This window comes from Diadema antillarum, unplaced genomic scaffold (assembly GCF_040938485.1).
Source record: "Diadema antillarum isolate AM-2024a unplaced genomic scaffold, OU_Dant_1.0 scf00000018, whole genome shotgun sequence".
Lineage (NCBI taxonomy): Eukaryota > Metazoa > Echinodermata > Echinoidea > Diadematoida > Diadematidae > Diadema > Diadema antillarum.
The window spans coordinates 879,947-1,024,125 of record NW_027270907.1 but is presented as its reverse complement, the minus strand read 5'-3'; the positions used below and the strand labels follow the sequence as shown (position 1 = coordinate 1,024,125).

The window sequence follows — 144,179 nt, the reverse complement described above, 5'->3', positions numbered from 1 at the left end:
CTGGTGCTCCCCGCAGTTGGCCCGCACCTGGCAGTACTTATCTGGTATCTCGCCCGTAGTTGCCCGGAGGTGCGGACGCTAATCCGATACATTTACCCGCAGCCAAGTTTTGAGCATGACCAAAACATTTTCCGAGTGAGTCGCGGAGATTGCTTGCAGAGGTCCACGCAGAACACCAGTAGGAGGCCCGTAACTGCCGCAAGTCGCAACCAGTTGATCCGCTTGAAGTACGTAAGTTGCCCGTGAATCCATGCAAATCGAATTCCTTTAGAAGAATTCCTTCACCAAGTTGTCAGCCCTCATTCGCCACCCATGCGCCTGACACGCAGGTCACACGGAATGCACTTAAGACGAACGTAAGTAGCACGGGTCCAGCATGTAGGACGCACGTGAAATTCGCCCAAAGCCTTGTCCGCCCGCAAGAGTTGTCCTGCGTGCAGGAAAATTCCCACACGTAATAAGCCCGCGTACCTTGCCCGGAAAGGTGACAGGGCCTACTCTCTAAAGAAAATCGAGTGAAAATATTCACTCTTAAAAGAGTGAATACAAAAAAAAGAGTGAATTTAGAGTGAAATTGGAGTGAATTTTGAGTGAAAATGTTCATATTCACTCATTTTGGAGTGACCTCAGGGATCACTTGAAAATTTGGGAATGATCCCTGAGGTCACTCTAAAATGAGTGAAAATGAAAATTTTCATTCAAAATTCACTCCAATTTCACTCTAAATTCACTCTTTTTTGTATTCACTCTTTTAAGAGTGAATATTTTGACTAGATTTTTTTTTTTTTAGAGAGTAAACTTGACTGCGGGTAAATGGGACTTGCGTGCGCAATTCCGGGTAACTACGGGCGAGTTTCATACCTAGGTACTGTCATGTGCGGGTTATCTGCGGGGACCTTTCCTCTGCTCTTTTCCAAGCTTGTTTCGAATAACCATTGCTCTGTGAATACTCAAAAGAGCTAACATTAGAATATCATTGGCTTAATTTTTCTCTGTATTCACATATATTTTTACAAGGGAAATTTGTGTCCATACATTTCTAAAACTACATTTGCGTGTACTTTGAAGTCAAATTTGTGTTGAAATCACGACGGATGCAACTTTTTCATGCATTTTACTATTCCAAAATGATATCTTCCTTTCAATGGCCGTTTATTCAAAATGTGTTTTTATATGCACTTGTTTACAAATTTTGCTGTAACTTGAGAATGCTTCAATATTTTCTTTTCATATGCGGTACTAGTCTTATGCAGAAGGACATGCTTGTCGAGCTTTCTGAAATTATGGGCTTTAGTTTCTAAGTTATTGACAGCTGAATCCTGATTGGATAATACTGGTCGCCATGGCAACAGCAGATTTTTTTTAAAACAATAATCAATAAAAATGTTTGCTTTTTTTCATTGCATCTATCTAAAAATATGAACAAAAATACAAAAGTTTGCAGCAGTAGGCATTTTGGGGTTACCAAACACCTGTAGGCATCTGGTTACCATGGTAACCATGCACAATATTACCTTACAATGTATCAAATTGTATTGCTGACATCTCTAGCAACATGTACATATATGGTTTAATGGATTTTTGATGAATTCTTCATGAAGTAAATGCAAAAACTGTGATTATTTTGTCGTTTTATAGCGACAAGCGTCACCAGCCCTAGTCTAGTTTCTAGTCGTTTTTATTTCGTCTTTATTTCTCTCTTGCAGCTTGTGTATGTGCAGAAGCCCGCTGGCCCATACCCAGTGATTGCGACGCCCGAAAAAAAAAAAACGGTTCGGGCGTCTCAATCACTGGGTATGCGCCCTTACTCAGCTTGCTGCGACTCGGAAAAATTAAGACGAAATAAAAACGTCTAGAAACTATACTACACCGACCCTAGCTTGGCATAAAAAGTTAGGTTTCAGGCAAAAACCCTTGTTTGTCGAAGAAAAAGTCTGCATGTGCTAAGACTTCTACACGCACCACTCACCACTGGCGCCTGTAGCAGTCCTAGTGGTGCGTGTAGTAGTCTTGGCGCGCGCAGACTCTTTTTTCGAACAATAAGATCTTGTCGCAACTAAAGTGGCCTGTAAAATTTTATTGATACCACAATTTGGAATCACATACTACCTAGGGGTGTTCCAGAGGGTCCAACCGACCACCCCATGCAGTCAAACCGTTTCTGCGGGGTGGGTTGAAGGAAGTCATTTTTTCTGGGTCCCTCCGCCTTGACTATTAGGTGACTAGTGCAATGTACAGTCTGCAATACAACTACATAATCCTATTTATACGTCAACAAAGGCGTTGAGGTGAAAGTAACTTTATCGTTTCTGATGACTGCGTGCTATTAAAATGATGATTGCTTAAGGCAGTTGTGAAGGTTGCTTACTTTTGTGAGTTTTGTCTGAGGGGACTGCAATACTGGTATACGATTACCAGTTATTCGATGTAACCTTCAATAATTACCCACGCCCATGAAAATCGGCAGGGGGTTATGTAAAGGGTTCCGTATGTTTGTTTGTTTGTTTGTTTGTTTGTTTGTTTGTTTGTTTGTTTGTTTGTGTACAAGATAACAAGAGAACGGGTAAACGGATTTGCGCGAAATGTTATGGGGATGTTTGGATAATGGCAGGAAAGAATCGATTAGATTTTGGTGATAATCGGTTGACCCTTGCAAATTCTGTGTGACCTTGAAGTTTTGACCCCATGGTATAGTGACCACTCCGAAAATTTCCCGTTTCTCACTTTGCGATTTTCCGCTACCATACGAAAACATAAACTCCCAAACGATCCGACTTCGCTGCTCAAATGTTCGTAAGAATTCCGAAATTTACGTTTAGGCCTATTTGAGGGACTATGTCCTTCTAGATTTATGAAAGTTTGTTCTCCGTCATCACAAACTGGCCCGTATTTTGATGATTTTTCTAATTAACATTGATTGTTTTTTTCGCTGGAGGAGCATTTGCTCGGTCGCAGTCACACTGCACGATATAGTCCATGGGCCAGGTCAGATATTGGTACCACCAAAAGGGACAAAACCTTTGTGGTGCCGTTTTGTTTGTTAGGGATATATAAGCGTACCAAACTATGATAGCAATTCCAAATGAGTAGCTTAGTCATGAAAAATGTAGTCTTTAATCAATGTATTCTGGGCCGTAATAATCAGCCCGCGCGTCTGAACCGAGACTATACACAGGACGATAAAGCACGGTCTCTACGGAGCGCGCTGTTTTGAACACGGTGTATCTCTCTGTGGAGTGATAGTTTACGTTCAAGGCAGCCGCGGCCATATCCAAATGCTGTTCTAATGGTACATGTACCTCTCTTTATGTAGGAAAAATTGTATGGAATGTGAGACGTTACCGCAAAACGGTATTTTCATATTATTCATTGCCATTCATTTTCTCGCTAAAATACCCATGGAAATTTATTTCTACGATAAATTGCTACATTCCACTGTGCATATTTTCATATCTTTTGCCGAGCAAGAACTTACAATTCAAGGTTGTTTTCATACAGTTTTATAGCCAATTCAAGGGCTACATCTGGATGAGTGACTATTGTATCAATGAATATCTAAGACATAGCTTAATCAAGGCTTACATATTATTCTGATAAGATAAGTGATAACAAATTTCCTGTTTGAAAGAACAATGAAAATTGGAATTATGGAGTAATCACAATAAAGATGGCAGTTCAAAATGACAAGATTATACAGAGTGGAAGAGAGTACTGATGTAAATTCCATTAGTTAGATTACAGCGTCAAACAAGGTATTTGCAGATCTTGATACCAGCAAATGACCGCGGTCGTACCCCAAGGGTTGTATACAGCAACGGGGAATTGGAGGGTTTTGCCCATTCCCATTCCTAGACTTTTACCCCAAAACCAGACTTTTTTTTTACTTGGACATCACATTTTCAAATGATTTATCAGATATTGAGTAAGCCATTCAACAATTAAAGAAATTATCCTTTTTAGGGGGATAGGGGTTGTTAATTGTGCTTCTCGCAACTTGGTTATTCTAGCATGACGCATGGCAAGGAGCAAAGTAATATCGATTTAGCAATTTTATTTGTTTCTCGGTATCTACTGGGATTTTTTTTTGTACCTTGTGTCAGAGAGGATCGTTATAAATATTCTTCCCTGTTCCAGACTTATAAAACTCCACCAAAATGCAATTGCTCTGAAAATTCTGACAAATACTCTGCAACAAACACTAATTTGCTCCGTCGACATAGCTCTATTTGCATTTGCGGACATTTGCTACTCTCTAAAAAAAAATCGAGTGAAAATTTTCACTCTTGAAGGAGTGAATACAAAGAAGAGTGAATTTAGAGTGAAATCGGAGTGAATTTTGAGTGAAAATGTTCATTTTCACTCGTTTAAGAGTGACGTCAGGGATCACTCCAAAATCTTCGAGTGATCCCTGAGGTCACTCCAAAATGAGTGAAAATGAACATTTTCACTCGAAATTCACTCCAATTTCACTCTAAATTCACTCTTTTTTGTATTCACTCCTTTAAGAGTGAATATTTTCACTCGATTTTTTTAGAGAGTATACTCTCCAGTTATATCGAGGCTTGCTGACCAATAAAAACAAAACAGAAGAACAAAGCCGCCCCGAAACTCTCTCTTTTCGATTAACACCCATAATAATAGTATACATCTGCGTGCCTATTTTGTGTTTGCTCATTAGTTTGTTTGAATTAGAATTAATGTTCGTTTTTCGTATATCTTTTGGTATGATTACCATGGCACGATCTATCCTATTTCCTGTCACTTTATCCTTTCCATTAAGTGTCGAAGTAAATTTGCTCTGAATTAGTGTTTCGTATATTTAGTAACATTAACTCACCCGTTTTGCAGAATTATTAGTATTAAGAAGGATGTTTTGCTATCTCTCGTTGTGCTCTTAATTTTGCTGAATATGTAGATATCTCGCTATTGGCATGTTGGTACTTGGGAGTTGTTTGTTGAGGTGTCTATGTCAAAATGATATCGAAATGTTGGTGATGATAGTGGCTCTGATTATTTGGAGTAGTACAGAATTATTTGATTACGAATATAGTAATCATGATTTTAACAAAAGGTGACAGATACAACTTCGCCATTGATAGTGTCCTTTGAAATGCCGGTGTGTTTTTTTTTTCACTATTTTCCCCTAAATATTCCCCAAAGTGTTGATCGCATAGTTGAATAACAACTCTAAGAACACGAAGAATGCAACAGGTCGCGTGTGTGGAATGGGGATGCCCTCGAATTTGTTTATGTGACAGTGGATGAATTATTACTAGTATCTCCAAAATAGCAAAAAATTTGGAGAGGGAGGTGCTCCGCTGATACTGAAAAATATAATTAGATTTTGCTCACTATAAGTTTGAAATCTTGTCTGATCACCTCCAAATTTGACGTCGTTTCCCGAAACTTATTACGCATATACGTTGTATAAGATATGTTTAATTAGTGTTAAAGTATTTTCGTTACCATGGCAACAAATAAACATAAGCAAGTTCCGTTTCACATTTTGATCCTTTTTAGTTTCTTGTTACTTATCATTGTATGTATTCACAACATAAAATAATAAAATTTTATACTTTTAAAGGAAGTATTCAATTATGTTTGAAAAAGCTACAGCGCCCTCTTGTGTTTCGTCCTGATTTTTTTTTTCTGTGGTAAACACTATTTTTTAAAGATTTGGACCTGTAAATGCTCCGAAAAGGTTAAAATGAAGTTCAAATGTGTCTAAATATGTCTAGATAGAAATCAACAGCAAAAACTAGCTGCAATTTTGCCTTAACTGCCCGACATATGTCTTAAAATTAGTTAATTTGATATCATTTAATGGAATTCTCTTTGTTTTCTTTGTATTTTGACAAATTGCTCCCCCTTTATGGTTTCCAAGAAAGGTTTTGATGGTGCCATTTTGTAGAGTATGTCTTGATTTACATTTGTGCCACATTTCAGAGCAATTGATAGAAAAATATTGAAATTATAGAGGGAGCGGATTGTGCCCACCATGGTTTACCGAGCTTAAAAAAGGTATTTGGAGTTATGAGGGTTAACGGCTGATACTGAGACTAAGCTACTTCTCTGGAATTGCTATCATAGCCAAATATTATCTACAGATACATACCATTTCAAAATGCATAAGCAGAGTTTGTCCCTTTAAGTGGTACCAAAATCGCAAAAATCTGGTCTTGGCCCATGGACTAATATGCGTGCTCAATGTCAATGCGTGTGCAAGGCCGCTGAAAAATGCATCGCGCTCTACACTGTTGGTGCAAAATTGCATCGGGGACGTTGCGGCGCTCGTTGGTGGCCGAATACTGGTGCAGTAGACATTTGCATTCAACCCTTGCATTGAACAATTCCCGTAGAAACTAATCATAGGGGTAATTGCCTAAGGGGTACGTAAATTTTGTTTTTCTTTTGCGCTTTTGTGGATACCATCAAAGATCGTACACTCATACGACCTTTGATATTAATCATCACACTCTCGGCTTGCTATAATCAAAATATCCCGCAAGAAAACGGCGTATTTCTCGATTTTTAGCGCTTTTTCCGCCACCCGTCGCGTAGACAATACTCTTAAAACTGGACTTAATTCGCGCGCGCTTGGAAAAGTTCCGATTCTGCACTTTTGACGGTGGAATTTGGGATTTTCGATGGATTTTTGGAGGATACTTAAGGACTTTCCTGTACGTGAATGAGTGTTAATACCGTATGTGTAATGATGTGATTTGCGTGTGATGTGACTGTAGAACCAAAGATCGTACACTTCAGTGTACGATCTTTGGTAGAACTCACTGGCTGGTGATAAAGCACACTGGCAATTAAGTGGCCGAATTCTGGTAGATGACCGAATGCACATTATGTTTACCCCGACTTTGTACTTAGGCGTGGGTCTGCCGCCTTTGACGGCCCCTCTCTAGTTGATGATGTTTTATGAAAGAGGGTATATACAAACCAATAAAACCACCCATTTGATATAAAAACCTTCTATAGTCGCAGTATAGAGCCCTAAGATGTCTTTTATATGCGACCTGTCAATCACAAGGTACCAACGATCACGATAACGATACCGCGGCGATATCGCGATTCCGATCATCCAAACGATATATCGGACAGAGCCGCGATATTCGCGGCAGGGGACTGAACTGCACGCACACGGATTCTGCAGCAGCTGGGTTGCCCAGCACACGGAAATGCGGGGCATAGCCGGTGATTGGCCCGACTTGGCCGGCTCGGCCCGGGCGCGCCCGCGGGAAGGTTGCTTGAGCACAGGATTCTTTAGCTCTTTTTGTTTTCTATGCAGCGCCGCAGCGGTTTCAACATGCTTGATTTTATGCTTTCAATTTCAAAATGTTAATCTTGCATATGGTGTAAATACACTTGTTTATGATGTAAATAATTTTCTTGTTGAATTTATATATTCTTTTTCTGTATTCAAGGGCCAACGTCCACTAGCGTTGCTATTTGTTGGACCCTTTTACCAAATTTGTAAATATGTTTATACTTTCATATTCATATTGTTGATAAGTTCGATTCTATACGTTCATGTCTTATATTCCTGTTAATTGTATTATTATTATTATTGTATTCTCAATGATTGTATAAATTATCTGTGATTGTAAACGTGAACTTAAAAATTTGGTAATAAATCATTCATTCATTCATTCATTCATTCATTCATTCATTCATGCCTCGTGTCTACTTAAAGGACAAGTCCACCTTCATATACATGTGGATTGAGTGAATGCAGCAATATTAGTAGAACACATCAGTGAAAGTTTGGGGAAAATCGGACAATCCGTTCAAAAGTTATGAATTCTTAAAGTATCTGCGTAGTCACTGCTGGATGAGAAGACTACTATAGTGTATGATGTCATATGTGTACAACCATATAAAGAAAATAAAAAGAGAATTTCACAAAACTTTACTTTTTGAATTAAGTGAACATTTCTTCGACTTGTTACTGACATATGTTAAGGGTAATATTATTCCCCCTGCCTTCTGAAAGAGAGAAGTCAAGTATTCTTTTGTTATGCGAGAAAAGTGAGAATATGTTGAATTTTCTTTATTCTTTCTTTATATCGTTGTACTCATGTGACATCACAAGCTATAGTAGTCTTCTCATCCAGCCTTGAGTGAGCAGAAACTTCAAAAATTCATAACTTTTGAACGGATTGTCCGATTTTCCTCAAACTCTCAACGATGTGCTCTACTAATATTGCTGCATTCACTCAACCCACATGTCTATGAAGGTGAACTTGTCCTTTAATAGAGATCATATCCCACCTTCTTTTTTTAAAATGCTTTTCTACTTGTATACCGTGTTGAAAACTGTGTCATCAATGTCACTGCATGTCTTTCTCTTATTTCAAAGTACACTCGTGGAGACTGCCAAGTTTCACTCTTACATACTATAGTTATTGCCATGGGCATACAAGTGCAAATTTGTCTGTGGAGGGAGTGGCGTTGGTGGCTTTTGTACGAATATGAACTTTCACACAAATTAAATGATACGCCAGCTGACAAAAGTTTATTAATATTCAAAGTAAACTGGAAAGACCCAGTGCCTGCATACAGTATGTTACTTTCCCACAACCCCCCCCCCCCCCTTTGCGTGTCAATGGCTAGGCGCCAAGAACTGCACTAATATCACACCCATATAGAGTACCGAAGTGTGACGTCGCAGCTATTCATCACCACAATAAACAACAATAAATAACAATAAACGTACCCAGTTCCAGTCCGTCGCCTGAAGCCTTGTGCAAGGAGCTCTTGTGTAGAACCATCACTAGGCTAACACAAAAGACTGTGACATCATCACTTTGGTACTCTATACACACATTTCACATATTTTTGTGATTATAAAGAACACTGATAAAACAAATATTGCTACAACACAATTATTTCGTTCCCAAAGTTCAAAGTTTATTTTTTATTTCAGGTTTTTCTTCTTCCTGATATGACAAAATTTGGATGTAACTGAGGAGTCTTTTATAACAAGAGTCCACTGTATTTTCATTTCTTGACTTATCTCATTACACTCCTATGACATATTTACGGAGGAATATAACCCACCATGCATAAAATAGGATTTCTCAAATTAGGGATATTTTGAAATGAAAAAAAAAGAGGGGCTTATCTGCCGATATCTATGGAGACAAAATATTGACTGATAACCAATTCCAGTTTTGATAAAAGAAAGAAAATTCATTGAAAGTTTTCCAAGCACCCTGAATTATGAAAACAAGTTTGGCATAAAAAATACTTTGTCAATACATTTTCCTGAAGTTGGCCTGTATTGAAATATATTGGCTGATGAGCAATAACATCAAAAGATCCCTCTCTCTCATACTGTTTTTGAAATCATCTTGAATTATCAACGCAATCAACAAAGCAAAATGCACAAGGTTGTTGTAACATCATGTCTGATTTCTTCAATATATTTATGGATCTGACCAGTAAAAATTTAGATTACATTTATAAATAAAGTCCGATGAGTATTGGTTCCCAGTGCTCCCATAGACTGTTTTATCGTCATGTATTTCAAAACTAAAACAAATCTATTACAGCGTCTCTGAAGCCTGTGAAGCTTTCACCATCATCTAAAGGAAACTCTTGACGAATCCGAGTGACAACACAAGCTGGTAACACAATGCGATTGTGTCTACCAAGTCGTTACCCCTGCTATCCGATAACTTGGTCACTCCCACAAAGGCCAACTCACACAGTTCATTTTTCTTAGCTGTTCATAATTATTCAACACATAGTTCGCAGTGACATACAATGTACCGTATCTTGAATATGCAGAGAGAAAATGGACAATGGGTTAGCATTTGTTGGAGTTAAATTTATCGACAACGTGGCCATGTTGAAGGTTATGGACCAAAAAAAAAAAAAACTAGAGATTGTAATTTGTCATCACTGACAAATTAAGGTGATCCGATTTTTTTTTATCAATGATTCGAGTCCTGATCGCAATAGGCATGACCATACAAGTTTCATCTGTGTTTAGAGACATTGGCCGTGTGATGTTTGCATTCTCATTTAGAAAAGGGAGTCATATCTGCCATCTTTGGTACCAAATTCTGTATACACTGAATAACGAAGATACAGCAATGAATACATATGACCTTTGACCCACCTTTGCACTCCCAAGATTGCATCTAATGAAATAGTGGTTATTTTGTGAAATGATTCTCGCGACATCGTCTATACGTGTGGAAAATATGGGAAAGATAGGACAGGTATTCACTAAGATACAAGATGAAACATTTATGACCTTTGACCCTAATTTACATACCCAAGATGTTGTCCGATCTAGTAGTTGTTATTTTATGAAATAATGTACGAGACATGAACTAAACATGTGCAAAATATGGGGGTGATAGGGCGTGTTTTTCTTGAGTTATTGCAAAGAAAGTTGCAGAAAGAAAGAAATATCTCAATACATAGAAGATAAGCTTTAATTTCAACCAATTTTTTATCGTAATTCCGACATCGTATGAAAAAACGAAGGAAATGAAACGATAGCGCAAAGTCTCAGCTACAATATATTAAAATCTGGGAGAAATTCACCGAAGGGTAAGTGAGCTAGTGCTCGATAAAGACAATCATGTCAATTTTCACATTAAAGAAAATTCCCTCCCATAGAGATAACACGTCATAACGAAGATACAAACAGAAGTACATATGACCTTTGACCTCAATTTGCACAGACAAGATGGCATCTGAGTAAAAAGTGATTATTTTGTGAAATGATCCTTGTAACATGGTCTTTGCGTGTGCAAAATATGGGAAAGATAAGACATGTATTCACTAAGATACAGGGTGAAACACCTATGACCTTTGACCCTAATTTACATACCCAAGATGGTGTCCGATCAAGTAGCTGTTATTTTATGAAATAATTCACGTGACATGAACTAAACATGTGCAAAATATAGAAGTGATAGAGGCCGTTTTTCTTGAGTTATTGCAAAGAAAGTTGCAGAAAGAAAGAAATATCTCAATACATCGAAGATAAGCCTGAATTTCAACCCAATTTTTTGACGTGATTTTGACATCGTATGAAAAAACGAAGGGCACACTTACGGTAGCGTAAAGTCTCAGCTACAACATATTAAAATCTGGGAGAAATTTACCGAAGCTTAAGTGAGCTAGTGCTCGATAAAGATAGTCATGTCAATTTTCATTTCCAGAAAAACTGCACTCCCATAGAGATAACACGTAAACTGGTCAAATTTGACAAGATTACTTTTAATCCACTTTTACGAGGTGATACCGTTATCCAATCAGAACACTGTAATTTTATGTTTGAAAGAACATTAAATAAGCTACATCATACTGAAATCTGGGTGAAAATTGACAAAGGACTAGTGAGATACGCTCGAATGAACTTGAAATTTGATGACGTCATTTTGAAAATTTACTTTTTTTACTTTATTAAGAAATTTGATATCTTTTAATCATTTTGTCAGCGTTGCCAACCCATGAAATGACATGTACAACTCATCAGTTTTCAAAATATGTATAGAAAATGGGGGGTCACCGTCCATCCTGACGAGTAAAATCGGATTTAAAATTGGCATTTTTTTGGCATAGTTGTACTGTATATCGCCATTGACGCGCGCGCGGAATTTCAACTTTGACGGGCCCGTATGACGTCATATTGAGTGGGATTGACTTGAAACTTGGTAGAAATATTCCCTGACATTTCAGGCAGCCGATACGTGTGAAAAAACGGGAAATTTCCATTGCATATAAGCTGTGCGTGCGTATATGCGCGCGCGCGTACGCGTCCGTCCGATTTTTTCAATTTTTCAAAAAATGCTCCAAATGGTCTGAAACGTGTGCAAAAAAAATTTGAGCTCGATTCGAGCATACAAATATTTCAACGCGCGCGTACGTGCACGTACCAAGAGAAAATGTGAATTTTGAGAATATGAGTAGAATGCGCATAACTTGAAATATATGTGACGTAAATTTCATTGAAAAACTTCATTCCATTAATGAGATATGACTGAAAATGTGTTTTCATATAATGACGTCATAGTGACGTCACGGTCAACTGATCACTTTGATTTTAGTTCGATTGCCGTCTTTGGGACACGATACATACATGGTATAAGTTTGAAATTGATAGGCAGAGTACTTTCTGAGCTAACCTCTGCACAACTTTTGGGGAGAAATAAAGAAAGAAGAAGAAAGAATCCGTACAGATACAATAGGTGATCCGAGAGGATACTCGGATCACCTAAAAAGGTAAGAAAAACACTAACCTGTAGTGGCCTATTAGTCCATGGGCCAGGCCAGATATTGGTACCATCTGAGGTGGCAAAACCTTTTTGGTGTCATTTTGTTTGTCGGGCATAGATATGCTTATCAAGCTATGATAGCATTTCCAAATGAGTAGCTTAGTCATAGTAAATGAATTTTTAACCAATTTGGTCTCGTTGTTATATCCCTATACTTCTGAATCGAAACTAACCGCCATACAAAGAAGAGCACTGTCTTCTGTATGTTCCATAGAGCTGTAAAATGCAGCTCTATGGTATGTTCACAGGTGTTCTGTTGTAAACGCGGTGCGCTTAGTCTTTATTCAAGGCAGCGAAGGGAATATTCAAAGGTTATGATGTCCACAGCGCTTAGTCTTTATTCTAGACGGCGAAGGGAATGTCCAAAGCGTATGATACAGTGTATATCCTTTTATCTAAAAACAACAACAACAACAAAAGCAATTTCTCGTGAATTTTACCGTATCTTTCTATTATTTATCATTTTCCGGCGAAAACGCTACGGTGAAAACGTTGATACCACGCCAATGTCGCTTTATTTCCCTCCAACAATGAAAGATAATGCAAAAACAATGTACCGGTACACTACAATACATTATAATAAATAACATTGTAAATGAACAGAGTGATTTTTGTTTAAAACTGATGTATTTGTTGATAGGGTGGTATAAAAACAGTATAGATAATCCCTTTTATGAGGAACTTTAGATATGATAACGGTAATTGGTCTAGTTAAAGAACTAAGCGCACCGCGTCACAGCTGTGGACACCATAACCCTTTGGATATTCCCTTCGCTGCCTTGAATAAAGACTAAGCGCACCGCGTTTACAACAGAACACCTGTGGACATACAGAAGGCAGTGTTCTTCTTTGTATAGCGGTTTAGTTTCGATTCAGAAGTATAGGGATATAAATACGAGACCAAATTGGTTAAAAATTCATTTATTATGACTAAGCTACTCATTTGGAAATGCTATCATAGCTTGATAAGCATATCTATGCCCGACAAACAAAATGACACCAAAAAGGTTGTGCCACCTCAGATGGTACCAACAACCCATTTTTCGGGTCTTGGCCCATGGACTATATAGGCTGGCCTGTTAATTTGACCGCTTTCACAGATCTCTCCCATTTAGTGAGACATCCATTGTTCTTTCACGTTAACGCTCAATCTTGGAAAAGTGTAATTTGTTATTGTTGTCTTTAAAGGGAATGTACAGTACTGGTTGAGGTGGGGATTCAGGCTTATGACATTCCTAAGTGAGATTATGAGAAACCTCTTATGAAATATGAAAGAGCATGTAATTTCAAGAAGGATTGAACATTAATTATTTGATGAAAATTGGTTTTCAAATGGCTGAGATATCCAAGTGATAATAATACAAGGCGACACGCCACGTATTTTATTAGGATTTCTTTGTTTCGCCTTGTTTTTTTTATATCTCAGCCATTTCAAAACCGATTTTCATCAAATAAACTTTTGATAATTCTTAGAATTGCATGCTCTTTGGCATCTCATTGAGTGGTTTCTGAATATCTCGCAAAACGTTAAAAGCTAAATCCTCACCTCAACCAGAACTGTACAGTCCCTTTAATGTTCATGTGCTCAGTCATGCATGATATTTGTCAACATGATTAAATATCAATGGAAAGAGGAATAGTTTCCCTTTCTTGACAACCAACATTGCCCTCTCCATAGCTGACAATTATGAAATAGTAGCCCTGCAAAATTGGATTTTCTTTTTTTAATACGCACTGCATATTCAAACCACTGCAACGTCCTGTATTGGATAACTTGTTTAGATACATCCGGTGATGATGCAGAATAGTTTCAGGTTTTCGCTCTTGCGTAATGTCAACTTTATACAACAATTATATCGCGTGACTGATTTACATTGATTGTCCATTTTAAAGGTAGCATAACTGACACAGCGCTGTCAAGATCGCATGTTTCATGTAAAACAGTCCTCGTGTAGCCTTGACCTATGTAGGAATTGCGATACATGGCAAGCATGGACGACTCAGCTTTTCACATTACACAAGGAAACTTTCACTTATTCAAAGATGAATACAACTTTTGTAACAGCGGTCGGATGAAAGTAAAATCAAATCTCAGTAAGGGATTTGGAATGTCTTATACTGTAGATCTTGAAATGAACATTCAAATAACCAACAGGTGTTATACAAAAATCTGTATAGTTTGCAGATTTTGGTGTAGGAATGATTTTATATCAATTAGTAGAATTTTTAAAGACATGGAGTACAATGCCATTCTAATTCTAATTAATAACATTAATCACAAGCCGAGGCTTATGCAGGCAAAATCCTTGAACTTGGAAAGAAAGACTGATTGTCATTGAATGCACTTAATTTTCCTGGCCACTTCTTCCGCCTCGCGATGCGCTCGCAACTACACCACGACCTTTTTGGCTCGCGCTACGCTGCAATATAGTAAAAGGATATTATGTTTATCACACAAGACTGCTGATCAGTCTAATATTTCTAATAACACCATTGTTTGCGCTCTTAAAACAACACGAGCATGTGTGAATATCTACCAAGTACTCATCACGAAGTTTGGTTCCGATGACAGGTCTACATAATATCTCGATTTTCTCCACTATGAGTTTAATAAGAAAGTATATTCATCTAAATAGGCACCAAATCATTTTAGCTCGTATACAGATAAATTATTTAGTGATTAAAGCGTAACTAATTTGATTTATTTCATTATTCCTCTAACAGTTATCCGCTATTTAGTTGCAATAAAAGATACTCACAATCATGAATGCATGTTTCTGTTAGATTACGACTTCAGAGCTGGATTGTAATGCTGCAAAATGCTTAAAGTATCTCAAGAATTATTTCCTCTGTGTCTTTTAATTTAACGGGGTGGACTATTAATGTTCTCTCTTCTCCATCTCTCACCCTTCCTGTCTCTCCTCCTCTCTTCCTCTATCTATCTATCTATCTATCTATCTATCTATCTATCTTTCTTTCTTTCTACCCACTTATCTTTCTATCTACCATTGTCCGTACCATCAGCCGAAACCTGTAGTCCGCTGCCAGACCCCAGAAACGGAAGAGTAAGCAGAAGCTGCGGCCGGGACCAAGGCGACACCGGTCTACCGGGTAAAGAACCGCAGAAAATTCTCCGCAATAAAACACTTACGAAGCTCTGGTACAATGCACTGCTCAAATACTGATATAATGGATTATCTATTCTATCACTAGGTTATTCTACTTAGTCTATAACTCGCCCTTTGTCCTTTCAGTACTTGTTAATGTAGCACTTGAAAAACACGATTGTTTTTTAGTTGTAATGTAACTGCAACACCCATTCATATACCGTGTTCTTTATCTCTCTTGAATTACACAAGTGGAATAGATTTTCCTTGAGTGAGAGGGTATACTTGTTAGAATGAAACCTTATCGAAAAACAAAAATAAAAGGAATAGTCAGTGCATGATAACCATTAGAACAAACGACCTGAAACCTGGGGCCGACGAATAGAAAACTGCAAAGTAAGGGTGAATGTTCATAATCTTGAAAAGAGTGGAAAAAAAAGTCGGCTGAAATATTCAAGGCTTCAAGCCGTCACGCATAATGACTATGCTGTCCTATGTTGGCAAAAGGAAGCAATTACCATGTCGTCGTAGTAATTAATGTGTTTAGACTGACTAAGCATATTTGTTTCGTTGCCGAACAGCAACACTCGTCCTACTGAGGTGTTATGTCCGAATCAAGACGTCCTATGGTTATATTGAACGGGTGTCAATGTAAATTACAGATAAATTTCGCTCATCTATATTAAAGAAACAGCATTCTGTCGTTTCCTTCTCTTTGTCAGGCTAGGACATAACATGCATTATAAACCTGTGCTCACCTGAGATTCAAGTTTCCTTCCTCAAGATGTAGAAACACGACTTAATTTGCATATAATTTATCTACGAACAATATCGAATGACTATGTCCTCTCAATGTTGTTTCCCTCACATTTCTTTGCCATCAAGACTAATCACAATTACACCTTAATCAGTGTAATGTGAGTGCGATCTCATAAAGGGGGCCAAAGAGGCGCAAAGGCACCAATATGTATATGCCATCCAATACTATCTGTTTTTTTTTTCTTCTCTTTTTCAGTCCAAACAACATGCACGTATAACTGCAACCGAGGTTACCACTTGGAGGGCGACGAGCAGCTCGTGTGTACAGCCAATGGCCAGTGGTCAGGGGGAGTTCCCCGTTGCGTTCATGAGTAACCGCATCGGCCACCCGTTTAATCTTAAGCGGAATTGTCGCCTTCCTTGTGATTTTTGCCACTTTTTTTCCCTCACAATCTTATGATGTTATTGTATTGTATATGGTTATCAACTACACCTGCAAATATTTCAATTGATATGCATGATATTTATGAATAATTGTTGAGCTTGCACATGTTATTCCTTCCTTCCTTCCTTCCACTGGGCCATTTTCTGCGTCATCAGATTAAAGATGCGCTCATTTCCCACCTTCCAACGAGAGTGAAAAAAATGAGGAAGATACGAAAACCTATTCGCATGACAGTGGTCATAATTTTGTTTTTCATATCATAGTACACATTCCATACCTTTCAGCCCAATACTTCTAGGAGTAGGGACCTATGTGAAATAAGTGGATGAGTACTAGTCTAGTTTGTCAAATGAAAAACCGCTTTGATTCTTGTTAAGAATAAAGTTTTGGGTAATGTGTGTGTGTTTTTTTAAACCTTTACCGTGTTCGTAGTGGTAATGTTATTTGTTTAGCTATGGAATATTCCAGTGTATTTCGTTATGATTCATGTTCATGAATAAACAATTTCCAAGTGAAAGTGACTTTTTGCCGAGCTAATTTTCCCTGAATTTTCAATCCGTTTTTCCATGTGCAGGAACCGACTGTGCCAGCTTTGAGCCTCTCGAGTTCGGCCAGATTCTGCCCGAGAGCTGTCGCCTTGGGCCCAGCGAGCCTCAGTCCGCCTGCACCTTCTCCTGCCAGAGCGGCTACCACCTTCTTGGTGCCTCGGTTGTGACGTGTTCGCGAAGGGGAGAATGGTCGCGGAGGGCGCCCATTTGTTCAAAAGTAAAGGAGACCTCCTGATGATTTTCAGATTTTTACATTTGAACAACTATAGATTAGACCCCGTTTACAGTGCGAGGCTCGGCCGCGGCCGAGCCGCGGCCCAGCCCCGCTTCAGTGTAAACGCACAAAAGGCCAAATGAGAGGCCAAAATTGGCCTCGCATTTGGCCTCGCTCTGGAGGTGGTCTCGGTCGCGGCCGAGCCGCGGCCGAGCCCGGCCTTTTCTTGGTGTAAACGCAAACTGGGCCAAATGCGCGGCCAATTGCGCGGCCAATTTTAGTCTGGCTTCCAAACCCTCTGCCTGTATCTTTCGCTATTCAGGATATTAACCCCCTCAACGTCGAAAACTAGTATAGTTTAAGGTGGTTTTGTCCTGCAAAGGATTCTTTCCTTCGGCAAAGGCCTTTGCCCGAACGGCGACTTCGTCGCCATGGAATTCATTTGGCAAAGGGTCTGAAAACCAGACAATACCAAATTGCATTTGTTTACAAGCAGAGCGCCACTACGACAAAATATTGAAAGGCTTGAATCAAAAGCGCGGCCGAGCCCAGCAGTGTAAACGGACAAAATTGCGAGGCTCGGCCGCGCAATTGAGGCCGGTCTCGGCCGCGGCTCGGCCGCGGCCGAGCCCGGCCTCGCACTGTAAACGGGGTCATTAACTGAGGGCAGAATTTCAAAATTTATGATAATTGGGATGAAGAATAAGAGTATTTTCAAAATTTATAACAAATTGTTATGAACAAGGATGATGACATGGCAGGGTCACCATAAGAATGCATGAGCTGGGGCTCAAGGAAGCAGAACAAAAGTAGAAAGCATGCATAGATAATACACAGGTGAACTCGCGAGCAAGTGGTATTGTAATAAAATTACACTGCTACATTTCTGAAATATGTAAGCCTCTATGTCATCATCCTTGTTCAGTGTAATATGTTTAAGGTTTTTCATATCATTGTCTCTCTGCTCAAGAACCATAATAAATGCTGCAAATCTATACATGGAGCTGTTGATTTGTGTACTACATGATGTGATATTATGAAAATCGTCTGGAATGCCCCTTTAATAAATTCTTATGGTGCAGAACTCATAATACCCTAATTGTGCAGAAAATGCTATTGCTGGGTTCGATTGACGAGGCTAAACGAGTTGAACTCACGTACTTGAACGATGAATATGAACTTGATGCCGTACTGTATTAAGATTTGAAATAGATTTTGTCAAATCATTTGAAATCCAGATTTCTTTGACCCTCGTTCTTATTGGTAAATCAAGTTATGTTACCGTGAAATCACAGCTACCTCTGTATCAAAAGATAAATTGAAGAATGCCTTTGATCTTTAATCACTATGTAATATTGACCAAAAAAAACAACCAAAAAAAAAAACAACCCCCAAACACCCCAACAGAATACTGATCATTTCATAGCCAGACAAACGCAGAAAATACGAATATTGAGAAAGCAGTTTTACCCCAAGCTCTGTAAAGCAGTAGAAAATGAAATCTAAGAACGGGATCTTGCTTTTCGGCACATACCGGGCAACGGGTCACGGGTTTGATTGACAAGTTGTATATTGTATGTTAAAGTTTGTCATGATTTTTCTCTCGTTTCCGCGTCTTCTCATGCAGATTCTCGGATTCGATGCCCCGAAAACATCACGGCTATTTTACCTGAGGGGTCATCGCAGATGATCGTCCCCCTTCCAGAAGCTTATCACCTCCTGGACTTCGTCAACGCGTCGCATCCGCTGTCGGGACACTCTTTCGGGATCGGCGAAACCCTGGTTTCGTACACGGCCTACACGATTGAATCCAGGACGGCCGAATGGTGTACGATGGCCGTCAACGTCGTGGGTAAGCCGCTGCCACTAAACCAATAAAAGGGATGGTGTAGTTTGTTTGAGATGGGGGCTTCAGGTTTCCAACTTTTTGCGAGATAATGAGAAAACGCTCATAAAATATGAAAGAGCACACAATGCTATGACCAGTATCTTTTGATTAAATGTTATTGCATGAAAATTGGTTTTGAAATGGCTGAGATATCCAAAAACAAAGTGGTCCTTATAAAAGATGGGACCCACCTCTTATTAGGATTAGGGCCACTTTGTTTCACTTTGTTTTTGGATATCTCAGCCATTTCAAAACCGATTTTCATCAAATAAACTTTAAATTCCTCTGAGAATTATTATTCTTTAATATTGATTTATATAAGTGGTTTCTAATTGTCTTGCAAAAAGTTAAAATCTGAATCCCCTCCTCAACCAAAACTATACCATTGCTTTGAGACTTGCTGAATAAAGTTTGGTTACTTTATCTTTCAGAGTAACGAATTCCAGCCAGCCGGCGATATATGTGTCTCTCTTCATTTTTTTTTTTTTTTTTTTTTTTTTTTTTTTTTTAGCACTGGCATTCTGAAAAAGACAGACGTAGTAAACAATAGAGTGGCATAATGGGCGTCGGGCAGTCGGGCGTCTTTGTGTACTGAGTGTACATGTATGTACATGTATATACCGTATGTAAAAAAAAGTACAACGGGACCCTCCGCAGTGAACTTTAAAAGTAGTGAATCAATCCAAATACAATTCCAGGGTACAAAACTATAACTCATTGCCCACATCATACAAAAAACCTCATTCAATTTGCTTCAGTGGTCAAAGAGAAATTAGGAATTTTGTCGAGCATGTCAGAAATCTCTTCCCTCCAAGTTCTGTCTATTGTGTTCACACACTAGAGCATCCAAGTGCTAAACTTTGAAGAATCAGACTCATGACATGCTTTACAACAATCCACATTTCTCTGTTACCGTTCAACCAAATTGAATGGGGTTTTCTGAAAAATAGAGCTAAGATTTATATTTTAAGACCCTGAAGTAGCATTTAGACAGTTTAATCATATTGCGTGTTATAAATGCGAAAATCTGATTGTAATTTTTTTGGGGGACATACTGTATGTATGTATGTATGTATGTGAGAAAGTTGCGTCTTAGCAAAATTTAGATACGCCCGAGCCAAGTAACTGAATGGCTCCGTATTATTATATATGTCTGCACCTTTGATATTCTTTGCCATTTGATGAATGTAGAGCAGAGAAAATCATCTATTGATCACTAATAACTCTGTAAAACGTCTCTTTACTCTGTAGTTGTTTATTTAAGCCACAATGTGAAAAAAAAAAACAGGTTATAGTTCACTTCACTTCAAGCTACCAATATTGCAACTTCCCTTTACATTGATTCTCTCGGATAACACACTTTGGTTCGGATTTCCGATATTTCGCAAGCACACGCGTCAGATAAGCAACATTTTTTTTTCCACTTAGCTCGGAAATGAAGTGTGCTCGTTCACCATTCCGTAGATCATATTTCTTCACTTGTCTTTGTACAGTCTAACCTCGATTACCCGGTCCTCTCTTATCCGAACATCTCTATTTTAATATCTGGACGCCTCCTAGCAGTGAGGACAAAAACAACATCAACAAAGAAAAAGTGATTTGAAATTAAATCTAAACCCCATCAACTCACGCAATTTTTCTATGTGATGATGCCACAGAAACATGTGAATTTTACAGTTATAAAACCTTTCAAATTACATGACTGTGATTTTAAGTAGCCTAGCATGAATCACACTACTGTTGCGGTGTACACTACCTTCGTATAGCTACCACTGGACTGGAACATTGAAACATTGTTTCTCCCATGTCCGGCCAAATCGCTTACCCGGACGGGTGGCAGTCCCGACATGGCCGGATAACAGAGGTCGGACTGTATATTGTCACTTTGATGTTCCCATAAAAATAATATCATAATATACCACAATTCATCCCAACATCAGACAGCGAGTCCCCGCAGCCCCTCCAGTGCCCCCAACAAGTGACTTCGAAGGTTCAAGAACGCTACCCATCCTCGATCAACCTGACGCAGCCAACCTTTACTGATAATGTGGCGATCACCAGTGTCATACGTGAAATAGTGAGTCCAAAGCAAGTGCGTTTGTTTTTTAAGTTATTGTAAGATCTTGCTATATTGCTCAATTTATTCTGCAACTGTGCTTAAATGTTTAACACATTTTTGTTTCGGTGTTTGACGGCTGATTTTTCTTAATGTTTCTCTCGAATATAAAACTCTTCTAAAATGTCAGTCCATGCAAGGCTGTAATGCATCTGATAAAGGTATGCGTTTTCGCCGAGTTCTAGTCTGTAGGTTTCAAACTGGTGAGCAAATCACAAACAAAAGCGTGTGATCTCAAAAGCGAAGCGACATTTGCTCCTGCGTCAGTTGCTCCGATCTTGTTTTCTCCAAGGACTTTGGGTTAGGGTTAGGGTTGTGATAGGGTTTTATTGGATTAGTTTGATGTGAGGACTAGGATTAGGGATAGGGTTATGTTTGTGGGTTGAATATCATTATGTTTGGTTAGTATGCAGATATTTCATGAGAGTAATTGTCGCAGGAGCAAATGTCATGGAACCGATCACAACCGACAAAAGATCTTTTGTCACACCATGGGCACTGATGAAGAGTGTGACCTTGCCTTTCAGTATTTGAGAGCTACGCTCCGTTTTTAAGATCTTCAGATCTTTGATTTATTTTTTTACGGCGTTCTTCTTTTACAAATTCTTTCACTATATATATATATATATATATATATATATATGTATATATATATATATATATACATGCGCAGTGAGCAACATACGTTCTAATGAAAGGCTTAGCTGAAAGCAGTGGGTTCAAGACAATTTTGATTCCCGGAAAAGCAAACGAGTCCTGGACGCTAACACACGAGAAATTTTATGAACCCACAGTTTTGTTTTGCTTTCATCAAGTTCATTATCTTTTTTATTCTATCATGAAAACTGCATTTGGATCGGCAATCCTTGGCTCCTAATTGTTATGGCCTCTCTGTTCTTACCTAATAATCATGACTGATCCTTTTGCGTATAACTATTTAAAATCTTAGAATTGGCATCTTCAAGGGGAAGATCACACACATGCAAGCAAAAATTTAATATAATATCAAAATGTGGGATAGAACGTGTTGAAGTTCCTATTGCTCACGTTGGCTGCGACACAATGACAACGACTGTACATTCACAGACAGTAAAAACAACGCAGCCCCTTAAAGATAGAAGGTTGATTCTTTGGCTTTCTTGGGTATCTACCACTGGAACTGCTCTTGTGTACGTGCAGTTTGCAAATGTTGACTTGAATGTTGTCCTTTTTTCATTTCTGTTGAGCGAAAAGAACAGACATGTAAAAAAAAAACGGATGTTGAACATGTTTAAGTTCAGGAGAGGTTACCGAGGGTATCACAGGATTACTTCCTGGAGCCAACTTTATGTGATTACGGAAGGAACTGTGAGGCGAGTTTCGGGAAACGATTTAGCCTTCAGCATCCGAATGGAGAAACTTTGATAAAATGTGTGAACTTGTCCTGATATGATTGTAATCTCATTGAGCTAACCTGTTTTTGTCCCTGTTTTTTTTTATGGATTTGCATAAAGAACTATGGTTAATTTCCCTTTTGGTAACAATTGCCTCAGCTCAAAAAAGAAAGGGGAAAATTCGGCGAACCTTTCTCTTGTTGTTCGAATGTGATTAATCACTATTTTGCAGCTTAAAGGGCTAATGTCGACTTAAGCTATAAGTAAGCGGATATTAGTCAGTCACCGAGTTGCAACCTTTTGCAATCCGGGTTCGTAGTTTGAATGCCCAGTCTCCATGTTTGTAGCTCATCTGTTTCAAAATGCGGTTATATTGATAACCAAGAGGTGCAAAGCATCATAATGCATATATATATGCGAAGTTTTCGGCCATTCTCGGCCTTAGTCGCGCCTGTTGTACAACAAACCAATAACCTAGTCTTAACAAATCAGAGTCTGGACATAACACAGTAATGATTAGGCCTATATCATAGATAGTCTAAAAAGTGCTTTGACATTCTGTGTGATTTCGTTATAATAGACAAAGTCATGTTGTTCCTCCGCTTACAGTGGACTGTCCCCGTGGTATGTTTTCCGTGGACCTGGGTCCAGCCACGCAGCCGGTGTGTAAGCTGTGTCCTCGAGGTCTGTACCAGGACAGTACCGGGCGGACCTCGTGCCTCATGTGTCCAGACGGCACCACGACAACTATGAGGGGCGCCACCAGTGCCAGGCAATGTGAAGGTGAATAAGCCATTTTGTAATTAGCTCATGTGCACATTTTGGAAAACGACCTTTCTTTCTTCTTTTTTCTCAATTTTTTAGGCACTTCACTCGTGATCAAAGTGTCATGATACATAATCTTGCCAGAAGTAACCATTTAAGGCATTTATATGATGTTCAAACAAAGAATGAACAATGAACCTGTGCAGACCGGATGACTAGAATGGCTCGTTGATTAATATTTGGAAAGAATCTATTTCATTGTTTCGCATTGATGACATAATGGCTTTGACAGACTTTTTCTGGTAGTATTGCCAAATACTAGGCTGTAATGAATACTTTATTGCTGTCAGGGTGATGTGCTGCCAAGCACCAATAGCCCGTCTCTGTAATTGATTACAATTCATGGATATTTCTTTTCCTATATACAGTCTAGAAACGAAAGAATGCCATTCACCCGTTTGCTGCATGTAACTAAGTTCCATAAGCAGGAATTCATTTAGTTTTTCCTAGGTAGGCCAAGCCTCCGGCAAGCTTTGTGGTTGTTAAGGTCAACTGTTGTGTACACAGCAGGCATAAAATGTGAATACATTTTTAGAACCGGTTTAATCTAAGTATTACACGAATAAGAATAATCATTAAATCACACTTGCTTGTCTCAGTGAATTTAAAAACAAACGTGCTTGCTTATTATCGCAAATTACTTCTTCTTCTTTTTTCTGCTCATGCGCACAGTGGAATTACGGACGGGTCTATTTATTAATCACGGGTCCCTGTTGGAGGTTATACCTTCTACCAGAGATCAGTGATTATGACGTTTCTCACCGTGCACTTTTCGCCTACCACCTGCTGATAATCACAAATGGCACACTCATACATTCACATAAATTTTCATTAGGGGTTCTTCGTAACCTCAAATGAATGGTTCTTATGCGTAATGTATCACTATAACACAATGTATTATTGTCATGATGCAACACTATGCCGACCTGTCAATTACTCTCGTGTGGCTGGCACTCGCGAAGAAAAACGCAGGGAATTCAAACTAGGGCCTATTTCTTTATACTTAACAATTATGTGCCTTGATTGAGCAAAGTTTATTTGAAATGCGTGTTTTGCTGCCACCTAGCAGTAAAAGATGGATTTGGGTGGAAATCAAAATGGCTTGCAAAGTCACCGTACATGCCATACGGTCTAGATGTACGGTAACTATTCGACGTAAACTCCTTGTGCCCCAAGTTTGGATAGAAAGGTCGGAAGTTTGTGGCGGAGAAAGAAAGGGGAACTTGAACTCTCACTGATTCAGGAAGTGCACTGTATGGAAAAAGTGTGCAGTAATTAATGTAATGCAAAAATAAATATTATCATAGAATACACGTTAAACTACAAAATAAACAGCCAACCAGCTTACTAAGGCTCAAAACGTTTTTCACTTTGTTTGAATTCGCGTGATTCTTACTGTTACATTCGTTGTTATTTTTTCAACAGTTTTCCTTCCTACAGCCTTGAATGTATCCGTTCTGTTTTGCCACAACATTATGTATGATATGTGATTATGCGACAAACGTACTTTAAAGGATGATATAATAGTTTTGGCTGAGATGGAGTTTTATGGGGCTTTCCCCCTACAGATTTTTCCTACTTGTGTGTGTGTTTGTGTGTGTGTGTGTGTGTGGGGGGTGCTGTGTTTGGGCTTTCGAACCCTGTTGACACTTACCGTTCAGACATTCTATGAACTTTGCATTTTTTCCGAAATTGTGACCTGATGATCATCCGAACTTTCGCATAAGCGTCAATACCAGACAGTTATCAAATCAAACCACTTTTTAATGTTCTTTATTTCAACTGTTCAGTGTGACAAATGCAATTCAGCTAATTCCTGTTTGTTCATTTGTTTGTTTATTTGTTGTTGTTGTGTTTTTTTTTTCTTTGCAGTCACAGTCGAAAGTACCAGGCGGCCGGCGCAGTGAGCAAAGATAGATCAATGCGGAGACATTGCGGGACGCCTTGAGGACATTACAATGACGAAATAATAATCTCTTGTGACGTCATTTTGTCAGAAAAATCGGTTCAGTCTATATTGTACGTCGGTCCATGGATGCGGCGTGAAATTATTAAACAAAACCACACCTTGTCATTATATCTAACACAATGCTGCATTTTTTTTTTATATTGATGGCTGTACTTGCATGTGGATTGTATGTGTGTTATGCGTGGTATGGTGCATCTTCGAGAAGTGATGAATGTTAAGGCGAATTGGAACGGATTGCTTTGGGGATTCAGGTATGGTCTGTATCAAGGCTACAAAGTTTACCTTATCACGGAGTCATCCAGTTGAGAATACCTATGTACTTCTATTCTGTTCATATATTTGCTTATATACTTCATTGTATATACTGTACATTTGTATTCTTGTAAGACTCAGAGAGAGAGAGAGGGGGGGGGGAGGGAGAGAGGAGAGAGAATATTATGTGCGTATGTGGCCATTGATTTCGTCCAGTGATATTCATAACTTTCATTACTTGTTACGACTGGACACTAACATCTTCGTCCAAAACTATTGCAAACAATGGATGCATTTGAGCCTCCAGTAACTTGAGTGTCACAAGAGATGTGAATAATCATGTTTTCTGTGTGGATTCGTTTGCAAACCACGTGATTATAATCACTACAGCATTGATATGTAAATAAAGAGTGCTTCACGCTCTGATATACTGGAAAAGTCACTTTTTACATAATACATAGTATATTGTTACTTTTGACTATAGATTGATAAAATGTGACTGTAAAAGGAGTGGGAAAGATAACTGATTTTATACCCTGATTTGTCTATGATAATTTTCTGTAACGATGTGTCCGAAAGAGTTATATGAATTGGTAGTAAGCTATGCGCTTATGTGCATCACACCAAAACAGAATGATGTGAGCCAAAAGTTACTTAGTACAACGTACTACCGACGAATGAAGTCGGGGAAAATATGATGATTTATAATGATAAAAGTTTTGTATCTTTCAGGGAATTCTCGATGGAATTTTGAGATGTCTGTCAGCTCTGTATTAAATGATTCTGACAAATTCTTCCTTAGTTTGAGTTGTGAAAAATAGGTATGTAATTGTAAAGTGACGCGAATCATTTACACATCTTTTTAATTGGGAAAGTGTTTAGAAATACGATGGTTTTCCCGTCTTTCGGGGTTAAAAAAGGCATGAATTAGCATATCGCTGTTGGGGCGATTAAACTTTGTATCTCAAAAATATCAAATGCTCAGGAGAGCGGAAAAACCCCACACAGCAGCCAAAGCACTATAACAAATGGGATTGCCTGTCCTTTGACATGCCGTGGTGGCTTCATTGGGGGAAGACCACGAAGACAGCTAGGATTTGGACATCACTCAACTGATCATCTAACAACAATACTCCCCCCCCCCAAACAAAAAAAAAAGTGATTTACACCAAAATTTGAAATACAAAGCCTTGTCACCTCAGCGACGATTTGCATTTCACAGGAAATTATTCACTAGATAATGATATGGTTGCATAGTGAGACAAGTTATGTGACAAGAATCATTTAACTCACGGATTTACTGTCAAAGTGGTTGAAAAATCCAACATTCGTGACTAGTAGGAAATACTCGTGAAGTATCCCTTAGCTAAAAGAGAAAAACAATTAGTAAAACGCAGGAATATGATACCCTCTAACTTTTTTTTGCCGCCATTTCCATTTTATTTTGCCGCCATTTCCATTTTATTTTGCACTAATTTTAGGTCAAATACACGTCTATGTGTATATGATATTAAATACAAAAGCTAACCTTGAAGACAACACCTACAAACTTAAATTAGCACCGTTTCGTGATTTATAGTGAAAGGTCACTTGTATCATTCTATGCCTCGTTGTGTTGTTTAGTATTCGGTGAAACGTAATCACGTTAATAGGTTACTTGACGCGATTACGTGTGTGTAATTCTTGAATGAAAATGCGTGCTTAAAACTGCACATTTTGTACTTTGCGATGTTGTCATAAAACATTATCATCCACAAAATAAGCAATGTGAAAAGTAATTTTATAGGCCTTTTACTAGTCACATTCTTCCATTTGTGTGTGTGCATACGAGTATGTTGATTAATTGCAAAACAAAAACTTTGCCAGTTGTTGCTAATGTGTTCCGTGAAATAAAGTTAACAGGAAAAATGATTCAAATCAGTCCTGTACGATTTTGTATTCCTTTCACTACAGGCCCCACGTTGACTCGGGGAGCATTGGCTTATTATTTCCTTTTGACACTGAAAGTTATTATTCCTTTCTAATAGTGAAAGTGACTATTCCCTTCTGACACTGAAAGTGATTATTCCCTTCAGACACTGTAAGTAATTATTCCCTTCTGACACTGAAAGTGATTATTCCCTTCTCACACTGAAAGTGATTATTCCCTTCTCACACTGAAAGTGATTATTCCCTTCAGACACTGTAAGTAATTATTCCCTTCTCACACTCAAAGTGATTATTCCCTTCTGACACTGAAAGTAATTATTCCCTTCTCACACTGAAAGTGATTATTCCCTTCTCACACTGAAAGTGATTATTCCCTTCTCACACTGAAAGTGATTATTCCCTTCTCACACTGAAAGTGATTATTCCCTTCTGACACTGAAAGTGATTATTCCCTTCTGACACTGAAAGTGATTATTCCCTTCAGACACTGTAATTATTCCCTTCTCACACTGAAAGTGATTATTCCCTTCAGACACTGAAAGTGATTATTCCCTTCTCACACTGAAAGTGATTATTCTCTTCTCACACTGAAAGTGATTATTCCCTTCTCACACTGAAAGTGATTATTCCCTTCTCACACTGAAAGTGATTATTCCCTTCTGACACTGAAAGTGATTATTCCCTTCTCACACTGAAAGTGATTATTCCCTTCTGACACTGAAAGTGACTATTCCCTTCTGACGCTGAAAGTGATTATTCCCTTCTCACACTGAAAGTGATTATTCCCTTCTCACACTGAAAGTGATTATTCTCTTCTCACACTGAAAGTGATTATTCCCTTCTCACACTGAAAGTGATTATTCCCTTCTGACACTGAAAGTGATTATTCCCTTCTGACGCTGAAAGTGATTATTCCCTTCTGACACTGAAAGTGATTATTCCCTTCTGACAATGAAAGTGATTATTCCCTTCTGACACTGAAAGTAATAATCTATAATTCCCTTCTGACACTGAAAGTAATTATTCCCTTCTGACACTGGAAATGCCTTTAACAATCGAAATGTGCTTCCTGTAAGAACACTTTAATGTAAAACCTTTGATAGTGATCCTAACAAGAGCGAATGTCACTTTGAAAATGCTCTTGAACCAAAAGTCGTACTTGACAATATCTTTTAGAAGGATTTCTACGATCGAAAATTTGTGTAAAATTTTAAGGGTAAATATATATCGCATGTGAATGGCACTTAAGGTATCAAAGAACAGCGGGACATTAGTCTTTTAGCTTAACCTGTTCACTGATTAATTTGAGACATGTCTTAAGGTTACCATCGTTTTCGAGATGATATCATAATTTTTTTGTAACCTTTATTCTATTCTTCGATTTCGCCTTATTAAGCCAGATGAATTTGTTTCTTTACCTCTAATTATTTCCTTTCTACTCTTTTATTATCTTTTGCCATCCTTTAAAGATTCCCTCGAGAGGAATGTTAGCAGGAAATACAGAATTCGAGTCAGGTGATATGTCACTCTCTTTGGGGTACAGCAGCAGTTTACAAAAGCAGGACACCACTTTCGACATGTGGCTGTACATTTGCCAACCCTTGACAATCTAGTTCAAAACGCACAACACACAGCAAAACAAACAGACAAGGAAAAAAAAATGTCAACAGGTGTGCGACGACCTGTGTCACTTACATCGTATACTGAGTGATAAATAATGATCAAAAATTATTTAAGGATGCTGTTCCAGCCCTCGTAACCCATCATCATGTTACCATGAGGCCTGGAAAGGTTGAAAATAAAGTGATCTGGGTGTAAAGTCCGAAAAAAACCCTCCCCAAACCTGGCGGTTAATTTCAATTCCTCGAGATATCAAAAAAAAAAAAATATATATATATATATATTTTTTTTTTTTTTTTGGGGGGGGGGGGTATGAAGAGAGTGTTTATGGTATTATGAATTAACCAACAAAATTGTAGTGCGGCATCCAAATGTTTGTCATTACACTTCTTCTATTAAACTTCATCTATATACTTATCAACTTATATCTAAGGTACAAATTAAACCGGATTCCTTTAAACTATCATATTTGGAAGATTTTCTTTAACTGCTTTTTTGTTTATGCCTTTGTTTGAATATTATTCGAAGAGTTATTATAAACCAATTTGGATAAAAATTCTCATGATTGGTCCGTTCTGGTAGTTGAGCAGGTGTTCGGTTTACGTTGAACGTGGGCCGATGCATGGTCTGCATAAATCCAGGATTTTAGTTGTTTATCGAGGATGCGTTCACAGATCTGTAGTGCTAAGGCTCTCGGTCACAAATGCCTTTACGAACTGCTACGAACGCCGTACGAACGATTTTTAGACAATTTCGTAAGATCTTCTTAAGAAGGCCGTACGAAACCAGCGTTCGTAGACCGTTCGTAAACCGTTCGTAAGTTCGTAGCCTGGTCGATGGTCTTGTCCAAGATTTTTTTTAAAACTTTGTACGAAACCCTCTCTTCGCAAGGCGGATGTACGAACGTCGTGCAAACATCGTAAGAACTACGCAAGATTTTGCAGGGTCGAGAGACAATTCTAGAAGCCTTAAATTCTTACGATGATTACAAGAACGCCTTAAGTCGTTCATAGAGGGCTCTTACGTCTTTCGTAAGAATGCCTTACGAACGGAGATTCGTACGGCGTTCTTACAAACAACTCTTCGAGTTTGTAAGGGACTCATAAGGCGTAGGTACACAATATTTGTGCAACTGTTGAGTTTTAGGGGTATAAAGCCAAACGTGCGAAGTTCAAATCCTCACTTTGTTCTCGGTGGTCGACCAGAAATCATTTCTGTTAAATATGGGACCAAAAGGGAAGGCAATCAAATGGAAAAGAGGGAGATGAGGAGGAAGGAGCGAGAGGGGGAGAGTTGGAGCAACAACCTCCTCCTTCTCTACTTGTAGATGCAGCTGCAGTTGTAGTCCCCTTGGCACTACTGCCATCTTGGAGTATAAAACTTTCAACTGTTACAGAATTTTCGACAGGACACGGCAGCGTCTTTTTAACAACCCGACAAAATATATATTTAAAAAATCGTAAATCTTCTTACGAATGACTTGAGAGTGCCGTGAGTTGCACGAACGACCATCTTACGACAAAAAGAAATCGCAAGATGGCCGTAAGTCTGACGAAAGAATAACTCAAGGCATTCTTACGAAAAACGTACGAATTCTAGGGCCATAGATCATTTCGTTTCTCTGAAAGGTCTTAAGTCGTTCTTGCGAATTAAACAGCGTTCGTACGGATTTCGTGTGAAGGCCGTACAAGAATCTGTGACCCATCTACGAATCTCTACGAACTCCAGAATTCGTACGAACAGTGACATTCGTACGAACCTTTGTGATTCCGTGACCTTGGTGTTAGTTTAAGCACCTCAAGTGCTGTTTTTTTTTTCAATGCTATTTGAATTAACTTCTTTCATTGCAAAGAAGTTAAAGTTTGAGGGATTTAGAATGGGATTTAAAATTAAAAATCAATGTGGAGCAATTTTATCCCCCACCCAACGTTTTCCCCAAAATGATGCCGAATCGTTGCAGGTTTTATTTGGTCTTTATGAAGAATGTGCAAGAATTTGATTGGCCATGTAGTTGTTCTTAATACAAAACTGTAGTTCAAGACGGATTACATACACTTTGAACATAGTAGTACTTGGACGGATAGACTTCCCAGTGCTGTGATATAAACGGCGTAGCGACCAACTGCCCTGAATGTTATTGTTCTCTTGCTTGTTTATATAGGTTCCTGTTATACGTATACACGAAATGCATGTATAAACTGCATATATACAGTTTTGTATATATATATATATATATATATATATATATATATATATATATATATGTGTGTGTGTGTGTGTGTGTGTGTGTGTGTGTGCGTGTTTGTGTGTGTTTGATATGCAACATACCATGCCCTGAAGTACAAAGTCGGAAAGAAAAACAAAGGCTTTTCTCTAGTTTGGTACATACTGAGGACAGAACCTCGTATCTGGGCGGAAGCGAATACATATAGCTAAAGTAAATAAAAACATCAAATAAAAACAACGGCAACTTTTATACATAACTGTTCTGTAGTAATTACCACTAGCTACTATTCCATTAAGACCAAAAGATACATGATATAGAGCATTGCCCATATAAATCATTTCTCAAAAACTCAAAGAGGTATGCTAATACAGTTTCGTTTTCTTCACCACGGTCATTGTTGAAATCGACAGGCCTATCAAGTTGTCCTTATTGAGTTGTCCAAATCACGAGAAAGCATTCTAGGAGTACAATTGGTAACTGGTGGTTTTTACGTTATAATCATGGTTGAAAGTTCCTACTAATTTACTATGGGTTTTCATAGCCATCTCGGGATAGAACAGAACAAGGAAGTGATTTACAGGGCTTTAATACGGAAGTGAGGAAACGCGGCCTCGACTCTTTCTCTAGGTCGAACATGTGGCTGATGCCGCTCGAGGTTATAAACAGGTAAACCCACGACGAAAGGAAGGAAATTCAAGAGATAATGGACAACTGGAATGTTGCCATTTTTATTCGTGTTTTAGTTTTATTTTTTATTTTTTGATGTATTGGTATTTTGTTCACCAGGACTTTGCTTGACTATTCCGCTTTTCAAACCCGAAGATACTTAATTGGCCCCCTTTGCCCTAACCTCGACTTGCCATTTAAATGCATGGATGCTGTCGATGGGGGCCATCGTCATGCTTCTCCACCACCACCACCACAACAACAACAACCACCACAACAACAACCACAACCACCGCCACCACAACAAAAACAACCACCACCACAACACCCACCACCACCACAACAACCACCACCTTCACCACCACCACCTCCACAACAAAAACAACAATAAAACCAAGAAGATAACATTCTCTGACTTCACAGAGACACTTCTTGCATATCTGGCATATGTCGATTTGAGTCTTCTTGTGATATCTTTTCTCGCCTGTCCTTTCTGACGCGATCGTGACTGAAAACGATGCTGCGAGCCAGCTGCAAGGGATTTGATTTTTAAATCTTGATTTGATTTATTGGTTTCTGTATTATCATTGTACATGTACATGCATGTATACGTACATGTACATACATTGTTCGTGCCATATCCGTAAACATAGGTTGTTCACAAAGTATTTTTTTTACATTGCCTTTACACTATGTGCAACAAAACGTATCAGCAATACAACAAAGAATAATACAGTGACTGTGAAGAAAACGCTGTACAAAAATGATGTCAATCAAAATATATGTACCACTGGCATCCTGAAGCACGATTCTTATTTTTTATTTGTTGTTTTTTGTTGTTTGTTTGTTTGTTTGTTTTTTTTTTTTGGGGGGGGGCACCTCTTTATTTTTGTTTGCAGCTGTAAAGCTGGCAATAATAGACAGGGCAGAGCCAGGTAAAAACTGCTTTTTTTCAGTCAAGGTTTTCTCACTTGATTCTGGTACTTTAGACCATACTTAACAAAATAAGCTTCTGCGCCATCTTGAAATCTGTCCCGAATCCAAGATGGCCGCCAAAAATCCAAAATGGCCGCCAGAGGACCTAAAAAGTGCCTTCTGTGGTTAATATTTGTCTGGGGATGGGTTTTTTAACTCTATTTGATGACAAATGGTAAGAGAAATAAGATTCAGTGGATTAAAATTGGAATCAGTTTCTTTCTTATTGCGAAAAACCAACATGGCCGCCAGATGCAGCTCACGAAATTAACAAATGTCATAATAACCGGAGGGCCAAACCATAAAAAAAAAACTCGCTTACTTAACGAGTGAGTTCCACTCTCTATACAAACTAAGTAGACCATGCTTATTTTCACATTTCTATTGTAACAAACAACATACCGTACCACTGGTCTACCTCAAAAAATGTGTTGCGAAAGCCTCCAAATCCAAAATGGCGTCCAAGATGGCCGCCATATATACTGAATTTGCTATTTGAAAGATAGAATTTGATAGAAACACCAGATTTCAACAAATGTGATGTCATATGAAAGAAAATAAAATTTCCTACAAGTTGATACCATTTTTGTGGGAGATTGTGATAACTGGATTGAGATTTTAAGGAAAAATAGTCATTTTTTGATATATTTCTGAAAAAAGGAAAATCATGAAAATGCTTGATTCAGCATAAATCAGAAAAAGACTGAAGAATTATCTTAAAACGTTTTTAAGAATTTTGTTTAACATATAATTAATGTTTGGAGAAAATTAGGGGTCAGTACCATATACGGTTCAGGAGTTATAATGTCTCAAACTTGAAAACTCACTATGTAAAAAATTTCCACTTTAGCTGTGACAAGACCTTGTTGGTCGTAAAGAGAGTCTGCACGCGCCAAGACTACTACACGCACCACTGGCACTGACGCTTGTAGCAGTGCCAGTGGTGCGTGTAGTAGTCTTGGTGCGCGCAGACTTTTTTGACAAACAAGAGTTTGTGCCTGCAAACTAACTTTTCATACCAAGTGGTAGCTCAGGTGACGCCGATCGCTATCATTTCAAAGTAGATTGTTCTGGAGCTGATGAGATGAAGCAAAAAATGTATGTCAAATAGAGGTAGAAGCTTGAAACAACCATGCTATAGAAAGTTTAAAACAAAATTTGGATCAATCACTCAAAAACTTCAAGATTGCAGGCCATCAAAGCTGATATAGTTTATTGCGCCAAATTAAATGTATTATTTCAATTTCGGTACAATTTTGTCTGTTGTGCTATCTATTTATAGTTTTATATATTTGAACATTGTAGTGCTATTCAAACAGTCATGGGTTTTTATGGAGATATTTTAAAACCAGTGATATTCTACTTCCGAAAAAGAAAAAAAAATCGAGTGGAAGTTTCATTTTTGAAGGAGTTAATAACGGAAATCAGTAAATTTAAAGTAAAATTGGAGTGAATTTTGAGTGAAAATTTTCATTTTCACTCATTTTAGAGTGACCTTAGGGATCACTCGTCACTCTTTGAGTGATCCATGAGATCACTCTAAAAGGAATGAAAATGAAAATTTCCACTCTCGAGTGATCCTGATATCTAAAATGTGAAAGCATCTACCAATGGCATTAGTTCAATTCAATTTTGACACTATAACCCACATGAAAATCAGCCTAAAACGATGTAAGAAAAATCTATTCACAGCGAATACACTTTCAGCATGCTGATTTGTAAATTCAATTCAATTCAATTCAATTCAATTCAATGTTTTATTTTCATTTTTCGACAAGAAACATATAAACATCACTTCTTCTTTTTTGGTAACAGAAAATCAGGTGCTCAAAAACTATGTAAGATGAAAAGAATACAATAATTGTAGCACCTTACAATCATTACAGATTATCATAAAACTCAGTAAGTAAACATTGTGGATAATTCGAAAAATGGAGGGACCCACTAAAAAGACAAGTCTTGTAGAATGTGGGCCCCTCAGAAATGTGAATATACAGCATAAATAATCATTTTGGACAGTGTTATTTGAACAATATACTGAAAAGTAATTTCGCACAACACATTTAAAAGCAACTTTGAGAAATTGCCGCCATGTCGGATTTTTCGGGGGGGGGGGGTGCTCGGATCAGAAGGGCTTTCAAGGACGGTTCCAGGAACACTACCCCCTGGAAAACCACCCTCCGGATAACTACCACCCGGATAATTACCCCCCAGGACAATTCCCCCCTAGGGCAACTACCCCCCGGACAACTACCCTCCAATGGCAATTACCCTCCAGGGTAATTACCCCCTAGGACAACTACCCCCCGGACAACTACCCTCCTAGGGCAATCACCCCCTAGGGCAATTCCCCCTTAGGAAAACTACCCCCTGGATAACTACCCCTCGGATAACTACCCCTGGATAACTACCCCCTCGGATAACTACCCCCCTGGATAACTACCCCCCGGAAAACTACCCCTGGGTAACTACCCCCAGGATAACTACCCCCCGGATAACTACCCCCCGGATAATTACCCCTCGGATAATTACCCCCCGGATAATTACCCCCCGGATAATCACCCCCCCCCCCCCGGATAACTACCCCCCCCCCCCAGATATAATTACCACCAGGATAATTATCCCCATGTTAATTACCCCCTCCTCCGAAAACTAGACCCCAGATAACTTCCACCCGATAACTACCCCTTCCGATAACTTCCCATGGATGATTACCCCGGATAAGTAGGCCTACAACTCCCCCTCCCCTATAACTATCAAGAGGAAAATTACCCCCAGGACACTGCACCACGCCAATTACCCCCTGGGTAACTACCTCCCGGGTCATTGCCCCCACCCCCACCCCCAATCTTACTTTTAATATAAAAAAAATCATTACTACAGGAAACGAAGTTCTTTGTATTTGCCAGGAATCACGGAGATGCCATACTGATACATCATCTTATGAAAACAAGATCTTAAGGATTTACGATTTGTATCGTTTGCATTTAGGACGATTTATGTACAAGCTTAATTTCTCCCTCTGTATTTTGACTCTATGTTCATAAAAAACGAAGCTGTCCCTTCATATCCTACCCGGTAATCCAGTAAATGTCAATGCCTTTAACCAAAACTATTTTCGCTAAATCTGTATTTTCTTTTGCTGTTCCGAAATTTTGGATTTCTCTTGATAGTATAGTATAAAAAAAAGGTTTTAAGTTTGAATGCCTTTACCATTGAACTAAAGACATTTTGAAGAAATGTTACACTTTAGAATGAGTTAAACTTTTTGCAATATTTTTTTAACCACAATTGTCTATCGTTTACCACAACTCCATGTAACACTTCTTTATTTTGAGGCGCTTATATCTCATGCCTCACGTGCCCTGGTTTTGACCCATCATCTTCCTCTTCCCTCTCGCTTTTCTCTGTCCACCGTGAAGGTAGTCTATTCCTGTCATTCATAACTCACCTTTCCTCTTTCTCTCATTACAAGGGATTTATCTCGTGTGTGTTCATGTGCAGTGCACTCCCGTTAAAACGAAATGCTCAGGACCGGCAGTTTTTTTTTTTTTTTTCGTTTTAACGAAATTTCGTTATAACCGAACAAATATAATATGCAATGTATAACGAAAAGAAGGAAACCACGCATAAAAAATTATGTTTGTTGAATCCTCATCATACGCTGGAAAGCTATGTGAAATGGGAGGATACCTTTTTAATTTCGTTTAAATATTACATTTTAAAAAGAGCATAAAGTTGTTTGTGTTGTCACACATGTGTAGAAAATGACGGTGTACGATTTGGTTACAGTTCGCTATTCCAAAGGTTTTTTCTTACTAAAGTACGTTACTCCGAAGGCTCCTTATTCCGAAGTTTCGCCATCCCCGGGATTCCGATGGTTTGTTTATGTGAAGGTTCGCATTTCCGCAGAATCATTATTCCGAGAGTTCATAATTTAGATCAAAATAATATATTGTTCATTTTCCGAAGGTTCGTTGATCTGAAAATGAAATGAGGTTCGTCATTCTGAAGGTTTATAAATCAAAAAAAGAGAAAGGTTCACTATTCAGAAAGTCCGTTGTTCCGAAGGCTTTTTCATCCGAAAACGAAATAAGGTTCGTTATTCCGAAGAAATTTTGTTAATGAAAAAAAAAATGAGAAAGGTTTGTTATTTCGAAGATTTATTTATCTTAAGACGATTATAAGAATTGCAATTCTTAAGCTTTGTTAGTGTACTCTCCTTTTTCCACCATGGATTAACGATACTTTTTGTAATGTTTCGATTAACGAACGTTTTGAATTCCTGTCATTTTCGGACTAACGAACCGTATAAGAATAAGAATAAGGACCATATTTTATTATCGGATTAACGAACCTTTGGAATAACGCCAAAATGTGCTTAATAACAAACCCTCTTTCATTTCCGAACTAACGGACATTTAGTTGTATCAGAATCTGCGTGTTTTGTATTAAAGGACTTCGGAACAATGAAACAAACCTTATCTGAATTCAGATTATTGTATTACAATAACGCAAGTTCCCCTCGGAAACTGTGCGTGATACACGGGAGTGAACATTCAATGATGCGTTCGCTCATGCAGAGACGCTTTAAAAATGCTTGTTCCGCTATGCATTTTCGAATGCGATCCGCATTTCGTTATAACGGAGCACATTTCTTTTGTTTTTCTTTGTCAGTGGCGGTCAGAAAAGACTTCGTGATAACGAAAATTTTGTTATAACCGTCTTCGTTATAAGCGAATTTTGTATACATAGACTTTAATGGCCATAATTTTGGGACCAGAAGTTTTCCTTCGTTTTAACGAAATTTCGTTATAACCGTGTTCGTTGTAACGGGAGTGCACTGTATCTTTATTTGTGTACTTCGTCTCTGTCTTAATGTGCTTTCTTTGTATTGTTTCATCAATTTTGTAACTATTTTACTGTTATACCGTTAACGCTCATTTCAGAATTGCCCTACTGCATTATTGGCCATTAACAACTAGTATATCAAGGATGTGGGAAGAGATTGTCACCTCCTTGGTATGATCACCGCAGAGCATTACCTCCCTTGACAATTACTCCTTATTAAAATTAGGCTCCAAACAATCACCCCTCTTACAATAACTCTCCCCCAGAAAAGTACGTCTCTCATTATTATTTTCGAACAACGTTTGCTATTTGAATTGAAAAAAAAAAATCATATCATCTGGTTTTGGTCGAGACCTAACTTCAGGTTTTAAACTTCTTTTGGGTGAGATAATTAGAAACCCCTTACGAAATATTAAAGAGCATGTTATTCCAAGAAGGATTCAAGTTTTTGTGAAAAAAAATACTCTTGAAATGGCCGGGATAAAACAGAGCAGCCCTATAATGTAAAAAGGATTCTGTCAACTACAACCCTTTATAGATCTATTCAAAAAGAGGTTGCAGGACAAAAGACTTCGTTAACAACTAGGGGTGTTTTGTAAAAAAAAAAAAAGAAATGCCGTTAAACTCGTAATATTTTACTCTTTCTAATGAGACTAACTTATATTTGAGCTGGATTTCCTCTTAAAGTGTCGAAAACATTTAATTTGAAAACTAGCACAATTCTACTTGTATGTAAAACAAGCTGTAATTTTACTCTTATGACAGATTAGGGCACCGTTTGATAAAAGTTGCCAGTTATGACATCTTGTTAATCTCTAATAATTTCAATAAAACCATGGGTTCTGCTTGATTGATAAGCTCGAGTCACTGACTTGTTACCATGGACCTGCTTTAATCGACCTCCAACGAATGGTAATTGTGTGGAACTGACAGCTTGTCAGGACTGATAACTTTCATAAAACCGTGCCCGGATCCTATCAGAAATTATGGCTTTATATCGAAGGGTCCCTCGCTAATGTTAACGGAATATGAATTGCAGTGAAATCAACTCTCCTTTTCTTATGTTTATCGTCTAATGTGTTGTAACGGTAGAAAATGACAAGCCAAAAGAGTAAATGTGACCGTGCACCTCAAAACGAACATAAAGTCGCACACACTGATTTTGCGTGAGGACTGAAAATAAGTGAAATGCCGGGGTCAACCTAGCCGAACTTGACTTTTCATATTTTCTGAAAGAGCGGATCTTATTTTACATTATGCTAAAATTTGGTATCATACAACGTGCAGGAAAGTGTGTTTTCTTAGCAGTTTATCTCGAACATTTTTGGTAGAATAGTGTGATTAGGCGTGTCTTTAGAATCCCTTTTTCATTTCTGAAAAACCTTGTCCGCACTCATCACTTCCAACTCAAATAACTTTTGAAAGGATAGTGCTATACTGCTTTGAAAATTGGCATTAATTATGGACAGAATGTGTTAATGAGGCATGCTTAATTTCAGTTTAATCTTATAATCCCTTCATTGTTGTAAATCTGGTGGCTTACTTCCTGTTTTTTGTCCCATTCATCGCACAGCCAGCACGGTTGGGTAAAGATTAAGCGCTTGAATAGACACTGTACTTCAGAGCCTCTTTTCTCAGTTCCCACTTTTCCTGAGTTTGTGCTCTCTTTCCAATATTTAGATAGGTTAGGAGAGTCTATTTGATTTGAGTTATACATCATTTTAAAGCTTAAAGTATGCTCTTTCAGAATATGGTCTTAACTATAAAAATTCATATCTGGCGACTTTTTGTTTGTTTTGAGGTGCAGGGTCACAAATGATGACAGTGTAAGAGAAAGGTGCATCTTCTGATATGGTGTTATGAACTTATGGAAAAATTACAACGGGTGGTAACTTTCGGGGGGCGGGGAGGGAGGGTTGTCCTGTAGGTAAGTATCAGGAGGGGCGGGGGGGGGGGTTCGGGGTATGGTTATGGGGGGGGGGGGTAGTAATCCGAGTGGTAGTTATCCTGGGGGTAGTTATCCGGGGAGTAATTATCCGGGTGGTAGTTATCCTGGGGGTAGTTATCCGGGGGGTAGTTATCCGGGGGGGGGGGGTAGTAGTTATCCGGGTGGTAGTTATCCTGGGGGTAGTTATCCGGGGGGTAGTTACCCAGGGGGTAGTTCTCCGGGGGGTAGTTATCCAGGGGGTAGTTATCCGGGGGTAGTTATCCAGGGGGTAGTTATCCGGGTGGTAGTTATCTGGGGGGTAGTTATCCGGGGGGTAGTCATCCAGGGGGTAGTTACCCAGGGGGTAGATATCCAGGGGGTGGATGTCCTAGGGGTAATTGCCCATGGGGGTAGTTGCCCTAGGAGGGTAGATGACCGGGTGGTAGTTGTCCTAGGGGGTTATGGCCCTGGAGGGTGATTACCCTAGGAGGGTAATTGTCCGGGGGGTAGTTGCCCTAAGGGGGAATAGACCTGGGGGGTAATTATCCGGGTGGTAGTTATCCGGAGGGTAGTTGCCCAGGGGGTAAGTGCCCGGATACGTCAAGGACATGTACGGATCAGATATTATTACACATATGCCATCATCATTCACGTTTCTACAACAGCAGAGTAACATACAAGTACAAAAGCATATCTTTGATACAGATAACCGGGGGGCCAAAAGCTAAAAACAGAGGTCGAGTTGCACTCTCTCTACAAACTAAGTAGACCATGCTTATTTTCAAGTTTTTATTGTAACAAACAACATTCCACTGGTCTACCTCAAAAAATTTGTTGCGAAAGCCTCCAAATCCAAGATGGCGTCCAAGATGGCCGCCATATTTACTGAATTTGTTATTTGAAAGATAGAATTTGATTGAAAGATCAGATTTCAACAAATGTGATGTCATATGAAAGAGAATAAAATTTTCTACAAGTTGATACCATTTTTTGTGGGTTATTGTGATAAGTGGATTGAGATTTTAAGGAAAAAACACTCATTTTTTGATATTTTTCTGAAAAAAGGAAAATCATGAAAATGCTTGATTCAGCATAAATCAGAGAAAGACTGAAGGATTATCTTGAAACGTTTCAAGAATTTTGTTTGACATATAATTAATATTTGGAGAAAATTAGGGGTCAGTACCGTTTTTGGTTCAGGAGTTATAATGTCTCAAACTTGAAAACTCACTATGTAAAAATGGCCACTTTAGTTGTGACAATACCTTGTTGGTCGTAAAAAGAGCCTGCGCGCGCCAAGACTACTACACGCACCACTGACACTGGCGCATGTAGCAGTGCCAGTGGTGCGTGTAGTAGTCTTGGCAAAACGCAGACATTTTCTTTGACAAACAAGGGTTTGTGCCTGCAAACTAACTTTTCATACCAAGTGGTAGCTCAGGTGACGCTGATTGCTATTATTTCAAAGTAGATTGTTCTGAAGCAGATGAGATGAAGCAAAAATATCTTTCAAATAGAGGTAGAAGCTTGAAACAACCTTGCTATAGAAAGTTTAAAACAAAATCTGGATCAATCACTCAAAAAATTCAAGATTGCAGGCCATCAAAGCTGACATAGTGTATAAAATTGCGCCAAAGTAAATGTATTATTTCGTTTTTGATACGATTTTGTCTGTTGTGCTATCTTAAACCGTCTTAGGTTTTTATGGACACATTTTTAGAACCAGTGATATTCTACTCTCCGAAAAAGAAAAAAAAAACTCAAATCGAGTGGAAGTTTTTGCTTTTGATGTGAGGAGTGAATAACAAGAAAACGGTGAATTTAGAGTGAAATTGGAGTGACCTTAATAGGCAGGGCTCCACACTAACTTTTATTTTTGGTGGCCCAAAGGCAAATATCCAATCTTTTTTGGTGGCCCGATCAGGCCACCTATGTTCTTCATTTCTGACATTTTGGTGGCCCGACGTGCGTTTTTGGTGGCCCCGGGCCACCGGACCACCGTTAGTGTCGAGCCCTGCCTTAGGGATCACTTGTCACTTTTCGAGTGATCCCCGAGGTCACTCTAAAATGAATGAAAATGAACATTTTCACTCTCGAGTGATCCTGATATCTAATATGGGAAAGCATCTACCAATGGCATAAGCTCAGGTCAATTGTGACACTATAACCCACATGAAATCAGCCTAAAAACAATGTAAGAAAAATCTGGTAACAGAAAATACAGTTTCAGCGTGCTTATTTGTAAATGTGAATATACAGCACGATTAATCAATTTGGACAATTTTATTCGAACAATATACTGAAAAGTAATTTCGCACAACACATTTCGCACAACAAAGTTGAGAAATTGCCGCCATATCATGTCGGATTTTTTTTTTTTTTGTGGGGGGGGGGGGGGTTCGGATCAGAAGGGCTTTCAAGGACATCTACGGATCAGACATTATTACACATATACCATCATCATTCAGGCGTTTCTACAACAGCAGAGTAACATACAAGTAAAAAAGCATATCTTTGATACAGAAGCATTTCTTTTTTATCAAAGATTGGGCCTTACCCTAACACTGGAATGAGCTCCACCCCCCCCCCCCAAAAAAAGACCCTCAATATGGTTGACACTAGCACAATATCGTTCGGATGTATAGGAACATGTAATAGACAGCAATATAAGAAGATTAAAAAATATATCAAATTATAAGTTATAAGTTGAGATTTAACTTTGACGCAACACACTAAAGGTATTCTACCATTGGGAGAGATATCACATTCGATTTATATGTGCAGGTTAGTTGTATTACAAAACACTATACCATGTAAAAAAATTATAATAAAGCCTAAAACATACGGAGATATCACCATTGCTTTTCAAGAAACCATAGCCATAACTGTTTACAATTTAGTATATAAAAAACATTCTTATCAGATCTATTTAGTATATCTAACAATATTTAGCATTAATTATACTGATTTCAGTTTGTTCTATCCCTAACTCACAGTTTAGAACTAGTTTGAGGAATTAAGTAAAGCTGGGTTTTTGTTTTACGTGCACTAATGGTAAATAATGCCTTGAACGACAACCTCGATTAATTACCGCCATCTTGAATTTTGTGTGGATACTATTTTTATCGCTAAATATTACACATTGGCAAAATTTGTGCCAAATTCCAAGCTCCTATCTCTTTTTGGAAAATACTTTCTGTTCAATTTTATCTGCCTCAGAACAATCTACTATGATGAAATGCTACAGTTATAGCGATCAGAGTCACCTATTGGCATGAAAAGTTAGTTTCCAGGTACTTGCAAGTCACTAGACCGTTACAGTATTACATGTGACCATGTAAACACATTGTTTGCAAAATTTGTAATGCATAAATGTAATTTTTTTCAAGTTTTAGACGTTAAGTTGTCAATAATGTATGATATTGCCTGTAATTCCAGAAATATGAATTATGTCTCAATCTCAATCGCAGGTTTCAAAATAATTCTTCAGTTCTTCTTTGATAAATACTAAATCATGCATTTTCACATTTCTTCCTTTTTTTCAAAACAATATAAAAATATGGATTCCCCCCCCCCCATTTATCACAATACACAGCTAAAGTGGTATCAACTTTTAGGAAGTTTTACTCTCCTTCATATGACATCAAATGTGTTGCAATCCAATGTCTCTATCAAATTTTATGTTTGAAATGTTAACTTCAATAAAAATGGCGGCCCTATTGGACCGCATCTGTACTTTCGAGGTTTTTGCAACAAATCTATTGAGGTGTACTTACGGAACATTGCTTAGTATGCTTAATATTATGTATGGTCTTGTTTATAGAGAGAGTGGAACTCGAAAAGTAAGCACGATCTTGGATTTGACCCTCTGTGACGTGTTTGGGAACAGATGCGTGTAAATGCATATTATGTAAAATGGGATTTCAAGTTTGAGACATTATAACTCCTGAACCAAATACAATACTGACCTCTTATTTTCTCCAAATATTGATTATATGGGAAAGATGTTAATTTCTGCATGGTTTTCATAAACATTTTTAATTTAATTTTTTTTTACTTTTTAGAGAAATTACATGGTGCATTCTGAAAAAAAAAAATGTCTCCGTAAAAACCTAAGATGGTTTGAAATAGCATTAAAATGTTCAGAATATATAAAAACCATATAAATAGACAGCAAAACAGACAAAATTGTATCAAAATCGAAATGATACATTTACTTACATATATATTTTTTAGTAACCCCCATAGTACATATCTGTAACTTATCATTATCTACTGGGATCTTCCCAAATTCTTTAAAGATTGCGAAAGTAATCCCTATTCACAAAAAAGATGATGCGTCCCAAATAAAGAATTATCGTCCAATTTCATTATTGCCCGTCATTTCCAAAATCCTTGAAAAGATTGCACATGAACGTTTGTATAAGTTTCTAGTTGATAACCACATTTTAAATCCTAACCAATTTGGTTTTCGAAAAGGTTTTTCTACAGATTTTGCAATCATTCAAACTTGTGACAAAATTATCGATTCTATTGCGAACAAACAGCACGTGATAGGAGTTTTTATGGACCTGAGCAAGGCCTTTGATACAATAGACCATGGAATTTTATTAAAAAAGCTACATAATTATGGCATAAGAGGAATAGTTCTTTCCTGGTTCCGAGATTATTTATCCCAACGTCAGCAATACGTAGCATTTCATTCAAGTACCTCGTTTAAGTCATATATTACTTGCGGTGTACCACAGGGATCCATTTTAGGACCTCTACTTTTTCTTATATATATTAACGATATTATAAATTCCTCAACCCTTCTCACCTATGTATTATTCGCGGACGATACCAGTGTCTTCTACTCTCACAACTGTTTAAACACACTAGTGGATATACTTAATTCTGAGCTTGCAAAAATTTCTACATGGTTTAAATGCAATAAATTATCACTAAATATAGATAAAACGTGTTTCATAAACTTCAATACTTCACATTTGCAACCGATAATGCCTAATAACATTATTATTGATGGTATGCCCATTATTGGAAAAAAATCAACCAAGTTCTTAGGGGTAACCCTTGACTCCAATTTAAATTGGAATAACCACATTGATAATATAACCTCATTAATATCTAAAGTCATTGGAATACTTCGGAGATTAAAATATTTTGTAACGGAAAAAGTACTCACTATGTTATACAATGCATTAATCTTACCGTATATTAATTATTGTAATGTTGTCTGGGGAAACTGTAATAAAACCAAAGTAAATGTTATTTTTCTTTTACAGAAAAAGGCAATAAGAATATGTACTAACTCACATTATTTAGAACATACTGATCCATTATTCCTTAGACTAAAAGTTCTTAAAGTTGACGATATACACAAATTTCAAACAGCAATATTTATGTTCAAATACACGCAAAATCTACTCCCACTCTTCCACAACGCATTTTCCCTTAACAGGGATGTCCATGCTTACCCCACGCGCCATCGTAATGATTTCCATTTGAATAACCCTAAACTCCTATTAGCTCAAAAATCAATTCGGCATAACGGGCCTGATATTTAGAATTCACTCCCTCTCCACATAAAACAGTGCACATCTCTCTATTCCTTTAAGGCAAATACAAAGAAATATTTCTTGGCACAATATCATACGGTACAGTAATCATTAAACATGTACCTCTTATACTCAACAACAAGGCAATATTTTGGTCCACCCCCTTTTCCCTTTCTTTTACTTTGCTGCTTGACCCTTCGCCCATATTATAACATATTCAATCATTTTCTTAGAAGTGCTGACCATCAACACTTTCGCGCTTCATCACCTGCACACGCACTCACAGGCACCACTCCTGTTTACCAAGTAATTGTATAAAACTGGATTTACACGCATTTTAACATGGCCCATCCGTATTAGTGTTCAAGTACTACAATAAAAAATGGTAATTTAACTCTGGCTGTCCGTCTGTTCAAGCACGGCTTATAACGGCGGCCCTCTGCATTATATGTATATATTATATATTGTACTGTGAATCAAGTCATTATTGGCCATATAAACATTTTGTATGTTATTTAACGTTTCATTTGTCTTTATATACAAAATATGACTTACTATGTAATATGTCAATAATTTTCAGAATTGTATTTGTGTAATTGAACCTGCCTTTGTTATTTTTGTATTCTGAAAGAAAATATGAAATGCAGAAAATAAAATCTTTTCAAACAAACTTTGGCGCAATACACTATGTCAGCTTTGATGGCCTGCAATCTTGAATTTTTTGAGTGATCGATCCAGATTCTGTTTTAAACTTTCTATAGCAAGGTTGTTTCAAGCTTCTACCTCTATTTGAAAGATATTTTTGCTTCATCTCATCTGCTTCAGAACAATCTACTTTGAAATAATAGCAATCAGCGTCACCTGAGCTACCACTTGGTATGAAAAGTTAGTTTACAGGCACAAACCCTCGTTTGTCAAAGAAAATGTCTGCGTTTTGCCAAGACTACTACACGCACCACTGGCACTGCTACAAGCGCCAGTGTCAGTGGTGCGTGTAGTAGTCTTGGCGCGCGCAGGCTCTTTTTACGACCAACAAGGTATTGTCACAACTAAAGTGGCCATTTTTACATAGTGAGTTTTCAAGTTTGAGACATTATAACTCCCGAACCAAAAACGGTACTGACCCCTAATTTTCTCCAAATATTAATTATATGTCAAACAAAATTCTTGAAACGTTTCAAGATAATCCTTCAGTCTTTCTCTGATTTATGCTGAATCAAGCATTTTCATGATTTTCCTTTTTTCAGAAAAATATCAAAAAATGAGTGTTTTTTCCTTAAAATCTCAATCCACTTATCACAATAACCCACAAAAATGGTATCAACTTGTAGAAAATTTTATTCTCTTTCATATGACATCACATTTGTTGAAATCTGATCTTTCAATCAAATTCTATCTTTCAAATAACAAATTCAGTAAATATGGCGGCCATCTTGGACGCCATCTTGGATTTGGAGGCTTTCGCAACAAATTTTTTGAGGTAGACCAGTGGAATGTTGTTTGTTACGATAAAAACTTGAAAATAAGCATGGTCTACTTAGTTTGTAGAGAGAGTGCAACTCACTCGTTAAGTAAGCGACTTTTTGGGGTTTGGCCCTCCGGTTAAGAAGCATTTCTTTTTTAAATCAAAGAAAGGGGCTTACCCAAACACTAAAATGAGCTCCACCCCCCCCCCCCCCCCCCTCAAAAAAAAATAAGTAAATAAACCCTCAATATGGTTTAGACAAGAACAATATTATATGATAGACAGCAATACAAGAAATTCTAAAAATATATCAAATTATTAATCAAGATTTGACTCTGACGCAACACACTAAGGGTATCGTTTACCATTGGAAGAGATATCACATTCGATTTATATGTGCAGGTTAGTTGTATCACAAAACATTCTACCATGTTAAAAAAATACATATATATATAATGAAGCCTAAAACATACGGAGATATCACCATTTCTTTTCAAGAAACCATAACATTGATAACTGTTGACAGCTCAGTATAAAAAACTAGAAATGTCGCTACGGCGACTGGTATGCCTCCGCCATAATGCATGGTTCTCCTAATGGGTCTATAGTACAATGTATTGACAATGTGTGATGACAGTTTCACACAATTGGCAAAATATTAAAATGACAGGTTTGCCACAAATGTGCTGAATGTTCACTTTCCTAGAACTAGGTTCAATTGGATGAATGATTAAAAGATCCGAGTGCAGGTATTTGGGGAACTGATGATTTCTACTTGACTTTTGACCCTTTTATAAGTTTATGCATTGAGTATTTTTCAAGGTATTGAGAAAAAGTATAATTTCAGTATCAAATGGTAAAATAGCATTATCTAAACCTGGCCTTTGACCTTTGACCTCACAGTTCCAAAGAGAATCACTGTCAGGTAGAACATGCATAAATATGTAAGTTTCATGATGATACCTTGAGTTACTTTCGAGATAATGGAGGAAAAAGTGCACTTAAGCACTTTCACTTGACCTTTGACCTTTTGACTTTTGACCTTTTGGCAAAAACTTTCCACAGAATATATATTTGGTAATACATGCATACATCAAGTTAAAAAAACAAACCTTCAGGCATTGCATAAAAATAAGTAGTGATATTTCAAGGAGTTGACCTTGACCTTTGACCCCCCGACCTTTGACCCATGACCCCCAACTTTCCTAGATAATCACTGCCCATCGGTACAAGCATATATATACTAAGTTCCATGAAGATACCTTTAACCATTGGCGAGATATGGAGAAAAACATGAAATTTCAACCTTTTTCACAAAATAACCTGTGACCTTTGACCTTTGACCCCATGACCCTAAAATCCAAACAAAGTATTATCCCCCAGGATATACCCTCATACCAAGTTTGATGTAAAACCACCACACGGTTCTTGAGATATCGACAAAAACAAAACGGGACGGACGTCCGGACGTACGTACGTACGTACGGACGGACGACCCGAAAACATAATGCCTCCGGCCACTTCGTTGGCGGAGGCATAAAAACATATCAGAACAATCTACTTTGAAATAATAACGATCAGCGTCACCTGAGCTACCACTTGGTATGAAAAGTTAGTTTGCAGGCACAAACTCTTGTTTGTCAAAAAAAGTCTGCGCGCACCAAGATCACTACACGCACCACTGACTGGCACTGCAAAGTTGCTGCTGCAAGCGTCAGTGCCAGTGGTGCGTGTAGTAGTCTTGGCGCGTGCAGACTCTCTTTACGACCAACAAGGTCTTGTCACAACTAAGGTGGAAATTTTTACATAGTGAGTTTTCAAGTTTGAGACATTATAACTCCTGAACCGCAAATGGTACTGACCCCGAATTTTCTCCAAATATTAATAATATGTCAAGCAAAATTCTTAAAAACGTTTCAAGATATTCCTTCACTCTTTTTCTGATTTATGCTGAATCAAGCATTTTCATGATTTTCCTTTTTTCAGAAAAAATATTTAAAAAATGAGTGTTTTTCCTTTATATCTCAATCCAGTTATCACAATCTCCCACAAAAATGGTATCAACTTGTAGGAAATTTTATTTTCTTTCATATGACATCACATTTGTTGAAATCTGATGTTTCTATCAAATTCTATCTTTCGAATAGCAAATTCAGTAAACATGGCGGCCATCTTGGACGCCATTTTGGATTTGGAGGCTTTTGCAACAAATTTTTTGAGGTAGACCAGTGGAATGTTGTTTGTTACAATAAAAAATTGAAAATAAGCATGGTCTACTTAGTTTGTAGAGAGAGTGGAACTCACTTGTTAAGTAAGCGAGTTTTTAGGGTTTGGCCCTCCGTTTTTTATTGATTTCGGGAGCTGCGTCTGGCGGCCATGTTGGATTTTTGCAATAAAAAAGAGACTGATTTTAATTTTAATTCACTGAATCTTATTCCTCTTACCATTTATCATCAAATAGAGTAAAAAAAACCCATCCCCAGACAAATCTTAACCACAGAAGGCACTTTTTAGGTCCTCTGGCGGCCATTTTGGATATTTGGCGGCCATCTTGGATTTGGGACAGATTTCAAGATGGCGCAGAAGCTTATTTTGTTAAGTATGGTCTAAAGTACCAGAATCAAGTGAGAAAACCTTGACTGGAAAAAAAGGCAGTTTTTGCATGGCTCTGCCCTGTCTATAAATAAACGTGCGATGAGAAGTCTTAAGTAAAGAGACGAAATGGTAAATAGGAAAAAAGAAACGTACGTGGGCGTATGTGTATGATAATGTCGGGTATACACTGTTAATAGATGTTGCCTGAAACATAAACAAAAACAAAAACAAGATGATCGTTCGTGTGTGTCTGGGCACATGTGTGCATCAATATTTTGTGTGTACGTGTGAAGTTCCTCCCCCTCCCCCCCCCCCCCCCCCCCCCCCCATCAACGCCGCGCAAAACGCAATGCGACCCCGGAAGACATAAAACGATATGGTCGAAACCAGATGCGGGTAAATGGTTACTACTACTACCATGCAAGTGCGCGCAGATTCACCCAGTTGGATTCAGTGAGTGCGCAATTCGTATGATATCACTCGATTAGTCCCATTATTCCTCTAGTGGAATAAGCTCTGTTGTTTCGGCAGTTTCAAAACAGTAATCCCCTAGCTGGCACTCATACAACGTTATTCAGGTCAGAAGACAATCCAAACGATAATAATTATTGTAGCGAGTGAAATCATTCGACGCCCAGGGATCAACCTCTCCAGTATGTTCGCGTGAACACTTCGCGAGGAAGCTTGTTTTTCTCGCATGATAACACTAACAGGTGACTGAATGTGTTCGAAAACTCTGATCCCGGCCCGTCAGATTGGAGTTGTGTGAACAGAGTGTTCGAAGTCACCTTATTAATTATCTCGTAGGATCAGGTGCAGTGAGCTATTTTGGGAAAGATTCCATTTTGGATGGTAAAGAGCACCTTCTCAATCCAGCAGCGGTCGACACTCCACTAATGATAAGCTTATCCACTGTAAACAAGTCACAATGAGGAAAGGAGGCTTAGTGTTCGCGGTGTCCTACCTTTGCCATCTGCTGATTACATCCTGTGGCGGTCAGAGCACGACATCCAACGCTAAGACACTGTCAGTCAAAGCGAATAAGTTCAAGAAACAGATCGAAACCACCTTCGGCTCGGCGACCGAATCCAACCTTGTGTTTCTGCTCGATTCCTCGCGTAGCGTGAACTTGACGCACTACAGACAGGCGATTGAATTCGTCCGGCTAACCTCGACCCTTCTCAGCGTGTCCGCCAACACCACACGTATCTCTGTCATTTCGTACTCGGATTGCAAGTCCATCTACACCTACATAGACTACATCTCGGCTCCCGGCACCAAGAACAAGTGCACGCTGGACACAGACCTCGACGACGTGCGGTACACACCGGGTGCCACCTGTACGGGCGATGCCCTTGAGACTGCTGGGACGGTCTTACGAGCTGGACATGGGCGACCAAATGCTCAGGGGTAGGTGAACGTGCAGAGAGGGGTGAAGGAATGACGCGCTGTGTGACGTTTCGTTATTCCGAAGGTTCTTTACTCAAAAGCTCACAAATTCCTTATGCTTTCATGTTCTTTAATCCGAAAACGAAATTAAGGTTCGTCAATCCCACAAGGAACAGAAGCTGCATACTAACGAACCTTCGGAATTACGGACCCACGGAATAACAAACCTTATTTTATCTTCGGATTAAGAAATCTTCGGAATAATGATCGTGAACTTTATTCAATTTTCGAAATAACCAATCTTCGGAATAACGAACCTTAGGAATAACGAAACTTATTTCATTTTCAGATTGACAGATCTTTAATGCTTGTATGCTCTTTAATATTTCATATAAGTGGTTTCTAATTAACTAAAAAAAAAAGTTTAAACTGAGTCCCCGTCTCAACCAAAATTATTCCATCCATTCAAAGTGGTCTTGATGAGTGGGGCTGCTGCTCAAGGTCTCTCTACGTCCTTTTTCGAATATTCCCTTCCGTGATCGAAAGAATACCATGACCTGTTGGAGTTAATGTTCCAGTTCCGTAGAGGACCTCCCAGCTATACAAGACTCTTACTAATCATTACTTTGATATAGTTACAGCATTAAATAGATTTGCGAATTGATATCCCCATCACATGGCCAATATTGAACACATACACACACACGAGCAAACAAAAGAGGAAAATTAATGTCGTTTATGGAATTTGTTGTGTATATACTGCGCCAGTAAATAAGGAGAAACATCAGACGATCTTGGTATAATAATATGATGTTCAGGAGTTTATTGGCCGTGACCGAGTCAGCGGTACGGTACAGGTACACACGTCGGGTGTAACACGCTGCATGCACAACACGTGGACACCGATCAGAGTATGGAACGCCACTTGATACAACCTAACTATAATTATAATCATAATGGCGTGATCCCTTTCTTCATTCCTCTTATCATTAAAATGATGGTACTACAAGTACCCTATACACCCCTATACTCAAAACTACTTTTTCTGAAATAACCTTGATCAACAACACACTGTACGCATCTACTCGAAACTGTTGTTTCTGAAATAGCCTTGATCAACAACATGGTGTCAGGCTATATGCATTAGCAAAACGACAATCATACACACTATTCTTCACATCACATAGGGCCCAACTCTGAACAATGTAGCAATGTATAAACAAAACAACTACATGTACATAGTATTAACTTCCTTCTCGCTGAATAACTTAAGGCTGTTGCATGACTGTTATCTATAGCGGCCTACTCTTAAAATAAATGTTGATCACATACATGTATAAAACAAAAACAATCTCTAACATAACATTAGAACGATTTAGGTTGATTATGCAACTAGTACATGTACATAACTGCACTATCACAAACACATATAATCAGGCCTACCTTACTGACACAGTGAGTGAGCATAACATCACTCAAAACACAATTATCATACTGAAACTATTATTTTGATTAAAACACCTCCATTAATCAAAACACTCTTTACCACCATCAAACTGCTTAACACATCTATAATTGCTTGAGCACACACAGTAACTCATAAATAAGTTACACTAAACTCCAAACTTTGACAGAGTGAAATCAATCACAAAATGTTATGTACGGGACTGTACACAGCAAGAAATGAAAGTACAGACTGTACATACAGCTACAAACTGTACTTACATACATAGTTATAGTGTACCTCAATACGTACCCCTATCAAAAATACTCAAAAATACTTACGTCATACCTCACTTCCTCTTTACTCCTTAAGGCAAACACATCCAATGAATCTGCCTGGCAATAAGAAGAATAATGTGTACAAATATTAATATGACAGCCAAAAATTGATAATATCAACGATTACTTACAGGGTGTAAAATACTGAAAAAAGGGCCACACATATATACATGTATGTGTGTAGATGGGAGAAGTGTGAAAAAAAAACACCTGCAGTAGCCCAAGACTACAATGAACAATAAATATAATCATACATGTATTTAGTACAAATGCCCACAAAAAAAGGAAAAACACTATCCAGTATCTACCAATACTGGCTGTCAAGTGTGAAATCTATCTAAATATAAAAATTGTCCTGAAGTATGAATGTACAAGCAAACTGTTATGATATACCAACAGCGGGTCAGGTCTAGAGAATGGGTACATGTACCTGCCCCACAGATTGACAGATCTTTAATGCTTGTATGTTCTTTAATATTTCATATAAGTGGTTTCTAATTAACTAAAAAAAAAGTTTAAACTGAGTCCCCGTCTCAACCAAAATTATTCCATCCATTCAAAGTGGTCTTGATGAGTGGGGCTGCTGCTCGAGGTCTCTCTACGTCCTTTTTCGAATATTCCCTTCCGTGATCGAAAGAATACCATGACCTGTTGGAGTTAATGTTCCAGTTCCGTAGAGGACCTCCCAGCTATACAAGACTCTTACAAATCATTACTTTGATATAGTTACAGCATTAAATAGATTTGCAAATTGATATCCCCATCACATGGCCAATATTGAACACACACACACACACGAGCAAACAATTGTAAAGAGGAAAATTAATGTCGTTTATGGAATTTGTTGTGTATATACTGCGCCAGTAAATAAGGAGAAACATCAGACGATCTTGGTATATGATGTTCAAGAGTTTATTGGCCGTGACCGAGTCAGCGGTACGGTACAGGTACACACGACGGGTGTAACACGTTGCATGCACAACACGTGGAAACCGATCAGAGTATGGAACGCCACTTGATACAACCTAACTATAATTATAATCATAATGGCGCTGTACCTTCCATACACGACTTTATTGGTTTTTTTTTTTTCTGTTGTTGTGTATGATATGCTTGCGTTCAGTGCTATTGCTCATTGGTTAAATTTATCGGAACCACACTTATAAAGCGTTTAGAGTCCAGCGTTTACAACAGTTGCATCGAGCATAATGGCAGATCGTCCACCCGGCGAAAGATTACATCAATGTATGGGGTTTGCTCTTTTGTTCTTTGTGGAATACATAGGCCATGCCTTTTCTTCTTTTTTTTTTGATGATGATGAAAAGAGTTGTACTATAATTACGTTTATGGGTGGTGTGTCACTCACGTTATAGACAGCTTTCTCCGCATGCACACACACACACACACACACACACACACACACACAGTATACATTTCATAGACACATAGCTAACATCTACACACGCACATTCACACACACACACACACACACACAGAGAGAGACACTTATTTTCACATTCTTTTTTACACGTTTACAAACATAAAATTGATTAATAGATCCACGCAGAATTAAAAAAAAAACCAATTGTAATGATAAGAAAATAGAAATAGAAATAGTAAAACTGTAACCTTACACACGCGCCCTAACTCACCTTGCACTAATGTATTCTTTAATCACCCCATCTTGTCATTAAATGATTAGTAACGATAAGTAAATCATACGTTGTTTTTGTTTTGTTTTGTTTTGTTTTTGGTTTTTTTCGGGGGGGGGGGTCATCAAAATCAACTTAAGATGGCGATCTCCTGCAATTTGTTCCTAATAATTTGAACGAATGAATAACGATTTTCCATTAATTTTGTTCGTGTAGGACTACAATTTACGTAGCCTACACTGATTGGTACCTGATTATACATAATATCAATCCTTTGTCCACTGTATGATTAATCTTGGAAAATTGTTCGTTGCGTCATATTCACTTTGTGAAAATCCAGAAATCAAATCAAATCCATAATTATAGCAAAAGCAAAGTTCTATAGGCAATCGCCATCCTGTAAATTAATGACGGGGAAGATTATATGCAAATTCATCACTAGTTTCTAAACAATAAAGTTCGGGCTGCATACAATGCAATTCAATTATTTTAATTCAATTCAGTTCAGTTCAGTTCAATTCACTTCAATTCAGTTCATTCAATTTAATTTAATTTAATTCAATGCAATTCAATTTAGTTCAATGCAATTCATTTCAATTCAATTCAGTTCATTTCAGTTCAATTCAATTCAATTCAATTCAATTCAATTCATTAGTTTTATTTCCATCACCAAAAAAAGAGAGACATAATTCAAAGCGGTAAAAATTGTTGATTTGTCTACAATATTAAGTCAGTTAAAGTATATGTGCGCATGTCATGAAAAAATGGACAATGTACACTTTTTCATAGTAACCAAAAAAAAAATGAATAATCATAACGACGGAAAACAGTGTTCAACTAGAAAGACAAGCTTGTAAGACGTGGAACACTGAAAAAAAAAAACGACAGCAATTTGTTATATACCAATGAAATATATTCATATCAAATTTATCTATACGCCATTGTACATTTGCTCATTGAAATGCTGATAATACAAATATACTATATATAAATAGTACTTACTATGATTTTAAAATGCAAACGGGTATATAACATAGCAAATTCACGGCACAGACACTTTGATTTGGGCCGTGCATGCCAGGAAAATGTGACCAAAAGAGAAGATTCTTTTATACATATACACCACACGATGACCATGCCCTTCCTTTCTGCAATCTTGTCTCATATCAGAGTCATTATTCTGCTGACCGACGGTGTGTCCAATGATGGCAAACGACCCGGCCCCGTCGCCGACCAGCTCAAAGGGAGAGGCGTGGTCATCTTCTCAATCGGACTGGGAACTACTGTGAGTAGTTTCGAACTGGAAAGCATTGCGACATCCTACGAGTACGTGTTCTGGCTCGCAGATTTCGGCGACATCAATTCGTTTGGTTCGGCGGTCAAGCAAGGTGTCCTTTCTTCTTAATTATACACTTGAATTCATTAATGATGGTTTCAGATGTCAGTGTGATTTTCGTTTGTTTTTTCAGTTCCATTAAGGATTATAATCGTTCTATAACCGAAGACTCTGCCTTCACCAGCAGTGGTCCAAATTGAGGTACGAACCTGATAAATGGGAAACAGAATCTTAACACATTATTTGATATAACCCTGGCTTATTTCCAGTGAATAGCCTGTCAATGATCTGACAAATTTAAAATCACTGTTTGTTTGTTTAGTTCTGTTTTATTCTTGCTCTCTCACTTGTTTTGTTCAGTAAATATTGTTGATTTCTTGCATTTTGTTGAAATTACAGAAGCGCTTTGAGTCTCATACAAACTGATATGGAAAAGGAGCTATTTAAATATTGTTATTATCATTAGTATCACGTTGTAGAGCTAATTAGAAGGAGACTGCATTATCAAGCACACGTTCTCTGTGGCAAACGGATAGTGCATAGCGGAAATGGACAAGTCTATTATGAACAGCAATTTTAGAGTTTAAGGATGATTTTTTTGAACTCCACAGTAATCTTTGATTTTGTGGTAAACCAAAGACATTGATTTCTTGTTTTCTTTTGCGCTTCAGTCAGTCTCGTAGCTGGGCTGATATATGTATACAAACACGGCTACTAGAATTCTCTTCAATTAAAATCTTCGGAAAGGAGATATCAAGATGATAATAAGACTTTTTGAATATCTATAAATTGGTTAGATTGGGCACTGGGTTTCAGAATGTATAGTGACTGGGATGAGGAATAAGAATGATTAGAACATTTACAACCACACTCAAAATTCATTACCGCAATGAACAAGGATGATGTCACAGTAGCTTTACCCAAGAATACATAATTGAGTGCTCAAGGAAGCAGAATAAAGAGGAAGAAAGCACGCATACATTCTACACAGGTGAGCTTACAGTTGCGCCTTACTAAGCAAGAGGTATTGCATTGGAAGTAGGCCTTTATATTACTGGTACATGTGCGCTTCTTATGTCATCATCCTTGTTAAGAGTATTGTTATGTGTTGAGTTTTACAGAGCATTGATTTATTTGCTCAAGAACCACAATAGATTAATAATTCTGTATATGACACCAACATCTTCTCTACTACACCATGTGAAATGATATTATGAATTGTCTGGAATGCCCCCTTAAATATTTCTTAACGCTTCTCCAAAGATGTCAAGGATAACAACGCCGTCTACGAACAGGTGGACGTAGCAAAATGTTATAATAACGACACAACTCAGTGTGACGGTTTGGGGAACTGTTGTGGACAGAATGCTGCGTGTTCGTGCGCTACCAGGAGCGGCTCAATCGCATGCACCTGCGAACCTGGATACACTGGGGACGGCTTTAGCTGTAAAGGTACTAAAAGAAACAAATGCTTGAAACCCTAAATGTGACGAGTTTGATCGCAAAAACGAATTCCCTCCATTTTTGTTGATTTAAGATATTTGCGATTAAAGCTACCAGTTAACGAAGAAATTAGTAAGAAAACATGGGGCATTTCCAATCTTAACTTCAAGATTTTTCTTGTTATATCCATCTGTAACAAGTGAGATATCACTGCAAAGGTTTTATTTTGCTCCTTTTGCAATCAACCTCTTCACAATGTTTTCGTAATATTTTAGAATGCGTCTGACGATAAATAGATTAAAACTTATACTTAGTACTTTAATTTAGAAGGGCCAAGATATAATCAACCTAATCCTAATAACATTTTTTCAAAATAAAGAAAAGAACAACCAAAGTATGATTAGAATATTAGTTATTTTCCAAAGGAAAAAAAAAAGAGAAAAGCACTTGCTGAACATTTGTCTGTCTGATTGAATTATATCTGTGCGTCAAATTCTAACTATTCAAGTCAATTCAATTCAATTCAATAGTGTATTCATTCCCATCATCAAAAAGAAAAGAAAAAGTTGACATAATCCAAAGTGATACATTTTTTTCCATTTTTCTTACACTCGTCTGATAAAGTTTTTTTTCAAAAAAAGATACAATATAAAGTATATGCACGAATTATGTCTAAAAAACTATAGGGGCCAGCTCGATACCATAAACATAATCCGTTCTTCCCGTCTTTGTGTATTGAAGACCCTTCAACCACGATGCCCTCCTTCCTTCTGTCGATACTTGTAATGATGTTTGTGGCTTGTGGATAATCCGTTCCATACGGGAATCTGGTGGCTTTCTATCAGCTCCATGGGGATTTCAAAATTCAGTATGGGATGGGTTAATTGTGTAAAGATTGGTGGACTGTTACTATAACTTCGACTTCTATTACTACAACAACTACAGTCATGTACTACTACTACTAGGCCTACTACTACTACTACTACTACTACTACTAACTACTACTACTACTACTACTACTAACTACTACTACTACTACTACTAGGCCTACTACTACTACTACTACTACTACTAACTACTACCACAACAACTACTACTACTACTGCTTCTACTTCTACTTTTACTATACTACTACTACTACTACTAACTCTCTAAAAAAAAATCGAGTGAAAATTTTCACTCTAAAAAGAGTGAATACAAAAAAGAGTGAATTTCGAGTGAAATTGGAGTGAATTTTGAGTGAAAATGCTCATTTTCACTCATTTTGGAGTGACGTCAGGGATCACTCGAAGATTTTGGAGTGATCCCTGACGTCACTCCAAAATGAGTGAAAATAAGCATTTTCACTCAAAATTCACTCCAATTTCACTCGAAATTCACTCTTGTTTGTATTCACTCTTTTTAGAGTGAAAATTTTCACTCGATTTTTTTTTTAGAGAGTAGGCCTACTACTACTACTAACTACTATTGTAACTACTACAACAACTACTACTTCTGCTTCTACTTCTTCTACTACTACCACTACTACTAAGCGCGACAATAGATACTCCGCAAAAATCTGATTTTCAAGTGGCAGCCTTGCTACAAGTCACCGTAGGTGAGGTCCGGGGTAACCATAATCACTACACAGTTGGGTGCTTGGAAGCATTGTGAGCTACATGTAAATCAAACAGATATTCGATAAGATTACAATCACGATCTTTATTATTTTGTTCTTTTTCTCATCATCCGTCGTCCTTATTATTCTACTTCTGCTGACCCTCTTCAAAAGACCGTGTGTAAAATGTTATATTTGTGGATGTTTCTTTTCATTTAGCTTCGTAATGAAGCATGTCATTCACCTGCTCCCTCTCTCTAAATTTCGTAGGCAGAAATTTATTTAGTTGTTGCTGGGTAGGGCAAGCTTCCTGCAAGCTTTGTGGTTGTTAAGTTCAGATTTTGTGAACACACGCTACAAAGCATGCACAAGATGTGAATGAGTCACAGAACGGGTCTACTGTTTAAAGAGCTCACAGACACGCTTGGGTTTGTGAGATTGATAACAAATGGTGGCGCTCTCTTTAGTTTGTCAGCAGGGTACGTATAAGTCGTCGTATGGCAACCATCCGTGTACCCCGTGTCCAGCCCACTCCTCAACAGTCTCCACAGCCAGCACGGACAGCATGGACTGCGAGTGTGACCTGGGTTACGTAGAGAACACCGGTATGAACGGAAGCAGCTGTCATCGTGAGTTTTTTTTTTTTTTTTCATTATAGCAACTATAATTCTACAAATCGATGGTTCAGATTTGGAAACTCTTTTTCATCATGATTAAACATGTTAGGGCATGGTCAATGTTCGCGAAGACTTGTCGACGACCTCAAGCAACCAAACATTTCTGGCGACTATCGATCGACAACCAATCGGGGACCACACTCCAATATTTTTGATCCGCAACTGGTTGCTTAACTGGTTACTGACAGGCTGCTTACCGGTTGCCTACCATTTGCAAAGGATTTGACGACCGGTTGGAGAGCGCTTTGTGAACGGTTTTCCAACAAAAACAAATTGACAATGAATGGGCGACTGCTAGCTAACAGAAAGGTTTATAAATGGTTGGCAACTGGCCGCCGATTAGTTGCTAATTTTCGTTTGAGGCTCGGCAACCATTACTATAAATGGAATACAAATTTATAGGCACGTGGACACAGACTCTCTAAAAAAAGATTTGTCTGTATAAATAATTTGTACATGTAATCAGCTCGGCAACCGCTTGGTAAAAGGTCAGCGATCAGTCTTTATTTGGTTGCCGATCAAAATTCTTCATGCCAAGAGCCAGAAATCACTGCAGACCAGTCGTAACGAGGTTAGCAACCAGTCGGCAACCGGTTGCAGATCTTTGAATGACCAATTAAAGATTAAAAAAAAAAAAACGTTTTGCCCAACGGTTTCGTAGGCAGAAAGTTTTCGATGAAGCTAAAACGTCAAGCTGACCAAAACTATTCGCTGACAACCATTTTGTTACCTTAAAGGGGGGGGGGGGTATTTCATAACATGTGACAACCAACTGCCAGCCAATCATTGCAGAGGCCGTAGAATGTTCGGAGACCGGTCTGGGCTTATGTGTGACCATAGCCTTAAAGGATGTGTACAGTTCTGGTTGAGGTGAGGATTTAGCTTTTAATGTTTTGCGAGATAAATGTATTCAGAAACCACTCTATGAGATGTCAAAGAGCATGCAATTCTAAGGGGTATCAAAAGTTTATTTGATGAAAATCGGTTTTGAAATGACTGAGATATCCAAAAACAAGGTGAAACAAAGAGATCCTAATAAAAGGCGTGGCCTGTCGCTTTTATTATTATCACTTTTTTGGGGTATCTCAGCCATTTGAAAACCAATTTTCAGCAAATAAACATTGAATCCTTCTTAAAATTACATGCTCTTTCATATTTCATAAGAGGTTTCTCGTGATCTCACTTAGGAATGTTATAAACCTGAATCCCCATCTCAACCAGTACTGTACAGTCCCTTTAAGTAACCCTTTCTTGTGCCAGCGATTTTGAACAGTGAGCACAACGCCATGGAGTTTTCCTTGTCAATCGACACTTAGAGCACACAGAGGGTTAAACCGTGAGCAACGGGATTGAATTGCAAATCGATACCATGTTTAAATTTACTTGATCATGGGGACTAAATAACACAAAAGATAACTTATGTGATTATCTTATCGACACCGGATGCAGAATTTCGGTCTTCATTGCAAAATAGCGGGCTATTATCTGATCGGGCTAATTCTTTGGATCAGAAATGGTAGGCTATTCTTCAAGGTCGAGCTGATGAAGACCCACCTTGAAAGTGGTAGAGTTTCAAGTTGTTTTTTTTTTGTTGCATGTTTATGAAGTGACACTGGTTGCAGCAGTGTATACAGATTCGATGATGTGATACAGTCAATGCTCCTTTAGTCTTCTGTTAGCTTCCACATAAGTATTCAAAAGTTTCCACCGTAATGTACTGTATTCACAGTAATGACTTGTGTGGATGAGGAGAAGAGACTGTACTTGTTGAATTATTTCATAGAGGCGTGGTTTTGTTCGAACAAAAAATGTGAGATAGTGAGTTTGTATCATTTGCGTCATATTATTAACAGATGTGAAACTTTTCAGGTTTTATACGTTTTATTTCTTTGCCCGACTTTGCTGATATCTTTACTCAGTAAAGAAATCAATAAAGAAACTTTTGATTTGATTAATTGTTCTTCTAAAATTCATCTTGATCACGGTGCGACTCTTCTACTCCAAAACATTGAGACGCAAACTCATGACACTGCTACTTTGCCTGAGGCCTCCTCCATCATCTAAATCAGGACTAATGTCATATTTAGTGAAAGAGATACCCTATTATAATAAAAATTATCAAAGCATGATAACATTTAATACTTGTTAATCTGCTTTAAAATAAACCAGTTTTATTCTTGTCTTGTAATTTACGCGTAGATATTGCACTTGCACACACACATTTGTGTGTCGCAGATCATAAGCATATGACCACACATGTAAGCAACACTTAGGAGTGAATTAGTCAGATGTTGTGATAATTATGCTTATAGTATGATGGGAGATTTGTAAGACAATATTTTTTTCTTATGAAAATGTTTTCTACTTAGCTGTTGAGTGCACAGCGTTCAATATTACCATCAACGACACGTCCATAATGATGATACCTGCCGACTGCCAGAACACATTCGACAGCACCTGTACGTTTCAGTGCAAACAGGGATACCGGATCGTGGGTGCAGACACGAGTTCCCGTTGCCTGGAAACTGGGGATTGGTCGGCCACGCCCCCTACGTGTGAGAGTGAGTGCACCTTTGAAGATGATTCTTTACGATTAGTTGTGGCATACTAAAGATGAAATTAACTTGTCATTATGCCACATTTTGTTTTTGTAAATAAATAAATGAGACTGTTAAATCTAACGCCAGGTAGTATAATATCATAAAATAGAGGTCAGATAGGATCCCGGTTGGCATGTGTTCATTCATTTGTGTTCAGGTTAGAAATTCTCACACCTTAGAATAATTTAAAAACTGTCTCGACACTCTAAATTTCGACTTCAAATCGGAAGAATCACCATTAAGTTGGAATTCCTTTTGCCAGCATTTCGAGCAAATGTGCGTCCTTTTGTAATTCAAAGTTTCCCATGAGTGTGGCATCAAAGGTAAAAACAGACTTTTATTATTCAATTCGTTCATTTTATCTTCGGCAACTATTTTTATGTGGTAAAACGTGAGCAGAAGTTGCTTGCAGTGACTTGCCCGAGCCGGAGGACGGTGAAAGTGACTGCGACACGAATGATAATAGCATCGGGACAGTGTGTACCCTGAGATGTGACGAGGGGTACCAGCTGGAGGCTTCAGGAGTCAATACGACAACCTGTCGGGAGATGGTCCCTCCTACCACTGCCGAATGGGACAGCCAGCTTGGTGCTTGCCAAAGTGAGAAGCGATATTTATGATCTCTGTTAGTAGGAGTTGTAGTATTACAGAGGAAATCCACCCCAAAAGTGACTAAATTTCAAAAGAAAGAACAAAACTCCCTACAGAATGTTCCCAAAATCGCAAATTCGGATAAAAAATAAGGAAGATATGACATTGTGAAATTCCATTTTTTTAAAACATTTCTTGACCAGTCCTCATGAATGTTCACATGAGCTAGTTGATGATGATGATTTTGTTTTTATGTATGTTATATATGAAATTCAGAAAAAAAAGATATTTTTAGCTGATTGTTAGCTGATACAGGTAAAAACATATTCCAATACCAAAATATATCAGAGGTAACATTTGTTCCTTTTTTATATTGGGTGGTTTTAAGGCAAGTTTAAATTCATACAGCAGAAATATGAGATTTTTGGCATTTCCGTATACGAAATGAATATGAAACTGTGAGAACATGACATCATCAACTTGCTGATTTGAATATTCATAACAATTGGTCAAGAAGTGCTTTTTGAAAAATTGTGAAATTTCAGGATGTCAATCATTTCCTTATTTCTTATCAGATTTTGATTATTTTTTGCACTCCTCTGCAGGGATTTTTTTTTCTCTTTCTCGTGAAATCAATGCAATTTGGGAATGGACTTCTTTTTTTAGCAATGATTGTCTCTACGAATTGAAATAACAAGTTGTGTTTTTTTTTTTTTTTCTAGAAGCCAAAAGTCTACACAGTGCATTCAGGCCATGTCCTTTCTTGTTTTCTATATGTTAGGGTTCATGGCTGATGCAGTGATTAGTAATAGAATATAAACAACCCTTTTGAAGATGGAGATTGCTAATAATACTGCTTTGTGTATCTATTGTTCGATGACCACTGGACTTGATTTCGAATCTACACCAGCAGTGGCGTATCTAGGGAAAACGGCGCCCGGGGCAAGCGCGAAAATTGCGCCCCTAATTTTTTGAAAAAGTGTTCAACCCCAACCCCATCCCGGTAGGGACTTTAAACAAAGTCCACATGATATGCTTTTTCAAGCACTTAAAAGGGTTCTTTTGAGGGTGATTTAAATGTAATGAATTTTGATAAATTTTGGCGAGCGAGCGCAGCGAGCGAGCCGAAAATTTTGTTATTTCAGCTTAGAAAACAATGAATTCTTGTCATTTTTTGCTAATCAAATCTTACAATTCCTATCAAGATATAGTGACGGCCTTATAGATAACGATTTATACCAACAAACTGCATTCATGAGGAATTTAAAAAGTACTCTAAATTAGTACGCGCGAGTTAGCCGAAATTTGTATATTTCCACGTCATCATCACGTTTTGTTCTTTGAGGGTGATCTAAATGTAATGAATTTTGATAAATTTTGGCGAGCGAGTGCAGCGAGCGAGCCGAAAATTTTTGTATTTCTGCTTACAAAACATGAAATTCTTGTCAGTTTTTGCTTATTAAATCTTACAATTCTAATCAAGATATAGTGACGACCTTATAGATAACGATTTATACCAACAAACTGTGGACTTATAAAACTAGTACTCTAAATTAGTACGAGCGAGTGAGCCAAAATTTGTATATTTCCGCGTCATCATTACGTTTTGTTCTTATCTTTTTTGATTTGTTTTTTTTGCGCCCCCCCCCTCCCATGTTCGAAACCGTTGGCGTCCTCTCTTGATCCAATCGGCGACCGCTTCAGACACGCATGAAATTGCAGCCGCTGCTCCGTGTAACATTTTTCCTGCTTAATATAAAATGACATGTGTGAACACAATAGACATTGTCATTTTGTGCGCGTCATCATCACGTTTTGTTCTTATCTCTTTTTTCTTTTTCTTTTTTGGATAAATTTTGGCGAGCGAGCGCAGCGAGCGAGCCGAAAATTTTTTGTATTTCAGCTTACAAAACATTGAATTCTTGTCATCTTTTGCTTATTTAATCTTACAATCCTAATCAAGATATAGTGACGGCCTTATAGATAACGATTTATACCAACAAACTGCATGAGGAATTTAAAAAGTACTCTAAATTAGTACGCGCGAGTTAGCCGAAATTTGTATATTTCCACGTCATCATCACGTTTTGTTCTTATATCTCTTTTTTCTTTTTCTTTTTTGGATAAATTTTGGCGAGCGAGTGCAGCGAGCAAGCCGAAAATTTTTGTATTTCAGCTTACAAAACATGGAATTCTTGTCAGTTTTTGCTTATTAAATCTTACCATTCTAATCAAGATATTGTGACGACCTTATAGATAACGATTTATACCAACAAACTGTGGACTTATAATACTAGTACTCTAAATTAGTACGAGCGAGTGAGCCGAAATTTGTATATTTCCGCGTCATCATTACGTTTTGTTCTTATCTTTTTTGATTGGTTTTTTTTTGCGCCCCCCCCCCCCATGTTCGAAACCGTTGGCGTCCTCTCTTGATCCAATCGGCGATCGCTTCAGAACGAATGAAATTGCAGCCGCTGCTCCGTGTAACATTTTTCCTGCTTAATATAAAATGACATGTGTGAACACAATGGACATTGTCATTTTGTGCGCGTCATCGTCACGTTTTGTTCTCATCTTCTTCTCTTTTTTTGATAAATCTTGGCGAGCGAGCGCAGCGAGCGAGCCGAAAATTTTTGTATTTCTGCTTACAAAACATTGAATTCTTGCCATTTTTTGCTTATTTAATCTTACAATCCTAATCAAGATTTAGTGACGGCCTTATATAGATAACGATTTATACCAACAAACTGTGGACTTGAAAAAAATACTCTAAATTGTACGAGCGAGTGAGCCGAAATTTGCATATTTCCGCGTCATCATTACGTTTTGTTGTTATCTTGCTTGATTTTTTTTTGCGCCCCCCCCCCCCCCCGTATGTTCGAAACCGTTGGCGCCTTCTTTTGATACAATTGACGATCGCTTCAGAAGGAAAGAAATTGCAGCCGCTGCTCCGTGAAACATTTTGCCTGCTAAATATAAAATGACATGTGTGAACACAATAGACATTGTCATTTTGTCCGCGTCATCATCACGTTTTGTTCTTACCTTCTTTATTTATATAAATTTTGGCGAGCGAACGCAGCGAGCGAGCCGAAAATTTTTGTATTTCAGCTGACAGAACATGGAATTCTTGTGTGAACACAATAAACATTGTAATTTTGTCCGCGTCATCATCATATTTTGTTTTTATCTTGTTTGATTTGTTTTTCTGCCCCCCCCCCACCCCACCATTCTCCTCCCCCCCCCCTTTCCGGGCGATTTGTTTCTTCTTCTTCTTCTTCTTTTCTTTCTCCTTCTTCTTCTTCGTTTTTTTTTTTTTCGTTTTTTTTTCTTCGTTTTTTGCGCCCCCAAGGAGTGGCGCCCGGGGCACGTGCCCCCCTTGCCCCCCCCTAGATACGCCACTGTACACCAGGTCTAGTGTCCAGTAGTAATGTAATTTATTCACAAATAATCTTTCTTGCCAGGCGTACAAATTTGATATATAATATAGTTCGATTGTCAGCAGAATAAATGATACATTTCAATGTAAAATGTGAAAATAAAATTGAGAAAAAAATAAAGATGTTAAAATAATACATAAGTATGCAAGGAGTGAAACACCATAGCAGAGTAGGTAAGGGCCTAACCACCTTTTTTCAGTTCTCTAAGGGAACTTGCTATCCAGGTAATAATCAGTACTTGCGTCATTACCTGGACTTGTATATCAAGGATTTAGCCAGTCCTTCCTTCACGCATGATTTCGCCCTATATCCACCAGGCAATACATGCCTTATTCAATATTTTCTATCCCCACCCCCTTTCTCTCAGAGATATCCTGCCCAGGGCTCACGGTTACATCTCCGATGACGATTAGACCAGTGGTCTGCCAGAGCTCTCCCAAGTACGACCAAGATTGTTCCTATGGTTGTCAGACCGGTTACACACTGAACTGCACTGGAGAGGCTTTCATCAACACGACTTGTCTTGCAAATGGAACTTGGTCCAGCATTCCTCCGATGTCCTGTGAAGGTTAGACTTTCGAGAGCCACTGATCATTCAATTGATTGATTGATTTATCGATGAATAAACGTTTGATTGATTAACCAACATGATAATTGATTAATTTTTTTTTGTTTTAAAGAATATTTTATTCTTCATCAATGGAAACATAATATACAAATAAATTGATACAGAAATCTCCGGACCAATTTTATAGTCCTTTTCATCAATGGATGCAAAACTGATATCAAAACTTAACATTGATTTAGCATGTTTTGATACACTCTGGTACATTTTTTTCACAATCAATATACACAATCCATATATAAACATCTCTTCTTTTCTAATTTTACATTATTAATTCCTCAATCTCTTAACAATTTTTTTCTTTCATTACATAATAAATTATATTAACTGAATCACTTACCCCAAAAATAATTTCTTTTCAGCTTTCATACAATCCAACCTAAAATATCAATATCCATTGATTGAAGTTTTTTGTTAAAAAAACAAAACAAAACAACCCCCTCGCCATCCCCCCCACTACTCAATACCCCCGTCCATTCTCCCTCTTACTACCCCACCCCATCCCCCCTCCCCCTTCCAAAACCCCCATCACAACAAAACCTCAAAAGCAACTGAAACCTGTGTGTCCTGACTTACATTATAACACTTAATACGAGTGCGTGGAAAAGGCATTTCCTGGTGGATGTACGGCAGACCATACTCTGTTAAATAAACGCAAAGCAAATTCTCAATTCTTTTTCCAGTTTTCCCACTTTTGTAAATGTATTGGCAACGTATTACGTATAACTGCTAATTTTTCTTCTTCTAACCTATCCTGCTCTATAGACCTTTTAATGAAAGATTCCGTTGGGGGTGTCTTATTTTTCCTTCCTAAAAAAAGCAATTTCTTCACCAAAATTATAACATGGTTAACTAACTGAGCTTTTCCTTTATCTGGTAGCTCTATACCAAAAAAGATCTCTTCCCAGCTCAACTGTTGCAAATCAACATATTCAAAGAAAGTACTACATTTTCCCCAAACTTTCCTAGCAAAATCACATTAATGGAATGATGGATCGACTGACTGATTGATTTATTTATTGATCGATCGATCGGTCAATTGATTGATTTATTGATTGATTGGTTGATTGATTGATTGATGGATGGATGGATGGATGGATGGATGGGTTGACAGAATTTTGTATTCGTTCCCTCATTGCTCTCCATGTCAGTCATCGTATTTATTCACAGGGACTGGCAGAGAGTATTTCAATTCCTAGGAACGTATTTTTTTTTGCACATCCCTATACAACCCACGTTGGTATGACAGGGATTTTTTTTAACGTTTGTCTTTCAGCCAGTTGCGAAGTTCATAATGTGATTCCGTCATTTTTGTTTTTCCCTCGATAGATAACTTGCCTCCTGAAGTGAGGTGCCCTAGCAGTATCAATGACACCACCGATGATTTAATGCCGACACGAGAAGTAAACTGGACGGTACCAGTGCCGACTGACAATAGCGGCATAAGGCCGGATCTTGTAGGAAGCCACAACCCGCCGCACCACTTCCATATCGGGCTCACTGTCGTAACGTACGTTGCGACTGACACAGCGGGGCTCACCTCCCAGTGCAACTTCACAGTGGAGATTACAGGTGATGAGTTCTCACTCAAAGTGTGTATGTGCGATCAGAATTTTATTATTCAGGCATTATAAAGTAATCCATTGCAGCTTAAAGATTGTAACAGAATCTCACATGGGAGCGTTGTGGCATAGTGAATAAGCTCCAGACTCCCAATCGGAGGACGCGAGTTCGATTCCCGCCCAGTGCTTACGTCCTTGGACAAGTTGTTTTTACCCACCATGTCCCTCTTGCTTGACCTAAGTGTATTTAACGGGTACCTGGCAACATTAGGGTAAAGATAATGATAGGGTCCTCTTCTAGAGCAGTGACAACACTGAAGAGGCCTACCCTGGATAAAGAAGTTCTCTATAATATCAGTGGTATTTTGTATTTAGTATAACATAAAATGATATCGATGAGATAGCTCTTGTTCTTGCGAGGACACGTACCTACAGCAGAATTAGTGAAAAATACCCAGCTCATGATATTCATTGTTCAGGGCACAACTTCTATTGTCAAGTTGGTGACTCTATAGGCTCCCTTTGCACGGCTGACTAGGCAAGATTTGTGTGTGGGGAATGGATTCCCACTTCAAGTAGAATCCCAAGAAGGCCAAGATTAAAATTGTATATATATTTTTTTTAATTTTGTATATTTAAATATTTTTTCAATTTTTTTCAATTCTTTTTTTACTAAGAATTCAAAACCAAATGGTATCGAATAAGGTTTTAACACAGTGAAGATTATCAATTGAAGCCGTAATTTCATATGATACAGTGATAAGCTGCTTATACTGATGTCCTTTGTATGCTATGACACTAAAGCATCAGTTATGGAATCAAAGTGTCTTTTGCAAAAATGAAAAATGCCTGCCTCAGACATTTTATAGTGTGTATTCATTTTTTTTTTGCATTATAACTGCACTCGGATTTAAATAGATGGCTACTTTAATATGAAATCATATAAAACGAAGTATTTTTTTTTTCAAATTGTGAAGCAACATTTGATGTGGTGCAGTGATGAACGTTTCTCTTTCTACATGTACATTCATATTTATATCGATGCTCTTTCTATATTTTGGAGTGCACGGTGTAATAACATTACATATGAAATTAAAATCTCTGTTTTAAAGTCAAAATGTCTGACTAACGCATTTAATGCGTGTATCCATTTCTTACCATTGCACTGTTACTGCTATACGTACAAGCTTGGGTTAAAACAGATGGCTATTTCAAAAGAGCAAATTAAGTCCACTCACTGCAATGTCATTTTTTTGAGACAAACATCATATATTGTAAGGTTATGTAATGTGTGTGCTATTTTGTTCATGTATTTTACACCTTGCTACATCTGTTGGTACAACGATGAACAATGAACTCGAGGTCGACGCATGATCTTTGGAAAGGTCGATCTTTGGAAGGATCTATTTTAAAGACAAACTTTCTGGAGAGGTGTTTTTACCTCGTTCCGGGCTTCTCTGTCTCAGGGTGTGTTTATCAACTTTCCCCAGTTTAAACGACTTTCAAAAGCCCTTTCGATAGCCCTTTTGATAGCCCTTTCCATAGCCCTTTCGAAAGCCCTTTCCATAGCCCTTTCGGAAGCCCTGTCCACTCCCTGTACTATTAATGTGCCGCTTGTTTTCGTCGGCTGCGTTTATCAACTTTCGATAGCCCTTTCGATAGCCCTTTCCATAGCCCTTTCGAGAGCCCTTTCCAAAGCCCTGACTGCCTGTACTATTAATGTGCTGCTTGTTTTCTAAGAAGGGACGGCGAAAAGCAATTACCATCATAAAGACATATCTTACTTTGAGAGTGACGAGTCATGATACAATGCCACATGAATCAATTGTTTTCCTATCTGTGAGGCAGCTCCAGTTTAGCACATACTTCAAATATTTCTGAGTGGCGGCATGAGACATGGGATCGAAGGGAATGAGACTGTTGTTACTCTATTTCTAAACCTTGTTGGTGAGAGAAACACCTCCTTGTTCCAAGCATATGCGTGCATTACACACAGCTGTATGTATACACCTGTGTACACGTACTCGTGTGCACTTTACGTGGCGCGCGTCTTTTCAGAAACTGGAAACGCATGGTTGCGTAACCGCAGTAGGGCGACCTAAAGGGCTTTAACAAATTTCGGGCTTTCGAAAAGGCTTTCCTAAAGGGCTTTCAAACAGCTTTGCGTTTATCAACTCGTGAAAATTCCTTGAAAGCTGTTTGGATAACCTGTTTCTGCCGAGAAAGGAGAGTTGATAAACGCACCCTTTCGTAAAAGGCTTTCCTAAAGGGCTTTCAAAACAGCTTTGCGTTTATCAACTCGTAAAAATTCCTTGAAAGCTGTTTGGATAACCTGTTTCTGCCGAGAAAAGAAGTTGATAAACACAGCCTGTCAGCTTCTTTCTACTATTCAACCATTGTCAGCAAGATGAATGCAGAATTAGCACCTTGTGCACCAGTAGTTAATAGACCTAACATAGGCATTTACACTCCAACGAAACACCCATTCCTTTTGTAATTCAAACGGTTGAACCCGCTATTCGCGCCATTTTAGATTGGCAGTAACCTTCCTTGCTTCGCTGCCCACTAATCAACCCCACCCAATGCCCAAGTTGTAACACGCTATACGCTACGTTGACTTTTATGTTATAGTAAAAAGTACATTTGAGTAGCAAAAATGAACCTTAGTGGCATTGTCAACTTTTCATGATCTATAACTGAATTATTTTTGACCGCACCAGTCTTTTGACTAAGAACTCAAAGCAACTGGGATCGCATAAAGTTTTCATACAGTGAAAATTACAGGCAACCATTTCATATGATACATTGATAAACGGTTTATACTGATGCCCTGTGTATATTGTGTAATTAAAGCATCAGTCATATATTGAAATAGTGTTTCTCATTAAAATCAAAATGTCTACCTCAGACATTTATAGTGTGTATTCATTTTCTTTACTGCATTTTTTGCACTCGGATTTAAATAGATGGCTACGTTAACATGATAAACTGATACATAATGATATAGGTATATATATATTTTTTTCTTGAAGCAACATTTGATGCGGTGCAGTGACGAACGTTTTTTCTTTTTGCACGTACATCCATGTTTATATTTATGCTCTTTGTATATTTTGGAGCTATAGCAATACACATGAAATCAAATTGTCTGCTTTTAAACTCGAAATGTCTGACTAATGCATTTGGCGCGTGTATCCATTTCTTGCCATCGCATTATTACTGCCACAAACAAGCTTCCAGGTTAAAACAAATGACTATTTCAAAAGAGCAAACTAAGTCCACTCACTGCAATGTCATTTTCGGAGACAAACCTCATATATATTGTAAGATTATGTAATGTGCGTGCAATTTTGTTCATGAATTTTTCACCTTGCTACATCTGTTGGTACAACGATAAACAATGAACTCGAGGTCGACGCACGACCTGATCTTTGGAAGGATCTAATTTAAAGACAAACTTTCTGGAGAGGTGTTTTTACCTCGTTCCGAGCTTTAGTGTCTCAGCTTCTTTTTATCATTCAACCATTGTCAGCAAGATGAATGCAGAATTAGCACTTCGCGCACCAACAGTATAGACCCAACATAGGCATTTACATTCCAACGAAACACCCATCCTTTTGCAATACAATCGGTTGAGCCCACCATTCGCGCCATTTTTCATTGGCAGTAATCTCGCTTGCTCCGCTCCACTAAACAATCTCACCCAACATGCCCAAGTTGTAACTCGCCATGCTACCTTGACTTTTATGTTATTGTTAAAGGTACGTTTGAATGGCAGGAAGGAACCTTAGTGGCATTGCCAACTTTTCATGATCCATAACTGAATTAATTCTGACCGCACCAGTCTCTTGACTAAGAACTAAAAACCAACTGGTATTGCATAAAGTTTTCATACAGTGAAAATTATTAAATAAGGTGACCATTTCATACGACACATTGATAAACTGTTTATACCGATGTCCTTTGCATTTTGAGGCATCAGTTATGATACTTAAGTCTTCCTTTCTAAAAGCAAAATGTCTACCTCAAAAATTCATAGTGTGTTTTCATTTTCCTTTATTGCATTATGACTGCACTCGGATTTAAACAGATGGCTACTCTAACACGATAAATTGATACATAATTAAGTATTTATTTTTTTTTAAATCGTGAAGCAACATTTGATGTGGTGCAGTGATGAACGTATTCCCTTCTACATGTACATCCATGTTTATATTGATGCTCTCCGTATATTTTGAGTTATATGGCAATATACATGAAAACCAAATGTCTGCTTTGAAAGTCAAAATGTCTGATCAATGCATTTTTCGCGCGTATCTATTTCATACCATGGAATTGTTACTGCTAGGAACAAGCTTGGTTTTAAAACAGATGGCTAATTCAAAAAAGTAGAATTATCAAACTGAGTCCACTTCCTGTATTGTTATTTCCGGAGACAAGCATCATATATTGTAAGATTATGTAATGTGTGTGCTATTTTATTCATATATTTTACACCTTGCTACATACTGTTGTTCCAACGGTGAACAATAAACTCGAGGTCGACGCACGACCTGATCTTTGGAAGGATCTATTTCAAAGACAAACTTTCTGGAGAGGTGTTTTTACCTCGTTCCGGACTTTTTCTATTATTCAACCATTGTCTGCAAGATGAAGGCAGAATTAGCACTTCGCGCACCAACAATATAGATCTAACATAGGCATTACACTCCAACGAAACACCCATTCCTTTTGCAATTCAGTCGGTTGAACCCAACTGTTCACGCGCCATTTTCCGTTGGCAGTATATTTTGCTTGCTCCACCTCACTAAACAACCCCACCTAAGTTGTAGCTCGTTATACGCTACCTTGACTTTTATGTTATACTAGTAGTTAAAAGTACATTTGAGTAGCAGGAAAGAGTCTAAGTTTCATTGTCACGATTGTTTTCTTTTGTCACATGCATCCCAACGAATATAGCATACAAGGCATGTACATGCAAAGATTTTTCCCCAGTGTTGACGTATTACAGATTAATTGAGTGATTATGAGGAAAGTGTGGTCACCACATTCTCCTCCAATGTATTTTTTTCCAATTCTTCTGTTATAGCGTCATCACATAATGTGATGATAAAGATTCAAAATGTGTTCAATTCCAGTACAGTAAATGAACAAATTAAGCTATATATATCAAAATTCAAATGATCAAAAATCCACTTGTGTTCCATTTCAGTACAGTGGATGAACAATTCAAGTTATGATATCCCGTGTTTCAGTAGTACCAAAAGATAATTTAATCGAGGTACATACACACACCCCACTACCTTTCACTCTTGACAACGTCGCTGAATTAACTTGACAAGTATATGCATGAAAGACATTTTTGTGACTTGTCGACCTCGACTTACTCTGGTTTTTACTGTCACAAAAACATGAATAATATTGTTGCACTCTCTTCATTCACTATTCGTATCCAACAAATTGTTACGTTTCTGTTGATACAGAAACCAACAGTGTAATTGAAGTCAAAGTATTATCAGTTTGATTGCTTGTTAGCAAGAATATCTTTATCGTCCTACGCTGTTACGTCATTGTGTGATTACCTTGTCACTGCTTTTGTTATGAATGATTGTTAGTTAAATTAGTTGTTAAGGGCTTCAAATTTAAATGCCGTACCTCCCCCCCCCCCCCCCGTTTTCAGTGACAACAGCAGCTATCAATCAGTTGTATCACAACCAGTTCTATCCAGTTCTTGTCTTCTTTGTCTCCACAGCTTATGTCTTATGTACCCGTATTCTACCCTCTTTCAAATTCTCATCTTCCCTCCGGTATCTGCCTTCATATCCTCCCTTTCTTCTCTACTCGCATTATACACGGTTATATCGAAACCAGCTATCTTGTGTTCACCCCCCCCCCCCATTTCTGGAGTCTGCCATTATTTCTTCCTCTTTCTTCCACCCGCATTCCATCCCGACTCACTAATGTCAAACAACAATAATTGTTAGAATGTCACTTTCCTTTCAGAAAGGAGATTGTATTGATATAATGAAACTGTTTATTTTTCATTATACATGTGTAATCTACAGTATTTGTTAGGTCACCCCTAAAGTATAGCATATTATTTGAATTTGTGTTTTTATGTGTCTACGCTCTGTAGTCCTGCGGATCATGTCAATAATTTCGTTTCAATCACTCCTCTATTGTTACAGCACAACACGCACCGATGCACCTCATCGTATACACCCCGTGTAAACGATGTGCACTGCACTTCCCGTTGCACCATGATATGCTGCGATCACGTAATGTCACTCATTTTAAATGGATTTTGATTTTGGAATAGATGACCAACAGCTAGTCAACCACACAAGTCAGTACTTCACTATAAATGAATTCAACAGTCACTTTTTTGTCAACAAGGCAAACCAGACTTGTGCTAATTTTAGTTCACTCCATCTCAATTTAAGGAGTTTAAACAGAAATTTTGAAATGTTTGAAGTACTTTTAAGCTCCCTCAATGATTTCGCATTTTCTGTTATAGGAGTTACCGAAACATGGTTGCACACCAATTCCCCGGATCTATTTGGCATTGAAAATTACAATTTTATTCGTAATGACAGAAAGCATGGCAAAGGAGGTGGGGTTGCCATGTACGTCAATAATCAAATTGAATTAAAAATTCGAACTGATTTGTATATTCAGGGAGCGGAAAGTTTATTTATTGAAATCTTAAATGATAATGAGAAAAATATTATAGTAGGTACCATTTACCGTCCTCCACAAAATGATATTCAATTTTTTTTTGACAACTTCGATCAATGTGCAAATGAAATTCTTGGAGAGAGAAAATATTTTTTTTTTTTTGATGGGAGATTACAATATAGATCTATTACAACCCACCCATTTCCATGACATATTACTTTCCAACTCACTGCATCCCCACATTAATAAACTCACCAGAATAAACAACACCACCCATCGTAAAACATTAATAGATAATATACTGTCTAATGTTATTACTGAAATCTGCACGAACGGCATTCTTTATTTAGATATATCTGATCACCTACCGATTTTTATGATTAACGACAAATCTGTAACGACCCCAATACGCCGTCAACCAAAACAATACTTGAAAATGCATAGAAATGAAACACCACAAAATATTGATTCATTGAATCAAGATTTATTCGAAGAACAATGGAATGACGTCTTCGAACTCCAGGATGTTAATTCTTCTTATGAATTTTTTTTACAAAAATTATTAGATTAATATGATAAACATATTCCTTTAACTACCAAAACAAAGGGAAGGAAAAGAGCTCGACAGCCCTGGATTACTCAAGATATATTATATATTACATTCTTACTCGAAATCGTCTTTACAAAATATCTCTGAGAAAACCCACTCCTGAAAATATTAAAAGGTATAAATATAGAAACAAACTAACTACTCTAATTCGAGTTTCACGTAAATCATATATTTCTAATAAACTCGAATTTTTTGATAAGGTCGATTAAAGTGCTCTTTGGCGGACTGTTAATGAAATAATCAAAATGAAACCTCCCGAATGTCCTGATAGCATTACTCATAATGATAATGTTATTACTAATCCTGATGAAATTGCAAATACTTTTTATGATTTTTTTTTTTAATGTTGGTCCTTCATTGGCAGCATCTATTTGAATAAATGAGAGTGAATATGAGAGTGAATGAATACCTGAGAGTAATCAAAATTCTTTGTTTTTTACTCCAATTAATGAATCTGAAATTATTGATACTGTTCGCTCTCTGAAATGCAGTAAATCCTGTGGGCCTGATAATTTAACGGTGAATTTGTTGAAAAAAATAATGTACTCCCTAGCAGCCCCTCTCACCCATATATTTAATTTATCTCTACTTAACGGCAAGTGTCCAGATTCTTTTAAAATAGCAAAAGTTATTCCTATCTATAAAAGAGAAAATCCATCAATGGCGAAAAATTATAGACCCATCTCATTGTTACCTGTATTATCAAAAATTCAAGGAAAAATAGTTTATAAGCGTCTTTAATCGTTTATGATTGAAAATGACATATTAAATGCAAATCAGTTTGGTTTTAGGAAAGGATTTTCTACCGATTATGCTATAATCAAATCTGTCGACAATACAATTGATGCGCTTGCTAAAAAGGAACACATAATTGGAGTTTTTATGGATCTTAGTAAGGCATTTGACACTATTGATCATGACATTTTACTTGAAAAATTACATAATTATGGCGTGAGAGGGATTACTTTGTCATGGTTCAGAAGTTATCTAAATCATCGCAAACAATATGTTGCATTTAAATCCAGTCACTCATTATATTCTAACGTGCCATGTGGTGTCCCTCAGGGATCTATACTCAGGCCCCTGCTTTTTTTGGTTTACATTAATGACATTATCAATTCCTCCCCTTGTTTGAACTTCATCTCATTTGCAGACGACACTGACGTTTTTTACTCCTACAAGGACATTGCAACACTGGTTGATACACTTAATATGGAATTAAGTAACATCTCGAAATGGTTTAAATTTAACAAGCTTTCATTGAATATTGATAAGACATGCTTTATACACTTTCATACTCTACAATCTCAACCCACCCTTCCCAAAAGTATTTTTATTGATGATATTAGCATTGCTGAGAAACACTCAACCAAGTTTCTAGGAGTGACCCTAGATAGCAATCTAACTTGGAATACTCATGTTCAGAATATTACTACAGCAATATCTAAAGCAACTGGTGTTTTAAGGAGAATAAAGTATTTGATTAGTGATCAAACTTTAATGATGTTATATAATATTTTATTTTTACCATATGTAATGTATTGCAATATTGTATGGGGCAATTGTAGCAAAACTAAATTGAACACAATTTTTATTCTTCAGAAAAAGGCTCTTCGTATCAGCACACACTCAAACTTCTTGGCTCACACTGATCCCATATTTTATCGCCTAAAAACTCTAAAGGCCCATGATATACATTTATACCTAACTGCCATATTTAGGTATAAACACACTCGAAATTTATTACCATGTTTTCATAATGCCTTAGTAACCAATGACCATATTCACTCATACCCAGCCCGTCGTTCCCATGATTTTCATTAAATAAGTAATCCAAAGCTTCTACTCGCTCAAAAGTCAATCAGACATCACGGTCCGGATACATGGAACACTCTTCCTGAGGAGTTGAAACAGTGTGCTTCCTTGTTTTCATTCAAAGCAAACCTAAAGAAGCACATTTTATTACAGTATAATTTCAATACGAATTAAAAACTAATAATTTATATGATTAATGTTGGTCTCCCAATAGCAATATCGTATTTTGTTCCCTCTTCCAACAAACCAATTCTGTTATTCTATATTCCAGCGTATCTGCCCTTGTGCACTTTTTAGCACTTGCACGCACATTCACCACCATCACACATCAGAGTTTATTTTTCCCCTGCTATCTTCGCAGCAGAATTTGTTTTGTTTTGTATCGTATTGTTACGAATCTAGCATACGTCCCTACCTTTCCTCGGGCCGGCCATCTTTTCAAGCTATGCTTGCAATGGCGGCCCTCTGCACAATCGCTCCATAATTGTAATTGTTGTAATCCCCGCTGCATAGATTTGCATACGGTATATTATATCATTATTTTCCTTTCATGTCTTTGTTTATGCAAGTCAAACGACTCTGTTTTGAATTTACTTTGTATATTTCCCACATGCTCATGATTATGTGCCTTATGTATATTGAATTGTTGATTGATTTATTGATTTGCAGAAAAAAAAATATCTATAAAAAAAAAATCAGTTTCACAAAATGTGGCACAACCAGGTCACAATTTCCAATGAAATTTGTCCAGGAAGGTCAGTGTAGTATATCACATAATTTGGTAACAAGATTAACTGAAGAAGTTGGCCTAAAGCAGCAGATAAAGGTATAGAAGAGGAGAGGAGTCAAGCAGCTGCCTGGCGCTCGACATGTAAGAAGCAAAACATTTCCACGTAACGGTAAACCAAATGGCCATTCCTACGAGCTATCCCAACGAATTGTTTTCAAAGATATTCATTAGGTGATATGCTATCAGCGTATCACCTATATTAATTGTGCTTGTCAAAATCTTCCTTTTTTTAGAATTGTTTTCTGCCAGGAATGACTGACAGATATCGAACAATAGAGCTGCCAGAAAAAAAAGTCTGCAGAGAAAGCCGCCGTTATCGGTGAAACCCAGTAGTTACGAATTACTTTTATTCATTTCGATTTCAGTTGTTCTAAAGACTTTCAATAGTTCGTCTAAGCTAGGAACAAGTAAAATCTATTGCAACTGATTGACAAATTGCCCTACATCGACGTAAATAAGCACTGAATTGATCGGTGTTTTTTTAGTAGTAGCCATGATAAAAAATAAAAAAAAAATCATGGGCGTACATACTCGAGCAGGATTCGAACCTACGACCTACAGTGTTGGTTCCAATCCTTTTAGCATGCAGCGGGTACTGCTTCATTATTCAAATTCATGAAATTCTTCCGTCGAGATGTTTTCATTGCAACTGATTGACCGGTGATCAGAGGTCGTAGGTTCGAATCCTGCTCGAGTATGTACGCCCATAATTTTTTATCATGGCTACTACTAAAAAGCAATAAGAAAACGAAAGAGATCTTTTTTTGCTGAAAAATTCTCGGCAGCTAACACATCTGGTGAGATGTGGAATATTATAAAAACAGTGTTGCCTAAAGATGTTTCTGGCGTGTGTGAATCAGTTACAGGTAGTAGAGATCAAGATAAATCCAATGAATTTAATACATTTTTCGCCAATGTTGGTAGAGATTTGGCTGCAAACATCCCGAATGTTCATGACACTTTAATACAAGAATCTGACAACGTGCATGAACCGGTTGATTCGTTCTCATTGCAACTTGTCACTCATGAAGAAGACATTTTTTTAGTGTTTAAAGTAATTCGTGGTATGAAAAATAAGAAATCATCAGGACTTGATGGTATTTCTATGTATATGTTAAAAATGGCTGCTTCTGTTATAGTGTACTCCCTTACTCATCTGAAAAACAGGTAATTGTCCGAAGGCATTATTCCGTTACGATGGAAACAGGCAAAGATTATACTACTATTCAAATCTGGTAACAAGCGTCTCCCGGAAAACGACCGTCCCATTTCTATTCTTTGTTTTGTTTCAAAAATCATTGAAAAAAAAAATCGTCCATAAGCAACTATCCCGTTTTATGAAATTGAATGGTTTACTTTTACCAAGCCAGTCTGACTTTAGAGAAAAGCATTCGACTACCACTTGACTGTTAAAAGTGAGGGATGACTGGTTACACGCCGTTGATAGAGGCAAGTTCACTTGGGGCGGTTTTCATTGACATGAAAAAGGCGTTTGACACCGTGGAGCATTGCACAATGATAAAGAAGCTGCACTCTATTGGAGTTTCCGATGAAAGCCTTCGCTGGTTTGAGAATTACTTGTCTGGTCGACAAATACGTACATACTTTTGTAATGCAATGTCAGATCCCCTGGAAGTGTGTTACGGAGTACCACAAGGTTCCATTTTGGGGCCTCTCCTCTTTACAATCTATATCGATGACATTGTCAAACAGATCGAAGTGTGCAGTATTCATCTTTATGCAGATGACACTATTTTATACTTTTCTCATTCTGGTATTAATCAAACTGAACAGGCTATCAATATTGCTTTGAATAGCATCAATAGATGGATGTGTTTAAATAAGTTGAGTTTGAATGTTGATAAAACTGAATGTTTGTTGATAGGATCACCCGCAATGTTCAAAAGATGCAATATGATAAATGTACAGGTAGATGGTAAGCGTATTCAGTCCAAACAAACAGTGGAATATCTCAGAGTTATAATTGATCAAGAATTAAAATGGAATATTCATATAGAAACATTGTGTTTGAAGATAGGTAATTTGATAAGGTTTTTGGGTCGTCTTCGTTTCAATTTAAATGAACAAAGTATGATGATGATTTATAATTCTATAATTAAACCTTTGTTTGATTATGCAGATGTACTTTATGATTCTGCCCATAAGAAGTATACTGATCGATTACAGAAATTACAGAATAGAGCGGAGAGAATGATCCTGAGAGTCAGTCCGTATATGCATATTTCGAATCACGTTATTCATCAGACATTAAATTGGGAATCTTTAAAAACACGCCGTTTAAAGCATATCTTGTTAATGGTATTTAAAACTCTTTATGATTTCAGCGCTCCTTATTTATTGGACCGGTTTAATTTTGTATCTCATCAATATTCTTTACGATCTTATGGAAGATTGACGCTGTCAAAGCCTAAAACAGAATATTGCAGACGCATGTTCGCGTACCGTGGGGCATCAATGTACAATACTGTTCCCTTGGATATAATATCTTCATCCTCATGTAATTCCTTTCAGAAAGCTATAAATAATTATGTATACTGTATTACACTGGATTTTATGATAATGATCACGTATCTCTGTATTATGTAAACGATGATGTTATATGGGGAGGGCTGCGGGTGGGGGAGGGCACATTGGTAGTCGGTATGGGGGGGGGGTATCATTTTCACAAGTTTTTTTGTAATGTTGTCTTAGTTGATTTTGTACACTGATGTATCATTTTTTTTTTGTTCGCATCATATTATTATGTGTAAGTAAGTGTTTGTATAATTAGTTTTATTGTATGGAGTTTCGACTATTGTAATTTATCATGTGACGTTGGACCCCTCGGAAGACCAGCACGGCCATGAAGGCCGAGCTGAGCAGGGCAATCCATCCGTTTTCCTTCATTTATATATCCCAGTTGTATTGTATCATTGTTATTTTTGTGATTTTATACGGTGAATAAATAAACAAACAAACAGACAAGCACTGATCAATTCAGTGCTTATTTCCGTCGATGTAGGGCAATTTGTCAATAAGTTGCAATGAAAACATCTCGACGGAAGAATCTCATGAATTTTAATAGGGAAGTAAAATCTAATGATCAACAATTATATCAGTAGAGATACAGGTTTACAAAACCATTCTGCTCTGATTGGGTTATGATTTATGTGAACCAGAATTATAATTTGTTAATGCAGCCTACAACGTTTGTAATCTAGGCCGAATTTCAGGTTGACTGAAATATTTCCTTCGCGCAACACGTCAAAGGTTCTCGGAATGACGCTATGTTGAAAACAGTCGTGGAATTATCTTTACATAATACAATGTAGCAAATGGCTACGATCATTAAAAATTTAACACGAGGTGTACTGGATTTGATGCTCTATCCAACAAGAGGAAGACGAAAACGTAATCATGTAATAGCACATTTCAGCGAAAATCACGTGATGAGCAGTTGACCAATTGGGTAGCAAGAATGTTTTTAGATGTCGTATCAATTGCTATTTCATGTACAGCCAACGGCGTTGTCGTGGTTGTCCCGTTGTTTTATATTCATCTAAAGTCGTGGGATAACTTCGTAATCTTTCCCGTAACCATGTTAACACAGATCAAGAAAACCCCAGAGTCCAGAACTGTTCAGATGACATCAACGAGCAGACTGCGTTGCCCACTGTCAACGTCACTTGGAATGACCCAGTGTTTGAAGACAATTCCGGTAATGTGACCATCACCCCTCCTGAGAACGCTTCCGGCTCAGCGTTTCCGATAGGCGAGCATGAGATCATATACACGGCCACTGATCCGTCCCAAAACAAGGAGACGTGCGAGTTTACCGTGAGCGTCACTGGTAAATGAAATTTATTGCAGTTCTTATCAACCTTTTGACCAAATGTAATGTCTTTACATTTGTATGAATCCATACCATATGACTTTTATTATCATTATCATTACCATTATGATACAATTGCCGGCATTCTGAAATCTAACCATAATCTTTTCTGCCCATGCTAACCTGTAAGTTGGATATAATCAGATATTATATTCATATTTAGCAGAAATAAGTTAGGTTCAGGCTGCATAAGATTCCAGTTCCGTAGAAAAGCAAAAAAATAGTACTGAAGATATAAAAGTTGACGACAAGACTGCTGTTTGCAAGCGATAGCAACAAATAATATCTTCTAGAAATCGGATCACAGTCACTCCACAGTATATAATGATAATTTACATTTTGATATACTATAGTCCAATTCACAAATTTCTAACGGGGGGGGGGGCTTTAAGTATGCCTAACCAAAAAAATATTATATATATGTATTATGTTTTAAGCACTGACAAAGCAACGCACTTGGCTAATTGCATAATCCATTGAAAGTGTTTTTTTTTTCTTCTTTGCAATCCCCCTCCCCCATTATGGCCGCCGGGTCATTAAACAGTGCTCTGAAGTCGAATTCATCCGTAGTTATTAGAGGATTCTTCTCTACTCTGAAATGACACACACACACACACACATACACATACACATACACACAAAAGCTGTATGTGTACTTGATCATAAGTAATACGCCTACCCATGCCTACTTATCATTAAATTTCATATAACGCCTGAAGAGATCCTTGTCATTTGATTGGTTGTTTGACATTGATCATTCGGCCTATATCACTATGACGTGCCATTGTGGCTCCATTTACCTTGCAATTTTTGATCCATACGATTTGCTCCATTGCACGCTCGCTGAGAGCCCGGCACACGACGCGTGTAAAACGTAAATATATGACAGCACGCTAGCGTCAAGCGCTATGACAGCACGCTAGCGTCAAGCGCTCAGTGAGAACTCTCGCAATCTCAGATTCTCTCTTGTTTCTAAATTAATAAAACATCAAAAGAAAATGACAAGGATCTACTTTAGGCGTTATATAAAACAAATAATATATATATATATTTCACTCGTGCAGTGGACAGAATATTTTATTCGGTGAAAGATGAAATGTTTGATCCATTCAACGAGGCGCGAATGGATCATTTCATCTTTCACCTCATGAAATATTCTGTTCATTGCACTCATAAACATTCATTATTTGTATACTAGTCGTTTGTGTTGGACTTTGAGATCCATCGCCCAGGCTCTTGTTCTTTGCAACCCTAGAGTATTCATGCCAGCACTTTCCGCCACCTCTCAACGGGGCAGTAGCCTGCACCCAGCAACTCGGAGGACAAATTTGCAAGATGTTCTGCAACAGGAAGTACAGATTTGTGGAGTTACCGGAACGATATTACAACTGTAGCCAGGGGAGCTGGCTGGCTGCATCAACCGGTACACCAGCTCAGATGCCCTGGCCAGACTGTTCACGTAAGATATTCAATTCAATTTAATTTAATTCAATTCAATTCAATTCTTTTATTTTTTCATTCTCATTTTTCTTTCAATAAAACATAACACAAAGTAAATCAAGAATTCTATCCTAAACATATATGTGACCCTGCACCTCAAAACAAACAAAAAGTCGCCAGACATGAATTTTTAGTTAAGACCATATTCTGAAAGATCAGACTTTAAGCTTTAAAATGATGTATAACTCAAATCAAATGGACTCTCCTAACCAATCTAAATATTGGAAAGAAAGCACAAACTCAGGAAAAGTGTGAACTGAGAAAAGAGGCTCTGAAGTGCAGTGTCTATTCAAGCGCTTAATCTTTACCAAAAAGTGCTGGCTGTGCGACAAAAAACAGGAAGTAAACCACCAGCGTAACAACAATGAAGGGATTATCAAATTAAACTGATATTAAGCATGCCTCATTAACACATTCTGTCCATAATTGATGCTAACTTTTTTCTAAGCAGTGCCACTATCCTTTCAAAAGTTATTAGAGCTGAAAGTGAAGAGTGTGGACAAGGTTTTTCAGAAATGAAAAAGGGATTCTAAAGACATACCTAATCACACTATTCTACCAAAAATGTTCGAGATAAACTGCTAAGAAAACACACTTTCCTACCCGTTTTATGATACCAAATTTTAGCATAATGTAAAAGAAGACCCGCTCTTTCAGAAAAGATGAAAAAGTCAAGTTCGGCTAGGTTGACCCATTTCACTTATTTTCAGTCCTCACGCAAAATCAGTGTGTGCGACTTTATGTTCGTTTTGAGGTGCACGGTCACATATACATTACAAAGTACGAAATATAAACGATAGTCAACAAACTAATAAAGATATGCATACATACTGGAAATACAAAGTTATGTTTAGAGGGGAAAAAGAGAACTGAGAGGTCCACTAAAAAGCAATGCTTGTAATTTGTGGACCACTCAAGAATTCCTTCAAAGATACTTACTGTAATTACAAGTACATAACACAAAAATAATTAAGAAAAAATGAAACAAACAACAAAGACACAACAACATGATCTGACTAAACTGAGGGGGATACGATTGAAAGGAATGGAACAAAAACAAAATTAAAGGAAGAAAGAAGAGAAAGAAAGAGAGAGAATGCCTAAAGTCTTATACACGCTGTACAAGAGAAACGGAAGAGGGGATTGAGGAGGTACTTCGGACAGCTATTTCTAGAACAGTCTAACAAAACAAAATATGAAAAATAATTCAATATTTTGAATCTTGAGGGTGTACCACGTAAGAGTTTTAGTTGGATCACTACCAGACTTTTTATCTGATTATATGATTTTTAACCATAAAAGGACCCTTGCACTTTACAGAGAATGAGATGTCGACCGTACAGTTCAATGCAATTTTGTATTGACACCTTGACACAGTTATCATAATTCTTCGGATCCACAACTGTCGTGCCTAACAATGCAAGTAATGGGTTGCATTTGCCTTGGGCCAGGTAAAAACACAGTCATTGACCTTCTTCATTTGATAACAGGGAGCTTTAGACTTGCGATGCGGATGTTCACAGGAATACAAAAAAGAAAAACTGTTCTGCACATGCACAAGATCGCTTATCAAAATCGATCTTGCGTCGTCTGAGTTTTCACGACGTTTCTGTACTATTTATGCGTCCGCTAAAATCCACGACGCAGAGAGCTACTGGCACCAATGATCATATTGGGGCGCCATTTTACTTTGTAATGGCTGCGCCTACAAATTCTGCTCAACACGACGCAGGGAGAGAGAAAAACGGCCTACGCAATCGTCGTCTTAAAAGTCTGCGTCTCAAATTTAAACCTCCCTGTTCGAAAGTTAAATTCAAATTGTCACTTAAATTAGCTCTAATGAAAAAAAAAAATGTCATCCCAATGGACTGACAATAGAAAAAGCATTGCTTTACACATGCACAAACACTTCACGTCTATATGAAAACACAAGATAGGTAACAGAATTTTCACACACACACATACACACACACACACTTATAACCATCATGAATAGAAATCCCTAGGGTGTTATCTAAGTGATGTATAAACTGTAGACACAAAATGTTAAGACAAACAAGGTATGTTGTCATACCAACAATAACTCATTGTAATACTCCTCTTGACTCAATTATTAAACCAGTATTTGATTTAAAGTTTTTCATAACAAGTAATTTCACACAGCAAGATGTAAAGATAAATGAATGCATTGTTTTCATCTTTTCCTTTTTTTTTCTTTCTAATAGATAAAGATGTACAAATGACATATATTGATAATTTATAGCGAGTTTTACGAATACCTGTCTCAAGTGGTAGTAGGATTTCATTTCACCTACCAGCACGTGACCAGTATACATTTCAATTTTTCAATGAACTCTCATCCACATAAAATAAATACTTAGTCAGGCCAGGGAGGTAAGACGTGGCCTGTGGATACAAATAGTACTATATGCGTACGGTATTTTTTCTATATACCGTGATAATTCGAAGATTTGACCATTCAAAATATTTTTTTTTTGGATAGATCAAAAGCAAAATTGCCAAAAATACGATGAAAAAAAAAAAAGATTCTCGTAAACCTGAAATCCTGATATCAGAAAATAATGACTTTTAATCCTCTCTTCTTTTCAAAAGAGAGAAAATCTAGTACAAAAACAAATAAAAATCAAGTTACGTTTGACAGTGCTCTTGCGCTTTATTTTTCCCAGAATCGCGAGCTAAGACAGCGGAAGTTCGACTGTCGGTCCAGTTTTACCGCGGCAAATGTAAACGTGCGTCTTTGGATATCATTACGGAAAAATTCGGAGAATACTTCCACGATTTGTTGTCAGAACTTGGAACAATTAACACGTCCTGTGGTCCTCACGTCGTCTGCGATTTTGGGGATCTTAATATCACGTGTGGCCAACACAATCGACGCAGACGACAGGCGAACACTGATGACATATTAACATTGACTTTCACGTCATCTGTGACGTCAAACACAAACTTCGCAAACGTGGACGAGGTACTTCAACAGGTTTTTATAAATTCAAATGTTTGCAGGGCTTGGGACAGTCGTTATAACATGTTATAAACTGGGACATTGTATGGACAAGAAAATGCAGCAATGTGCTTTATTTCATTTCTAAACGATCTATTGAATTCATCAGAAAAAAATTAAGTTTTCTCAGAAAATCCTATAATACCAGTTTCTTTGTACATTGTATTCTTGAAAAAAAAAAAGTTGCAGATATAAATTGCAATTGAAATGAATATGAATATATATGTATATATATATGTATATATATATATACATTCAAATGTATACATATATATATATATATATATATATATATATACATACATACATACATACAATGAAAGATGTATTCAAGATATACCATTTAGGAGAGCATGTTTGTTGGTCGCTAAAGGGATCATAGGATTTCATTACAATACTTTATTCAGCCATCATGACGCTTCCAGGTCGCATCGTAATCGGGTTCAAGGCACTTCGTAAATGACTTAATTATGCCAGCAGTATCACATCACCAATCTTTTATGTTTTTGCTCAAAATGTGAATTGAAATTCAAAGCGATGGCATTTCAGATATCCTGGCAAAACTTCGATGCTTGGCTGACAATGGTTAATTTGATGTTTTATTTTCTAAGTGCGATAATTACGGTCAAGATCGCGGAATTATTGCGTGATTTGACAACCAGCGACAGATGCTTATAAAGTGTGCTATATCTTATCTTCACTAATATTCTTATAGCTTACAGTGAATTGAACGGACGATTGCAATTAACTATGCGCCAGGAAATAACGAATGTACCTGTCAGCCGAGAAAGGCAAGAATCTTTCCCTGTACTACTGTGCATTTCTAATTTTTCAAAGGAAATGTACAGATAAGTTCCAGGTAAATAATCAATTTGGAAGAAATATCAGTCAAAACATGTTTGGCATGTACATTGATTATCATTAAGTAGTTGGTTGCCGAATGTTACAGAAGTAGACGAAGACATAACACAGTGCTTGGTATTAAACATCTGTCTATCTAGGATGCACCCACAGAGCTGCCGAACTTGGATAATCGAGCTGCTTTGGACTCCCTCGTTTCGTCGATACAAGATTTGGTGACGTCCGGGAACTTCACTGTTACACTGGACGACGTCCCGTTATTGCCCGCGGTAGAAACATTCACCGTCGGGGAATATTACTCAGTCCCCTGTGATCCCGGCTTGGTTTCATCGAATGACTCGTGCTGTAAGACCAGAATCTTCTTCTATTACTTTTACAAGCAGGGGGTACGGTCTGTCGAAGTCTTTTTGACGCAATGGCAAATCAATATTTCTCAAACCTAATTTTTAGAAGTAGTGGCCGATGTCATGCATCCATGAAATGTGTACGCAATCTATGATGGGAATGCATTTTTGACATACAACATGCATTATGTACTTGCGTATTGATAATTAGAAAAAAAGTTTCAACTGTGTAGAAATAGTAAAAATGAATCATCTGTTTTTCCTGTTCTCTTTTGCTTGCGTCTCTGTGTGTTTGTGTTTGTGTGTTGTTGTGCTTTGCTCACGTGTGTGTGTGTGTGTGTGTGCGTGTGTACGTGTGTAAAGTGCCGTGCACACCGGGAACAAGACACAACCAGACATCTGATACCTGCGAGAGATGTCCCGAGGGAACTTATCAAGGCGAGTACGGTCGGACTGAGTGCCTCAGCTGTCCCGAGGGAACTTCAACGGCCGCAGCGGGAAGCAGAACGGCTAAAAAGTGCAAAGGTTGGGAAGAAATTAGAGTTGATTCATTCGAATATTCACTCAACACAAATAAAAGGCTGCGTTTCCAAATGCAATATAGCAGCTAGTTCCATGTTAATGTAAACAATAGAGAAAGTTAAAATGCTGTTCACATGAAGGGGGTCGCTCTGTAGATATCATTTTTTTAAATCAATTTTATGATTTCCAGATGAGAATAATGCTAAGAGGTCAAACAAGCCAAAGACAAGGGAATAACTAATGCCTGAAACCAAGGCATATGAATCGTGATGCTCTCCTCATAACAGAGACTTGAACATGACTGCAATGAACATGCATGGCGTTTTCTTCTCTTTTTTCTTTCGCAAGACGAGTCCCCGGGATACGAGGATGATGCTGATATCTTAATAAAAATATTCATCAAACTATTCATCATTACCAGTGTCCATGTCGAAACTCCCCCCCCCCCCATTCCATGACAACCCTTTATAATCATGCGTAATGTTGCAACACTAAGTATCTTGATTGTTGTCCAGCTCAGTAGAAAAAGGAATACTAGGTCGTTATCATTCTGCCAGCGGCCGTTTGCTGAGCAGTTCAAGGAAAAGGGAAAAAAAAAAGAAGAAACAGAATATTTTCGCAGCGGTGTACCGAAACGCAAATAGTGATTTACATCATGCAAACATCTGAACATACACTCAATAAGAAATCCATGGCATTATTTATTGCTGTGAAATAGGAATGATAATAGGCCAGTTCTCAGTGGACTGTACTTTATGAGTATTCTTTGTTTCTTCTCATAAACAATCTATTCAGTGTTCATTGTCCCATTGAATGCGTGTCAGTACTTGGAATATAGTTGTTACTATATCATATCATGGCAGGCTCCTGGAAAAACGTTTCCTGCTTTTAGTAACAAATTTTGGTCTAAATAATATTTTGTCTGGCCTGATTTCATATCAAATGCTTATAATCATTCAAATGTGTTTACCAAGCCTGTCTCTCGAAGAAGGCTCTCAAATTTCGACGTACACTTCGTACCACCATATTGGCTAGTCTATTTGCGAAATAAAATCATTATTTTCCTGTCCAATGTCTCCTCCAAATTGTATCCCGCAGCCGTGTGTCAGCCAGGTACCTTTTCGAGGACGGGAATCAAATCGTGCACTGCATGTCCCAAGGGCTCGTACCAGCCGCATCGCGGTAGCACGTCTTGCATGGCCTGCCCGGATGGTCTAACCACCTGGACAGTCGGTGCCTCTTCCATGGATCACTGTACAGGTACTGCTCCCAATGGTTTGCCTTTTTTTTTCGTTCGGCATGATAACTAAACCCCCATTAGAGTCAGTCCCGTACAGGGCTATCTACATAATGTGGCAAAATGTGTATTTTTGTTGTTAATGTTGTTGTTCTTGATGTTGTTGTTGTAAATAGAAAAAAAGAAAATAAGAGAAAAAATGGGACCCTATAAAAAATAATAATTTGCCCCAGACAATACTGACATACAAGACTTTCCTACTTACATCTTAATCAATTCAAACATTATTATTAGATATACATGTACAGTACAATGTCATTTTGAATGTCATTTTGAATGTCTCCACATAGGAGCTTATGCAATTTTTTTTATCATTACGGCAATATTAAATAATCAAGATAATCACATCTCCAAGAAAGATCCCATATTAAATGGCTACTCTAAGTGGAGAGTATCTACGCTGATGAATTACCTCACTTCCATCACACACACACACACACACACACACACGCACACACACGTAACCACACAACTTATATATATATATATATATATATATATATATATATATATATATATATACATAGGGGTCAGTCCAGAGTGATATTGAGAATATATGGCATGATGATAAAGTTATACCGGAAAATAAAAATCACACACAGTTAAAATTATGTATTGCAAGATAAAGGAAAAATACAAATAGAATATCGCATATTGTAACAAACACTAATCACCTTCTCAACCTGATTTTCAGTAGCAATCTCTTGATCATTTTTGCTCTCGTTGTTTAGATCTGCCTTCAAAATCATGTCCCGGCCCTAAGGAGTATCGAAATTAATCGTAAGCCGTCTCTCCCTTTTTAATCCTCTACCTGTTAGATTTTTCCGGATCCTTCGAAGGTGTTTTTTTTTCCGATATAGACCTGGTAATCATTAATATTTTAAGATCAGAGAAAATCTATATACTTGGGTTTACACCGTCATGCCATACAATGTACTCGGGTGCCTTCGGGTATTTAGTTGTAGGGATACTCTTATTAAGGGGTACAATCTTATCAAGGGGTACAAGCGACGCCGACAATGAAAGCAAAATGTGAACGTCGTAAGGTAGCCGTCGTTTCTGTATTTGTTTTCAATAAAAATGAAAGCAGCATCAATAGAAAATCCACTCAATAATTATGATGCTCATAATGATTATGATAAGAATGGAAATGATAACAATAATGCTGACACTGATAATAGTATTTATGAGAGTAATACATTGTATTTGTCACGCGCTTAGTAAAACGTTTCCAAGAACAAAAACAATTTGGGGAAAAGAGGAAAGGAAAGGAGATAATGAGAGTAACCAAAGAAAGAAATTAAATTCTACTTAACTAGACAAAAATATGACATACAGTCAAACCTGCCTTAGCTACCATCTGCCAATAGCGGTCACCTGCCGTATACAGTCACTTAAAACAATTCCCCCGAGAGAAAAAGCCATGTTAAAGATCCTGTGTATGGCAGTCGCCTGTTAATATAAACGGCCGCCTTTTTTCAGTCCCCCGTGGGTGGCCACATTATGGGCGGGTTTGACTTTACATCAAAACGTTTATTTTTTATTGTTCCATATTCCACACTTCAATAAATAACTAAACCATAAACATAACGATACAAATGCATGGATGAATTGTCAAGTACAGCGTTTAAGACAATTTAACATGTGAAATATGAGGAATCTACATAGAAGCATTGCTTGTAGGTTGTAGATTCCCAGATGCTGATGCGAGATTAATTCTTACTTGATATTTACAATTAAACGGGTAAATTTGAAGTTGTCATAATGTAATAAGGTATTCGCTCAAAACAGTAACTGGCGGGTGGTTGATTATAGAAAAAGGACGGGTTTTCAGAAGTAAGTTATCAAACTGTTTTTCTTTTGCATCATCAGATATCTGTCCACGAGGTTCTACGTCTCTCACCGGCTTTGCCCCTTGCACGCCATGCCCTCGGGGCTCGTACCAACCAGCTTCCCAACAGACGGAGTGCATACCTTGCCCTGATGGCACATTCACTCACAAAGCTGGAGCACATGCTATTCAATATTGCCAAGGTTTGAAGAAAACGATGCTAGTCTGTTTAATCTTTTTGATTTAGATATTTACCGATTCAAATTCCGCTAGGATTCTTTGTTTCTTTTCTCAAATATTCATTTTTCGTTTCTTCTAATTTGTAAATGCACATACAATTTAAATATTGTTTGACATCGATCTGAATTGAAGTGAAATACACGTGTGATGAGGTAATAGATATCTTCTCTTGTCAGATATCGGGCTTATTTATCAGGAACGAATTGAAATGCATTGCATTGACATGATGTACAAGTAGATAATATCGTGCCAGTGGATTATGAACCCACTTCCCAAAATATCAGACTAAGGACACGTGAGTTACACCATCACACTCACATACGCTTATCCCGTCGTGCTGAAATGATTCGTTTTCAATGAACCAACTCGCCCTGTCCAGTTATCAACGAGTGTGACTTCAACGGACGCAACCCCTGTCTTAATGAAGCGACGTGTGAGGATCTTCCACAGGGGTATCACTGCGCCTGCCTACCCGGCTACACCGGCCAGAACTGCGAGGTAAACATCGACGAGTGCTACAACAACGACGCGTGTTTGAATGGAGGCACTTGCTTGGATCTAGTCAACGGCTACCAGTGTAGTTGCCCTACGGGATTCCACGGTGTCAACTGTCAGAACGATGCCGACGACTGCCTTGGAGGTGAGAGCCATTTTCATTCAAAAGTCATACCACAACATATCGACCTCATCCGTTCTTTGTATCCACATTCACTTTCTTACACAGTAACACAGACAAACGCAAGTCTTACACAAGCGCACATCGACACAAATACCTTGCCCAACATATTGCGTAAAGAACTCTCATTTCTTGAATAATTTTTCTCCTATTAATCCCAGGAATGAGGATGATATTACAGTTTGCAAGCATGTTTACAAGTTTTCAGTTACTTTCCTTCCTTGCTGAGGTCACCATCCGAGTCAAATTTTGTATGTTAGGGTGGCAGTATCCTTTATTCTCTCTCTCTCAGGCGCAGTGCAATAGCAAAGCTTTTACCAGTATTAATTCAATTCTCTCTGTGGCAATGACAGAAACATTTATAGTTCTTTCCATGCATTCATGACAATAGGGCTTTTTACACTTGTAAATTTTTGCTTAGCCCCGGACTATCGGTGGGGCTAAGGGGGGGCCTTAGCCCCACCGTTGGTACGGGACTATCCTTAGCCCACTTTCTGTTTACACTCGTTTTTGCCAAAGTGGGCTAGCCCCACCGATAGTACGGTACTATCTGGCCCTGCAAAATAGCAGGGTTAGCACCGCAATTGCGGTGCCAAGCAAGTGAGTGTAAACAGAACGAAAAAATAATCCTGGGCTAAGCGACGGAGACGAAGTCCGACCCTCACTGACCAATCAGAAACGAGGCAATCAAGTGCTGCCGGTGCGTGCGTGTACGTGTACAGTACACAGCGTAATTATGAATATTCATGTGGTTTGGAAAGTCCGGGGCTAAGAAATACGAGTGTAAAAAGGTCAGTTTTCTCCTTAGCCCCGGACAAGAGATAGTACGGGACTAATTGGCGAGTGTAAAAAGCTGAAAAAATTGGTACGGGACTAACGATAGTCCTGGGTCAGAGAAAGTCCGGGGTTAAGAAACACAAGTGTAAAAAGCCCTATAGTGTGTTGGCATTCTAGGCCGTTTATTCACTCTTGTACCTGAAAAAAAATTAAAATCTCTAATCTATATACACTCCGACCTCTGCTATCCGGACATGTCGGGACTGCCGCCGGTCCGGATAAGCAATCTGGCCTGATATGCGACAATTAATGTTTTGTTATGTACATGTGCCTGCAGCTACCGACAAAGTAGTAGCTATACTGCTATACATGCTGTTGGTACATAGCGTTCATCGCAACAGTCATGTAACTCTGTTCTAGCCTATTATAACTTGACCCTAACTAGGCCGGGGGGGGGGGGGGGGGGGGGGACTCCGAGGCCCCCCCCCCCCCTCGACGTTCCGCGCGATGTATCGCAAGCGCAAAAAGCTATCGCCGCGACATTTCATGACTTTTTTCTTTCGAGTCTCCTGCATCTTTTGACACCAAATTTGCGACGCCGGGGCGCGCGGTTCCAAAGTTACGCATAAATATGTACATGCATGTCAGACCAAAAATTGCTCAAAAACGTTAATTCGTGTACAATTTCAATGCAAACTGTGCTTACTGGCAAATTTCATAAAAGCATGATTATTTTGGTGTTTTATTGATTAAAATCAATGAATAACATATTTTCTTGTTCGGAGCGATGTCGCGGACAAATTTCATCGAAAAGACAATGAAAAATATAAAGTAAAAAAAACAAAGAAATACATAAGAAATTCAAAAAAACAATAAAATACTTAAGAATTTTTTCTGATATCACAATTTTTTTTATTACATTTGCTAAGGACACGAAAAAGAATATTTACACAAAAAATGTGCCTGTTTTGAGCTTTATTTTGTGATTTATACCAATAGTCTGACTTTATGCATCATCACGCATAAATTAGCATAATTTAGCATAAATGATGATTTTTTTTTAAAAAATTAACTTCATGGTATTTTAGATTACATCATAGGCAATGTGTGTGCCAATTTACGTCGCGATCGCGCGGTCAACGGCCGAGATCTGGATGGGGGGGGGGGGGGGGGGGGCCTGGGAGCCCCCCCCCCCCCCCCGGCTCTATCAACTACCTAAATAGCCCGGCCTAGTTAGGGTTGAATTATCTGGAATTTGCCAAAGTTTCTTAAAATCACATTGTAGGTACATCTTGTGAGTCTTTAGGAGTTCCAGTTGAGATTGAAATCACTCTTTTTTTCGTTTTCACAGCGTGAACACGACCGGATGATAGAGAGGTCCGGATAAAAGATGACCGGGTAATCAAGGTCGGGCAGTATCTCAGTCTTTTTATGCTAAAAACGCCTGCCTCATTTTTGCATTTGCTTACTTATTTGGTCAGCTGATTGCCGCTTTGGTGGAACGTGTGTCGATGGGATCGACTCCTACACGTGTCGTTGCCAGGACGGTTTCACCGGCGAACACTGCCAGATTAATCTCTTTGATTGTGCATCGGATCCTTGCCAGAATGGGGCCTCCTGCATAGACCTCAAGTCGGTAAGGATTGCTCTCAAATCAGGAGGCTGTACATTCTTGTCTTCACAAAAAAAAATCTCATTTTAATATTCGGATGTCGTCTGTGTTACATTAGTAGAAGAATGGGGCCAATCTATAATACAGACTTATCTTCATTGTTGTATTTCTAATGTGCATTTTACCATGAATTACGCTGACCATGTAGTTAAAGTCAAAGTTAAAGTAGACACCGGGCATGTTCAGGTTTAAGTATGGTAGAATGATGTGGGATATTGCATGTTAAATACTTTTGTCTATAAAAGCTAAGTACTTTCGTTCAGTCACGTATTTCATTCTAAAAGAAGGGCTTATCTAAAGAGAACGATGCATTTAAGCCCAATAGATTACAGATTTTTATAGTTTGTAAACCGTTATGGTACAGTACGCCAACTGGGCATAGATACAATTAGATTTACTGTACTTCACCGAATCTTCTTTCTTTGCTGCACGTGTCAATGGCACCGCAGCTTTGTGAAATCAATTACTTTATATTTTGCATTGAAATCGCAGAACTTCATGTGCTGCTGCCCGCTAGGATACACTGGTCGTTACTGTGAGTTAATAAAGGATTACTGTGTGTCATCACCGTGCTACGGCAACGCTACCTGCTCCTCATCAAACACCGGCTACGCATGCGCCTGTCCCCCTGGGTTCGAAGGTCACAACTGTGACGTAAATATCGACGAATGCCATACAAGAAATGTCACCTGTGAAAATGGTGGAATCTGCATTGATGCCATCAACGATTATCATTGCATCTGCCCACTTGGTTTTGATGGCGTTCATTGCCAAACAGGTACAGTTGCAAAAAGTATAGAGACGAAAAGTATTCATGTGGAGGCCAAGGTGACAGGCAGCCATGATTAGAACCTGTATACATTTTATACCCGATGCCAAATACAGTTAAGTGCCGTAATGTATGTTGCCTCACAGTTTACGTTTGTCTGCTAATTACGGGTGACGAATCACAGTTTACTGAAGACGAATCGCAGAGTCGTTTCGTTATCTTTGACTTTTAACTGAATATTGTGATCTGTATATATATATATATATACATAAATATATATGTGTGTGTGGGTGTGTGTGTGTGTATAGATGAATAGCAATTAACGGAACAGAATGAAGGACTGCTAATGCCATTGAAAGTATATAAAGTAATGTGTAGAAGCATAATGATGATCCCTGAAGAAATATATTTGTATCAAACACTGAAAAATCTATACCCACTGATATAGTTGCATTTCTCGATTAGGTTAACAACGATTGGACCAAGCTGTTTTGAAGTCAATACTATATGTGACCGTGCACCACAAAACACACAAAAAGTCGCCAGACATGAAATTTTAGTTATGAGCATATTCTGAAAGAGCAGACCTTAAGCTTTAAAATGATGTATTACTCAAATGGACTCTCCTAACCTATCTAAATATTTGAAAGAAAGCACACACTCAGGAAAAGTTGAACTGAGAAAAGAGGCTCTGAAGTACAGTGTCTGTTCAAGCGCTTAATCTTTACCAAGCGGTGCTGGTTGTGTGATGAATGGGACAAAAAACAGGATTTAAACCACTGGAGTAACAACAATGAAGGGATTATCAGACTAAACTGAAATCGAGCATGCCTTCTATAACACATTCTGTCCTTAATTAATGCCAACTTTCAAAGTTGTGGCATCATCCTTTCAAAAGTTATAGGAGTTGAAAATGAAAAGTGTGCACAAGGTTTTATAGAAATGAAAAGGGGACTCTAAAGAAATACTTAATCACACTATTCTGCCAAAAAATGTTCGAGATGAACTGCTAAAAACACACTTGCCTGCCCATTTTATGATCCCAAATTTTAGCATAAGGTAGAAGAAGACTTGCTCTTTCAGAAAATATGAAAAAGTCAAGATCGGCTCGTTTGACCCGTTTCATCTTTCATTTTAGTCCTCACACAAAATCAGTGTGTGCGACTTTTTGTTCGTTTTGTGATGCACGGTCACATATGAAACATACTATCAGACACCACGACAGTATTTAGCCCTTCGAGAAATTAATAACCATAATTTTGTGCACCCTAACCCACATGTCGTCACCATCTATTCCTTTTTCATTTACATTTTTAGTTACATTTACAGTATAGGGTATCCCTTTGTAATGTTCATCCTTGTTTTTTTTATGTTTGTAATGGTTATGATATGCATCCTTTGGTCACTACCTTGTCGAATAAGTGAATGATTAATAATGGTAATAGTGATAATAATAATAACAATAATGATAATAATAATAATAATGATAATAGAAATAACAATAATTACTACAATGGTAATAATAATAGAAATAATAATTATCATAATTATTATTATTACACTGTAGAATACTACTACTACTACTACTACCAATCATTATAATAATACAATTTTATTCTACATGATAGTAAAGGAAGTTCATTACTAAAAACTTCAGAAGAAGAAACATTTCAGAACAAGTATTTTGGCTGACCAAACTGTCTTATCTCCATTTCTATTTTCAGTACTTTCGTCAGATTACGATCTTCATTTTGACACCGTGAGAACTGTGAATAGAGCAGAATTAGAGGGCGTCCTCCCAGACCTCTTCGAATTCACATTGGCCTTCTGGATGCGCACGTCGGACCGGGTCAATTTTGGTACACCAATTTCCTATGCAGTGAGAGGGGCGGAAGGTGAAGAGGATGTTGACAACGCCCTCACGCTGCAAGATTACAACAACTTCGTCCTCTCCGTGAACGGGGAAAGTGTGGCGACCTATGTGTCGGCGAATCAGTAAGCTGCATGCTTGCCATGTCAAGAATGATTTTAAATTGAAGTCAATCACATCATAGGTTGTTTCAAAATCGTATTATGCACGGATACATTAGGTAAGACCATTTAGCACAAATATATTATATATACTTACAGGTAAAATCGTTTGCTGCTATGTTAATTATGTTTCGTATTTTTCAGTTTCAAGGGTCTTAAGTTTTCGTACACATGTTTGCAGTGCATTAAGATTGTAGAGACATCTTGCTTTGACATCCAAATAAGCCTGCATGGAAATACATTTTTGGTGTTTGAGATTATTTTTCTGTAAAAATTGGTCAGAGTCGTGTTATCTCTTGAATATCTCTCTCAGAGATGACCGCTGGTATTTCATCACCGTCACCTGGTCGAATCATAAAGGGGCGTGGTCGCTTTATCTGGACGGGAGACTAGAGACATCTGGTAAGAGGCTCTCCAGTAAAAGACCTATCAGGGGGCGTGGCATGTTTGTCGTCGGGCAGGAGCAGGACAGTTACAACGGGTCGTACGTCCCAAAAGAGTCATTCCTTGGAGCGATTACACAGGTGAATACATTAACTTAGGAAATATTCGTTATCCCTCAAAACATCCCTTGGGATCATGTCTTACTTCTATGGCGAGCCAAATGTCCCGTAAAGGAGAAAAGCAAAGCTTATCGGCAATAAACTCGGTTTAGTGCTCATAAACTGAGTTTTAAGATCGATAAACTTAACTAATTGACGGAAAACTTAGTTTATCGGTCGACAATACCAGATACATAATAGTATATATATATATATATATATATATATATATATATATATTGATAGAACTGAGTTTATCATGATAAAGTTTTATATCGAAAACCTAATCTATCTACCTATAAACTGATTTATCAGTGAATAATCCGAATTTTTCAATTTATGGGACGTAATCATATGACAAGCCAAATGTCTCATAAAGGTGATAAACTGAGTTTATCGTGGTTTATTGCCAGTAAAACCTAGTTTATTGGTCGATAAACTAAAAAACACTAAGTTTATCACAAAAAATGGAGTTTCTCTCGAAAACATAGGTTTTTTTTTCGATTTATGGACATTTGGCTTGCCATATATGTGACGTGAAGACCCAATATCGTTCATGGGTAGCACCTATCATAGAATAATGGTTATTATGTGCATCGAGGCGTACGTTCATCGGTAACGGTCGACTCTAGTCGAGATTCTTCGGCCGTGTTTGTACCAAAGACACAGAGAGCAGTGATAAACCTGTACACAATTCGTTACGTAAACGGTGGTTCTCGAATAAATGGGGCAGGGCAGCTTTCCAACTCCTTGATATCTCCTTAAAACACAGACACCAAATTTAGCTGTTCATCTTGATTTCTGTATCGTTGTAACAAACGGAAGAGTTACCCAACATCGCAAGGAATGATTCACTGCAATCTTGATTACATATTCAAAAGGAGCCCCCTTGAATCAAAGAGGAAGTTTTCTTAAATACTAATGTGTACGTTGCATGGAATAAACTTAAGATTTGTAGAAATTAGTCAGTATCTCTTATTCTCCTTCTACTACGACAACATGAAGTATTGTAATGTTCCCCACTACAAACGAAGGGGGCACATGGGATCGACCGACCTTTAAGAACTCATGACTTTGAACTCATTGTCCCATTTCCTGCTACCTTTCACTGTGTGTTTAAATAATTCCGCGTGCTGAATGCTTGTTTATCTTCGGAAATATTTCTTATTTTAAACAGCCGGTTTGACGTTCTCACGTTGAAGATGAAGATGTACATTAACCATTTTATTAGACATCAAGCTAATTTATGAAATCACATGAATGCAAACGTGATTACATACCGAAATAACGAAACACATATTGATTTAGTGTTTCTGTAAAGTGCTGATGTCAAATGTCATTTCCGCATATTAGGTTGATATGTGGGACTACGTCATGCTGAATGCTTGTTTATCTTCGGAGATATTTCTTATTTTAAACAGCCGGTTTGACGTTCTCACGTTGAAGATGAAGATGTACATTAACCATTTTATGAGACAGCATGCTAATTTAACGAAATCACATGAATACTGACGTGATTACATACCGAAATACCTAAACGCTTTTACTGATTTACTGCTTCAGTCAATTGATGCCAAATGTAATTTCCGCACATTAGGTTAATATGTGGGACTACGCCATGGACTTGGACGAGATTCTTAATCTCAACGCTTCGTGTTCTTCCACCGGCAATGTGCTGTCCTGGGCTCAGCTGTCGACGGGAATCAACGGCGAGGTCCGGGTCCAAAGCCCATCGCGACAGTGCTCGGGTAACATATTAAGATCCCGTGGCGTGTCTGTTCGCGTTTCTGTTTTTGCAGTCATGTCAAAGAACTGTTTTGTCGAAATCAGTCTTGTCTGAAAAACTACGACCTATTGTTCTGACACTAGCTTAAATATGCAGTATCTACTTTGAACATCTGTGATAGAAACACCTAGTGTGATGTACCCATCAATCCGTTGAAAATATCAAAGTTGCTCAACATGTTATAGCAATCTTACTTGGACAGGTTTTGAACCAAGCACATACATCGTACTTATGAATCGATGTCATACATCAACTTTGCACACTATTTACTAATTTCATATTGATGATCACACACAAGAGTGATTTGCACAACTCCATATCTGAGGTATAGAATTCAATGAAATGACGATTTGCAACAGGCATGCTGGGTCCACTTCTCTGGTATGATCATGCCCCTTTTTTGTGACAGGTCATGGGCACTTGTGAAATGTGACATCAAACGTGACATTATAATGTCAAATGTGGGAACATCTTCGTACAATTCATGGAGTGTTCTAAAGTAATGTGAATAGCACAAGACCGCTCAGAAATTAATGACATGTAAATGGCTAAACTCGATAAGCATACAGATTCACACTAAACCAAAAGTAGTACTAACATCCCCTTATCAGCACAATAAATGCATGGTCACGTGTCATCTCTGAGCCAATCAACTGCTCATGTCTCACGTCTTCTGATATCTTGCACCCTTCTCTCAATAGCACTTGATGACTGTGCCGCGGCACCCGATTATTGTAGAAATGGCGGCACGTGCGTTGATTCGCACGACGGTATCTCCTGCAAGTGTCCGCCCGGTACCTACGGACCGACGTGCGAAAACTTGGCGATACCCTGCTTGCCCGACAACCAGTGTCTTAATGGGGGCAGCTGTACTCCACGGGGCGATGGCTGTCTCTGTCCCATGGGATTTTCAGGCGAGATGATGCTGAATTCGAACCAATTTCTTTCACTTTTACTTCCGTTTCTGATTTTCATTTCCATCATTATCGTTTATTTCATTGTCGGCAACATTGTTGGAAGTAACTCTGATACTGCTGCTATGGTAGTAAGGCCTAACTTGATATGCTATCATTGGTGTTATCATTATTATCATTTCTACGATTTTATCATCATCGTTATCTTCGTTGCTATACGACAACTACGACTACTACTATTATGATGAACATCACTACCGTCCTAATTTATTGCCCTTGCTATATTGGGGTCAAAAGGGTCCACAGCCACACCTACTTTTACCAGTGTGCTCCTATCGATTAACAAAAAAAAAAAAAAATGTGTGTTTGCGTGTGTGTGTCTGTCTGTCTGTCTGTCTGTATCTGTCTGATTGATTGACTGATAAATGAGTTATTCATATTGAAGAGAGATTAATTGCAGTATAAATTGAAAAATTGATTGTGTTTTGAATTGTATTTGTATTGGTTTTTTTTTAATAATGTTACACCCAGATTGGATTAATTCATGAATGATTTGAATGAAATCAATGAATATCAAGGAAAAACCCCAAACTTTTGTTTGTTTAATTTTTGTTTTCTTAAACTGTTTGGCAGAGATACAACATTACGATACCGAGAAAAGGAGCAATAAATGTGTAGGCCTACTCGGCAACGGCGTAGCCAGGATTTCATTTTAGGGGGGGCGGTTAGTCTGCGAGGGAGCGAAGCGACCGAGCCCGAGCGAGCGGAGCGAGCGAGGGGGGGGGGGGAGGGTGTGGGAGGGGGGTGTCCCCCCTCCCACGGTAAGAACTTTTTGCATTTGGATGTTGTAAATGGTGCAATTTGATGCATGTTTTTGCGCGTTTTATCGACGTGAAACAGTCCCACTTGTTTATAGTGGCAGTTCATTTTGATGTAGATTATCATTGAACAATTTTGCCTATAAAATGGTATATATTTTAGATTCACTTCTTGTATTAATTCTTTTCACTGAATATCATGAACGCAACTGAACCCGAGCGAGCGGAGCGAGCGAGGGGGGAGGGGAGGGTGTGGGAGGGGGTGTCCCCCCTCCCACAGTAAGAACTTTTTGCATTTTGATGTTGCAAATGGTGCAATTTGATGCATGGTTTTGCGCGTTTTATCGACGTGAAACAGTCCCACTTGTTTATGGTAGCAGTTTATTTTGATGTAGATTATTATTGAACAATATTTGCCTATAAAATGTTATAATTTAGATTCACTTCTTGTATCAATTCTTTTCACTGAATATTATGAACGTGACTGAACCCGAGCGAGCGGAGCGAGCGAGGGGGGAGGGGAGGGTGTGGGAGGGGGTGTACCCCCTCCCACAGTAAGAATTTTTTTTGCATTTTGATGTTGCAAATGGTGCAATTTGATGCATGTTTTTGCGCGTTTTATCGACGTGAAACAGTCCCACTTGTTTAAGGTAGCAGTATATTTTTAGTGTAGATTATTATTGAACAATTTGCCTATAAAATGGTATAATTAAAATACACTTCTTGCATTAATTCTGTTCACTGAATATCATGAACGTGACTGAACCCGAGCGAGCGGAGCGAGTGAGGGGGGAGGGGAGGGTGTGGGAGGGGGGTGTCCCCCCTCCCACGGTGAGAACTTTTTGCATTTTGATGTTGCAAATGGTGCAATTTGATGCATGTTTTTGCGCGTTTTATCGACGTGAAACAGTCCCACTTGTTTAAGGTAGCAGTATATTTTAGTGTAGATTATCATTGAACAATTTGCCTATAAAATGGTATAATTTAAATACACTTCTTACATTAATTCTGTTCACTGAATATCATGAACGCGACTGAACCCGAGCGAGGGGGAGGGGAGGGGTGTGGGAGGGGGGTATCCCCCCTCCCACGGTGAGAACTTTTTGCATTTTGATGTTACAAATGGTGCAATTTGATGCATGTTTTTGCGTGTTTTAACGAGTTGAAACAGTCCCACTTGTTTAAGGTTGCAGTATATTTTAGTGTAGATTATTATTGAACAATTTTCCTATAAAATGGTATAATTTAGATACACTTCTTGTATTAATTCTTTTCACTGAATATCATGAACACGACTAAACCCGAGCGAGCGGAGCGAGCGAGGGGGTAGGGGAGGGTGTGGGAGGGGGTGTCCCCCTCCCACGGTGAGAACTTTTTGCATTTTGATGTTGCAAATGGTGCAATTTGATGCATGTTTTTGCGTGTTTTAACGAGTTGAAACAGTCCCACTTGTTTAAGGTTGCAGTATATTTTAGTGTAGATTATTATTGAACAATTTGCCTATGAAATAGTATAATATGAATACACTAGTCTTCTTGTATTAATTCTTACACTGAATATCATGAACGCTGTCTGTTCAGCAATCAAACAGAAAAAGCATGCACACGAGGGTGTAGATAGGGGCATATCCCCTCCCACACGAAGGTGATTTTGCGTTTTCAGACCTGAAATTCCGCGATCTGGTGCAAATTTTTGGTGCGATACTTTTTCATCGAAGTGTTAAAATCACGGAATTTAGCTCTTATTCCGAATGTGCACCATCTGTGCGTATGTATAAAGTCTTGTGAGGTAGAGCTTAGGGGAAGGGGGATTTCCCCTCCCGCTCGCGGAACTTTTGCGTTTTTAGAATTGAAATAAAGCGATCTGGGTATAGCCACAGTCTACTTCTTTGCATGGCGGGGGGCGAGCAGGGAGAAGGCGTGGGCGAGTGTTATCTCCACCCTTCCCTTCCCTTCCCATGGAGCTTTTATCTTTTTAAGGTTGAAATTGAGATATCTCGTATACGCATATTTGATGGAATCAACATTTGGGAAATCACCAAAAAAAAAAGAAACCTGATTGGGGGGGGGGGGCTGAGGGAGGAAAGGGTCGATTAAAAGGGGAAATTCCCCTTATACATGAGGGAACCTTCAGTTTTCGGAATATAAGTGATACGTCTTGTGCACTCAGAATTATTCAGAATTTCTTTTGTAAATCTAAAAAGTGTACTTAGCTAGGGAAAGAGGCACAGAGGGGGAGGGTTTGGGAGGGGGATACCCCCTCCCAAGCACGAGAGATTTTGCATATTTTGAATTGAAATTCAACGATCTGGTGCACACTTTGAGTGAAATGTATGTGCATGCATACAGTATACACGCATTTTTTTTTCCGCCTCTCAAATCCCCGGTCCAAATCTTAGGGGGGGGGGGGGGGGCGACCGCCCCCATCGCCCCCCCTGGCTACGCCAGTGCTACTCGGCATATATACCGTCGCATCCACTCTCTTTATGATTCATGAAAAATGCCGGTGTTTATATTGTTATGACGATGATTTTTTTTCTGTTGACTTTTAGGCCGACGGTGTGAAGATGCTACAGCTTGTGCAAACCACAAATGCAAACGCAAAAGCAAATGCACTCTACTCGATGGGCGTGCAACGTGCATATGCCGACCCGGTTTCACGGGTAGATTTTGCAAATACGGTGAGAACTACAATGCCTACTTTCTCTCCTTTTCACATAAAAAACCCAACAACAACAACAATTCTTAACCACGAAATATGCTTTGCTGTGGTTCTTTGATACTCCACTTGTGTATCAAATCAATTGCTTATAATTCAGGAGCCAGTTGCCATTTATTCGCATTTCACATTTTCAGATACGTGCTTATCAGCTTCGTTCTCTTCTGCATGTCGATTATGTTCACACGTCATGGAGAATGCGGCACATAAAAGAATAAATGAAGGGGGGTAATTTGTTAAAATTGTGCATGCGTTTGATTTACCCCTTTCTACAGTTCTAAGTGTTTATATTCGGACAAGTAGGACACTGTTTGAGCACGAGCACAGCTGACCTTCCTTTTGTCAAATTTGGAATGTAAACAGATAATCTACTCTTGGACTTTTTTTTCAGATATGAAATGATAGGCATGGTCACATTGGCATCTTTAAAAATGTGATGATCTCTTGTGTGATAAGAAAAAAATTAAAAATGTGTTTTACCTGGGTTGTTTTGTGATCACGAGTAATTGTTAAATCATATCAGATTTTATATGAACATCATTTTGAGACGAATCATCATCATTGACGAAGTAGCACTATATATTAGGTGTAATTCAGCTCCCAATTTTGTTGTAGTCACGAGTTTTGGCGAGCTTGTTGCTAGTGTCAACTCGCGAGAAACTTTTGAGTCCCTGCTATGGTGAGTATCAATTCTGTGTTGCTTCCTCTTTCTTTTGCTGGAATTAACACTCATCCATTCCCATCGTTGAGAGCAGACATGGACGAGTGTTTGGCAGACAACGGAGGATGCGAGCATTCCTGCAAGAACACAGCCGGGTCGTTCCAGTGCTCCTGTCGTGAGGGATACGCCCTGCAGGATGACGGCAAAACATGCATCGGTGAGCAGGACAAACTAACTAGTCTTTCATTTATTCATTGTTTAGTACATTGTAATTTGTATCAATATATCAATAAACCACGTTGAACTAGCTACGTCCGTTGAACGCTTCATCTTCTCGCACACACATATTTATACACACACACATAAATATATATTCATACATTTATATATTATGCATTTTATATTACATATTTTACACCCAGAGAGATAAAGAAAGAAAGAGAAAGAGAGAGAAAGAGAGAGGGGGAGAAAGAGAATTATTAACAATCACCATAAAAGCCTTTATGTTTAGAGCCTACTTATGTTTTGAACGTTTCATTTTTTCCTGTTTTACTGTGTGTAGAAGACCTGTTCAAAATATCTACAAAAATATTTTTGATAACATTTTTTAAAGGGGAAAAATCCAGTCCAAATATGAATTAGTCTAATAAGAAAGAGTGAAATATAACTAGTTAAACAGTAAAATTTTGATCGAAATCGGATGAAAAATAAGGAAGTTATGACATTTTGAACTTTCGCTATTTTTTTAGGAAACAGTTCTCGAACGGTCAATATGGATATGCAAATGGTGAATTGAGCATGTCATCCCCTCACAACTGCCATATTGTTTGCACATAACATTTTGAAATTTCCAGTTTTTCATTCAAACGCAACTATGCCCGAGGCTCAAATCCTGATACATCTATCGGATCACTATTCTGAAGTTATTCAACCAGAATAACATCATGTTTCAGACTTCAGTGACAGAAACATTGAATTTTCGTCATTTCTTTTAACACAATCAATGGAAAATTGTGAGGGTATGACATAGTCACCTCACTCATTTGCATTTTCATATCGACTGTAAAAGGACTGTTTTGCAGAAATAAGCAAAACTTCAAAATTTCATAACTTCCTTATTTTTCATCCTATTTCAGTCAAATTTTTACCCTGAAACTCGTAAGATTTTACTCTTTTTATATCAGACGAACTTATTTTTGGACTGGACTTCCCCTTTAATACTTATCTTATATAAACGAAGTCAGATCAACTTCAACTTTCGAGTGGTAGACACGCATTCAAATACATTACGCCTGACTGTCTGTGCAGCCGCTTGTCAAATCCAAGCCCATAGTGGAGGGAAAATGAAACATTTGTGTCTAAAATTGTGTTTTCTTTTCGATTTTGTCAATTAGATACCAGTTTCTGCCGACACCGAGGCACCTTTTATTCGGTGAGTTCTGTGTTTTAATATGTTTACCATGACATTCGACACAGACTGATTTCCCGTAGTCGGGCGTTTCAGTTATAAATTTTTTTACATAGATGATATTACTTAATTGATTTTTTCGTGTTTGTTAACCTGCTTCCTTTCATGTTCCATTTCATCAACAAGATTGTCATTTCGTCGACGAAATGACTGATTTCGTAACGAAATAGGCCGTGCGACACTTGGCGCTTCATACATTAAGTTGTTCATGGTTTAAACAATGGTTTCAATTGTACCACCTTCCTGAATTCGGGCCAGAAAGTCCATGCAGAACACTATCAATATGAATTCAGAAGAGCGATTTTGAGTTTATGATTAAATGAACTAAGAAACTGAAATTGGAGGGTTATTTCACTATACAGGTCATTCCGAATTTAGGTCCTGTGGTAGATATTGTTTATAGAGCAGATTCAGTCCGTACAGGAGAAATATGAAAAGAATTTGTCTCGTATTTAGGGTAAGAATGAATTTCAGTATTCTTAACGAACATCGATGAAAACACGCCTGGAAGACCACCTGTATTTAACTGATACATAATGATCCTTATTGAATTATAATATATTGAAATGATCCAATAAACATAGTTACATGATTTTTCGTAAAGCATATCGTCATTATCGTTCTAAAAGCAGTTTATACCAGAAACACACATCGAACTACGAATAAACTTTTGCTGGTTCCGTAAGCTTCATAATCTCATTTCGTTTCTCTTTACCTGTATTTCGTTTGATCATCTTTTCATGGAAACTAAGAGCCATACTTTAAGTGGACTTGAAATTGAGCAGCCCAGACTATGCACTCTTTATACTGGGGAAGGGAAAAAGGAATTCAATGTCATCAATAACGCAGGCAATATTGAAATTGAATACCTGCATGTAAGAACGACCCAAGTCCAAATTTGGCTATCATCTTTGGAGACCCTTTACGAAGTCATGCGAATATAGATAATCAGTCAACTGACGTTTTACATTAAAATTTGTATGAATAACATTCCATTAACTGAAAAAAATAAAAACATTAGAAAATTATTTACAGCTATATTTCTATTTTTCTAAGAGTTTTTACTCTTGTGTTTCTACTTTTTTTTTCTAAATTTCCTCTAATGGACTTGATCCAAATTATACAGTTATAGGTGTGTTTCAAATAACGAACAATTCTACGGAGGCTACTTCAGTGTCAGCGTAGTATTCAAATCTCACTATACTCTCACATGTTTCTGACCAGAAACATCCTCGCGGACGTAGGCATAAAATCGCGTAATCGATAATTCATACTCTGATCGATCACTCTCAAGTTTCTGATATCTCGTAATGTTACTACAAAATGCAGCTATGAGTACTCTGAAATTGTATTTGCAAGGTCGAATAGGCCCATAGCTTACTCTATAACCATCATTCAGCGGCATTACATTATGCTATGTCTGTGTATCTGCCGTCTGTGCCTATATTTCGATGTAGAGGGGAGCAGCATGGGATTCTGGTTGCGATTCGTGTGTCTGCCAGAATGGACAGGCTCAGTGTACCCCGAGGGAATGTCCATCCATAAGTTGTTCCCAGGTGAGATCATGAGTGACATTTAGAATTTTATTGTCTTTTTTTGAAACGAGATTTAGAGCTAAACCTGTTTAGGAAAACATTCCCATCTGCTGCAACCATATGATATGCGAAGTAAAATTATAAGTCTTTCATCGGTTTGTCCACTAAATATTGTAAAGAACCTAATGTTGAATATTTGATTTTAATCATCACAATTCCCTCTCCGGTAGATGTCTTTTTGTCAGTAATGCAATAGAAATGTAGATAAAATGTCTGTCAATGGGAGACTTTAAAGTCCTACTACCTTCACCTAAGCTATTACACAATAAATTATTTTTTACCAGTGATATCATTTTGTTTTATCTTTATTGTTTTCCTCCGTTTCTAAGCAGAGGGCTCATTCTCTAACTTTAATGTTAAACATGTACAATTGCGATTACTTATGCTTTTTTAATTCATTTTTGTTCTCATGAATCAAAAGAAATAAGGAAAGACCGAGATATCAAGAGACGTCAAAATAAAGTACTCGTTTGGCTCACAAAAATGCGAAATTAATGCAGAATATTTGCTATTAAATCTTATCATTCTGCAATCCTTGCCATAAATATCTCCAGTGTCCCCCCCCCCCTCTTACATGGAGATTTGTTCCGCAAGTTGGCTGTGTACACAGATGTAACTTATGATTTTAATTTTACAATTTTCCCCTCCTAATATAGGAAGAGACGGAAATAAGGCTTCCGGGTGCTTGTTGCACATCATGTCTGCCAGGTAATAAACAAAATCAGAAGAAAAACAAATGAAACAATATTATCTATGGTATGTGGAGGAGACGAAATTATGGGCTCTATACTACTTAACAAAGACTTTTATCCGGGTCTAGAACACGCCATCAAGTTTACACGCTTTTATCGAAGGATTGTCAAAAAAGATGTGAAAGAACACATGAAACTCCTGCAAGCCTTCCGTTAGACAACACAGCACTATAACCTAAATCGCTGTGACTACTAGTTATACCTGTGATTACATGATAATTTACAGATATTCTGCGGATCCGGAGTGATGGTATGGTTTTGTTAAGCAAAGTTGAATTAATCACGAGACTGCTTAATACAACGTTAAAGCAGTTTTCTTTGTGTATCATGTGTGTGTGTGTGTGTGTGTGTGTTTATATATGTGTATGTGTGTGTTTATATATGTGTATGTGTGTGTTTGGTGATGACAACCAAGCCTTTATTTATTTTCATGTCCCCTCATTTAGAACTGAACACGTGCTCGGTGGATAGTCGGGGCCTATTCATCACTTTCGACGGATATTCGTTCAGAAAGATGGGAAACTGTCGCTACATTCTCACCCAGGACTGCAGTGGGGTGGCTAACTTCGAAGTGCACGTCGAGCACCGTCAAGACAGTCACGACGTCGCGACTTATCAACCGGTCGTCTTCATCTATATCGATTGTGTAGAAGTTAAAATAGATGCAGACGGTACTGTGTACGTCTTCGGTGAGCATGTGACCCTGCCATATCTTCACGACAGTCCCCAGACTGTACAGATAAACTCAAGAGGACCTTCGGACATTTTAGTTGCAACGAACAAAGGAATGTTCGTCGAGTGGTCTTCTGAGAGGGGGGTTAGTGTGCATCTTTCGTCGCAGCACAGTTCGAAGGCGTGCGGTTTGTGCGGGAATATGAACGGGAATCCCGAGGACGACACGTTGACCAGACAGCTGATCACTAGCCAAACGACGAGGGAGCTTCTCCACAGCTGGAAAATCGGTGGCTACAAGTAGGTATTTTCATCTCCCTCTTCCTACCGTCAATTAAGGCTCCAATCGACAACCGAGAATCAAGCTTCTCATTAGTCATGCGTAATGAGTGAAAAGACAAACTTATCTTTCCATATTTTTTTCATTTTACCATTATTATGAGTAAAAATCACCTCCTGGCAATGCCGTTGTATTCATTTCATTTTTATTGTTTCCGCATGGTACAAGTGATCAACTATGATCACTTTCGGAAATATACACATGGTTCATCGTTATTCATGGCTATTTTGCACATGAAAGGTAAGCAAATCATTCTGATTCTAGACAGAGAACAGAGATGTAATAACAAAAAATCGAAGTGCCATACAGGAGGATCCCCAGTAAACCGAACTTAATATTTTTGGGCCACATTGAATACACAAAGAAGTAAATAAGCAGTATCAGCCAACTATCGACTTACTCAACTATAACCAAAACAAACTATTTTATACAATAAAACATACATGGTCATGTACACAGATGATGCTAAGAAAGAAAAACAAAGAAGAAAGGGCTGGCGATAATGGAAGATGGTGAGAAGGAACAGGAGAGAATGAAATAGAAATCACCGATGTTATTTCTTTGCTTTACTTGATTTGAAAGAGATGAACTCCACCGTCTGACGTGATTACACCTGGAACACGTCTGGTCAATGTTTTGTTTTGTTTTTGTTTTTCAACAGGTACTGCAGGCCAGTGGAAAATCGACCTCAACAAAACGCTCTGAAATTTGGACGCATCTCAGCGGAAGCCTGCGGGCTCATGAACTACCTAGATTTCCGCCGGGCGAGGGAGAAGTGCGGGGTGTTTCGGCACGAGCGATTTGCAGTGTGTCACGAGCGAGTCGATCCCACACCATACTTGGCACTGTGCATCGAGGATGCGTGTACGTGTGGAGTGACGGAGCCGTGTCACTGCGAGGCCATCTCCGCGTACGCCAACGAATGCGAGCGCAACGGTGTGACGATCGAAGACTGGAGCGCCATGACGGCGTGCCGTAAGTAACCCGTGAACGTCAATTGGTTGGCTTGGTTTGGTTTGGCTTAGCTTGGTTTCATTTCTGCATTTTTTTTCTTGCCAGGTTCAGCAACAAATGGATACCAACGGATGCAAAGTTTGCAAAGAAAGCAGAAAATTATTTGTGCTGTAATAGTAGTAATAGTAGTAGTAGTAGTATATTAGTATAGTAGTAGTCGTCGTAGTAGTAGTATTGTAAATAGGGGTAGTAGGAGTAGTACTAATAATAATGATAATAATAACAATAATGATAATACATGTAATACTCATAATGACAATGATAAAGATAATACACACTTCTTTGTGATAGCGCATTTCCAATCGAACATAAACCGCGATTTACACGGTAAAAATCGTCTCAATGGCGAGATCAAAAAGAATATCGGAACACATGATAATTGTGGTCGTACATGAACAGATACCACGGGTCCGAGGACGTCGAGAGTTGTTCTCATGGGTTATTGATATATGCGTCCGTTTTTTAATTGTGGTTTGTTCTATAGACTTGACCTGTCCGCCGACCATGATTTATGATGACTACGGCCCACCATGTCGACCGACCTGTGGGGACCCACAAGGAACGAGCTGTCCGTTCTCCAGCAGTCAGTACGTCGCGGGTTGCCAATGTCCGGCTGGGAGAGTTCTGAACAATTGCCAATGTATCACCACGGACGAGTGCCGGGAACTGAACGGAGAGTGAACGATCGTGTTCCGAATCGACTTCCCATTCATTCTCAGAACATTCTTGTCCATACTCCCGATATGCGACAAACTTGACTCGAGAAAAGTTTACCTCACCAACCCCCTTCCCCCACACAGCACCCCTCCCCATTCTTACGGAAGAAGAACTATCCTTTACCGTTGTCAAAACCACATCAGCTGTCAATGATAACTTGAAGCCGCTTGGGATTTCTATAGCAGCAAAAATATGAACTTTACTGAATATTATGTAGGACCACAAATGAGGCCATCCCATTTGGTAACAATCTCATGCAGCTCGAATGAGAGTGCCATTAGACCCCCTAACTCACTTAGAGGAAGCCCCCCTCAATCAAAACCTGAGAAACTTCTTCACAGGAATGCCAAACGCGCATCAAATCCAAGCACCTGTATGGAAGAATTGGACGCCTGTTGCATAGGACTCTTATCCCTTAAAGTTGAAATTTATAGAGAATCTAGAAATATGACAAGTTTGATATCTACGGAAAGCTAAGAAGCTATAGTTAACAAAACTGGATATCTTGTAGACGATGTAACTTTACCCCCAAACTGTTTTTGAGATTGAAAAAAACACCCAATTTCCATGACCACGTAGCTCCGTTCGCTACCAGAAACATCGAATTTGAGTGACGTCACCAAATGTGTATGAGCTGATTTGCCGTACGGCTATATGAGACCCGCTTTGGCAAAACCCGAAACTTCTCGGCAAATGTGATTTTGCGCTACAGCCCGAAAAAGGTCAAAAAATGACCTCAGGGACCAAATTGACATTTTGGCATCACGTTGTAGGGGAAATTTTCTAGTTTCTGATGATATCAACAACATTTCGAAATACAACCTACAAAATGTGGAACTTTGAAGAGAAAAGTGGGATGTCAATCTCAAAAGTTGGCCAAAATCTTACGTCTAAAGACCAAATCGCCTTCGCTTACTGCAAAAATGACTGTTCTTTTGGCGATCGTGTCTTAGATATTCTGCGTTGAACTCTGACACATTTGGTACCTACCGAAAGCTCTACCTCTGCTTATTCCAAATATGGTCATGGCATGATGTCATGCTACTCACTTTTATTCATAAATTCATCTGAAACATGCGTAAGTTTATGCAAATCGTCTCCCAGACGCGTAAACAGCCTTGTTACCAAGACGGGTGATCGAAATACGTGTTCGAGATTGGTCAACCACGCCGAGGACCCTCTTGTTTACAAACAACCTACGTGTTATACTATGGGGATCGCTGCAGCAGCGGTGCATGCTTGCATGCAACACGTGTATCGTGACTGCTGCTCAGCACGGAAATGTTGCAGTTTCCCACTTTGTTAGAATGTTTTTTTTTAGCAAGTTGAGGTAGACATTAGAATTTAAACCAACACACAAGAGAAAAAGAAGGTCACATTTATCTAACAAACCTTCATCATGCCATTTCGAAGAAGAATCAAGCTGATATCACGGCATCAAGGAATACCTCTTCACTGCCGATTCTGCTGGTACTGTTGTGCGAACACCTGGTCACGGCGATCGCGAATCTTGAGCTGATTACGGTAGGTTTTGTGCTTTTCAAACGTCGTATTTCCGTAAATTTATGGGTGTAAAAATGATTTCCAATCAATTACAGCTCTTTGACTTAGTTATCATCCTTCATGAGTATGTAAGATTACCTCAGCTATACGCAATTCCCCCACAATGATCGATTTGTTGTGTCAATAATAACAGCAAATTGTGGCTGTACGAAGGAACATCTGATCACGGCGATCGTGAATCTTGAGCTGATTACGGTAGGTTTTGTGCTTTTAAAACTTTGCTTTTAAGTAAATTTATGGGTGTAACAAATGATTCCAATGAACACAAACAAACAAACAATTTCACGACGTGAATATAGTTTTGGCGGACGATTTATTCTAGATTGACAACAAATTACACACCAATTTCCTGGAAAGTGCACACAGTTTGCATATAGATACGTAAATCCCACTGGGTTGCATTCTTATATTCAAAGCAGAGACAACTCTATTGCATGATTTATGTCAGAAGTTAATCAAAATAACATTAAATGATGGAAAACAGTCAATTTGTATGATATCATTTCCTATAAATTTCAACTTTAAACATTTGGAAGAATCTGGATCTTATTTTCATTCACATTATTCTAATCTAAGTTCAAAGCTGAAAGAAAATAATAAACCAATAGAGTTCCGAAGTGATGATGTCACAGTCTTTAATTTATAAGCTTAGGTTGGAACCAGGTGAGGGCATAGCCACTCGGGCCAGGTGAGGTTGTTTAAAACCTGTTTCCATGGCGATGAATGGCTATGACATCACAATCTCGAACTCAACACACACACACACACACAGCCGTGTACAATAAGTAACTTTGAGAGCTAAGGTTGAGAGATAGTTTCCAGCCCTCTTATATAGAAGACGTATACTGCTTCCACCTTCTACTACTGTAATGAATGATCGAGTTTAGTTGCTGTTTCTAAAATAGGCAACAGTCAGAGTCGTAACGAGTTAATAAAATCATGGTCAAGTCAACTCGACACTTGTATCATAACTCATTCATTTCTAAATTATGAAGGTGAATTCTGTACTTGTTATCATCCTCTGTCTAAATGATCTGAAGCAAAATTGTGCCTGGTTTCTTTTAAACCTACGCTTAATTTTGAAAACAAACATATCATTGCTCAGAACAATGTCCATTTTGTAAAGGGAACTTGGAAACACTGATGGATCATGTTTATTAGATGTTCCTAGAGGAGTATAAAAATACAAGATTCGAGTTGAAACATGCCGTAATATCGTAAGTGATTTTGTAATACTTTTGGAAGAATGTATGTCCTTATTTATAAACACATGTATATATCATGTGTGTGTATGATGTTCAACATTATATGACATAAACATTTGTGAGGAATAAATTGTTCAGATACTGGAAACGGCTCAGAGGGGGACAGACTCTGAAATAGTTTCCTCTATGATAGGGGAAAATATCCCTGAGTTATGGCAATAACCAAATATTTTAGCTTTGCTTGCTGATTTCGATTAACATCATACACAATCATTCAAGAGAGTGGAATCATCGCGGAACTTAAAAAGCCAAGTACATTGTACCCTCGTAGTCTCTTGTTCATAGCAGGCTTTCATATGTACATAAACTTCCATTGACTTGTCGTCCGTACCAGAAAGAAATGCGATAGTCTGCCCATTGATTAGGCGATGACTAGTGCAATTGTACTGTCTGCAATACAAGTACATAATCCTATTTATTATGTCAACAAAGGTGATAATAAATATTGTTTCTGATAATTGCTTGCTATTAAAATGATGATCGCTTGGGGCAGATGTGAAGGTTGTTTACTATTGTTTGTTCGAGGGGACTGCATATATACAAGCTAAGCTTTTGTACGGTCCCATTCATTTCCAAAACCCTACTAGTATATGATTACCAGCTATTCGATGTAACGTTAAATAATTCTAAATGACTTTGTTTAAAGTTTATAATTTTCTCATGTAACGATTAACGAGCTCGTTTAAATATTTGGAAGAAAATAAATGTGTACATACGTTGCGCTTATGATTGTGTACATTTCTTTTTTTTTTAATGAAGAGGTGAATAAAATGAAATTAATCCATGTACAAACTTCCGGCAAGTGTGTTATCATTGTTATGGGCTTTTTCGCTTTTTCATACTATCATGAACAGAAAGGAAATAAAGGAATAAGAAACATAATATATGCAGGTTAATGGGCATCATCTATCAAAATGCAGAACAACTTTGCCATCAGATCGCCAGCATGGTACTCTGTAGATATTAAAAGAAAGATTTGTTGTTTTGACCCGAATGAACTGAGTGAATGATAAAAGCCAGCAGCTCAAATTCAAAAGCAACCCAAACCAATCCATATTCCATTCGAATTTAAAGGGTATGGATACCAACTGTAACTGATTAGGGAAGAATGACTGTTCCATTCTTTGTGGTATTCATGTAAGAGAACATTTTATATCTATTGTTGTGTGAAAATTATTCGTCTAAAATTGGTCTCCTACTCAGGTAATGTGAGGTTCAATGTTTTCGGGTTATAGCGTCGCTGGTCAGCGACGGTCCTATCCGCAGTGACGGCTCAAATTTAAAACCGAAAATCAATTTCCACAGAAAAAGAGAGTTATGACATTTTGAGATTTTTTTTTGGACATAATATTAGTCTAAACCCATGTATTGTGCATCAGACAGGTGGTGAAGAAAGTTTGAGCTGTAAAACTCCATAATTATGGAACATTTACCAACTCATTTGTCTGATCTTCCTTTTTTATACAATCCAATTCGAACATGGTGTGGTAATGTCAAAGGTATAGAGCGTGTTGCATGTATCGCGAAAGAGCATGCTTGGTGACGTACTGATGCATAAAATAATGAAATGGAGAGAATAACGCCCGTTGCAATAATCTCAGCTGTAATAGCTGCAATTAAAAAGGAAATCCACCCCTCCCCCCAAAAAAAAAAATGCATCTACTCTAGAAGGAAGAAAAAGTATTCCCTACAGAACAATACAAAAATGACAAAAATCGGATGAGAAATAAGGAAAATATAAGAGTGCAGGGCAAGAATAAAACAAACATATTATCAAACACTCTCCTTAATGCTGACTCAAATGTTAAAACACAAAGGAACGCTGTCACTTCTAATGCATCTTTACCTCCATCATGTTCAGCACCACTCATTAACTATCCTAATTCACTACCTTACTCCCTAACTAACCCATTGTACTTCCTGTAGGTTCTTAGACTGCTACAATCTACTCTATTACATCAATCAAAGCTATTCTAAATCCAATTATTATCATTTCCCGTTATCATTATTCATTATTATTACGTATATTATAACTTCTAATGATTATCACCGTAATATACTAAACTATGCAAATAGATGACTTCATAACATCGCTTAATACAAAAATAAACAAACACATGATTCACCTTATTAGCTAAAATAAAATGTCTAAATAACTTTACAACTGTATCTTATTAATAACGCGAATTTTCATCAAACGAAATGTTCGTAATCATAAAAGACTGCTTACTCTGAGTCGCCATATTAACGCAAATAAATCCCGAACAATATATTTATTTGCTCTGTTATATACGAAATGATTTTATTTCTTATCCTTAATTACAAAATAATGTATTTAGGCCTACTTTAAATTATTGATTTGTCTGAATACTGTAACTACTCAAATTTCCAAAAATACCCGTCCGTGTAGCTTGATATCCATGCCAATTTAATGGACTAAAGCTACAGATGACAACTGATAATAAAAATAAACAAAATGTACAGCAAAGTGACAATGATGACCATCCATATTGTACAGTATGTGCGGCCAGGGTTTTAGTCGTCTCGATTCGTGGATTACAACGATCTGACCTACAGACCTACACATATGGATCAAATGTGACATCTTGAATTATTCTTTTTAAATCACTGCTCCCAAAGGTAAATAGGACTTTTATGTAACATGCCACTTTGACCGCGAGTGACATGCCTATTAAAGCACCTGAGAAAAACAGAAAGGTCAGGTTCCAAAATGTGCACATGAGCTGAATACGTAATGACTTATTCACCTTCACACTTCCTGGCACTGGTGGCGCCCCTCATAGTTGTCGTGGTGCCGTCTGGACAAATGAGACACGAGGCCCGCCCTGTCTTAACATATGTATATGACATATATATATATATATGTGTGTGTGTGTGTGTGTGTGTGTGTGTGTGTGCATTATGATGCTTTACACCACTTGGATATCAATATAACTGCATTTCGAAACAAATGAGGCTATAGATCTGCACAAGGATACGGACGGGACATTCGAACTACGAACCCGGATTGAAAAAGTTCGCAAATCGGTGACTGACTAATATCCTCTTACTTAGATCTTAAGTCAACATTAGCCCTTTAAGCTGCAGACTCAGTGATAAACATATTCGTACCACAAAGAGAAACTTTATCATTGTTTGCCTTTTCTTTTCTTTTTTGTTTTGTTTTGTTTTTAGCTGAGGCAACTGTTGCCAAAGGGAAATCAACCATCGTTCTTTATGCCAATCAATAAAAAGATAAAACAGGGGACAAAAACAGGTTAGCTCAATGAGATTACAGTCATAGCAGGAGAAGTTTACACATTTTATCCAAGTTTCTCCATTTGGACACTTTTGCTGAAGGCTAAATCGTTTCCCGAAACTCGCATCACAGTTCCTTCCGTAATCACATAAAGTTGGCTCCAGGAAGTAATCCTGTGATACCCTCGGTAACCTCTCCTGAACTTAAACATGTTAAACATCCATTTTTTTTTCAAACGTCTGTTCTTTTGTTCAACAGAAATGGAAAAAAAAAGACAAATTCAACTCAACATTTGCAAATTACACGTACACAAGAGCAATTACAGTGGTAGATACCCAAGAAATCCAAAGAATCGACCTTCTATTTATATCTTGTATCTATATATATTCAATGGTAAACAAAAATGAAATGCAAACAATATTTTGAGTTTGCTACTAAACATATTGGAGGTAAATTTATATTTTGTTTATCTTTTGAATTTGTTTATACCGGAATTTACAGGGAACTGTTGAAAACATGGGTAAAACAAGGGAATTTAGGTGTAATTATAATCAAATAAGGAAGGAGGTATGTTTGATAATAAAATGCTTCGTATCGAAAGAAAATGTATTTTTAATACAAATTTGTTTTTGAAAAAAAATTTCAGATTGGAACATATAAGGAATAGAAATGGGAAATTATTCTCTGTGGAATATTTTTACAATAAATGACTACATTATTTAGATATTTTGAGTATTCAGACGATATATGAAGCGCTTCCAATTGGTTGGAAAAGGAATGCAGAGAACACAGAGTTAGAGAAGGATATAAGTGTGGGTGAAACGATTTTTATATGAAATGAGAAAAAAAATCACTTTGGAAAAGACTACCCTCAAAGATACTTTTGTGGAATTGGTGAAGAAAATGAATGATGATTCGTTGGTAAAAGATAAAAATGAGAAATTTATATTTTTGTGACTATTCTAATAAAGATATAAAGTGTATTTTTAGCAGGATAAGAAGTAGCACTCTGAGCTCTGTTTTGAGGGATTTTCAATCTAGATTATTGCATGGAGTAGTGTACACAAATCATCTTTTATTTCAGTTTATGTTTGTAAATGACAATTTATGTTCCTTTTGTCATGGAGAGGAAGGGACGTATAAACATTTATCTTATACATGTTAATTCTGTAGGAATGTTTGGGAAAAATGCAGTACTTTTTTTGATCATGTTGATTTACAACAGCTGAGTTGGGAAGAGATTTCTTTGGTATAGAGTTACCAGATAAAGGAAAAGCTCAGTTAGTTCATCATGTTATGATTTTGGTGAAGAAATTGTAGTTTGGTTGTTTGTTGTTTTTTTAGAAAGGAAAAATAGGACATCCCCCAACGGAATATTTCATTAAAAGGTTTGTAGAGAAAGATAAGTTAGAAGAAGGAAAGTTTGCACTTCTACGTAATATGTTGTCAATACATTTGCAAAAGTGGGAAAACTGGAAAAAGAATTTAGAATTTAAATTTGTTTTGCTTTTGTTTACTAGACCTGCTAGAGTAGGGCCTACTGCACATCGACCAGGAAATGCCTTTCGACGCAATCGTATTGAGATATGTGTTATAATGTATGTCAAGAGATACGTGTTTTAGTTGTCTCTGAGGTTTTGTTGTGAGGGGGGATTGGGTAGGGTAGTAAGGTGGAGAATGGACGGGGGTAAGGGTGGTCTGGGTGTTTTTTTTTAAAGAATAAACTTAAATCAATTTATAATGATACTTAAAGTTGGTTTGAATGAATGTTGAAAAGAAAGTGTTTTTGGGTTAGTGATCTAGATAATGAAATTTGTTATGTAATGAAGGAATAAAATTGAAAAGAGAATGAGGGGTTAGTAGTGTAAAAATAGTATAAAAAAAGAGGTGTGTTTACGGATTGGGAAAACTGTATCAGAGTAAATCAAAATGTATCAAATTGATGTTAAGTTTCGGTATAAATTTTGTTTCCATTGATGAAAATGATTATGAAATTGATGTATAGAGTCTTGTATAAATTTGTTTGTACATTGTGTTTCCCATTAATGAAGTATAAAAGAAAATAAGGAGCTGCGTTGTTTCATTGTTTGTGAATGTACAGTCGTTGGCATTGTGCCGCAGGCAACGTGAGCAATAGGAACTTTGCGCCTAGAGCACTCTGCAGAGTGGATTTGGCGCTATATAAATCATATCAATTATTACTTCAACACGTTCTATTTCCACATTTTGCTAAATTTTTGCCTGCATGCGTGTTATCTTCCCCTTGAAGATGCCAGTTCTAAGATTTGAAATAGTTATGCGCAAAAGGATCAGTCATGATTATCAGTTAAGAATAGAGGGGCCATAACAATTTGAAGCAAAGGATGGCCGACCCAAATGCAGTTTCCATGATAGAATTTAAAAAAGTAATGAACTTAATGAAAGCAAAACAAAATCGTGCGTTCACAAAATTCCTCATGTGTTAACGTCCAGGACGTGTTTGCTTTTCGAGGAATTGTCAGATTAATAATATCTCTAGAAATGAGACCCTCATTGATGTCAGAGATTCATTTCCTGACATAGGGGATAGAGGTTCATTTCAGTATTCTGAAACAGGTGTTTTGTTTTTCTTCATGTGTTTAGTTTGTTCTCGTGCTAGTAAGACTATCTTTATACCCATAACAGGCTACCTTATCCATTTGTTTGTTTGTTTTTTGTTTTTTTTTTTGGGGGGGGTTGTTGTTGTTGGGTTGTTTGTTTGTTTGTTTGTTTGGTTTTTTTTTTTGGGGGGGGGCTTGTTTTATCTGACTGATGAAACTTATCCCACTTTCAACAAAGAACTTAAGAAACAAGGCTATTTATCTATAAGGGGGTAAATGATAGGGCTATCACGAAAAACATTTCGGGAATAATTATTCTCTTTTTTTCAATAGAAGCCAACAAATATCACGATTATGTTTCAGATCTTTGATATTATCTCATTATTGTGGGGACATGAAAAGTGATGAAGAGGACAACGTGCTATGTAGTACTAGGGTCGATCTACAGATTATGTGACGTGATTATAAGTTAACATCTGTCCTTACTGCAAGCTGGGCCGCTAAGAGCGGGGAATGTCTTCAGCTGCTCTCCCGCCGCACACGGCGCCGAGGCGTTCCTCGCGAGCTCGACTGCTGTGCAATCTAGGACCTGTTTCGATGGGCTCCACTGTGCGTTACTGTTGCAGGTGTAAGTAGCTCTAGGGAGGAGACCATCGAAAAAGTAGAAACCAGGTAGGCACGTCGGCTGGCACATCTGTCCCTCGCGCCAGGCGGTGCAAAAGTGGTGGCCGTTGAGTGTGCCGTCCAATACGCCACAATCCATGGCGAGAGCTGTGTGCACATCCATAATTGCCGTTTCAGAAGGATTGATGTTAGCGTCAAAGTATATTTTTGCTAATGACGTCACACAACGAACTATGAAAAATACTCAGCTACTAATACTAAATCCCCGCAATACTTAAAGGACAAGTCCACCTTCATATACATGTGGATTGAGTGAATGTAGCAATATTAGTAGAACACATCAGTGAAAGTTTGGGGGAAATCGGACAATCCGTTCAAAAGTTATGAATTTTTAAAGTATCTGCGTAGTCACTGCTGGATGAGAAGACTACTATAGTGTATGATGTCATATGCGTACAACCATATAAAGAAAATAAAAAGAGAATTTCACAAAACTTTACTTTTTGAATTAAGTGCACATTTCCTCGACTTGTTACTGACATATGTTAAGGGCAATATTATTCCCCTGCCTTCTGAAAGAGAGAAGTCAAGTGTTCTTTTGTTATGCGAGAAAAGTGAGAATATGTTGAATTTTCCTTATTCTTTCTTTATATCGTTGTACTCATGTGACATCACAAGCTATAGTAGTCTTCTCAACCAGCCTTGAGTGAGCAGAAACTTCAAAAATTCATAACTTTTGAACGGATTGTCCGATTTTCCTCAAACTCTCAATGATGTGCTCTACTAATATTGCTGCATTCACTCAACCCACATGTCTATGAAGGTGAACTTGTCCTTTAAAATTTGATAAGTATGCCATTGCTATTTAGCAGTAGTAGGCATCTAGTAGTATAGGCCTACTGAATGTGTTAACAAGCAAAACAAGCGTCTGTGATGTAAATAAGGCAACACTAGATTTTGATCAATTATGATGCAAATTGGTGATTATGATACTAACATTGATACTAATAACGATGATAATAATGATAATCATCACTATCATTTGACAATGGTCATGATGGTATAGCAATGGTTGTAATCATGACAGAAATTATCATAATTATGAATACATGTCCGTGTGTTTGTGTGTAAACTCTTGTGTGTGTGTTATTCACGTTGCTTATACTCACGCTGTATAGTGATTCCGAAAGTGCAAGTCGCTGTGTTACAGACGTGTCAGTGGCGACATACCGGGCTGTGTATTCTCCCCACATGATGACACCGTCGGGGAACTACACATGGAATAAATACGTCACACCGCGGTGTTTAGTAATGGCCCATAACTAAAGCTTACATTTTACTGTTTATTGCTAAGTTTGTCTAAGTGTAATCATTAACACACAGTCTTTGATACAGGTGCATGGGCACCTCCAATTTTACATTAGTTTGAAAATGAAAATCATTCGAAGTTTTTGTAGAAGTTACATAATATAAATAAATACGTATTTGGGAAGTAAATAAATATGAATTTAAAAAAATGAAAATATGATTTTTTTTTCTTGTCTTGCATTTGTGACCCGCTACAACAAAATGATCCTAAAGTCGGGCAAGGTCAATTATTTGAAAATTGCATGGTATAATTTCCTAACCTTTCTGCTTTAAATTGATATATAACACATCTTATAAAACTAATCGGCTGCGGAGATATCGATGTTTAAAAGAGAGCATGTCGAGACGTCTGGGAAATCACTGTTTCGAGAAAAGCACCCTAAAAGTTTTCCTTGCGACGCAATCGCGATCAAGGGACACGCAAGTCAGTTTTAAACTCCGGGCAATAGAAGGCAAGCCCTAGCAACTCCCGAAATGCTCATTCAAGCACAGCGTTGGCGGTCTCCTCTCCGACCAATCAGTGACCAGGATGCCAGGAGAAGCGGCTGGGCATAGCTCACCCCGCCTGCACGCACCAGTCGACTGGGCAGTGTGTGAGCTTCACGCTTCGGTTAGCGGCAAGCAGCAAACTGACCAATGAGATCACTCTGGTCGTTGTTAGGGGCGAAGTCTTTCTGTGGCGCTCAATCAAAATTTTGCAACCAGTTTCTGCTTCGTTGAAACGCCAAAAAACATGGCCCAGAAAAACGCTATTTTTTGGTCTTTCCTTTCACCATTTTGCTTCAAAATTTCGACAGATGATAGAAGATATGTCAGACTACAATAATATGTCAAAATCAGAAAATCATAAGTTTTGACCAATTTTGATGCTCTGACTTCAAACTCGATTTTCACGGCTTCGACCGTGCGCGACTTTAGGACCCTTTTGTTGTAGCGGGTCACATTTATTCCTATTTTGTCACTACTTTTGTAACCTATACGAAATGGTACTCTTTGAATGTGATAAATCGCAGTTTAGTGATTTAGACGAATTCGAGAACATATTACGGACTTGGTATAGGTAATCAAAGGAGAAAGTTGTGACCGGTTCCATGACATTTTGCTCCTGCGACAATTACTCTCATGAAATATCTGCATGCTAACCAACATAATTCTACCCACAAACATAATCCTACGCCTAATCATATTCCTTACATCAAATTAATCATATAAAACCCTGTCACAACCCTAACCCTAACCCCTAAGTCCTTGGAGAAAACAAGATCGGAGCAACTGACGCAGGAGCAAATGTCGCGTCACTTTTGAGATCACATGCTTTTGTTTGTGATTTGCTCACCAGTTTGAAACCTACAGACTAGAACTCGGAGAAAACGCATGCGTTTATCAGATGCATTATAGCCTTGCATAGACTGACATTTTAGAAATAGTTCTATATTCGTAAGATACATTAAGAAAAATCAGCCATCAAACACCAAAACTAAGATGTATAAAGCCCCAGTCACATAATGCTCTGCGTCCGGCGTTACGTCCAAAAAAGTCGTTTTTTTCTGCGGATTCCCTCGGATCCCTTGCCGTCACCAGAAAATTCTTACAAAACATACGGGGAAAAATGCGGGCGATACGGAGAGATACGACCAAATGCGAATACTTGCGTCCACTTGCGGATATTCTTACGAATCGGTACGTAATTTGATCTTTGAACTTGCGTAAACTTCCGAATAGTTCTGAACACTTGCGGAGAGTTGTGAATATTTACGGAGAGTTGCGGATATTGTCGGATAGTTACGGATAGTTACAGATTGTTATAAATGATTATGGACAATATGGTTTTCCCTGACGATCCCTGCCAAGTCAGTGTATTATGACAGCAAGTTTATCACATATTGGACTGTCTTATATTGTACACTGGGGGAAACTGAAATTGACTTACGTACAAGTTGTAAAAAAATTACGTATTCCTTTACTTTGCTTTACAGTAATAAAAGATGAAATTTTGAACTTGAAGTTTCAATTTTATTTGTGCAACTTAAATATGAATAAACATCATAAATGTAAAGAATACATAACCTAATCTATACCACAAATAAAATACAATATATATCGATAAGTTAAACAATAGAGTAAGAAAATATTTCTTACAGTCACAGAATAGGCAAACTGTGGTTACGCTGTCATTGTGCAGTGATATTCATGACTTACTGGGTTACGTTAAGGAGATTTTTATAATAAAGCAATGCTTATTCAATTTCCAGAAAAAGACATTGGGACTTTCGAACATCCCCCCACACCCAAATACAATAATTAAAAAAGATGTAATACACATTTCACATAGCCTAAGAGTGGGTCAGACTATAGAGAAATATCAAATTTGTTCTCATTTAATATAGTTTATCGCTGTCCAACACCTTCCCCGGCCAGAAAAGTGAATAAAATGCTGTCATCCCATCCCCTACAAAAAAAAAAAATGCCTTTTTCGAAAAATATACATTCAAAGAGTGCAAGAAAAAAAAAAGGTTTAGCACCAAGGGTCAACCGATGTCATGTGTATATTGGTGCCACCTAAAATGACCATTTGTCGGAGAAATGTCATAACTTGACCATGCGGTTCTGCCTCTCCATTGCTCAGACTGTGTTGTAGCATTCCTTCAGGTAAGGGCGCTGCAGCATAGCAACACGAGTTATGTGGCTTCCCACGAGTCTCTGTGTTCCCATGCGAGTGGAAAACGGAAAACGTCGAAGGACGTAATCGTCCGCAGCATCCGTAGCTGTCCGCAAATATCCGTAAGCGGACGAAAGTGTTGTGATACGTTAACTTGCGGTTACTTTCGGATACTTACGGTGGACGTAAATGAACGCAAGCGGACGGGAGGTAATTTTTTTTGCGGATGGTCTGCGTCCAAGCTACGGATAGTAACGTTCAGTTACGGATAATTACGTTTGGATACGGTTACTTGCGTAATTCTGCATCCGTGGAGTCCCTCTGCGAAATTTTAAACATTTCAAAATTTCGCAGGCTTGGCGCCGTCATTTTACGTTTCGTTACGGATGAGTTGCGGACAGTTACGTCTACATACGTCCCTGCGGATGCCTGCGTCCACGCTGCGTCCCCCTGCGTCCACTCATCTGTATCTATCCACGGCGGACGTAACCCATCGTAAAGCACTGTGTGACTGGGGCATAACACATTTAAACGCAGTTGCAGAATAATAGAACAATATAGTACGATCTTACAAAAACTTAAAAAAACAAACGCACTTGCTTTGAACTCACTATTTCGCGTGTGACACTTGCAATCGCCACACTTTCAGTAAAGGTTGGCTGCGTCAGGTTGATCGAGGATGGGTAGCGTTCTTGAACCTTTAAAGTCACCTGTTGGGAACACTGGAGAGGCTGCGGGGACTTGCTGTCTGTGGTAGGGATGAATTGTGGTATATTATGAATAAAGTGAAAATTATTTTACCTCTGTAATCCGGCCTTGTCGGGACTGTCACCCGTCCGGATAAGCGATTTGGCATGATATGGGAGAAGCAATGTTTCAATGTTCCAACTAAGGGATAGCTACGAAGATAGTGTACAATTGTGTAATTTATGCTAGCCTGCTGAAAAATCAGTCATGTAATTGGAAAATAAAAATTCACTACATGTTTCTGTGGCATCATGGTAGGCAAATTGCGTGAGTTGGTGGGGATCAAGTTATACTTTAAATCACTTTTTCTTTGTTGTTGTTGTTGGGTTTTTTTTTCTTCTTCTTCTTCACTGCTAGGAGGCGCCCGGATATCAAAATAGAGATGTCCTGATAAGAGAGGGTCGGATAATCGAGGTTGGACTGTACTATTACAAGTGAAGAAATGTGATATACGGAATGGTGAACGAGCACATTTAATTTCCCAGCTAAGTGGGGGAAAATGTTGCTTATTTGACGTGTGTGCTTGCGAAATATCGGAAATCCGAACCAAAGTGTGTTTCCGAAAGAATCAATGTAAAGGGAAGTTGCAATATTGGTAGCTTGAAGTGAAGTGAACTGTAATCTGTTTTCCACATTGTGGCTTAAAATAAACAATTAGGCCTACAGAGTTATGGGTGATCAATATATAATTTTCTCTTCTCTACATTCATCAAATGGCAAAGAATATCAAAGGTGCAGACATGTATATAGGTTTTCCCATTCATTTTCAAACTTTTTTTCATTCAATTTCACAAATTTTTACTTCAATTTCGTCGCAGGATGTCGGGAATAGGCCATTCTTACTTTCAAATTCGTTTTTTGTCGTTCATTTTCAAATAAAGTCCATTCAATTTAGTCATTTGGCATACATTTTCGTCACTTACAGTTCAAATTCGTCAGTCTCACTCGCAGCACTCAAAACAGCAGGATCGATTTCGTCTTTTGTCAATCATTTTCGTTAAACTTTCATTCATATTCGTCTCATATCTCTACCCGGTGTGATTTTCCAGTCATTCATGTATCTTTTTTTTCTGTAACCGTTCGCATTTTACATTCAGGAGTTAACATACACACAAGTGACCCCCCCCCCCCGCACACACACACACACACACACACACAGAACCATAGATACAGACACACACACACGCAATCCGAGTACACACTGATACAAACAGACGTACCGTCTCGCAAACGAAAACACTGATAAACAACTTCTATAGGCAAACATGATTTTAGACAAAATTTAAGAGTAGAATTGTAGCCTGTTTAAAGTCATGGAATGGATAACATAATGATGTTTGCTGCTTTCCAGGGTACAAAATTAAAAGTTTGCTTCATGCATTATGACGCGAAAACCTGAACATTACGAGTTAAAGTTTAAAATGTGACACTGACATACTGTCCTGGGTTATGACTTTTGACTGTCGTTTATCCTTCAGTCAATTTTGGTTGGCAGTCATGTTTTTCATGTGTATTGTCTTAGGAAATGGTTAAGGAATAATGTGTAACGATACAATTTACGAGAGAAAATAAAAATATGTCGGCTTAAAGTTGGTCCACCATCAAAATAAAGAATCGACAACATCTGACTAATTTGAATGAAAAATTCATGAAATTGTGTGAACAAAAACGAATTTGATTTTCACATTCTGCGATCCGTCAGCGGGAGGGATGAATTTGAATGATAATTGACAATTCTGAATGCTATGTCTTCGAAAATGTTTGACGAAAAACGAATTACAATGACAATTGACGAAATTGAAGTTAGGATTTGCGTTCCGCGTGCTTCTCGGGACGAAATTGAATAATAAGTCTTTGAAATTCAATGATAAAAGTGCGAAAATGGATGGGAAAACCTGTAATAATACGGAGCCATTCAGCCACTTGGCTAGAACGTATCTAAAACGTACTTGATAGAGACGCAACTTTCTCATATACATACAAACTTGTACACACAGCGCACAAAGACGCCCGACTGCCCGACTCCCATAATGCCATTCTATTGTTTGCTACGTCTGAGTGTCTTTTTCAGATTGTCAGTGCTAAAAAAAGAAAAAAAAAGAAAACATGTATATCACCGGGTTGCTGGAATTCGTTACTTTGAGAGATAAAGTAACCAGATTTTATTCAGCAAGCCTCAAAGGAATGGTATAGTTTTTAGTTGAGATGGGGATTCAAATTTTTGCAAGATGATTAGAAACCTCTTATATGAGTATAAATTCTCAGAGGAATTTAAAGTTTATTTGATGAAAATCGGTTTTGAAATGACTGAGATATCTAAAAAAAAAAGAAAAACAAAGTGGCTCTAATGGTGGGTACCATCTTTTATAAGGACCACTTTATTTTTTGGATATCTCAGCCATTTCAAAAACAATTTTCATGCTATAAAATCTAAGCAAAAGATATACTGATCATAGCATTGTATGTTCTTTTCACATTTCAGAGCGGTTTCTCATCATCTCGCAAAAAGTTGGAAGCCTGAAGACCCATCTCATCCGAAATTGTACAATACTTTTAATTGGTTTAGTGGCAGTGGCTTATACCCACGACATTGACGGCCATCCTACACGATTCGGCCGTCCTGTCGTCACTCGTGTAGGCTGTGTACGTAACCAGAGTTTCGCCGATCCCGAAAGAGTGCCCCGACAGCGGATGCGACGCTTTGACGAAGTCCAGGACGTGATCAGCTTCGGGAAGGGGGACGATCATCTGCGATGACCCCTGTGGTAAAATGGCCGTGATGTTTTCAGGGCATCGAATCCGAGAATCTGTGAAGAAAAGAAAGGGAAGATAATAATTATGATAATCCTTAACATACAATACACAACTTATCAATCGAACCCGTGACCCGTTGCCCGGTATGTGCCGAAAAAAGCAAGATCCAGTTCTTAGATTTGATTTTCCAATGCTTTACAGAGCTTGGGGTAAAACTGTGCTTTCTTAATCTTCCTATTTTCTGTGTTTGTCTGGCTATGAAATGATCAGTATTCTGTTGGGGTGTTTGTCTGTTTGGGTTTTATTTTGGTCAATATTACATTATGATTAAAGACCAAATGCATTCTTCAATTCAATTATTGACACAGAGGTTGCTGTGGGTTTCACGGTAAAATAACTTTGCTAATAACAATGAGGGTAAAAAAAAATCGAACTCGAAATGATTTGATATTTTCCATTTCAAATCTGAATAGAGTACGGCTTCAAAATTCATATTCACTGTTAAAATACATGAGTTCACTGAACTCGATTATCTTCGTCAAACGAACCCAGCAATAGCACTTTCTGCATAAGGTATATATGATAATGTGTCCTGCGTAATAAGAATTTAACCTTTTGAACAAATGGGCGTCCTCCGCGACCATTCTCCCCTTCGCGAACACGTCACGATCGAGACACCGAGAAGGTGGTAGCCGCTTTGGCAGAAGGTGCAGGCGGACTGAGGCTCGCTGGGCCCCAGGCGACAGCTCTCCGGCAGAATCTGGCCGAACTCGAGCGATCCGAAGCTGACACAGTCGGTTCCTGCTCATGGAAAAACGGATTGAAGATTCAATGAACATTTGCCCGGCAAAAAAGTCACTTTCATTTGGAAATTATTCATTCATGAACGTGACTCATAATGAAATACACTGGAATATTCAATAGCTAATCAATAACATTACCTCCAAGACCAAGGAAAAGGTTCAATAAAGCACACATTCCACAAAACTTGATTTCTAACAAGAATAAAAGCGGTTTTCCATGACGAACTAGAATTGTACTCAACCTCTTCTTTCACATAGGTCCCTACTCCTAGAAGTATTGGGCTGAAAGGTATGAAATATGTATTATGATAGAAGAAAAAAAATGACTACTGTCATGCGAACATGTTTCCTTATCTTTCCCATTCATTCACTCTCATTCGAAAGTGGGAAATGACATCATTTTTAATCTGATGACGCAGAAAATGACCCAGTGGAAGGAAGGCAAGCAAGGAATCACGTGTGGCAAGCTAAACAATTATTCACTGATGTCATGTGTAATTGAAATATTAATTGCAGGTGTAGTGGATAAATTCAATACAATAACATCATAAGATTATGAGAAAAAAAGAGGCAAAATTACAAGGAAGACGACAATTCCGCCTAAGATTAAACGAATGGCCGATGCGGTACTCACGAACGCAACGGGGAACTTCCCCTGACCACTGGCCGCTGGCTGTACACACGAGCTGTTCCTCGCCCTCCAAGTGGTAACCTCGTTTGCAGTTGTACGTACATGCTATTTGGACTGAAAAGAGAAGAGAAAAACCAAACTGTATTGGATGACAGCAGAACAACACTCACACACCCGTGCTTTTTGCGCATCTTTAGCCCCCTTTGTGAGCTCGCACTCATACAATGCACGTTACACATTATAATCATGATTAATTAAGGTCATGATGACCCCCCCCCCCCCCGGAAAAAAAAATGGGAGGAGGGAAACAACATTGAGAGAACATAGTCATTAGATATTGTTCATTCGGGTAAATTATATGCAAAGTAAGTCGTATTTCTACATCCTGAGGAAGGAACCTTGAACATGAAATAATCATAAGATTATAATTGTCCTACCATGACAAAGGGAAGCAAGAGACAGAATGCCGTTGCTTCAACATAGATGAGCAAAATTCACCTGTAATTCAAATTGACACCAGTTCAACACTTGACGTTTTTACTCGGACATTTCTTCAGTACGACAAGTGTTTCTGTGTAAATGTGGCAACAAGGCAAATCTTTGCCTGTCCGGCAGAAGGGCCCTAAGGTTTGCATGCTCTAAAACTTGCTATGGCAGGGCTCTACGACTTGCATGCCCTTAACGCTTACTAGGGACCTTCTGCCCTTCAGTCTAAACACATTGGACCGAATTCACGAAGGTGATACAAATGAAACCATGGTTTAAACCATGGACAAAAACCATGGAGCGCCAAGGGAAGCATGGAATATTTCGTTACAAAATTGGACATTTCGTCGACAAAATGACCGTTTCGTTAACAAAATTATCATTTCGTGGACGAAATGTTCATTTAGTTTCAAAATGTTGTCATTTCGTTACAATATAATAATTTCATCGACAAAAAGACTGATTGCGTAATGAAATATTCCATGCGGCACTTGGCGCTCCATGTTTTTTTGTCCATGGTTTAAACCATGGCTTCATTTGGGAATTCGGGCCATTCACTACTCTGACGACATGGCAATTGCTTCCGTTTGCCAGCGTAGGACTGTGCGGTCCTATTATGTGACGGCTTGAAGCATTAAATTATTCAACAGACCTATTCCCTCAGTCTTTTCAAGATTGTGTACTTCAATCCTTGCTGCGCGATTTTCTACTTCGGCTCCTGCACATCAGTGTTCATGTCATTTTTTATGGTTACAATGCACTGATTTCTTTCTTTTTTGACAAATTTTCATTGTAATAAGTATTTACTCACTATCTATTCCACTTGTGTAATTCAGGAGAGATAAAGACTACAGTACAAGATGGGTGTTGCATTTATATATAAATTGCGCATTCCAAGACCACGCAATCACAGCAAGTGAGGTGTCATTTTAAAGAAAATAATCGGGCTTTCTTATGATGTCATATTTAATGAAGATAATGCACGTATAAGAGAAATATGATATATCAAACTTTAATTGCAATACTTATTTTGAGAAGTTTAAATATATATACAATATTTCAGTATATTGCTGGGACAATATACAATATACATTACAACTGAAAAAAAATCTCAAGCTCTACATAAACAAGCACTTAATCCATTACATAAGTATTTGAACAGTGCATTGTACCAGAGGTTCATAAGTTAGGTTTTTTAAATCTATTTATTTTTAGTTTTATTGCGGAGGGTTTTCTGCGGCACTTTATCCGGCAGACCGGTGTCGCCTTGGTCCCGGCCGCAGCTTCTGCTTACTCTTCCGTTTCTGGGGTTTGGCAGCGGACTGCAAGTTTCGACTGATGGTATTGTTAATGGTGGATAGATAGATAGATAGATAGATAGATAGATAGATAGACAAATAGATAGATATATAGATAGATACATAGATAGAAAGATAGATAGACTGATAGACAGATAGATAGACGGATAGATAGATAGACATATAAATAAATATATAGATAGATAGATAGATAGATGGACAGATAGATAGACAGATAGAAAGGTAGATAGATAGATAGACAGATAGAAAGGTAGATAGATAGATAGATAGATAGAGGGATAAGGATGAGAGATCGAGAAGAGAAAACATTGTCTACTCTGGCAAATCGAAAGACACACAAGGAATAATTCTTGAGAATCTTAAAGCATTTGCAACTTTACAATCCAGCTCTGAAGTCATAATCTAATAGAAACCTGCATCATGACTGCGAGTATCTTTTATTGCAACTGAATAGCGGATAACCATCAGAGGAATAATGAAATAATTCAAATTAGTTACTCATTAATCACTAAATAATTCATCCGTATAAGAGTTAAAACGATTTGGTGTCTATTTAGATGAATATACTTTCTTATTAAACTCATAGTGGAGAAAATTGAGATATTGTGTAGACCTGTCATCGGAACCAACTTCGTCATGAGGACTTGGTAGATATTCACACATGCAAGTGTTGTTTTAAGTGCGACATACAATTGTGTTATTAAAAATATTATACTGATCAGCAGTCTTGCGCAATAAACATTCTATCTTTGTACTATATAGCAGCGTAGCGAGAGTCAAAAAGGTCGTGGTGTGGTTGCAAACGAGGCGGAAGAAGTGGTCAGGAAAATTAAGTGCATTCAATGACAATCATTTTTTCCTACCACGTTCAAGGATTTTGTCTGCATAAGCCTCGGTTTGTGATTAATGTTATCAATTGGAATCAGAGTGGCATTGTACTCCATGCCTTTTAAAATTTTACTAATTTATATGAAATCATTCCTACAACAAAATCTGCAAACGATGCAGATTTCTGTATGACACCTGTTGGTTATTTGAATGCCAATTTCAAGATCTACAGTATAAAACATTCCAAATCCCTCAGTGAGATTTGATTTTACTTTCATCCTACCGCTGTTACAAAAACTGTATTCATCTTTGCATAAGTGAAAGTTTTCTTGAGTAATGTGAAAAATCTAAGTCTTCCATGCGTGCCATGTATTGGATATATACGCACGTATGCATAAACTTTTTTTCCCTTTTTTCTTTACTCGGGGAACTTGATAATTGCACAAGCTTTGCTTCTTTTGCAAGTTCTAAAGCTAGTGCTATTTCAACTCAAAGTGATTTTATGAAGATCAAATTATTTGTTTTTCACACAGTGCATATATTGACAACTATTTCACTTTCGTTACCTCAGCAACTATTGCAATATATCGCTATTGTAAGTTTTTTTTTTATAATTGTTGTTTTCTCTGTACAATTGTATGCATTGTTTCTGTCACACAAGAAAGTGAGATTTATGTTTGTATATTGTGGAAAAAACGATTAAATTTGAACTTGAACTTGAACTTGTATATTACGTAGATTCATATGTGCTTGTAGTTGCAGATGTGTACAGTATGTATCATAATGTGTTATACTATTGTCTGTAATTGCTTTATGACACTCCCACCTTCTTGTAAAAAATAGTAGTGGTTAATCCTACGTAGCAATAATTTTGTATTATTTGGATATGCAAATAAATAAATGAATGAATGTATCGCGGTTCCTATAGGTCAAGGCTACACGAGGATCGTTTTACATGAAACATGTGATCTTGACAGCGCTGTGTCATTTGTATTACCCTGAAAATTGGCAACCAATGTAAATCAGTCACGCGATATAATTGTTATAATTGAGTTGACATCACGGAAGAGTGAAAACACAAGGCCACAGTCACATAATACTCTGCGTCCGGCGTTAAGTATAAAAAAAGTTAATTTTTCTGGGGATTCCCGCGGATTCGTTGTCGTCACCAGATATTTTACAAAACATACGGGGAAAAATGCGGGCGATACGGACAGATACGGATACTTGCGTCCACTTGCGGATAACCTTACGAATTGGCACGTAATATTTTTTTTTCGACTTGCGTTAACTTCCGAATACTTCTGAACACTTGCGGAGAGTTGCGAAAATTTACGCACAGTTCCAGGCATTTTCGGATAGTTACGGATAAGCACAGATTGTTACGAATACTTATGGACAGTGTGGTTTCCTGTGCCGATGCCTGCTCAGTCAGTGTAATCATGACAGCAAGGTTATCACATATTGGACTGTCATAATTATGTATACACTGGGGACAACTGAAATTATGCTATGAACAAGTTGTGAGGTCTTTTAGTCTTCATTAAATATGTTTTAAAACAATAAAAGAAAAATGAAATCTTGAACTTGAAGTTTGAATATCATTTGTTCAACTCAAATATTTATTCATATCATTAATGAACAAAATACATGATACAATTATACCACAAATAAAATACATTTATCGTCGATAAGATCAATAATAGAGAAAGAAAATATAATTTACAATCATGGAATAGACAAACTTTAGTTACGTTTTAATTGTTCATCGGCCAGAAAAATAGATAAAATGCTGTCACTCATCCCCTACTCTAAATATTTACCTTTTTTCGAATGATATACATTCAAAGAGTGTAAGAAAAAAGTTCAGCACCAATAGTCAACCGATGTCATCTGTATATGGGTGCCACCTAAAAATGACCATTATGGGAGAAATTTCATAACTCGACCATGCGGTTTTGCCACTCCACCGCTCCGATTATCTTGTAGTATTCCTTTAGAAACGGGTGGTGTGGTTTCCCACCACTCTCTGTTCCCATGGGAGTGGAATACGGAAAACGTCAAGGGACGCAATCGCCCGCAGCATCCGTAACTGTCCGTAAGCGGATGTAAGTGTTGTGATACGTTAACTTGCGGTTAATTTCGGATACGATGGACGCAAATGAACGCAAATGGACGGGAGGTAAACATTTTTATAGATGGTCTGCATCCAAGCTACGGATAGTTCCGTTCAGTTACGGATAGTTACGTTTAGTTACGGTTACTTGCGTAAGGCTGCATCAGTGGAGTCCCTCTGCGAAATTTTGAACATTTCAAAATTTCCTTGGGCATTTTTGGCAAAATGCAAAAATCTAAAATTTCTGCAAGATATGCTAATTTGGCCGTGATAGTCACAATAATGTGCATTCTATGACCAATTATTCTACCAAACTTTGTACATTCCTGTTCCAACAGTTACTCCATCTGCATTTACAAGAGAATTTTCATTTCATATAGGTTCATTGAGTATTTAAAGCTCATTTTCAATTCAAAATTCAAAATGGTAGCCATTCTATGCACATGTACAGTATGAATGGCAAAAAAAAATATGCATGGAAATAATTATAGAACAAATTTACTGTAATTCCAGTCCCGTATCTACGCTGTTATAACGTGTTGCATGTGTAATACAAATATGTTGGGTGCCACTTACAATATAGGGGGCCTACATGTCATTCTTCTAAATGCAAAAATTCAAAATGGTCGCTACTCTACTTATTCTCTTGTACAATATGAATAGTAAAAATATACGTGGAAATAGAAACCCCTTTTGCTTTTTTTTTCTTACATGCAGCTACATTGTTTGTTCAGATTTAGTGCTGATCATTATCTGAAGGATGTTCTAAAAAGAATTTTCGTTTGCGGTGCAGAAATCCCAATTTACCACATAAATTAGGATTTTCACTAAGAATATTCTGAATGGAGTTTTGAGCATTTAATATAAGCATTACGATGTATAACACAATTTCATATCTTTTATTTTGTTTCAACAAAGAATATAAGTACACTAAATATCATGTAAAGAAAAAGCAATATACCATCATATTCTACATGCAGGTTAAATATAAAAATGTAATACTAACAAAATATATCAGGAGGCCTAGATGCATAGTGTTTATCAAATAATGTTGAAAATGGAGGGGAAGCCATAGAAAGCAAAGCTTCTGATATGCATTCCCCTAAAACCATTATTAATAAGGTACAGAAAATCATATACAGTACTGTAGAGATACATGGTTGCGGACAAAAACACATCGATTTGGGGGAAAATATGACTGTTAGAGGCATTTTTAGTAAAAGTTGGGAACCGGCCTATTTTGTATAATTCAATTACGCTAAATCCAAAAATTCCGGTTCCCAAGCGAAATTTTAAGTCTAAGAGCATCTAATTTTCATAAACAAAATGGCCGCCAATCTATTGCTTTTTAAAGTGTTTCCATGATTTAATTGTCATGAAATCTCCATAGACATGCAGAAATAGTAATGATTTCAGAAATTAAGGTGCAGAGCCAATAGCTAGGTCATCAACTAATCATAACTATCACTCGCATATGCAAATTACGAAGTGAAATATGCAGATTACGAGTTTCCGCTGATACAGCAATGCCATACCGCATATGCACATGTATAGTACCTATACTTGTTCACTTCTGTTTTTAATCATTTTAACAAGTTATCGGGCAAACAAAAAATACACGGTGTCGTCAGAGTCAAATCCAAATTAAGTCCTGCAATCGATCAATTCATAAGAATTAAATAACACTTATGCAAATATCTATGCAAATTGGTATACAAGAGGATACATATCTAGCAGGGTGACGGGGCGACAATATGTGTCGCAACACCAATTTCCATCTCCACCAATACTATATTATTCCTTTATACATATCAAGATTTGAGACTTCTGCTGATCTCTTTTCACCTGTCGTTTCTGACGCGATCGTGACTGAGAACGATGCTGCGTGTCAGCTGAAAAGGGTTTCCTCTGACTGTGATCACAAAAACGATGTCACTCAAAATACATCACTGGCAACCTGAAGCATGATTTTTTTTTTTTTTTTTTTTTTTTAGGGGGGGGGGGGCACCTGTCTTATTTTTGTTTGCAACTGTAAAACTGACAGTAAATAAGACGAAATGGAAAATAGAAAAAAAATTGAGAGTATCTATGTAATAATGTCGGGTATACACTAGGTGTTAATAGATGTTGCCTGTTGTAACGATAAGAAACATACACAAAAACAAGAACAAGATGATCGTTCGTGTGTGTGTGCGCACATGTGTGCATTGATATTATAGTGTGTACGTGTGAAGTTACTCTCCCTCCCTCCCTCCCCCCCCCCTCACCCCCCCCCCCCCCCCCCATAAACGCCGCGCAAAACGCAATTCAACCCCGGAAAACAGAAACGATAATGTCGAAGCCAGGTGCTGATAAAGGGTTACAACTACTACCATGCAAGTGCGCCGAGATTCGCTCAGTTGGATTCATTGAGTGCGTAGATTCGTATGCTATCACTTGATTAGTTCCATTATTCCTTTAGTGGAATAAGCTCTGGTGTTTCGGCAGTTTCAAGACAGAGATCCCCTGGTGCTCATACAACGTCATTCAGGTCAGAGGACAATCCAAACGATAATAATAATTGTTGCGAGTGAAATCATTTGACGCCCAGGGATCAGCCTCTCCAGTATGTTCGCGTGAACACTTCGTGAGGAAGCTTGTTTTATTCTAGTATGATAACAGGTGATTGAATGTGTTCGAAACTCCGTTCCCGGCCCGTCAGATCGGATCGAGGTGTATAGGACAGGCCTGGGTGTCGCCTTAGTCGCCTTATCTCGTGGGATTAGGTGCAGTGAGCTATTGGGGAAGCTTCAACTTTGATGGTAAAGAGCGCCTTCTCAATCCAGCAGGGATCGACACTCCACTGATGATAAGCCTATCCTCTGTAAACAAGTCACAATGAAGAAAAGACTCTTAGTGTTCGTTGTGTCCTACATTTGCCATCTGCTGATTACATCCTGTGGCGGTCAGAAGTCCAACGATAAGACACTGTCCGACAAAGCGAATGCATTCAAGAAACAGATCGAAGACACCTTCGGCTCGGGGACCGAATCCAACCTTGTGTTTCTGCTCGATTCCTCGGTTAGCGTGAGCTTGACGCACTACAGACAGGCGATTGAATTCGTCCGGCTGACGTCGACCCTTCTCAGCGTGTCTGCCAACGCCACTCGTATCTCGGTCATTTCGTACTCGTATTGCTTGTCCATTCACACCTACATAGACTACATCTCGGCTCCCGGCACCAAGAACAAGTGCACGCTGGACATAGACCTCGACAACGTGCGGTACACACCGGGTGCCACCTGTACGGGTGGTGCCCTGGAGACTGCTGGGACGGTCTTACGAGCTGGACATGGGCGACCAAATGCTCAGGGGTAGGTGTAGAGAGGGATGAAGGGAATATGTGCTGTACACCATATATGCGACGTTTTGTTATTCCGAAGAATCAGTATTCCGAAACACACGAATTCCTTATATCTAGATGTTCGTTAATCCGAAAACGAAATAAGGTTCGTTAATCCCATAGGGAACAAAACTTGAGTAATAAACGAACTTTCGGGATAACAAACCTTACAAGAAAATATTAAGTAGAGGGATGGAGATTGATAAGTGAGTTTCTTTAGTTTGTTTCCCTCTAACAAATGAAATTTGTAAGATCGCAACTGCTGATCTGTACCACATTGATTTGCCGGCAATGACACGATGAACTTTGAACACATCTGACATGTTTGTTAAATTACTGAACATAACAAGCATATTTACACATAATTACGTTACAAACTTTCGAAATAACTATCTGAAACTCTATTTCATTTTGAAATATCCAACCTTCGGAATAACGAACCTTCGGAATAACGGAATTTATTTCATTTTCGGATTGACCAACCTTCGGAATAGGGCAATTCCACAACAAATTTTACTTTCCCTAAAAATCCTAAATCTACAATAATTTGAAAAATATGTGAGCTTCAGGAACAAATTTAGTACAAAATGCTAGAACTCTTTACGTTCTTTTATTTGAGTGGTAATTTGATGCAATTGCAGTGCATTCTTTCCTTTAAAAAACCCATTTTGGGGCAAAATTTTTGATAATTTTTGTAAGAACACACAATCTTCGATTCTCATTATTTCATATTCAGCAAGACTTCAGCATTTGTTTCAAAGCGGTTTATGTTTAAGAATGAACGAAAAAAAGAACACAACACATTAATGGTAGCCATGCATGACATACAAACTGTATTAAAATAGGCATATTGGGACTTTAAAAAGTGTAAAAAGTCCATAACAGTAAAAATGTATTGTCCGTAACGCTGCATTAGTGAACATGTAGAGTAAATGCTGAATGTCTTGTACACAATTATCAATCTACAATTTAAACAAGACCTGAACATTTATTTCAGAAGAAAATTCCTCTTACTTGATGCTCTGATTCATAAATTTCTCAACATTTCCACATGGAGGTAAATAATCGTGTCCAAAAAAAAAAAATGTAATGTCTGTAACGGCAAGCATTTTGTGTATTATCTACCAAATGATTTATAGTAACTAATCTAAACTCGGCCTCTTAACATTTCAGGGTGACTTGATTAGAAAAAAAAAAAACATGAATGGATTAGGAGTGATTACCCTGAGTTGCCAAAATAGCCCACAAAGTCACACACAAATAAAAAATCTCTAAGTGTAATGTCCGTAACGATGCCCAATAACGACTGATGGTGGTGGTGATGGTGGCAGTTTTTGGGGGTATGGTTGTGTATTTTGTCTGTGTGTGTGTGTGTATATTGTGTGTGTAATTTGTGTGTGTGTATGTGTGTGTTTGAGTGGACAGAATGTGGACAGGGATGAGTTTGAGGTGGGAAGAGTGCTTGTATGGGGTGGTGGTGTCTATGTTTCGGGGTGTATAAAAAATAGACAAGAGTGGGTGAAGGGTTACGATTTTAACGTAAAAAAAAAAGATGCGGATTTCGTTCGATTAATTGATGTATGATTTAAACGAATTAAGGTTACTGCAGGCTTTCCTGTCATGCTGTCCTTTTTTTGTGTGTGTGTGCGCGATATAGAAGAAGTTTTTTCGTTTTTACAGTTTGATCAAGTTGATGAAGACGAATTTTGCATTGTAAGACTTATATTTAATTTTGTATTGCAATACTGTTAAATACTCATTTGTAAATTTTGTTTAGATTTTGTTTGTTTTTGTGTATATGAGTCTACAAGAAATAATTTTGTATTCGTTTTACGGTGAAGACGATGGTGATATTGAACGAAATTCGAATGAAAAATATCATTTTAAAAATATAATTAAATATGATAATCATAATTATAATTAAATAATAATAACATTTTTTTTTAATATAAAAAAAGTAAGTGGAGGGAATGTGGGTTTAGTTTTACAGCAGAGACTGAGCAATTGACAGTGATTGAGGAGGACATCCCAATACTCTTGTCCATAATATATTTTGCATAATCATACTTATATTTTACACTGCTCAAGAGATAATAGCACGTCCAAGGAGAAGCTGGGTTTTTTCTATAGTTACTGATATCTTCGAAGTCCAAACCATGACTATCAAATTTTGTGCAGTGTGTTTGCGCATGTGTTTGTTTAAATGTAAATGAAGACCTGAATATAAGAACGACCCAAGTCCAATTTTTGGCCAAATTCAGTTTGACATGGGAAATTGTAGCTTATGCATGGACTCATCTTGTGTATAAATGATGAATCCTAATTACCCCGGAAGTGCCTGAAATAAATGAGTTAAATCTTATATCAATGTAAGAATGAAGGACTTGGGTCATTCTTACATTCATATTATAGCGCCCTCTCCCGTCCTTCTCTCATCTCTATAGCAGAATATCATGCATATGAATCAAAGAACGACCCAAGTCCATCACACAAAATGGCCTCTCCACAATTAATGTAAACGTTAATTGTCATAATAATATATGTTCTTATTTGTATATGCAATGTTGCCTTCCCATCACAGTTGAATAAAATATTATTGGACAAAATAAAGAAGATATGAAGTTTTTTTAAGTTTACTCGAAATGGTCTTCCATGGACTTGGGTCGTTCTTATATTCATATACTCAAATACAGTATAAATACATGTGCATTGAGTGAATGCAGTGTGAATATTGGTAGAACACATCGGCGAATTTTGAGGAAAGTCTGACAATCAGTATTTTTTTTTTTTTTTTTTTTAGTTTTGGTGTAGCCATGATGGATGAGAACATACCTACAGTTACAAAGATACAAAGAAAAATAACGAGAATGCCACAAAATGTATTTTTTTTTAAATGAAAAGTACACATTCCCTCGATTCATCATCTTACAAAAAGTAAAAAATCTGAAGCACCTCTCAACCAAAACAAAGCAATCCCTTTAAGAATGATATCATTTCTCCTGCTTTCTGAAAGAGGTAAGTCAAGTGCTCTTTCATTATTCTAGAAAATGAAATTTTGCAGAATTCTCTCTATAATTCTTTGCATCGTTTTCCACACTTGACGTCATTAAAATCTCATTCTGCAATTAATTGCAGCACCAAAACTTTGAAAATTCGTAAGTTTTGAATGGATTATAAGATTTTCCTCAAACTTGAACTGGTGTCTTTTACTAATGTTTCTGCATTTTTATTTCAATACAAATCGATTAGATTTAGGTGTGAATGCACAGCAAGCATAAACATTCAACATAATTCAAAAATTGAACATACATACAATGTACATCAACGTAAAGACTCAATTTGTTAGAATGGTCTTGCTGAGTTTGGCTGTTGTTCTCTCTAGGTCTCTCTCCATAATCCTATGAATTATATGCAATGACTTTTGAGTCCTTTTTCGCAGATTCCCCCTCTCCATTGAAGGAAGTGCTTGACTTGTGCGAATTGCTACTCGCGTTTCGTTTAAAGAGGGCTGCCGGGCTATGGAAGACTTTTGTTTTGCTGAATCAGCAAAGAAATAAAAAATCGCCAATCAAAATCTACTACTCACGAGTCATACAACCCATTAGTTCGACACTAAGCTAACAAGGCCCAAGAAATCGACACATTAAGCCCCGTGTTGTATCTGTCGAATTTGTAGGCTGTGTCGATCTCGTGGGCTGTGTGACTCGTGAGCTGTATGACTCATGGACCTGTTTTCAATGTCGAACTCGTGGGCTGTATGACTCTATGACTGTCGGCCTATAGGATAACCCCGTTGCGACTGTGGAAGAGTTCAGCATTGCAACAGTTGCATCGAGTAATAAACAGTGGCAGATCGCCAACCCGGCAAAAGATTGCACGTAATATTAATGCTCCCTTTGTGAAGTCGATAGACATTTTTAGATGAAAAGAGTTGTGTTCTGTTCATGGATGGTGTTTCTGTTATATCATAGTAAAAGCAAAGTCCTAGCCGAACGCCATCCCGTTGACCAGTAGATTAATAACTGGGAAGATTTTATGCAAATTCAGCATTATACTTTCTAAAAAAAAAAAATGACGATGGGCCGCATAGCACATGATGACCACGGCCTTCCTTGCACTTTCTGCAATCTTGTCTCATATCAGAGTCATTATTCTGCTGACCGACGGTGTGTCCAATGATGGCAAACGACCCGGCGTCATCGCCGATCAGCTCAAGAGGGGAGGTGTGGTCATTTTCTCAATCGGAGTGGGGCGTTCTGCGGGTGATTTTGAACTGGAACTGAGGAGCATTGCGACATCCGACGAACACGTGTTCTTGCTCTCAGATTTTGGCGACATCAATTCGTTTGGTTCGGCGGTCAAACAAGGTGTCCATTCTTCTTGATTACACTCTTGAATTCGTTATGATCGTTTCAAACGTCGATGTGATTTTCGCTTGCTTTTCCATCTCAACAAATGATTGATTAAGCTAAAATTGCTCAATTTCTTTAATATCGAGTCTGAATTATTGAACTCCGTCAAAAAATCAAATCCATCTGTCTTTCATTTTTTTTCATGTTTCTGTTAAAGTCATCCTTTGAATTTCTTTCCACACCATGTATGCTTTTTCTAAACACTTCCTCGAAAGAATAATTTTCAAATTCAAAGGGAATTCATCTAAAATGAATATGTGACGCGGTGATTGCAGAAACTTTTATCGTGCATCAAATTAGTACTGTAGCTTGAAAAGAAATTAAGAATTTATGTTAAGTATGTAAGCTAACTGTAATTCGCCGATATGGCTGGATTAGAAGTCTACAATATCTCATGATATCACCGAAGTGGATGAAAATAATAAGGAGAGAAATCAACATACGAAGAGTAAAAACAGATATATATTTTTTTCTCTGAATTTGAGATATTTTAGGTTCAATCTGCCGAAAAGCAAAGGAAATAATAAAAATAAAATTTATGTGGTAATCCAATGATGTCTTCAAGAATTCTTGTTATGCATGGAGTGTACTGTCATTGAAAATGTTTTTATCTTTCTCTATTTGATGATGAACTTACTTTCAAAAGATTGAAAACGGCGTTTATCTGTTTTTTTAATCAATGTTGTCATAATTATGATAATTTTATAGAATAATGAAAAGAGCACTCGACTTACCTCTTTTTAAAAAGGACAAGGGCTATATTTATTACAATTAACATCATCTGCATTAAGAAGTAGAGTAAATTTGTTACATTTAATGTCCCCCCCCCCCAAAAAAAAAAAAAAAAAAAAAAATCTATATTTTTTACTAATTATTGCCATACCTTTGCGACGTCACGTTTCCTTGTAGTGTTCCCATCCAATGATGACTTTACATTTAAAAAAAGCTAAAGATGCGTTACATTTGAACGACTTGTCCAAATTTCATTAAAATGCACTGATTTGTTTCATAACCTTTTTTCATGCACTAAATTCACATGTTTCAATCTCACCCCATCGATAAGAGATTAAACGAAGTGTCGAAACTGGCAGAGTACATTTACTTTGAACATTTTACGTTTGAACATTTCACCTCAAACATAACACAGACGGAGTACAACTCTAACGTGGAAGATAGCAGGTGATCATACATTAAATGCAGTTTATCATCGTTGAAATACATTTTTGAAACAAATAATAGAGCAGGTTCACAAAAGTTCATACTGTTGAAGTGACAAAGGGGCGTGGAAGGAAGTGTTGATTCACGGAGGCTCTGCTGTCCAGCAGTGGTCCGAATTGTGGGTGGAACCCCGTTCCATACTGAATTCTGAAATCCTCATAGACTTGATACACAGGCCACCAGGTTCCCGTATGGAACGGGTTAAAATGGGAAACAGAATTTAAACACACAACATACAGTGTAAGGGTATGGGGAAGGTGCATCACTTTAAAGCATATACATTCTCTGCGAAAAACGGATAGTACTTACTAAAATTGGGCAAATCTACTCTTATTTAACATCGACCTTAAGAGTAGGGGGTGGTTTTCTGAAGTACATAGTAATCTCTGATTGATTGATTGATTGTGATAAACGAAAAACATTGATTTTTTTTCCCGCTTTAGTCAGTCTCGTAGTCAGTCTCATCATACGACATTGTACGAGTATGGCTTCTAGAATTCTCTTAGATCAAAATCTTCTTGAAGAGAA

The 144,179-nt window shown here is 37.9% G+C and overlaps 3 protein-coding genes across 3 annotated transcripts in view; 2 read left to right on the top strand and 1 right to left on the bottom strand.

Annotated features, from left to right (window-relative positions):
• The first annotated feature begins 50,545 nt into the window (after positions 1–50,545).
• LOC139727837 (sushi, von Willebrand factor type A, EGF and pentraxin domain-containing protein 1-like) lies at positions 50,546–111,602 on the top strand. Its single transcript, XM_071638813.1, has 27 exons — positions 50,546–51,027; positions 55,611–55,828; positions 57,040–57,228; positions 59,284–59,445; positions 61,863–62,054; positions 62,493–62,693; positions 66,495–66,695; positions 68,082–68,324; positions 81,818–82,057; positions 83,355–83,558; positions 86,287–86,585; positions 87,623–87,868; positions 88,222–88,351; positions 89,447–89,608; positions 91,518–91,679; positions 92,096–92,356; positions 94,651–94,805; positions 95,334–95,619; positions 97,335–97,605; positions 97,955–98,165; positions 99,781–99,931; positions 100,671–100,838; positions 105,175–105,297; positions 108,006–108,104; positions 109,342–109,867; positions 110,569–110,882; positions 111,406–111,602. Exons 1-27 carry the CDS (start codon positions 50,546–50,548, stop codon positions 111,600–111,602), a joined length of 6,093 nt encoding a protein of 2,030 aa, XP_071494914.1.
• A 16,662-nt stretch (positions 111,603–128,264) lies between these two features.
• Positions 128,265–132,094, bottom strand: LOC139727827 (E-selectin-like). Its single transcript, XM_071638803.1, has 4 exons — positions 132,076–132,094; positions 129,894–130,004; positions 129,069–129,257; positions 128,265–128,509 (listed from the first exon to the last, which is right to left on the bottom strand). Exons 1-4 carry the CDS (start codon positions 132,092–132,094, stop codon positions 128,265–128,267), a joined length of 564 nt encoding a protein of 187 aa, XP_071494904.1.
• Positions 132,095–137,516: 5,422 nt separating this feature from the next.
• LOC139727817 (sushi, von Willebrand factor type A, EGF and pentraxin domain-containing protein 1-like) overlaps positions 137,517–144,179 on the top strand; it is a 10,709-nt gene continuing 4,046 nt past the window's right edge. Inside the window, exons 1-2 of the mRNA XM_071638793.1 lie at positions 137,517–137,992; positions 142,165–142,388. Coding sequence (XP_071494894.1) covers positions 137,517–137,992; positions 142,165–142,388 — 700 coding nt within the window. The remainder of the gene's footprint in view (positions 137,993–142,164; positions 142,389–144,179) is intronic.

Coding starts and splice junctions, on each gene's coding strand:
- LOC139727837 (XM_071638813.1), top strand. CDS start 50,546: ATGAGGAAAGGAGGCTTAGTGTTCGCGGTGTCCTACCTTTGCCATCTG. Junction 66,696..68,081: donor TCCTCCGATGTCCTGTGAAG/GTTAGACTTTCG, acceptor TTCCCTCGATAG/ATAACTTGCCTCCTGAAGTG. Junction 99,932..100,670: donor CCCATCGCGACAGTGCTCGG/GTAACATATTAA, acceptor TTCTCTCAATAG/CACTTGATGACTGTGCCGCG.
- LOC139727827 (XM_071638803.1), bottom strand. Junction 129,258..129,893: donor GGAAGTTCCCCGTTGCGTTC/GTGAGTACCGCA, acceptor TTCCATGAGCAG/GAACCGACTGTGTCAGCTTC. Junction 128,510..129,068: donor GACGCCCATTTGTTCAAAAG/GTTAAATTCTTA, acceptor TTTTCTTCACAG/ATTCTCGGATTCGATGCCCT.